This window comes from Coregonus clupeaformis, chromosome 27 (assembly GCF_020615455.1).
Source record: "Coregonus clupeaformis isolate EN_2021a chromosome 27, ASM2061545v1, whole genome shotgun sequence".
In the NCBI taxonomy this organism is placed as follows: Eukaryota; Metazoa; Chordata; class Actinopteri; order Salmoniformes; family Salmonidae; genus Coregonus; species Coregonus clupeaformis.
In genome coordinates, this window is record NC_059218.1 from 43,203,554 (window position 1) to 43,347,732 (window position 144,179).

At 44.9% G+C, this 144,179-nt stretch overlaps 3 protein-coding genes across 5 annotated transcripts in view; 2 read left to right on the forward strand and 1 right to left on the reverse strand.

Moving 5' to 3' along the window:
- Nucleotides 1–2,874: 2,874 nt before the first annotated feature.
- On the forward strand, nucleotides 2,875–54,819 carry LOC121541372 (thrombospondin type-1 domain-containing protein 1). The gene is made up of 11 exons (XM_045207953.1): nucleotides 2,875–3,031; nucleotides 18,354–18,487; nucleotides 24,347–24,541; nucleotides 25,019–25,251; nucleotides 25,405–25,616; nucleotides 26,499–26,609; nucleotides 30,578–30,900; nucleotides 32,531–32,692; nucleotides 33,043–33,421; nucleotides 51,495–52,062; nucleotides 54,017–54,819. Exons 2-11 carry the CDS (start codon nucleotides 18,427–18,429, stop codon nucleotides 54,806–54,808), a joined length of 3,036 nt encoding a protein of 1,011 aa, XP_045063888.1. The 5' UTR covers nucleotides 2,875–3,031; nucleotides 18,354–18,426; the 3' UTR covers nucleotides 54,809–54,819.
- A 10,197-nt stretch (nucleotides 54,820–65,016) lies between these two features.
- On the forward strand, nucleotides 65,017–106,657 carry tpte (transmembrane phosphatase with tensin homology). Of its 2 annotated transcripts, none has more exons than XM_045208225.1 (19): nucleotides 65,017–65,348; nucleotides 69,845–69,934; nucleotides 73,562–73,642; nucleotides 75,017–75,064; nucleotides 75,174–75,335; nucleotides 77,944–78,063; nucleotides 78,278–78,377; nucleotides 78,828–78,891; nucleotides 85,377–85,441; nucleotides 85,853–85,913; nucleotides 86,501–86,582; nucleotides 98,637–98,725; nucleotides 99,213–99,274; nucleotides 99,411–99,491; nucleotides 100,855–100,960; nucleotides 104,355–104,452; nucleotides 104,716–104,811; nucleotides 105,111–105,181; nucleotides 105,944–106,657. In XM_045208225.1, the coding sequence occupies exons 2-19, from the start codon at nucleotides 69,885–69,887 to the stop codon at nucleotides 106,044–106,046; spliced, it is 1,539 nt and encodes a 512-aa protein (XP_045064160.1). In that variant the 5' UTR covers nucleotides 65,017–65,348; nucleotides 69,845–69,884; the 3' UTR covers nucleotides 106,047–106,657. The 2 variants fall into 2 exon arrangements, with proteins under 2 accessions (XP_045064160.1, XP_045064159.1); XM_045208224.1 differs by lacking the exon at nucleotides 65,017–65,348 and adding an exon at nucleotides 68,604–69,542 and having other exon boundaries at nucleotides 73,565–73,642.
- Nucleotides 106,658–141,446: 34,789 nt separating this feature from the next.
- smpd1 (sphingomyelin phosphodiesterase 1) overlaps nucleotides 141,447–144,179 on the reverse strand; it is a 20,951-nt gene continuing 18,218 nt past the window's right edge. For both annotated transcript variants that reach the window (XM_041851505.2, XM_041851506.2), the window contains exons 8-9: nucleotides 142,375–142,520; nucleotides 141,447–141,930 (exon numbers count right to left, since the gene is read on the reverse strand). In XM_041851505.2, the coding sequence (XP_041707439.2) occupies nucleotides 141,476–141,930; nucleotides 142,375–142,520 (601 nt within the window). In that variant the 3' untranslated portion in view covers nucleotides 141,447–141,475. The remainder of the gene's footprint in view (nucleotides 141,931–142,374; nucleotides 142,521–144,179) is intronic.

Sequence of the window (144,179 nt, forward strand, 5' to 3'; positions counted from 1 at the left end):
GACAACCATAGCCATGTAATGTTAACCAGTTGTAACTAGTAACTGTAATGCTAACCAGTTAGACAGTAACCTACCCAACCCTGCACACAGTACAGTGGCTCTGTTGTTTAAAGGTGCCCTTATAGACTGACCCTCTTTGTTCTCCTTATAGATCTAGACCCCTTTGTCTCTTATAGAACAGACCCTAGGCTTTGTTCTCATATAGACTGACCCCCTTTGTTCTCCTTATAGACTGACCCCTTTGTTCTCCTTATAGACTGACCCCTTTGTTCTCCTTATAGACAGACCCCTTTGTTCTCCTTATAGACAGACCCCTTTGTTCTCCTTATAGACTGACCCCTTTGTTCTCCTTATAGACTGACCCCTTTGTTCTCCTTATAGACAGACCCCTTTGTTCTCCTTATAGACAGACCCCTTTGTTCTCCTTATAGACAGACCCCTTTGTTCTCCTTATAGACAGACCCCTTTGTTCTCCTTATAGACTGACCCCTTTGTTCTCCTTATAGACTGACCCCTTTGTTCTCCTTATAGACAGACCCCTTTGTTCTCCTTATAGACAGACCCCTTTGTTCTCCTTATAGACAGACACCTTTGTTCTCCTTATAGACTGACCCCTTTGTTCTCCTTATAGACTGACCCCTTTGTTCTCCTTATAGACTGACCCCTTTGTTCTCCTTATAGACAGACCCCTTTGTTCTCCTTATAGACAGACCCCTTTATTCTCCTTATAGACATACCCCTTTGTTCTCCTTATAGACTGACCCCTTTGTTCTCCTTATAGACTGACCCCTTTGTTCTCCTTATAGACAGACCCCTTTGTTCTCCTTATAGACAGACCCCTTTGTTCTCCTTATAGACAGACCCCTTTGTTCTCCTTATAGACTGACCCCTTTGTTCTCCTTATAGACTGACCCCTTTATTCTCCTTATAGACTGACCCCTTTGTTCTCCTTATAGACATACCCCTTTGTTCTCCTTATAGACAGACCCCTTTGTTCTCCTTATAGACAGACCCCTTTGTTCTCCTTATATCTGGTACTGGTACTCCCTGTATATAGCTCCACATTGATCTGGTACTCCCTGTATATAGCTCCACATTGATCTGGTACTCCCTGTATATAGCTCCACATTGATCTGGTACTTCCTGTATATAGCTCCACATTGATCTGGTACTTCCTGTATATAGCTCCACATTGATCTGGTACTTCCTGTATATAGCTCCACATTGATCTGGTACTTCCTGTATATAGCTCCCTGTGTATTCTGTAGCTCCATTCTTGTGTATTTTATTTTATCCTCGTGTTACTATTTATTCATGTTGTTACTCTGCATCGTTGGGAAAGGTTCCAAAGCATTTCTCTGTAAAGTCTACTCCAGTTGTAGTCGCTGCATGTGATACGGAAAATGTGATTTGATTTGTAACTATTCCCCAGGTCATTCCCCAGGTCATTCCCCAGGTCATTCACCAGGTCATTCACCAGGTCATTCCCCAGGTCATTCCCCAGGTCATTCCCCAGGTCATTCACCAGGTCATTCCCCAGGTCATTCCCCAGGTCATTGCTGTAGATAATGTGTTCTCAGTCAATTTACCTGGTAAAATACATAACACACACACACACACACACACGCAGTGTATAAAGTACACACACACACACACGTACGCACACAAATACACACACACACATACACACACAGTGTGTAAAACACATATGTACACACACAAATAACACACACACACACACACACACACACACACACACACACACACACAGTGTATGAAGCTGACATCCTCCTAGTCTGGTCCTCTGTGATCTTGTTGTGCCAGCGGGTGGAGTCTGTCATATAATCATATCATAACTGAGTGCTCCGGCCATTATTCAATAATGTCATTAAGGTACAGGAGGCAGTGTAGTTGCCCTGTAACCTCAGTCGATGGTTCACGCCCCGTTTCAGCTGTTCCCCCATCAAATCGCTACATTTAGGCCTATACGGCCACTGCCGGCTCCAGAATGATTTGTCTGGGTGGGCAGTCAGAAAATGTTTAGCTGTTTCAAAGCTTGTTTCAAAGCTTGCTTACTGCAATTTAACAGTTAAACCTGAGTCAGGCAGTGCCCTACCCTGCAACCCCCCCACTAGAGCCGGCCTCGGCCTGTCTGCTTCCCCGGGTGCCTGTCTGTTGCGTTGAACTCTTTGACGGCCTCATGGGTTCTTAGATGATACTGGGACTTATAGTTAACGTATAGGGCTATAAATCTCTGTTAGTCAGTGTTGTATAACCCTGATGGTATCTCTGGTACAGGTTATAGCCTGATGGCTCCTCAGTGATTCAACGCCTAAACGTTTATCTGAAGTGTTCAGGTAGGCTTCAGCATTACTCTGCAGCGCTCAAGACATCCTAAAGGGGGGAGTGCTTATTCTGTGTGCTGAGTATTTTCCTTGGAACTCAATATGAGCTATGGGCATTTCTTGGGTACTTAATACAACCTACAGTATATTTCCTGCTTTTATTACCCTCATAAAATATGCAAAAAAAAAAAAAGCCTTTGTCATTTAAGTCATGTAGTCTGTCTTTGTATTCATCTTTAAACTTTTACTTCTGTTCGTGGCTCAAACTTTGAGCACTGTGTTTGATCTACACATGAATTTAAACACAACGGATTGAGCGCACGTAGGACCGCGTGCAGCCTCATAGGTTCTTAATACCGCAATGAGCCGTGTATAATTGGCGGTACAGAGGACGAGCGGCACCGGAATGCGCGGTCACCCTGGCTCTGCTCCGTCCGCTCACTGCACGGACGCGCGCAAAGGGATTGCCTTTGCTTTCCCTCTCCCTCCCTCCCTCTCTCTCTCTCTGTGCTGCTCCTTCTCTCTCTGAAGTTGATCCGCAATCGAACGGCTGATCTGACGTTAATCAATCATCTGTGGACGTTGATGATCAGAAATTGACGGAATGACGTTTCCATGGATGAGTCGAGACGTTTGATGGAGTTTTCGTTGAGAATAATCAATGCCTTGCTGAGTCTACAGGAAATGTAAGTACGCAAATGTGGTCATAGTCAATCGAGAATGACAGGTAGCCTACAAAGTGTCTGCCAACCCCTTTGGAATAAACCTGACTTAATTTGAAAATGAATTAGCCTAACTGTGGTCATAATAGCCTGAGGGACAGAAAGCCTCACATTTCTAAATGTTTCTTCTATTAATTTGAGCAAACATTGAGAAAACATTAGGCTATATGTTATGTAGGCTAATGTCCTAATGAGCTTAAGGTGATAGTTCGGGATTTTGGCAATGACCCACTGGGCACACACTGGTTGAATCAACGTTGTTTCCACGTCATTGTTGAACCAATGGCGAACAGAAGTTGAATTGAGCAGTGGAGAGGCCCTTTATCTGCTTCCCCCAAGAGTCAGATGAACTCCTGGACACCGTTTTCATTTAGACTATCTGCATCCAGTATGAAGGAAGACAGTTTCGCGAGCCAATGCTAACTAGTGTTAGCACAATGACTGGAAGTGTATAGGAACCACTAGCATGCTAGCCAGGGCTGTCACCAGACTTTCATAATATTCGGGGCTCAGTCCTGAAGACCAGGGGTTTGTGGGGTCCAAGGAAAAAAATAGTTTCCTGCAATTCTACATGACTGGAGACATTACAATAATATTTTTTTATACCACAAAAATGATGAAAATGACAAGCTACTCTGTCATTTACATACTGAGATCAATTCAACCAACGTGTCTTAAAAGAGTGGAGGAAAAGAGTGGATGCACAGATCTCAGGCCTACAATATGAGGAGGAAATTATAGCCAACCAACTCTCCAGTGGCACTCACCTGTTCAAACTGATTTTTTTTCCCCCGCAATTGTATTTTGAAATATTGCGAAATACCTTGTAGCTGCTGCCTGCTGTTCATTGACAGCCACAACTCAACAATCATCTGTTTTATATTTGTCTGCTCAATGACGGGATTCCAGACTGTAGACTAGGCCTTGTGACAAAACACTTATCTACAGCAATGTTAAATACGCTATTGCTCCTCTGTGGCTAAATTATGCTGGTGTAGTATTTTCAATGATTTCATTTATTTTTCTATAGAGACAGGAATAATTATATATTTGTTTATCTGCACCTCTTCCCGCAGTGCTGTGTTTTCTTCCATGCACTGTGCTCTCCCCAAGGCCAAATAATCAACACTTCTTATTATTAATTCAATCGATTGTGGTCAGTAACCCCATATGAGGTTATAGTCTAGGTAGGCCTACTGTTAACAATACTATTTAAAATAATCTATCAGCAAGTAGCCTACAATTTACAAGAGAATAGATTCAGTAAGTCAATGAAGCTAATCGTGTGTACAAATGTGTATTCACCTCAATAGGCTAAGTGACTGAAATGCATCAGGGAAGCTCAGGAAAACATCAGGGAAGCTCAGGAAAACACCAGGGAAGCTCAGGAAAACATCAGGGAAGCTCAGGAAAACATCAGGGAAGCTCAGGAAAACATCAGGGAAGCTCAGGAAAACACCAGGGAAGCTCAGGAAAACACCAGGGAAGCTCAGGAAAACACCAGGGAAGCTCAGGAAAACACCAGGGAAGCTCAGGAAAACACCAGGGAAGCTCAGGAAAACATCAGGGAAGATCATCAGGTAGGCTATAGGCCTAATGCGTGTGTAAAGAATATCTGCATTGCTTTCAATTGTTAGACTGATGATCATGAGCACTCACCTCAACATAGCTAACATATTCCAGCCTAATTGTGACCAAATATCCAAACGCAGATTCAGTGAAAACAAAAATCTGACATTGATTGATTTATCAAGATGCGTTCCCATGCTTGACTCAAAGCAATGAAGCTGTCCCAATCAAAAACGGTGCTGGAATTATCAGTTGACCACACATGGAAATCACTTTACATTTATCACATTAGTCACATTAGTCTCCTGAGTGGCGCAGTGGTCTAAGGCACTGCATCGCAGTGCTAACTGTGCTACTAGAGATCCTGGTTCGAATCCAGGCTCTGTCGCAGCCGGCCGCGACCGGGAGACTCATGGGCGGCGCACAATTGGCCCAGCGTCGTCCAGGGTAGGGGAGGGAATGGCCGGCAGGGATGTAGCTCAGTTGATAGAGCATGGCGTTTGCAACGCCAGGGTTGTGGGTTCGTTTCCCATGGGGGGCCAGTATAAAAAAAAAAAAAAAAATGTATTCACTAACTGTAAGTCGCTCTGGATAAGAGCGTCTGCTAAATGACTAAAATGTAAATGTAATGTATCATAGCCAGTGGTGTAGTGATATTTATTTAGCACTGCACCACAAAACGTGAGACAGCACCATTCTGAGAAGTGGCGGAGCGTCGCCCTGCAGTGCACCGGCAGCACTGCACCCCTGATTATAACGGTTGGATGCCTTCAGGAGTCACCCCTGATTATAACGGTTGGATGCCTTCAGGAGTCACCCCTGATTATAACGGTTGGATGCCTTCAGGAGTCACCCCTGATTATAACGGTTGGATGCCTTCAGGAGTCACCCCTGATTATAACGGTTGGATGCCTTCAGGAGTCACCCCTGATTATAACGGTTGGATGCCTTCAGGAGTCACCCCTGATTATAACGGTTGGATGCCTTCAGGAGTCACCCCTGATTATAACGGTTGGATGCCTTCAGGAGTCACCCCTGATTATAACGGTTGGATGCCTTCAGGAGTTTCAGCTAACCACAGCTCTATGAGCTAAGTGGCGCATTCAGTTGACTACATTATTATTATTTTTTACACCATTGCAGCAGCGCAAAATATTCGGGGCTGACCCAACATCATTCGGGGCTAAAGCTCCGAAAGCCAGGTCCAGGTGACGTCCATGATGCTATCTGTTCCCAAAAACGTCCAGTCATTGCGTAACGCTAGTAAGAGATGCAGAGACATGGTATCCACGAGTTCATCTGACTGAGGAAGTAGATAAAGGGCCTCGTTGGGGAAGGAGATAAAGGGCCTCGTTGGGGAAGGAGATAAAGGGCCTCGTTGGGGAAGGAGATAAAGGGCCTCGTTGGGGAAGGAGATAAAGGGCCTCGTTGGGGAAGGAGATAAAGGGCCTCGTTGGGGAAGGAGATAAAGGGCCTCGTTGGGGAAGGAGATAAATGGCCTCGTTGGGGAAGGAGATAAAGGGCCTCGTTGGGGAAGGAGATAAAGGGCCTCGTTGGGGAAGGAGATAAAGGGCCTCGTTGGGGAAGGAGATAAAGGGCCTCGTTGGGGAAGGAGATAAAGGGCCTCGTTGGGGAAGGAGATAAAGGGCCTCGTTGGGGAAGGAGATAAAGGGCCTCATTGGGGAAGGAGATAAAGGGCCTCGTTGGGGAAGGAGATAAAGGGCCTCGTTGGGGAAGGAGATAAAGGGCCTCGTTGGGGAAGGAGATAAAGGGCCTCGTTGGGGAAGGAGATAAAGGGCCTCGTTGGGGAAGGAGATAAAGGGCCTCGTTGGGGAAGGAGATAAAGGGCCTCGTTGGGGAAGGAGATAAAGGGCCTCGTTGGGGAAGGAGATAAATGGCCTCGTTGGGGAAGGAGATAAAGGGCCTCGTTGGGGGAAGGAGATAAAGGGCCTCGTTGGGGAAGGAGATAAAGGGCCTCGTTGGGGAAGGAGATAAATGGGCCTCGTTGGGGAAGGAGATAAAGGGCCTCGTTGGGGAAGGAGATAAATGGCCTTGTTGGGGAAGGAGATAAAGGGCCTCGTTGGGGAAGGAGATAAATGGCCTCGTTGGGGAAGGAGATAAAGGGCCTCGTTGGGGAAGGAGATAAAGGGCCTCGTTGGGGGAAGGAGATAAAGGGCCTCGTTGGGGAAGGAGATAAAGGGCCTTGTTGGGGAAGGAGATAAAGGGCCTCGTTGGGGAAGGAGATAAAGGGCCTCGTTGGGGAAGGAGATAAAGGGCCTCGTTGGAGAAGGAGATAAATGGCCTCGTTGGGGAAGGAGATAAATGGCCTCGTTGGGGAAGGAGATAAATGGCCTCGTTGGGGAAGGAGATAAATGGCCTCGTTGGGGAAGGAGATAAATGGCCTCGTTGGGGAAGGAGTAAATGGCCTCGTTGGGGAAGGAGATAAAGGGCCTCGTTGGGGAAGGAGATAAAGGGCCTTGTTGGGGAAGGAGATAAAGGGCCTCGTTGGGGAAGGAGATAAAGGGCCTCGTTGGGGAAGGAGATAAAGGGCCTCGTTGGGGAAGGAGATAAATGGCCTCGTTGGGGAAGGAGATAAATGGCCTCGTTGGGGAAGGAGATAAATGGCCTCGTTGGGGAAGGAGATAAAGGGCCTCGTTGGGGAAGGAGATAAATGGCCTCGTTGGGGAAGGAGATAAATGGCCTCGTTGGGGAAGGAGATAAATGGCCTTGTTGGGGAAGGAGATAAATGGCCTCGTTGGGGAAGTCCTGAACTATACCTTTAAGTTACAAAAGGTTGTACATGCCTCACCATGTAGGTTGTGATCAGCCTATAGACTGATGGGATGTTATAGTGGACATGGACAGTGATGTGTGTGTGTGTGTGTGTGTGTGTGTGTGTGTGGGTGGCAGGGGGAAACTTGGAGTCAGTGGGTTTTGTTGGACACACAACAGCAGAGTTGGCCTGTGAGCAGAGTTGGCCTGTGAGCAGAGTTGGCCTGTGTGTGTGTGTGTAGCAGGGGAGGCTGGTGGGAGGAGGTGTAGGAGGACGGGCTCATTGCAATGACTGGAATGGAATAATGGAATGGTATCAAACACATCAAACCAATGGAAACCACATGTTTGACTCCGTTGCATTGATTCCATTACAGCCATTACAATGAGCCCGTCCTCCTATAGCTCCTCCCACCACCAGCCTCCTCTGTTGTGTAGAGTTGGCTGGCTCGCTCTGTTTCATACCAGACAACAGCCTTTACTCCTCATCTACTAGACAATGTGAGTGTTCCCAGGGCCTTGTAGATAAATATAATAGCAAAGTAAACAGCAATATGTGTTTCTGCTGCTGTTGTCATTGGGAATGTATGTAATATGATCAGTCCAACTAGGCTTACTAGTAGCAATGGTAATAACTTAGGCTACCTGAGAATAATGGTACCTGTCAACTCTGAATCTCTGATTCACCTCATAGACTTGTAGAAAAGTATTTGAGCAGGAGATAGAGATTGGGTGGGGTGGGGTGGGGGTGGGGGGTTGGAGGGGGGGGGGGGCAGAGAATGAGATAGCTATAGGTCCCCAGGCTTCAACACCAGTTGGGCAGGTTTTTATAACTGCTGAATATGATTTGGTCTTCTGTTTTGTACATTCAGCCTGAACATGATCGTGACTTTCCACTTTCCAACAAGTACTGGTCCTGTACAACCAGCAGAACCATTACTTAAAGATGCACTCTCAAACGTTTGTATAATTTCAGTCAGTAGTTCTGAAGTAGCGCTCGAAAGCCTTAACCGGTCCCTGAAAATAAATCGCATTCTACGTCACGATGTGCAGATCTGTGTAGTGTAACACAGGGCAGGCCTTCTTCTTTTGCTGTGCAACTCGTCAATGTGCATCTTGCTAGCTGTCACTCAAATGCCGAAAAAAATAAAAAAATAAAAGTCACTTTCAAACTATGGATTTTGTGGCTAATCAAGGTAAAACAGTAATTCTGCTCATAGATTATTCATGTATGAACTACACATGGACACATCCAGCCCAAAGTGGGAGGTTTAACAAAAATACTTTATGTAGTCGCCAAAGTTCCAGAGAATGTCTTTAATGAATTCCCTTGGGTTACTGTGAGACTGAGATACAGACACCGTGCTCAGCCCCCTCCTGTACCGTGCTCAGCCCCCTCCTGTACTCCCTGTTCACCCATGACTGCGTGGCCGCGCACGTCTCCAACTCAATCATTATATGCCATTTAGCAGACGCTTTTATCCAAAGCGACTTACAGTCATGTGCGCATACATTTTTACATATGGGTGGTCCCGGGGATCGAACCCACTACCCTGGCGTTTACAAGCGCCACGCTCTACCAATTGAGCTACAGAGGACCACATCAAGTCTTCTGATGACGCAACAGCGGTAGGCCTGATTACCGACGAGACCGCCTACAGGGAGGTGGTGAGAGCCCTGGCGGAGCGGTGCCAGGAAAATAACCTCTCCCTCAATGTCAACAAAACGAAGGAGCTGATCATGGACTACAGGAGACAGGAGAGAGAACCCCTATCCACATCAACGGGGCCGCAGTGGAGACGGTCAAAAGCTTCAAGTTCCTCGGCGTGCACATCACTGACAAGGTGAAATGGTCCCTTGTCTTGGCTCATAAGACCCTCACAGACTTCTACAGATGTACCATTGAGACCATCCTGTCTGGCTGTATCACCGCCTGGTATGGCAATTACACCGTCCGCAACAGCAGGGCTCTTCAGAGGGTGGTGTGGTAAGCTCAACGCATCATCGGGGTCACACTGCCAGCTCTCCAGGACATCTACAGCACCTGGTGTCACAGGAAGGCCAAGAAGATCATCAAGGACCGCAGTCACCCAAGCCACGTCCTGTTCATCCTGCTACTATCTAGAAGGCGGAGACAGTACAGGTGCATCAAAGCTTGGACACAACAATTACATATTTATTTAATTTATTTCATAAACAAAGTTATGCAACACCCAATTCCCCTGTGTGAAAAAGTAATTGCCCCCTTACACTCAATAACTGGTTGTGCCACCTTTAGCTGCAATGACTCCAACCAAATGCTTCCTGTAGTTGTTGATCAGTCTCTCACGTCGCTGTGGAGGAATTTTGGCCCACTCTTCCATGCAGAACTGCTTTAACTCAGTGACGTGTGGGTTTTCAAGCATGAACTGCTCGTTTCAAGTCCTGCCACAACATCTCAATTGGGATTAGGTCTGGACTTTGACTAGGCCTTTCCAAAACTTCAAATATTTTGCTTTTTAGGATTTTTTTGCTATGTAGACTTGATTGTGTGTTTTGGATCGTTGTCTTGCTGCATGACCCAGCTGCGCTTCAGCTTCAGCTCACAGACGGATGGTCTGACATTCTCCTGTAGAATTCTCTGATACAGAGCAGAATTCATGGTTCCTTCTATTAAGGCAAGTCGTCCAGGTCCTGAGGCAGCAAAACATCCCCAAACCATCACACCACCACCACCATGCTTGACCTTTGGTATGATGTTCTTACTGTGGAATGCAGAGTTTGGTTTTCGCTAGGCATAATGGGACCCATCTCGTCCAAAAAGTTGACTCAAGTTTGCCAAAAAGCACCTGGATGATCATCAAGACTCTTGGAAGAACGTTCTATGGACAGATGATTCAAAAGTATAACTTTTTGGACGACATGGTTTCCAGTAATGCCTGGCGAAAACCTAACTCTGCATCGAATACGACTTGACACCGCAGGCGTAGACGCGGGAGATGAGGTGGAGTCCTTCTGAAATTGAGGCGAAGAGAAAACCGAACGGCGCTCCCCTCCATTCTATTGGCAAATGTCCAGTCACTCGAGAATAAGATAGGAGACACTCGAACGAAGCTCATAGAGACTTGAAAAGCTGCAATATTATATGTCTTACTGAAACGTGGCTGGATGATGATGCTATGCACGTAGTACTTGGTGCAGCGACAGGATCGGACGGCTGCTTCTGGGAAGTCGAAAGGAGAGGGAGAGTGTTTTTTCAGAAGTAACAGCTGGTGTACTGCTTCAAGTGTGACAGAAATCTTGAGCTTTAGCTCTCCTGATGTAGAATACCTCATGTTAAGCTGCAGATCCTTCTATCTATCAAGAGAGTTCTCAATCTGTAATTATCACAGCTGTCTACATCCCTCCCCAAGCCAACAGCACTCTGGCACTCAACAAACTGTATGAAGCCATAAACAAACAAGAAACCGCTCACCCAGAGACTGCGTTTCTGGTGAGCGGTGACTTTTAATTTCACATCTACCGACACGTCTCCTGCGCCACTAGGGGCGCTAAAACTCTAGACCACTTTTATTCTACCCACAGAAACGCATACAAGGCCCTCCCCTTGGCAAATTTTACATTTTAGTCATTTAGCAGACGCTCTTATCCAGAGCGACTTACAGGAGCAATTAGGGTTAAGTGCCTTGCTCAAGGGCACATCGACAGATTTTTCACCTAGTCGGCTCAGGGATTAGAACCAGCGACCTTTCGGTTACTGCCACAGCGCTCTTAACCACTAAGCTACCTACCGCCCACAAATCTGACCATGACTCCATTCTCCTGCTTCCTATTTACAAACAAAAGCTCAAACAGGAAGTACCAGTGATGTGCCCAATACGGAAGTGGTCAGATGAAGCAGACGCGAGGCTACAAGACTGTTTTGCTGGTACAGACTGGGATATGTTCCGAGATTCATCCGATAGCATCGAGGAGTTAACCACAACAGTCACTGGCTTCATCAAAAAGTGCACAGATGATGTTGTCCCCACAGTGACTATAAGAACGTATCCAAACCATGGATTACTGGCAATATCCACGGTGGGCTAAAGGCTACCGCTTACAAGGAACGGGACACGGACACGTACAAGAAATCCCGCTACGACCTCCGGACGAGACATCAAACATGCAAAGGGAAAATATAGGACTCAGACTCTGACAGTCTTCGTACAGCGAGCGAAACAACTACTTCAAGGTCTCGGAGCGAGTGACGTTACCGATTGAAATGCTACTAGCATGCACTGCTACCTAGCTAGCCATTTCACACCGCTTACACATACAGCGCATTCGGAAAGTATTCAGACACCTTGACTTTTTCCACATTTTGTTACGTTACAGCCTTATTCTAAAATTGATTAAATTGTTATTTTTTTCCCTAATCAATCTACACACTACCCCATAATGACAAAGCAAAAATAGGTTTTTAGATTTAAAAAAAACAGAAATATTACATTTACATAAGTATTCAGACCCTTTACGCCACTCCTGCGTTGTCTTGGCTGTGTGCTTAAGGTCGTTGTCCTGTTGGAAGGTGAACCTTCGCCACAGTCTGTGGTCCTGAGCGCTCTGGAGCAGGTTTTCATCAAGGATCTCTCTGTACTTTGCTCCGTTCATCTTTCCCTTGATCCTGACTAGTCTCCCAGTCCCTGCCGCTGAAAGACATCCCCACAGCATGATGCTGCCACCACCATGCTTCACCGTAGGGATGGTGCCAGGTTTCCTCCAGACGTGACGCTTGGCATTCAGGCCAAAGAGTTCAATCTTGGTTTTATCAGACCAGAGAATCGTGTTTCTCATGGCCTGAGAGTCCTTTCGGTACCTTTTGGCAAACTCCAAGTGGGCTGTCATGTGTGTTTTACTGAGGAGTGGCTTCCGTCTCGCCACTCTACCATAAAGGCCTGATTTCCTTCTGGAAGGTTCTCCCATCTCCACAGAGGAACTGTGGAGCTCTGTCAGAGTGACCATTGGGTTGTTCTCCTTGACCAAGGCCCTTCTCCCCTTATTGCTCAGTTTGGCCAGGCGGCCAGCTCTAGGAAGAGTCTTGGTGGTTCCAAACTTCTTCCATTTAAGAATGATGGAGACCACTGTGTTCTTGGGGACCTTCAATGCTGCAGACATTCTTTGGTACCCTTCCCCAGATCTGTGCCTCGACACAATCCTGTTTCGGAGCTCTACAGACAATTCCTTGGACCTCATGGCTTGGTTTTTGCTCTGACATGCACTGTCAACTGTGGGACCTTATATAGACAGGTGTGTGCCTTTCCAAATCATGTCCAATCAATTGAATTTACCACAGTTGACTAACTTTAAGCGTCAGTTGTCAGAGCAGCTTACCGATCACTGCACCTGTACACAGCCCATCTGTAATTAGCCCACCAAACTACCTCATCCCCATATTGTTATTCATTTTGTTAATTTGCACCCCAGTATCTCTATTTGCACATCATCTTTTGCACATCTATCATTCCAGTGTTAATACGAAATTGTAACTATTTTGCACTATGGCCTATTTATTGCCTTACCTCCATAACTTACTACATTCGCACACACTGTATATATATATATATATATATATATATATATGTTCTGTTTATATTTTTGACTTTATGTTTTGTTTACCTGGTTAAATAAAGGTGAAATAAATAAATAAAAACAGTTGGACTCCAATCAAGTTGTAGAAACATCTGAAGGATGATCAATGGAAACAGGATGCACCGGAGCTCAATTTCGAGTCTCATAGCAAAGGGTCTGAATACTTATGTAAATATGGTATTTCTGTTTTTTTATTTGTAAAAAAAATAAAAAATAAACACTGTACCATGTGTGATAGCCTGTTTTTCAAGTTTGCTGACGACACAACGATAGTAGGCCTGATCACCGACGACGATGAGTCAGCCTATAGGGAGGAGGTCAGAGACTTGGTGTGTTGCCAGGACAACGACCTCTCCCTCAACGTCAGCAAGACAAAGGAGCTGATCGTAGACTACAGGAGAAAGAGGGGAGCTCACGCCCCCATCCACATCGACAGGGCTGTTGTGGAGCGGGTTGACAGCTTCAAGTTCCTTGGACTTAACTAAGGACTTAACATGATTCACACACACCCGCGCAGTTGTGAAGAGGGCACGGCAGCGGGTCTTCCCCCTCGCGAGGTTGAAAAGATTTGGCATGGGTCCTTCGGATCCTCAAAAAGTTATACAGCTGCACCATTGAGAGCATCTTGACTGGCTGCATCACCGCCTGGTATCACGAACACTTGAGAAAAGTCGATATCCGCCTTCTAGGTGGTAGCAGGGTGAACAGCATGTTTTGAATTTCCGAGGGAGGGAGAGGGAGAGAGAGAGAGGCTCCATTGTGCTTTGTGATTGAAACTTACAGGCAGTTATGTTTATTTCTTGGTGTGCACACACACGTGGAGAGAGTGTGACTGAGCTGAGGGTCATACTGAGAGTGACTGAGCTGAGGGTCATACTGAGAGTGACTGAGCTGAGGGTCATACTGAGAGTGACTGAGCTGAGGGTCATACTGAGAGTGACTGAGCTGAGGGTCATACTGAGAGTGACTGAGCTGAGGGTCATACTGAGAGTGACTGAGCTGAGGGTCATACTGAGAGTGACTGAGCTGAGGGTCATACTGAGAGTGACTGAGCTGAGGGTCATACTGAGAGTGACTGAGCTGAGGGTCATACTGAGTGACTGAGCTGAGGGTCATACTGAGAGTGACTGAGCTGAGGGTCATACTGAGAGTGACTGAGCTGAGGGTCATACTGAGAGTGACTGAGCTGAGGGTCATACTGAGAGTGACTGAGCTGAGGGTCATACTGAGTGACTGAGCTGAGGGTCATACTGAGAGTGACTGAGCTGAGGGTCATACTGAGAGTGACTGAGCTGAGGGTCATACTGAGAGTGACTGAGCTGAGGGTCATACTGAGTGACTGAGCTGAGGGTCATACTGAGAGTGACTGAGCTGAGGGTCATACTGAGAGTGACTGAGCTGAGGGTCATACTGAGAGTGACTGAGCTGAGGGTCATACTGAGAGTGACTGAGCTGAGGGTCCTACTGAGAGAGTGACTGAGCTGAGGGTCCTACTGAGAGTGACTGAGCTGAGGGTCCTACTGAGAGCGTGTGTTGTTTTTCCTCCTAGCTAGAGGGGGGATCAGAACAGTGTAAATCAAACCAATCAGACAACAGTCTTTGCTAGTTGACTTCTACATGTTCTTTCCTCGTGTTTTTGACATGCTAGCTCAGTGAGTGTGTTACTGTGCTGTCATGCCTTTTAACAAACTTTGCATTACACAGTGATGCTGTATGCTTAACACTTTGCATTACACAGTGATGCGTATGCTTAACACTTTGCATTACATAGTGATGCTGTATGCTTAACACTTTGCATTACACAGTGATGCTGTATGCTTAACACTTTACATTACACAGTGATGCTGTATGCTTAACACTTTGCATTACACAGTGATGCTGTATGCTTAACACTTTGCATTACACAGTGATGCTGTATGCTTAACACTTTGCATTACACAGTGATGCTGTATGCTTAACACTTTGCATTACACAGTGATGCTGTATCCTTAACACTTTGCATTACACAGTGATGCTGTATGCTTAACACTTTGCATTACACAGTGATGCTGTATGCTTAACAGTGATACTGTATGCTTAACACTTTGCATTACACAGTGATGCTGTATGCTTAACACTTTGCATTACACATTGATGCTGTATGCTTAACACTTTACATTACACAGTGATGCTGTATGCTTAACACTTTGCATTACACAGTGATGCTGTATGCTTAACACTTTGCATTACACAGTGATGCTGTATGCTTAACACTTTGCATTACACAGTGATGCTGTATGCTTAACACTTTGCATTACACAGTGATGATGTATGCTTAACAGTGATACTGTATGCTTAACACTTTGCATTACACAGTGATGCTGTATGCTTAACACTTTGCATTACACAGTGATGCTGTATGCTTAACACTTTACATTACACAGTGATGCTGTATGCTTAACACTTTGCATTACACAGTGATGCTGTATGCTTAACACTTTGCATTACACAGTGATGCTGTATGCTTAACACTTTGCATTACACAGTGATGCTGTATGCTTAACACTTTGCATTACACAGTGATGCTGTATGCTTAACACTTTGCATTACACAGTGATGCTGTATCCTTAACACTTTGCATTACACAGTAACAACAGAATAACCTATGTCCATTACTTACTGTATTCAGTACTTAGCCCACTGAGATAAAGCCGAAGGCATTAGCACTGGGAGCTAACAGGAGTTTTCATTTCAGACCCAGACACTCAAACGAACCCAAAGCAAATTCCTCTGTCTGTATTCTGTCTCTACATGTTGTCTATACTAGCAGCACCATATCACCAGGTAACATTCTGGGTATGTTGTCTATACTAGAAGCACCATATCACCAGGTAACATTCTGAGTATGTTGTCTATACTAGAAGCACCATATCACCAGGTAACATTCTGGGTATGTTGTCTATACTAGAAGCACCATATCACCAGGTAACATTCTGGGTATGTTGTCTATACTAGAAGCACCATACCACCAGGTAACATTCTGGGTATGTTGTCTATACTAGAAGCACCATATCACCAGGTAACATTCTGAGTATGTTGTCTATACTAGAAGCACCATATCACCAGGTAACATTCTGGGTATGTTGTCTATACTAGAAGCACCATATCACCAGGTAACATTCTGGGTATGTTGTCTATACTAGCAGCACCATATCACCAGGTAACATTCTGGGTATGTTGTCTATACTAGAAGCACCATATCACCAGGTAACATTCTGGGTATGTTGTCTATACTAGAAGCACCATATCACCAGGTAACATTCTGACTATGTTGTCTATCACTAGCAGCACCATATCACCAGGTAACATTCTGGGTATGTTGTCTATACTAGAAGCACCATACCACCAGGTAACATTCTGGGTATGTTGTCTATATACTAGCAGCACCATATCACCAGGTAACATTCTGGGTATGTTGTCTATACTAGCAGCACCATATCACCAGGTAACATTCTGACTATGTTGTCTATACTAGCAGCACCCTATCACCAGGTAACATTCTGACTATGTTGTCTATCACTAGCAGCACCATATCACCAGGTAACATTCTGACTATGTTGTCTATACTAGAAGCACCATATCACCAGGTAACATTCTGGGTATGTTGTCTATCACTAGCAGCACCATATCACCAGGTAACATTCTGACTATGTTGTCTATCACTAGCAGCACCATATCACCAGGTAACATTCTGGGTATGTTGTCTATACTAGAAGCACCATATCACCAGGTAACATTCTGGGTATGTTGTCTATACTAGAAGCACCATATCACCAGGTAACATTCTGAGTATGTTGTCTATACTAGAAGCACCATATCACCAGGTAACATTCTGACTATGTTGTCTATACTAGAAGCACCATACCACCAGGTAACATTCTGGGTATGTTGTCTATACTAGAAGCACCATATCACCAGGTAACATTCTGAGTATGTTGTCTATACTAGAAGCACCATATCACCAGGTAACATTCTGACTATGTTGTCTATCACTAGCAGCACCATATCACCAGGTAACATTCTGGGTATGTTGTCTATACTAGAAGCACCATACCACCAGGTAACATTCTGGGTATGTTGTCTATATACTAGCAGCACCATATCACCAGGTAACATTATGGGTATGTTGTCTATACTAGCAGCACCATATCACCAGGTAACATTCTGACTATGTTGTCTATCACTAGCAGCACCATATCACCAGGTAACATTCTGACTATGTTGTCTATACTAGAAGCACCATACCACCAGGTAACATTCTGGGTATGTTGTCTATACTAGAAGCACCATATCACCAGGTAACATTCTGGGTATGTTGTCTATACTAGAAGCACCATATCACCAGGTAACATTCTGGGTATGTTGTCTATACTAGAAGCACCATACCACCAGGTAACATTCTGGGTATGTTGTCTATACTAGAAGCACCATACCACCAGGTAACATTCTGGGTATGTTGTCTATACTAGAAGCACCATATCACCAGGTAACATTCTGGGTATGTTGTCTATCACTAGCAGCACCATATCACCAGGTAACATTCTGACTATGTTGTCTATCACTAGCAGCACCATATCACCAGGTAACATTCTGGGTATGTTGTCTATACTAGAAGCACCATATCACCAGGTAACATTCTGGGTATGTTGTCTATACTAGAAGCACCATATCACCAGGTAACATTCTGAGTATGTTGTCTATACTAGAAGCACCATATCACCAGGTAACATTCTGACTATGTTGTCTATACTAGAAGCACCATACCACCAGGTAACATTCTGGGTATGTTGTCTATACTAGAAGCACCATATCACCAGGTAACATTCTGAGTATGTTGTCTATACTAGAAGCACCATATCACCAGGTAACATTCTGGGTATGTTGTCTATACTAGAAGCACCATACCACCAGGTAACATTCTGGGTATGTTGTCTATACTAGAAGCACCATACCACCAGGTAACATTCTGGGTATGTTGTCTATACTAGAAGCACCATACCACCAGGTAACATTCTGGGTATGTTGTCTATATAGACCATATGTGTAAATATGATACAAAGCTCCTCTGCCACACCTGGGTTATGCCCCAAATGCTACCCTTTTCCCTATAGGTTTTGACCATTTCATTTGACTATTCGTGCACTACGTTTTGACCAGGGCTAGTGCTTAGTGTAGGGAATAGGGTGCTCTCTGGGACGTAGACATGGACTGGACCACTCTTCTGAACTAAACAGCTATTGGTTGGTTGTTTTTGTATTGGTGTCGTCCTGATTTTGGTCTGTGTGTGTTTCCTCAGAGCCTTTGGGATGTTGGAGGTGGAGTGTCATGTGGTGTGAGACTGCGGGGGTTTCCGGGGCTCACGCATCGGAATGCCACAGGGTTCCACGCCGACACCGCTGCTCTCCTTCCTATTGGCCACGCTGGGATACGGTGAGTGGGAGGGGCTTGAGGGTTTTAGTGCAGGCCTGGAACAAAACCTTGACACAGGGTTCCGCGCTGCAGCTCCCTTTCCAATTGGACATGCTGGAATGGAGGGGCATTTCAATCAATCAATCAATCAATCAATCAAATGTTATTTATAAAGCCCTTTTTACATCAGCAGATGTCACAAAGTGCTATACAGAAACCCAGCCTAAAACCCCAAACAGCAAGCAATGCAGATGTAGAAGCACTGTGGCTAGGAAAAACTCCCTAGAAAGGCAGAAACCTAGGAAGAAACCTAGAGAGGAACCAGGCTCTGAAGGGTGGCCAGTCCTCTTCTGGCTGTGCCTGGTGGAGATTATAACAGTACATGGCCATTAAGGCCAGAAACCAGATCGTTCTTAGATGAACAGAAGGGTCAATATATATTTATACATATTTATACATGCTCGAGAGGGGTACAGGGGTGGACGTAAGGTGTGTTAGTGCTGGGCTGGAGTGAAACCTTGCACACCATGCAGGCCCTCATTGAACCAGAGTCTTTTAATTGAGTCTTTTAATGTCAGTGGCCTGTAAGTAGATATGTACTTTCTTTGCTTTGCATATTAACTGTGAACACACACACACACACACACACACACACACACACACACACACACACACACACACACACACACACACACACACACACATACATACCGTGCTTTCAGAAAGTATTATTCCACATTCTGTTGTGTCACAGCCTGAATTCAAAATGGATTACATTTATATTTTTTCTCACTCATCTTCACACAATAGCCCATAATGACAAAGTGAAAACGTTTTTTTAGAAATGTTTGCCAATGTATTGAAAATGAAATACAGTAATATGTCATTGACATAAGTATTCACACCCCTGAGTGAATACTTTGTACAATCACCTTTGTCAGCGATTACAGCTGTGAGTCTTTCTGGGTAAGTCTCTAAGAGTTTTCCACACCTGGATTGTACAACATTTGCACATTATTCTTTTAAACATTATTCAAGCTCTGTCAAGTTGGTTGTTGATCATTGCTAGAAAGACGTTTTCAAGTCTTGCCATAGATTTTCAAGCAGATTTAAGTCAAAACTGTAACTAGGCCACTCAGGAACATTCACTGTCTTCTTGGTAAGCAACTCCAGTGTACAGTGGGGGAAAACAAGTATTTAGTCAGCCACCAATTGTGCAAGTTCTCCCACTTAAAAAGATGAGAGAGGCCTGTAATTTTCATCATAGGTACATGTCAACTGTGAGAGACGGAATCTAATACAAAAATCCAGAAAATCACATTGTAGGATTTTTAAGTAATGAATTTCCATTAGTAACACGCTACGCCGTCATGGATTAAAATCCTGCAGCGCACGCAAGGTCCCCCTGCTCAAGCCAGCGCATGTCCAGGCCCGTCTGAAGTTTGCCAATGACCATCTGGATGATCCAGAGGAGGAATGGGAGAAGGTCATGTGGTCTGATGAGACAAAAATAGAGCTTTTTGGTCTAAACTCCACTCGCCGTGTTTGGAGGAAGAAGAAGGATGAGTACAACCCCAAGAACACCATCCCAACCATGAAGCATGGAGGTGGAAACATCATTCTTTGGGGATGCTTTTCTGCAAAGGGGACAGGACGACTGCACCGTATTGAGGGGAGGATGGATGGGGCCATGTATCGCGAGATCTTGGCCAACAACCTCCTTCCCTCAGTAAGAGCATTGAAGATGGGTCGTGGCTGGGTCTTCCAGCATGACAACGACCCGAAACACACAGCCAGGGCAACTAAGGAGTGGCTCCGTAAGAAGCATCTCAAGGTCCTGGAGTGGCCTAGCCAGTCTCAGACCTGAACCCAATAGAACATCTTTGGAGGGAGCTGAAAGTCCGTATTGCCCAGCGACAGCCCCGAAACCTGAAGGATCTGGAGAAGGTCTGTATGGAGGAGTGGGCCAAAATCCCTGCTGCAGTGTGTGCAAACCTGGTCAAGACCTACAGGAAACGTATGATCTCTGTAATTGCAAACAAAGGTTTCTGTACCAAATATTAAATTCTGCTTTTCTGATGTATCAAATACTTATGTCATGCAATAAAATGCAAATTAATTACTTAAAAATCATTTTCTGGATTTTTGTTTTAGATTCCGTCTCTCACAGTTGAAGTGTACCTATGATAAAAATTACATACCTCTACATGCTTTGTAAGTAGGAAAACCTGCAAAATCGGCAGTGTATCAAATACTTGTTCTCCCCACTGTATATATATATATTTTATTTTTTATAATTGTTCTTCTACTTTGACATTACAGAGTATTTTGTGTAGATCGTTGAAAATGACAATTCAATCCATTTTAATCCCAATTTGTTACCCAACAAAACGTGGAAAAAGTCAAGGGGTGTGAATACTTTCTGACACACAACAAAGTTGATTTCTATAAATACTTTTTTTTTTATCTCAGTTCTCTTTGTTCTACTCTACCTCTATTGAGTTACGTCCCAAATGGCACCCTATTCCCTATGGGTCCTGGTCAAAAGTAGTGCACTAAATAGGGACATACCTTTAGTATGAAGGTCAACCAGACCCATTCAAACCTGCTGAGAGAGGGAAGGCCACTGGGAGAGGAAATAATGGGAGGGAGAGGGAAAGAGGGAGATGGTTGAATTGAGGGTCAGTCTCTGTTCCTCCACCCTCTTCCCGTCGTAGGGTGTTTCTGTGACAGGATGTGACCTATTCACAGTGGCATTCATCACATCACAATGCCACTGCAGCCCTGTACTACCCAGATACAGATACAGAGACCGAGACTGAGAGACACACACCGAGACAGACAGACAGACCGAGACAGACAGACAGACCGAGACAGACAGACAGACCGAGACAGACAGACAGACCGAGACAGACAGACTGACCCAGCCAGACAAACAGACCCAGACAGACAGACAGACAGACAGACTGAGACAGACAGACAGACAGACTGAGACAGACAGACAGACAGACTGAGACAGACAGACAGACAGACAGACTGAGACAGACAGACAGACAGAGACAGACAGACAGACAGACTGAGACAGACAGACTGAGGCAGACAGACAGACAGACTGAGACAGACAGACAGACAGACTGAGACAGACAGACAGACAGACTGAGACAGACAGACAGACAGACTGAGACAGACAGACAGACAGACTGAGACAGACAGACAGACAGACAGACAGACAGACAGACAGACAGACTGAGACAGACAGACAGACAGACAGACAGACAGAGACAGACTGTCAAATAGACAGACCGAGTGACAGACAGAGACTGACAGAGAGAGAAACAGAGACAGAGAGAGAGAGAGAGCGAGAGAGACACAGACCGAGACAGGCATAGAGAGACATGTTATGTTTTGTTTTACCCCATATGTAACTCTGTGTTGTTGTTTTTATCGCACTGCTTTGCTTTATCTTGGCCAGGTCGCAGTTGTAAATGAGAACTTGTTCTCAACTGGCTTCCTGGTTAAATAAAGGTGAAATAAAATACAAATAGACATACAGAGCGAGACACAGACAGACAGACAGACAGACAGTACAAATTCCCTGTCTTAGGTCAGTTAGGATCACCACTTTATTTTAAGAATGTGAAATGTCAGAATAATAGTAGAGAAAATGATTTATTTCAGCTTTTATTTCTTTCATCACATTCCCAGTGGGTCAGAAGTTTACATACACTCAATTAGTATTTGGTAGCATTGCCTTTAAATTGTTTAACTTGGGTCAAACGTTTTGGGTAGCCTTCCACAAGCTTCCCACAATAAGTTGGGTGAATTTTGGCCCATTCCTCCTGACAGAGCTGGTGTAACTGAGTCAGGTTTGTAGGCCTCCTTGCTCGCACATGCTTTTTCAGTTCTGCCCACAAATGTTCTATAGGATTGAGGTCAGGGCTTTGTGATGGCCACTCCAATACCTTGACTTTGTTGTCCTTAAGCCATTTTGCCACAACTTTGGAAGTATGCTTGGGGTCATTGTCCATTTGAAAGACCCATTTGCGACCAAGCTTTAACTTCCTGACTGATGTCTTAAAATGTTGCTTCAATATATCCACATAATTTTCCTTCCTCATGATGCAATCTATTTTGTGAAGTGCACCAGTCCCTCCTGCAGCAAAGCCCCCCCACAGCATGATGCTGCCACCCCCGTGCTTCACGGTTGGGATGGTGTTCTTCGGCTTGCAAGCCACCACCTTTTTCCTCCAAACATAACGATGTTCATTATGGCCAAACAGTTCTATTTTTGTTTCATCAGACCAGAGGACATTTCTCCAAAAAGTACGATCTTTATCCCCATTTGCAATTACAAACCGTAGTCTGGCTTTTTTATGGCGGTTTTGGAACAGTGGCTTCTTCCTTGCTGAGCGGCCTTTCAGTTTATGTCGATATAGGACTCGTTTTACTGTGGATATAGATACTTTTGTACCTGTTTCCTCCAGCATCTTCACAAGGTCCTTTGCTGTTGTTCTGGGATTGATTTGCACTTTTCGCACCAAAGTATGTTCATCTCTAGGAGACAGAACGCGTCTCCTTCCTGAGCGGTATGATGGCTGCATGGTCCCATGGTGTTTATACTTGCGTACTATTGTTTGTACAGATGAACGTGGTACCTTCAGGCGTTTGGAAATTGCTCCCAAGGATAAACCAGACTTGTGGAAGTCTACAATTTTTTTTCTGAGGTCTTGGCTGATTTATTTTGATTTTCCCATGATGTCAAGCAAAGAGGCACTGAGTTTGAAGGTCAGCCTTGAAATACATCCACAGGAACACCTCCAATTTACTCAAATGATGTCAATTAGCCTATCAGAAGCTTCTAAAGCCATGACATCATTTTCTGGAATTTTCCAAGCTGTTTAAATGCACAGTCAACTTAGTGTATGTAAACTTCTGACCCACTGGAATTGTGATACAGTGAATTATAAGTGAAATAATCTGTCTGTAAACAATTGTTGGAAAAATTACTTGTGTCATGCACAAAGTAGATGTCCTAACCGACTTGCCAAAACTATAGTTTGTTAACAATACATTTGTGGAGTGGTTGAAAAACGAGTTTTAATGACTCCAACCTAAGTGTATGTAAACTTCCGACTTCAACTGTACATGATTTTTCTTACTGTCTACCTAACTACCTACTATTTTAAATAAATCTACATTATTTTTCTTATTGTACATAACCTGTCTACTATTTAAATAAATCTACATGATTGTTCTTAGTGTACATAACCTGTCTACTATTTAAATTAATCTACATGATTTTTCTTATTGTACATAACCTGTCTACTATTTAAATAAATCTACATGATTGTTCTTAGTGTACATAACCTGTCTACTATTTAAATAAATCTACATGATTGTTCTTAGTGTACATAACCTGTCTACTATTTAAATACATTTACATTATTTTTCTTATTTTACATAACCTGTCTACTATTTAAATAAATCTACATGATTTTTCTTAGTGTACATAACCTGTCTACTATTTAAATTAATCTACATGATTTTTCTTAGTGTACATAACCTGTGTACTATTTAAATAAATCAGCATGATTTTTCTTAGTGTACTAAATCTATTAAAATAAATCTGCATGATTTTTCTTAGTGTACTAAATCTATTAAAAATAAATCTGCATGATTTTTCTTAGTGTACTAAATCTATTAAAATAAATCTACATGATTTTTCTTAGTGTACTAAATCTGTCTACTATTTAAATAAATCTACATGATTGTTCTTAGTGTACATAACCTGTCTACTATTTAAATAAATCTGCATGATTTTTCTTAGTGTACTAAATCTGTCTACTATTTAAATAAATCTGCCCCCTCGTCTGACTGTAGCAATGGCTGGCCTCCACCTGTGGCCCTCCGTCCATGTTGCCCTTAGCAACAGCAGTGTGTTCGTCAACTACAACGCCACGGACCGCAACGCTTCCTCCGACTTCCGGAACATGACCCTATCTCTGGTTGACACGGAAACCAACGCCACCCTGCTCACCAGATCCCTGCCAGCCAACCAATCAGAGGGGAGATTAGGTTAGTGCTCTTTTGTACTTTTTAAGGCAGGGTTTTACTTGGTCTAACGACGTGTCTGTAGACAACACTTGTCTCATTCTAATTGTCTACAGACACGTCGTTAGATGAAACCAGCCTTTTTACTTTTTTACTGAATGTCAGAGCTGTGTATTTAGCGAGGACATTGAGGATTCTGCATTATGATGCATTTACATGACACTACATTTCATGGCGACCATGTTGGCTCCCCACGGCCAATATTGACCAATAGCACTGAATTTTCTGAATTCTAAACAATGCTATGTACAAGATTCCAAATTCTCGTCATGAATGGATAAATAGAATGCTCAAAAGCGCTAACCTGGCATCCATTCTAAAAGTTGGCCCAACTCTCTATATACTGTATATGTGCTCTGTTGTAGGTAAGCATTACATTGAACTGTGTACACTACGCTGTATCCCATATTACAAATACACTTTGATCTGACATGATTTTAGAGTTCAACTGCTCCTGCTTCCTGTACGCTGGAACATTCCGCTTCCACCTGGAGCAGATTGACTACGCAACCGCCAATTCTAATGCTAATGGTAATGCTAGTGCTAGCATAACGGATGGAGATGGGGATGTTACTACTACTGCCACCTGGTGGTGGAGCTCTGAACTGCAGGTGGAGTGGCCGACCTTTCACATTGCTGTGGACCGGGCCAGCAACCAGTCAGGATCCTTCCAGGTGAGGAAAGGGTCTGTGTGTGTGTGTGTGTGTGTGTGTGTGTGTGTGGTTGTTCAACTAAATGATAGCCGTAACACCATAGCTGCTATTTATCACGTTAGGTATCATTGGAGTGAGCCACTGTCTAACCCTCGTCCCCATTGCCCCTCCCAGGTGGGGATCTCGACCAATGAGCTGTTCCAGTCCTGCTCCTCTGGCGTTGGCTCTGCCCTCTTCCTGGAGGTCAGCTACCTGGAGTTCAACCAGATTGGTCGAAACAGCATTGACAAGGTCCGCGCCCGCACCCGGCACCCAATCAAAGCGCTGCATTCTCAGAAGGTGGATCTGTCGTGTGCATTCCATTTCACAGAACGAGACTTCATCAGGTACACTGCTGTTTTACCATCTATTTTTATTTTTAAGGAGTGGGGCGTTTACACAGGCTGCCCAATTCTGATCTTTTTTCCACTAATTGGTCTTTTGACCAATCACACATTGATCAAACCAAAGCGTGCCCCATCGAAAGACACATGAAACATTCATGGAGATTTAGCTAGCATTCTGTTGACTCAAACGATGTCAATTAGCCTATCAGGAGCTTCTAAAGCCATGACGTCATTTTCTGGAATTTTCCAAGCTGTTTAAAGGCACAGTCAACTTAGTGTATGTAAACTTCTGACCCACTGGAATTGTGATACAGTGAATTATAGGTGAAATAATCTGTCTGTAAACAATTGTTGGAAAAATGACGTGTCATGCACAAAGTAGATGTCCTAACCGACTTGCCAAAACTATAGTACATACAGATCAGTTGATAGAGCGTTTGCAACGCCAGGGTTGTGGGTTCGATTCCCACGGGGGGCCAGTATGAAAAAAATATAAATAAAAAATATATGTATTCACTAACTGTAAGTCGCTCTGGATAAGAGCGTCTGCTAAATGACTAAAATGCCACTAGAGATCCTGGTTCGAATCCAGGCTCTGTCGTAGCCGGCCGCGACCGGGAGACCCATGGGGTGGCGCACAATTGGCCCAGCGTCGTCCAGGGTAGGGGAGGGAATGGCCGGCAGGGATGTAGCTCAGTTGATAGAGCATGGCGTTTGCAACGCCAGGGTTGTGGGTTTGATTCCCACGGGGGGCCAGTATAAAACAAAATATGTATTCACTAACTGTAAGTCGCTCTGGATAAGAGCGTCTGCTAAATGACTAAAATGTAAATGTAAATGTAATGTATGGTATAACTAAAGTTGTATTTTATTCTACCACAGGGTGGCGCTGCGCTCCCCTCACACAAACCAGGATGTCAAGTCATCTGGCCCTCTCTACCTCTCTAGGATCTTCTCCTATAAACTACTGGTGGACAACGTCAACTCCTACAGGTACAGTCTCTCACACACGCACACGCACACGCACACGCACACACACAGACACACGCACACACACAGGCACGCACACACACACGCACACACACACACACACACACACAGACACGCACACACACACACACACACACGCACACACACTCACACACACGCACACACACACACACACGCACACACACACACACACACACACGCACACACAGAGAGATGGGCAAAGATACTATCTTGTTTACAAAGACCAATGTATCAAAATAAAATATCAAATACTTTTGCAAAGTATTGCATTTTACCTAAATTCAGTGGGGCCATACTTGGGAACCAAAGCAAGCATTTAAAGTTAAACAGGTTCTCTGCATAAAATGCATATCAGCCAATTAAAATGTTTGATTTACCTGCATGTGACAGAAAGCAAAAATTGTAGCTGGACCCATAAGATAACATGGCACATGTTAGCCCTATGCTAACCTCACCAGGTGGCAGTGATTACATCCTGGTACAACTTCTGCAGCCAGTTAAAATTGTAGACGTACATTTACATTTTAGTCATTTAGCAGACGCTCTTATCCAGAGCCACTTACAGTTAGTGCATACAAATTTTTATATTTTTTATTATACTGGCCCCCCCGTGGGAATCGAATCCACAACCCTGGCGTTGCAAACGCCATGCTCTACCAACTGAGCTACATCCCTGCCGGCCATTCCCTCCCCTACCCTGGACGACGCTGGGCCAATTGTGCGCCGCCCCATGGGTCTCCCGGTCGCGGCCGGCTACGACAGAGCCTGGATACGAACCAGGATCTCTAGTGGCACAGCTAGCACTGCGATGCAGTGCCTTAGACCACTGCGCCACTCGGGAGGGACGTGTTCCAACACTTGTTCATGGAAGTGTCCTTAACATACCTCAGTCCAACAGCACGTTCTGATCATCAAAGCAACTAGCCTATTATGTGTATTTGAGTGACTGTGTAAAGTGTCCAGTCGAATTTAACATGAGTTCCCCCCCCCCACCCCCCCTTCCCTTTGAAAAGCAAAACAAACAAAAAAACGTGTATGCACTCACTAACTGTAAGTCGCTCTGGATAAGAGCGTCTGCTAAATGATGAAAACGTAAATGTAAATGTAGGCTATTGGGTTAGTGTGTTGAAAAGGGACATAGCCAACAGCTTCAAAATGAAAAAGGAATAAAACGTTAGCCTTGCACACAAACACACTGCTATTGCCTAATAATCATATTACATTAAAAGACTGCTATGATGTCACTGCGACAACTGTCGATAGACGTAGCTGGTAAATTCGCTCTGGCCATCTACTCCGATTTCAGAGCACTCTCGTCTGAGTGTGCCAGAGCGCAGAATAACTGACGAACGCTCAACACCCGTTGAATATGGCCGGTGTCAGTAAACGTAAGGGGAAAAAAGCGTAATTAAATTGTTGCCAGCAGCACAGTTGAAGTCGCCAACGCTCTGGATAACATGAAAACAGCCTAACCAGCTCTGCTATGGCGAGTAAAATGGTCAGAGTGAGGTGTTCTCTCATTTGTGTCTGGAAGTAGCTAGCTAGCTAGCCAACATTAGCCAGTTAGCTTGGGTGCTTGACTACTGTTGTTAGGTCAGAACGCTCGGATCAACCCTACTCCTCGGCCAGAGCGCCCAGTGTGCGCTCTGAACGCTCCGAGAGCGAAACGCTCTGAATTTCTGAATGGCCAATCTGACAACGCTCTGAGTTTACGAACGGCCAGAGCACACTTTAGTATAAGCCAGCCTTCAGTCTTGAAATCTTTGGTTGTTTAGTACATGGCCTCATGTGAATCCTTAAAGAGATGGGTGGGGCTAAAGCTTAAGAGGGTGTGAACGATGCTGAATGGGTGTAGACAAAGAAGAGCTCTCCAGTAGGTACCAAAACATTCAAGGGCCATTTTCTTAAAAGTGGGGTTTACAAGTTTATCAGCTTTTCAAAGCAGAATTACTTTCCCATTGTTCCTCAACTGTAGTGTATGATATACCATTTTCTAGCTCTGAGTCTCTACTTTTATCCAATGTAAAATGTGGTCCTCTGTAGCTCAGCTGGTAGAGCACGGCGCTTGTAACGCTAAGGTAGTGGGTTCGATCCCCGGGACCACCCATACACAAAAACAAAACAAAAATGTATGCACGCATGACTGTAAGTCGCTTTGGATAAAAGCGTCTGCTAAATGGCATATTATTATTATTATTATGTAAAAAAACACAATTTCAAATTTTGCTACATAAGACCGAATCGAGCCGGTCGGTCACATCTTGGCACACAACGTTTTGTTACAGACCAACGGAACCCTCTGGTGGCCAGGGTTGACCTATTTTAAGAAATGCCATTGGTTGGTGGATAGAAAATCTAAGATCTTTGATAAGCTGAAGCAGAAGTTGTGCCAGGATGTAATCACTGCCACCGGGTGAGGTTAGCATAGGGCTAACTTGTACCATGTTATCGGATGGGACCAGCTACAATTTATAATTTTAATTTTTGTATTTTTTAGGTGGTAGATCAGCTTTTAATATTGCAGATAGATTGTGGCTTCTATCAGTGTAATTGTCTGCATCATTTCCAATCCCCCTTTATATATTTTTGTAAATATATACAGTACCAGTTTAAAATGTGGACACACTTACTCATTCAAGGGTTTGCTCAAACACATTAAGAAGGAAAGAAATTCCACAAATTAACTTTGAAGAAGGCACACCTGTTAATTAAAATGCATTCCAGGTGACTACCTCATCAAGCTGGTTGAGAGAATGTCAAGAGTGTGCAAAGCTGTCATCAAGGCAAAGGGTGGCTACTTTGAAGAATCTCAAATATAAAATATATTTTGATTTGTTTAACACTTTTTTGGTTACTACATGATTCCATATGTGTTATTTCATAGTTTTGATGTCTTCACTATTATTCTACAATGTAGCAAATAGTAAAAATAAAGAAAAACCCTTGAATGAGTAGGTGTGTCCAAACTTTTGACTGGTACTGTATACATTTATTTTTAGTAAATTTAGCAGACGCTCTTATCACACCATAGTGCCATCAGACTTCTGATACCAATGCAGGGTGAAAGGGGCCACAAAATGGTGAACCGTAAAATAAAAAAATATATTGTATAGAGAAGTATTTTGTATTTGGCACACAAAAAAAAAATACTAATTATAAGTCTCAAGTATCTTGTTACAAATGACATTGGATTGTAGTTCAGGCCTGTGAAATACAAATGAAAAAATACTCAAGTAATTGAAATACGTATTTAAAATACATGTAAACAGATATCTCTGCGCACGCACGAACACACGGACATAGCAGCCGTATCTCAGATAAACTCCTACAGGTGCCCTCTCTTTCAAAACAAATCTTTATTGACATAGAAGGTCACAAATGTGTGTGTGGGAGAGACAGAAGTACAGATATGAATGAAGGCACAGATGGGTTTTGAACACACGCTGCAAGGGGCCACAGACTCCAGCGCCTACAGGGGCCCTCTTGACCCCTCCACCCTAATGTATGTTTTGTCCCCCACGATGACATCCAGGATGGAATATTGATCAGTCTCCGTCCGTTCGTTAGTAAGTGCGTCCCCACGCGATATCTCCGACACCAATGACTCGATTTTTGTTGTTGTTGACAAAACTTGTGTGAATGATGCGGATTGCCATAGAGATCACGCATTTACACATTTACACTGATTCGCCCAAGGGGGGCACTGCATCATTCGTGGGGGACGACATGTTTACTGTTGCCCTTGTTTTTACTGACTTTGCTGATCGCTGCTTTCTTGAGGAACGTTTTAGTTACTATGACTGTGATTATGTGGTTGTCCAATGCACTGTAAGTCGCTCTGGATAACAGCGTCGGCTTAAATGACTCAGAGGTAACTGTAGTGTGTGTTACAGAAGGGTAATCACAGCAGAGGCCTTGTAAGGATTCTTCTTCTCCTTCTCCTCCTCCAGGTCAGGCTGTGAGGGAGTGGTATCTGTGCGCCTGGTGACCCCTCCCTGTGCTCTGATCTACGGCAAGGTCCTCTTATTCCGGGACGGAGGTGTGGGGTCGGAGGGAAAGGGGGACGCAGGGGTGGAGGGGGGTGGAGGGGCAGAGGGCTCGACTCCCTCCGCTCCACTGGCGTTTAATTGGCTGACACAGGGGGAGAACGAGACAGAATTCAACTGTTCAGTGTTTGACCCAGGAAGGAATAAATACTGCTTCAGATTTGTGCTCAACTTCAGCCGCTCTTTGAGTCCAGCACAGACCTGCCTGGTGGTACACAGGAATGCAGGTAGGAACACAACTTTACCCTGACCCTACACCCCTAACCCAACCATGACCCCCAACCCTAACCCTGACCCTACACCCCTAACCCAACCATGACCCCCAACCCCAACCTGACCCTACACCCCTAACCCAACCATGACCCCCAACCCCAACCCTGACCCTACACCCCTAACCCAACCATGACCCCCAACCTAACCCAACCCTGACCCTACACCCCTAACTACCAACCATGACCCCAACCCTAACCTGACCCTACACCCTATCAACCAGACCCCAACCCTAACCTGACCCTAACCCAAGCCTAACCTGACCCTACACCCTAACCCAACCATGACCCCCAACCCTAACCCTGACCCTACACCCCTAACCCAACCATGACCCCCAACCCTAACCCTGACCCTACACCCCTAACCCAACCATGACCCCCAACCCTAACCCTGACCCTACACCCCTAACCCAACCATGACCCCCAACCCTAACCCTGACCCTACACCCCTAACCCAACCATGACCCCCAACCCTAACCTGACCCTACACCCTAACTCCAACCATGACCCTCTAACCCTAACCCTGACCCTACACCCTAACCCAACCATGACCCCCAACCCTAACCCTGACCCTACACCCCTAACCCAACCATGACCCCCAACCCTAACCCTGACCCTACACCCCTAACCCAACCATGACCCCCAACCCTAACCCTGACCCTACACCCCTAACCCAACCATGACCCCCAACCCTAACCCTGACCCTACACCCCTAACCCAACCATGACCCCCAACCCTAACCCTGACCGCAAACCCTAACTGCTATATTCTAGCCCTAACCTTAACCCTAACCCTAACTTAACCCTAGCTCGGCCAGCATCAGATCAGCTTGACCAGTATCAGACCCGCTTGACCAGTATCAGACCCGCTTGACCAGCATCAGCCCAGCTTGACCAGTATCAGACCCGCTTGACCAGCATCAGCCCAGCTTGACCAGCATCAGACCAGCTTGACCAGCATCTGACCAGCATCAGACCAGCACTGACCAGCATCAGACCAGCTTGACCAGCATCAGACCAGCAGCAAACCAACTTGACCAGCATCAAACCAGCACTGACCAGCATCAGACCAGCACTGACCAGCATCAGACCAGCACTTACCGGCATCAGACCAGCGCTGAGCAGCTTGACAAGCATCAGACAAGCTTGACCAGCATCAGACCAGCTTGACCAGCATCAGACCAGCTTGACCAGCATCAGACCAGCTTGACCAGCATCAGACCAGCTTGACCAGCATCAGACCAGCATCAGACCAACTTGTCCAGCATCAGAACAGCACTGACCAGCATCAGACCAGCTTGACCAGCATCAGACCAGCACTGACCAGCATCAGACCAGCACTGACCAGCATCAGACCAGCTTGACCAGCATCAGACCAGCATTTTTTTCAGCAGCTATAGAGAGCTACTGTATGTGACATCTCTTTCTCTCTCTCTCTCTCACTCAATCCCCAAAAACTCTCTCCGCCTTCTCCTCTCCCCCTCTCTCTCCCTTTCTCTCCCCCCCTCTCTCCCCCCCCTCTCTCTCCTCTCTCGACCTCTCTTTCTCCCCCCTCTCTCTCTCTCTCTCTCTCCCATCTCTCTCTGTAGAGTCCTGGGGTGCGTGGCAGGCGTGGAGTGTGTGCAGTGTGAGCTGTGGAGAGGGGGTGAGGGAGAGAGTGCGAAAGTGTCTGCTGCCCTCCGGTGGTGGAAGTATGCAGTGCACCGGCATGGTCAAGGAACAGTCTCTCTGCTCACTGGAAGACTGTACAGGTACTTCTTCTGTCAACTCTCTCTCCTTTCCACTCTGTTGGTATTATTATCTTCAGTCATGAAGTATCTCCCTCCAACTCTCTCTCCTTTCCCTTTTCATCACTCCAGTTTTTACTTCCCAAAAATACGTATTTTCAACATCTTTTCATTGTCTTGTGCTCATAGGGTTATTCTCAATTATGTCATATTGATTTCCTCAATCATCTAACTTAACCTTGTTTCTCTTCTCCCCACCCCCTCATCTATTTATCTTTCTGCTCTCCCGTCCCCTTTCTCACTTCCTCTCTTTCCATCTCTCTCGGTCTCCCAGTCCTCCCCCGCTCCCCCCCCGTCCCTCCCCCCTCCTCCAGCCTCCTCCTCTCTCGGTGGTGGTAACCTGGTAGCCGTAGCCGGTATATCCCTGTGTCTGGCAGTCATCCTAGCTACCCTCCTGGTCACCCTGTGGCGTAAACTCTGCCGGACACCCCACTGTAGCTCCGTCCGCCGCGGATCTATGCACTCACCTGGGGGACGTAAACTCTCTGACGAGGCCTCCATCTGTGGGCACAGTCTCCAGAGACCCAGCCTCTCCGACAACCAGGGGGGCACAGGGCCGGGGCTAACCCAGAACGAAAGGCCTAACCTGGGGTGCAAGCCTCTGCCTCAGCCCCCTCCTCTGGTTATTCCCCTGGTTCAGGACCCAGATAGACTGTCTCCATCGGGACAGAAGGTGCTACCGCCCATCTTTGGGTAGGTAGAATGTGTTTGTTTATTTCACATCTATGTTTTAATTGAATGTATTACTATTATTAATATACAGTACCAGTCAAAAGTTTGGACACACCTACTCATTCAAGGGTTTTTCTTTATTTTTACTATTTTCTACATAGAATAATAGTGAAGACATCAAAACTATGAAATAACACATATGGAGTCATGTAGTAACCAAAAAAGTGTTAAACATTTGAGATTCTTCAAAGTAGCCACCTTTTGCCTTGAAGACCGCTTCGCACACTCTTGGCATTCTCTCAACCAGCTTCACCTGGAATGCTTTTCCAACAGTCTTGAAGGAGTTCCCACATATGCTGAGCACTTGTTGGCTGCTTTTACTTCACTCTGCGGTCCAACTCATCCCAAACCATCTCAATTGGGTTGAGGTAGGGTGATTGTGGAGGCCAGGTCATCTGATGCATCACTCTCCTTGGTCAAATAGCCCTTACACAGCCTGGAGGTGTGTTTTGGGTTATTGTCCTGTTGAAAAACAAATGATAGTCGCACTAAGCGCAAACCAGATGGGATGGAGTATCGCTGCAGAATACTGTGGTAGCCATGCTGGTTAAGTGTGCCTTGAATTCTAAATAAATCTCAGACAGTGTCACCAGCAAAGCACCATCACACCTCCTCCTCCATGCTTCACGGTGGGAACCACACATGTGGAGATCATCCGTTCACCTACTCTGCGTCTCACAAAGACATGGCGGTTGGAACCAAAAATCTCAAATTTGAACTCATCAGACCAAAGGACAGATTTCCACCGGTCTAATGTCCATTGCTCGTGTTTCTTGGCCCAAGCAAGTCTCTTCTTCTTATTGGTGTTCTTTAGTAGTGGTTTCTTTGCAGCAATTCGACCATGAAGGCCTGATTCACGCAGTCTTCTCTGAACAGTTGATGTTGAGATGTGTCTGTTACTTGAACTCTGTGAAGCATTTTATTTGGGCTGCAATCTGAGGTGCCGTTAACTCTAATGAACGTATCCTCTGCAGCAGAGATAACTCTGGGTCTTCCTTTCCTGTGACGGTCCTCATGAAAGCCAGTTTCATCATAGCGCTTGATGGTTTTTGCGACTGCACTTGAAGAAACTTTCAAAGTTCTTGACATTTTCCGTATTGACTGACCTTCATGTCTTAAAGTAATGATGGACTGTTGATTCTCTTTGCTTATTTGAGCTGTTCTTGCCATAATATGGACTTGGTCTTTTACCAAATAGGGCTATCTTCTGTATACCACCCCTACCTTGTCACAGCACAACTGATTGACTCAAACACATTAAGAAGGACAGAAATTCCACAAATTAACTTTTAACAAGGCACACCTGTTAATTGAAATTCATTCCAGGTGACTACCTCATGAAGCTGGTTGAGAGAATTCCAAGAGTGTGCAAAGCTATCATCAAGGCAAAGGATGGCTACTTTGAAGAATCTCAATTATAAAATTGTTATGTGAATTATTTAACAAACTATTTCAGTGTCTCTGTGTGTCTCCCAAAATCAAGAAACGGACAGAGTCCCGGCCTGCATAGTCAGAGATTTATTCATTGAGAATTCTGCCATCACAATTTCAGAGTCCATCTTTTATACTCACACGTCATACAAAAATCCCACCCCTCTGTAGGCGGGCTGTAGTTTTCCACTTTAAAACTGCTCTCCTGACCATCAGTTCACACACATACATACACACACACACACACACACACACATGCATACACACACATACATACACACTTCCAAGCCTAACAGTTTCTCTCCTCCCTAAATTCCTCAGTTATCTTGGTTTCTCAGTTGCCTGTAGACAGTTATCCTTGTCCTTTGTTGTCTGGTCTAACTCTTACCCACATTGCTAAATAGTAGCTCAATGTCATAGTCTTTACTGGTCCTACACTCACACATTCTAACACATTTCACACAGTTTCAGGGTGTAATAATTAGTCATTAATAATTAATCTATCAATCCACCCTTTGACTAAATATTACACACATACAACGTATATGTTGTTATAGAAATGAATAATATAATAATATAATAATATAATATGCCATTTAGCAGACGCTTTTATCCAAAGCGACTTACAGTCATCACACACATTGAAGCATATAAGTTGATTTGCATATAAAAACATAAAAAATTGTCTCATTCAAGACAGGTTCATCAGGGTTACCCCATGATTAAAAGCGTAACGTTACTCTTTAGCAATGGTACCTAACCTGTTTACCCACTATCTGGAAACAACAGTCTAAGCCTATAGTGAAGAACATTTGCTTCATCACATCCTGCAACATCGGTTAACTAGTACATCATACTTACACAAAAGATCATTACAATAACTTTAAAACTAGAGATTTATAGTTCTAGGAAAACATCCAGTCTCAAACTATCTGAATCGTCGTCGTCCTCCACCAAGCCTGGTGGGTCATATTCTTCATTCCTTAGGTCGGAGTCCGGGATTGGGCCGTATCTCACCATCTGTTGGGAAACTGCATACTCCAACGCCTTGCTCACCAACCCTCGGACACAGGGAATAAGACAATATCCACAAAGAACAAACATACCCATAGACGCGATTGCCGCGCCTAAAATAGTTACAACAATAGTTTTCCATTTACCAAACATTTGATCAAACCAACCAGTCATTGATGTATTCACCCCCCAGTTCTCAGCCCATTCTTTACATAATGAGACCTGCCAGTGCTCTAGTTACTGTACCATCTGGGGCTGTATTGTTGGGGATAAACATACAACAATGACCTCCCACCATCTTGCAAATCCGCCCTTCTCTGCTAAAAGCATTTCGAGAACCAAACTATTCTGCAGGTCATGAGTGAGGTGGCGGATAGTTGGCCTGAGATTCTCTTCACTGCATCCCTTGTCTAATTAACGAACCTTTGTAGATGTAATTAATCCAGTCAACATTTTTATCAATTGTAACCCACCAGAAAAACGTTGTTGTAAACCCTTCTCCAATTTGATCTGTGATTCGCATTACTTTGGTGTCTATAACATTGATAATCTCCGGGGTTCATGGTGAATTGGGGTACCTTAGTATTATCCTTTTTAAGAGTGGTTATTTTAATATCAGAACAATTAGGTGAGGTTTGGTTTGATCCCAAATCTATCACACAAGAGAACATTGGCTGAGGCATAGGTGCAGTTACAAGGGTTGGCCTACCTGTTGAACAGGCATAACAATTAATTTGACCCAGCGCCCTAGCTGTGTAGTTCATCCACCTTACCCAGAAGTTCTCATTTGAAATTCCTTCTACTTCTCCTTGGTTCATTTCCTGCAAGAGGAAATATTCTACCCTTGGTGGTTTAGTGCTATTTAGGATTCCTTCTGAGGGCCTTCCAAGGGGTATTAGACTAGTGTTTTGGTACCTCTGTTGATAACATTAGATCTACCTGCTGTTCTGTCTCGGGGGTGGAAGATTCATTTCTCTCCTGAAAAATGAACCTCAAACATATATCTGCCCCGAAATCATCAACACAGGCCCAATAGTTCCTTGCTATGTCATCTTGCATAATTGACTTTACCGTTATCACCAGTTCCGTTTTACATTTATGACGGGTTTGTTTAATTCCCCATCGGTGTACTGCGTCCATCCCATTCTCATAGTATGTTCCCCGGGTATGTTTAAACAGCCTTGCCCAAGGACATGAGCGTTCCCCAAATGTATTTACCATACCATCTAGGACCTAACTTTGTTGTACAAGCCCCCTTCTTACCAAAGCCCCCAAAACCTCCTATCTCTTCATGGGAGAAGTCAAATGGTATCTTGAATTCCCCCATCTTGTCCTAAACTGACTTTAACTATTAAAATAATCATTCCCCCAATAGTCTTTCTTGGTTTCAGTATTTCTACGAGATCGAATCAGGTGCCTTGGTATTATTTTGTTCATAATTTCCCTGTTTAGGTTGACCTGGATTAATCCATAATATGGTTAACATGATGATGCAGCTCAGAGTCCCCCAAAATCCCCAAAACCGCCATCCCAATCCTGTCCCTGACCCACCTGCCTGGTACTTCCCCATACCCACACCTCTATAAACACCCCACAGTGATGAAAGGTCGGGGTAGGGTTTCTTCGTTAACAGAGTTTACCCCCGAACCCTAGTGCTTCAGTTCTTTTCTTTAACTCTGTGTGTGTTCAACGGTGTTGGTATGTGGGCCTACCTTTTTGCAGTGGGTAACGTGGACCCAAGTGGCTCTCTCAGCTATTCTTATAGCGAAGGCAGTTACCAATAGGACTTGGTATGGTCCCTCCCAGCGTGACTGCTTTCAATCCTTTTTCCTCAACGATTGGATCCACACCCAATCTCCAAGTTATATACTATGAATCACCTTCTCCTTTAATTCTCCTGTAGGACACAAATTCTTAGACATACGGTTAATGAACAATTTTCTCATGTGTTCTGCTAGTGTATTCTCTAGTTCTATGTCTGCCTGTTCTGGTCCTGCCAACTGTGGCATTCTGTAAGGTCTTCCAAACACTTTCTCAAAGGGGGATAACCCATCTTTATCTGGGGTTACTCTAAATTTCTTCCCTTCACTCCGTGATAACTCTATAAAATCAATTTCCAATTGCTGGAAGGGGTACTTAGCCAGATGATACTCACCCTGAGGTGCCCTTTGTCTGCCCTGGTGATTATTTTGAGCACAGATAACATATGTTTTATAATTAGTAATCCCATATGCAACAAAGTCTTGTCTAATCTGCTCTACCATCCATCCCTCCCGTTGACACATGGCTCTGCCCGTGTGTCAATATTGCAGCATATCTAAACAGTAATTTCGGGAGAATTGGTAAGCTGTCTTTGACCCATATTCATTCCTTATTTACTGCGCCTTGCTTCACCCATCTGTGAACTTCCTTAATTGGGGCCCTACTGTAGCTCTCTATAAGTAGATCTCTATCTATCGAAACTTCCTCTTTTGACAGCTGACTGGGACCAGAGAAGTGTTTTAACCCTGCTGACAACATTTGATAATACCTCAACTTACTTCTATCCCGTAAAAGTAATCCAAGATTAGTACAATTTACTAGCAACCGGTATCCCTCATTCAGGGAAAGCTCTCTCTCTCTTCTGTTATTTTATGGTTCAAATCATATTATTACCAAATTATAAATTTCTTCACACTTTTCACAGTACTATAAATTACCCTCAACTTGGTAAAATAAACTATCTTAAAGTCCTCCTCTCATGCCTTTAGAATTTACCAGTGTGGATGATCAATTAACACCAGAAAGTCAAAACAGAGTTCAGAGGCAATTGAAATCATTCAACGAACTGTTCCATCCCATAGTATACTAAACATTACCATCATTCTAAATATTTCATAAATGTTACTTATCCCAAGTGTTCATTAAGTCCTCATGACATTTATTCTCATAAGAAATCATGTATACCCTAAACTCAGTCAAAACAGAAAAACTCCATAAAATTCACTGTGTGTGCTCCTTTAAGATGTATCACCTTTGACCTGTTGGAAACCCCCTAAAATCAAAATAACAAGGCTTTATAAACATCATACTGTCACGATCGTCATAATGATTGGACCAAGGCGCAGCGTGATATGCGTACACCTTTTTAATAGTGTACTGGCAACACGATACAAAATACAAAACAACCAAACGAAACGTGAAGTCCTCGGTTAACAACACAAACCAACACGGAACAAGATCCCACAAAACACAAGTGCACAACAGGCTGCCTAAGTATGGTTCCCAATCAGAGACAACAAGCAACAGCTGATTCTCGTTGCCTATGATTGAGAACCACCCCGGCCAACCTAGAAAACACATGAACTAGAAACTGAACATAGAACACAAAACATAGACCCTACACACCCTGGCTCAACATATAAGAGTCCCCAGAGCCAGGGCGTGACACATACTAGGTGTGTTGTTTGTTATTTGAAAACCCCAATTAAAAAACAACAACCAAAAATAGCCAGGCCCCACTTAATTTGGTAGCTCACTTTTACCACCTAAATACTGCCTAACTCCACTAAACTGCTCCCCCTATCCCTGGGCAACATTCCAATTAGATAAGCAAATCTCTTTCTCCTGGAAGAGAAATTATTCATTTTGTTAACCTTCAATTACCATCAGTAATCTAAAGATGGTAAGTACACACAAAACATGATACAGATATCCCCAGTCCTAACTCATCAATAATCGTTTTTATCAATCTAATTCCTCATAACTAATCCATAAAACCACTCAAAATTCCTCGAGTATACAATGATTATGTTTAATTGATTACCCTTCAGATCATATCCTCTTTAAATCTCACAATGATTATTGAACCCCTAAATCTGCTCCATGTGATCTCATCTCAAATGATCCATTATCAATTATTTGATCAACACCATAGGAAAATCTGTCTCCCCTTCTATTGTTCCTGTCGCCCCTGTAAATGTCATATTTCATTAATTAGCCAATACAATCACATACTCCGTGTAAGTAAGACATTATATTTTATCTCAGGCCTATCCTTAACATAATGCTATAGGAGACTTCCATCAATCCTGGAAGACACTATATAATACCACGTTTCATTAAGTTCACTACACCTTCTAATATATAAACCTATAACCCCTTTCTATTAATTTAATCATCGCAACCTGTTGCATTGATGTTTTTAAAATATAAACCTATTGTTTCATAAATCCACTGTTTGCATTGAACACATCTCTCAGTCTCTCTAGGTATTGACTAATAGTCTCACTGTCTCCCTGCTTACACTCGTGGACTTTGGAGAAGTCGGCATGTCTGTGATAATATTCTCTCAGATTATCACAGAGTTGTGCCAATTTATCTCCATAAGCCCCTCCTGCTGCCCACTCTAGAACCGGTGCATTCCCATCTCCGGGAACCCAGTTTCCTCTCACTGCCGCCCAGTCCTTTAGCACTATCTGTCTGACTGCCCTCTCTAGTTCCCCTGTATTCAGCTTAAAGCTGGCGCAGCCCTTCCATATCTCTTCTGAACTGGTGTACCCCCGTCTTAGGGTGGGGTATCCCTTCCACTGCTCTCACTACATCTCTCTGCTTCGTTTACTAAATCCTGGCATTAGTAAATTCTATCCACACACCACCAAAAAACAAATAACATATTTGCATACACATAACTAGAAAGCATGTATTTAATGCCATTCTTGCTTAAACAATGCAATTCAACATTTCTCATCACCCAATTTCTATTACTTTTTTTTCACACAGGAAACCCTGTACAATCTCTATCCTCTATTGCTGACTTTCCATCTAACATTACTTTTCAACATTTCTCAAATCTAATTACCTCTGTTATCAACTAAAATTATAGCCACCTCTTATGAAACCCCCAATCTGTCATTGTTTAGAATACAGCAGATATAGGTAACTGTCCTTTCTAAGTAGGCTACAAATAACATCAAACACATGCCGCAGTTGACCAGCATATATTGAATTTATCTCCATAGTATTAATATCCAATGTAGTGATTGACGTTCCTTAATGGAAACCCTAAATAGGCTTTGTACAATATTATATTAATTATGTCTCACCCATGACGTATGTCTACGTTTGGGTGAGCAAGTTAATATATAATTATTATTCCAATTATTATTTTATGAAGTCTCTAGCCTCTCATTCAACACAAATCCCCATCATCAAATATACTCCCAGCAGAACTGAAAAAAAAACAAAAAAACAGACTGTGATTTCCAGGACACTGCTCCTTTGTTCTGGCCTCACTATCTCCCCGAGAGTTGGCACTCCCTTAAGGTCTCTCCCAATCTGCTCTTGGTAAATTGCAAACCTTTTAACCTCCAATATGTGTTGCTGTGCTTTTCTCCACCCTATCAAAGTATTTATAATGGTCCTGCTTATCTCTGGTCTCATTCCACTGAGGAACACTATATTTTTAATTGCTGATGGTAGGGTGTATCATTCCCCTGTCTCTGGTCTGGTTCGGGTATGCCACTGTTTGCGTTAAACACATCTTTAACCCTCTCTAAGTACTGGCTGACCGTCTCACTATCCTCTTGTTTTTCACTCATGTACTTTAGAGAAGTCTGCATGACGATGGTAATGTTCTCTGAGGCTATTACACAATTCAGTTATTTTCCCAACATACTCTCCGTGATCGGCCCATGGCAAAAGTGCCCTCTGGGCATCCCCTGAAACCCACTGCCCTCTAACGGCAGCCCAATCCTTACTATTCCTGTTTTGGGGTGGGTCAATCTTTCTACCGCTCTGGCCACATCCTCTGTGTTCATGGCCTGTCTGCTAAATGGCATATTATTATTATTATTACTGTATACATCTAAGGTTGCTGGGGCCCCTTTCATTCCCCGCCAATAGATTAGGTAAGGCTATCAGTGGGTACTGGCCCCCTCCTACTCTCTCATCTCCTGACTCCTACTGACTCCCTCCTGAGCTTAGCTCTGAATCCTCCTGTTCCTCTCTTTTCTGTTTCTTTAGATCATTACCACAATTTAATCATGGATTCCAGTTTAATTACATAAAGTCGCCCAGTTTATTAATTTTTTCCAATTAGGTAAATAATACACAGTTCGTTTGTCTCTAATTTCCATGTATTTCTCGTCCCCAGTAAATTCTGGGACCTCTTGTAAGGATTTGCCTCCCATGGTTGGTACTGTTAAAAATCCCTTAGCCACCTCTTCTATATAACAAGTAATTCAAAACAGTTTCACACCCCACCTGGAATCACCCCTTCCTGTATAGGTATAACAGGTTGACTAGTCCCCCAGAATTATCTCCTACTCTACGGAGGAATTTATCCCCACAATGTCATCTTGATAATTCCTGACAGTTCTCTATACAACCACCTGGAATTATTCATAGATGTGACTTTTGAGCAAATATTAGGTCTCACACGTATACAACCTTACATGATTATTGGTTAACACTATCGGTAACCCGGAGTTTGTAAGGCTCCAGTTTCATGAAACAGATAGAGTTACGGCAAAATCTACAGTTGTTTGTGACTTTTGACTTTACTAATATTCTATTTCTCACACATGCTATTTTAATTCCTTCTGGTGTACTTTTTGTATTTGTTTAACCCAGATTATTTGTTGACTGTTCTATAATCTCTTACAGGTTACATCCCATAGGTGTACTTTTAATAGTTCCTTCTATTTCAACACCTGGTAGTTTCTTTTGGTAATTGGCCTATTACCGTGAATCGTTACGGACCCACCAACCTTAAATTGGCTACAACCTTAAATCGGCTACCGGCTACAACCTTAAATTGGCTACTTTAAAATGGCTACGCATTGATCAATTTGCTACTTTAAATTATGACGTTACCCTCAGTCAATATTTTAGCAAGTTCTCAAATCAATTTCACCAAGTAATGAATAAAGACTACTGACCTTATCCTTGCAGCCGAGATTCAATGTAGGTTTGGATTCCGTCACCGTCTCTGTCATTAATCAGGTGTCCTCTGGCCTGTCTTAACCCTTAATGTCAAAGGGCAGGACTTTCCCAGTCTGCATAGTCAGAGATTTATTCATTGAGAATTCTGCCATCACAATTTCAGAGTCCATCTTTTATACTCACACGTCATACAAAAATCCCACCCCTCTGTAGGCGGGCTGTAGTTTTCCACTTTAAAACTGCTCTCCTGACCATCAGTTCACACACATACATACACACACACACACACACACACATGCATACACACACATACATACACACTTCCAAGCCTAACAGTTTCTCTCCTCCCTAAATTCCTCGGTTATCTTGGTTTCTCAGTTGTCTGTAGCCAGTTCTCCTTGTCCTTTGTTGTCTGGTCTAACTCTTACTCACATTGCTGAATAGTGGCTCAATGTCATAGTCTTTACTGGTCCTACAGTCACACATTCTAACACATTTCACACAGTTTCAGGGTGTAATAATTAGTCATTAATAATTAATCTATCAAAAATACATTTTGATTTGTTTTACACTTTTTTGGTTACTATATGATTCCATATGTGTTATTTCATAGTTTTGATGTCTTCACTATTATTCTACAATGTAGAAAATAGTAAAAATAAAGAAAAACCCTGGAATGAGTAGGTGTGTCCAAACTTTTGACTGGTACTGTACGATCACAACATACTGTGTGCTCCACAAATACACTTTGTCAGTCAATTCCCTATTTTGACCAATCAGATTGCTTGGCTGGAACTAACCATCTCATAACTGACAATTTATGTATTGTCTGCGAAATCTTTAATGAAAAACATGGATTTATAAATATGAATATTTTTGAAGGCTTTAGGACTGTTCTGAGTCAGAAGTACGGGGAATAACTGTGGTGTTAGCTGAAGTATCTGGAATAACTGTAGTTTTAGCTGAAGTAAGGGGAATAACTAGTGTTAGCTGAAGTATCTGGAATAACTGTAGTTTTAGCTGAAGTACGGGGAATAACTAGTGTTAGCTGAAGTATGTGGAATAACTGTAGTGTTCTAGCTGAAGTATAGGGAATAACTGTAGTGTTAATATAAATACGGGGAATAACTGTAGTTTTGGCTGAAGTACAGAGAATAACTGTAGTGTTCTAGTTGAAGTATGGGGAATAACTGTAGTGTTAGTTGAAGGACGGGAAATAACTGTATTGTTAGCTGAAGTACGTGAAATAGTGTACTGTTCTAGCTGAAGTATGGGGAATAACTGTAGGTTTCTTGCTGAAGTATGGGGAATAGATGTAGTGTTAGCTGAAGTACGGGGAATAACTGTAGTGTTAGCTGAAATATGGGGAATAACTGTAGTGTTAGCTGAAAGAAAGGGAATAACTAAAGTGTTCTAGTTGAAGTATGGGGAATAACTGTAGTGTTAGATGAAGAACTTGAAATAGATGTAGTGTTATAGCTTATGTATGGGGAATAAATGTAGTGTTAGCCGAAGTACTGGGAATAACTGTAGTGTTCTAGTTGAAGTATGGGGAATAACTGTAGTGTTAGTTGAAGGACGGGAAATAACAGTATTGTTAGCTGAAGTACGTGAAATAGTGTACTGTTCTAGCTGAAGTATGGGGAATAACTGTAGGTTTCTTGCTGAAGTATGGGGAATAGATGTAGTGTTAGCTGAAGTACGGGGAATGAATGTAGTGTTAGCTGAAGTACGGGGAATAACTGTAGTGTTATAGCTTATGTATGGGGAATAAATGTAGTGTTAGCTGAAGTACTGGGAATAACTGTGTTGTTAGCTGAAGTACGGCAAATAACTATAGTGTTCTAGCTGAAGTATGGGGAATAAATGTAGTGTTCTAGCTGAAGTACAGGGAATAACTGTAGTGTTAGTTGAAGGACGGGAAATAACTGTATTGTTAGCTGAAGTACGTGAAATAGTGTACTGTTCTAGCTGAAGTATGGGGAATAACTGTAGGTTTCTTGCTGAAGTATGGGGAATAGATGTAGTGTTAGCTGAAGTACGGGGAATAAATGTAGTGTTAGCTGAAGTACTGGGAATAACTGTGTTGTTAGCTGAAGTACGGCAAATAACTATAGTGTTCTAGCTGAAGTACGAAGAATAACTGTGTTGTTATAGCTTAAGTATGGGGAATACATGTAGTGTTAGCTGAAGTACGTGTCACGATCGTTTACGGACGAGAAGGACCAAGGCGCAGCGTGATATGCATTCATATTTACTTACGGCTAAACACACAACAAAACAACAAACGAAACGTGACGTCCAAGGTAGCATCCAAACAACATACCTTACACGGAACAAGATCCCACAACCCACTAGTGCCAACAGGCTACCTAAGTATGGTCCCCAATCAGAGACAACGAGCGACAGCTGCCTCTGATTGGGAACCACCCCGGCCAACATAGATCTACACATTCTAGATCTAAAACATAGAAAACAAACTAGCAAACCCAACACAGAAGATACACACCCTGACTCAACAAATACAAGTCCTCAGAGTCAGGGCGTGGCAGTACGGGGAATAACCGTAGTGTTCTAGCTGAAGTATGGGGAATACATTTATTGTTAGCTGAAGTATGGGGAATAACGGTGGTGTTAGCTGAAAGAAAGGGAATAACTGTAGTGTTAGATGAAGGACGGGGAATAACTGTAGTGTTAGCTGAAGTACTGGGAATAATTTTAGTATTAGCTGAAAAATGGTGAATAACTGTAGGTTTCTAGCTGAAGTATAGGGAATAACTGTAGGTTTCTAGCTGAAGTATGGGGAATACATGTAGGTTTCTAGCTGAAGTATGGGGAATAAATGTAGTGTTAGCTGAAGTACGGGGAATAACTGTAGTGTTATAGCTTAAGTATGGGGAATAAATGTAGTGTTAGCTGAAGTACTGTGAATAACTGTTGTGTTAGTTGAAGGACATTGAATAACTGTAATGTTAGCTGAAGTACGGGGAATAACTAGTGTTCTAGCTGAAGTATAGGGAATAACTGTAGTGTTAATATAAATATGGGGAATAACTGTAGTGTTGGCTAAAGTACTGGGAAACTGTAGTGTTCTAGCTGAAGTACGAAGAATAACTGTAGTGTTTTAGCTGAAGTACGAAGAATAACTGTAGTGTTCTAGCTGAAGTACAGGGAATAACTGTAGTGTTAGCTGAAGTACGGGGAATAACTGTAGTGTTTTAGCTGAAGTACGGGGAATAACTGTAGTGTTTTAGCTGAAGTACGGGGAATAACTGTAGTGTTTTAGCTGAAGTACAGGGAATAACTGTAGTGTTTTAGCTGAAGTACAGGGAATAACTGTAGTGTTAGCTGAAGTACGGGGAATAACTGTAGTGTTTTAGCTGAAGTACGGGGAATAACTGTAGTGTTAGCTGAAGTACGGGGAATAACTGTAGTGTTAGCTGAAGTACGGGGAATAACTGTAGTGTTCTAGCTGAAGTACAGGGAATAACTGTAGTGTTTTAGCTGAAGTACGGGGAATAACTGTAGTGTTTTAGCTGAAGTACGGGGAATAACTGTAGTGTTTTAGCTGAAGTACAGGGAATAACTGTAGTGTTCTAGCTGAAGTACGGGGAATAACTGTAGTGTTAGCTGAAGTACGGGGAATAACTGTAGTGTTTTAGCTGAAGTACGGGGAATAACTGTAGTGTTAGCTGAAGTACGGGGAATAACTGTAGTGTTAGCTGAAGTACGGGGAATAACTGTAGTGTTTTAGCTGAAGTACGGGGAATAACTGTAGTGTTAGCTGAAGTACGGGGAATAACTGTAGTGTTTTAGCTGAAGTACGGGGAATAACTGTAGTGTTAGCTGAAGTACGGGGAATAACTGTAGTGTTCTAGCTGAAGTACAGGGAATAACTGTAGTGTTAGCTGAAGTACGGGGAATAACTGTAGTGTTAATATAAATACGGGGAATAACTGTAGTGTTAGCTGAAGTACGGGGAATAACTGTAGTGTTTTAGCTGAAGTACGGTGAATAACTGTAGTGTTTTAGCTGAAGTACGGGGAATAACTGTAGTGTTAGCTGAAGTACGGGGAATAACTGTAGTGTTTTAGCTGAAGTACGGGGAATAACTGTAGTGTTAGCTGAAGTACGGGGAATAACTGTAGTGTTTTAGCTGAAGTACGGGGAATAACTGTAGTGTTAGCTGAAGTACAGTGAATAACTGTAGTGTTCTAGCTGAAGTACAGGGAATAACTGTAGTGTTAGCTGAAGTACGGGGAATAACTGTAGTGTTTTAGCTGAAGTACGGGGAATAACTGTAGTGTTTTAGCTGAAGTACGGGGAATAACTGTAGTGTTAGCTGAAGTACGGGGAATAACTGTAGTGTTCTAGCTGAAGTACAGGGAATAACTGTAGTGTTAGCTGAAGTACGGGGAATAACTGTAGTGTTTTAGCTGAAGTACGGGGAATAACTGTAGTGTTAGCTGAAGTACGGGGAATAACTGTAGTGTTCTAGCTGAAGTACAGGGAATAACTGTAGTGTTAGCTGAAGTACGGGGAATAACTGTAGTGTTAATATAAATACGGGGAATAACTGTAGTGTTAGCTGAAGTACGGGGAATAACTGTAGTGTTTTAGCTGAAGTACGGTGAATAACTGTAGTGTTCTAGCTGAAGTACGGGGAATAACTGTAGTGTTCTAGCTGAAGTACGGGGAATAACTGTAGTGTTTTAGCTGAAGTACGGGGAATAACTGTAGTGTTCTAGCTGAAGTACGGGGAATAACTGTAGTGTTCTAGCTGAAGTACAGGGAATAACTGTGGTGTTCTAGCTGAAGTACAGTGAATAACTGTGGTGTTAATATAAATATGGGGAATAACTGTAGTGTTCTAGCTGAAGTACAGGGAATAACTGTAGTGTTAGCTGAAGTACGGGGAATAACTGTAGTGTTTTAGCTGAAGTACGGGGAATAACTGTAGTGTTAGCTGAAGTACGGGGAATAACTGTAGTGTTCTAGCTGAAGTACAGTGAATAACTGTGGTGTTCTAGCTGAAGTACGGGGAATAACTGTAGTGTTTTAGCTGAAGTACGGGGAATAACTGTAGTGTTTTAGCTGAAGTACGGGGAATAACTGTAGTGTTAGCTGAAGTACAGTGAATAACTGTGGTGTTAATATAAATATGGGGAATAACTGTAGTGTTCTAGCTGAAGTACAGGGAATAACTGTGGTGTTCTAGCTGAAGTACAGTGAATAACTGTGGTGTTAATATAAATATGGGGAATAACTGTAGTGTTCTAGCTGAAGTACAGGGAATAACTGTAGTGTTAGCTGAAGTACGGGGAATAACTGTAGTGTTCTAGCTGAAGTACGGGGAATAACTGTAGTGTTTTAGCTGAAGTACGGGGAATAACTGTAGTGTTAGCTGAAGTACGGGGAATAACTGTAGTGTTAGCTGAAGTACGGGGAATAACTGTAGTGTTAGCTGAAGTACGGGGAATAACTAGTGTTAGCTGAAGTACGGGGAATAACTGTAGTGTTCTAGCTGAAGTACAGGGAATAACTGTAGTGTTAGCTGAAGTACGGGGAATAACTGTAGTGTTCTAGCTGAAGTACAGGGAATAACTGTAGTGTTAGCTGAAGTACGGGGAATAACTGTAGTGTTCTAGCTGAAGTACAGGGAATAACTGTAGTGTTCTAGCTGAAGTATAGGGAATAACTGTAGTGTTAATATAAATATGGGGAATAACTGTAGTGTTCTAGTTGAAGTACTGGAAATACTGTAGTGTTCTAGCTGAAGTACAGGGAATAACTGTAGTGTTAGCTGAAGTACGGGGAATAACTGTAGTGTTCTAGCTGAAGTACAGGGAATAACTGTAGTGTTAGCTGAAGTACGGGGAATAACTGTAGTGTTCTAGCTGAAGTACAGGGAATAACTGTAGTGTTCTAGCTGAAGTACGGGGAATAACTGTAGTGTTCTAGCTGAAGTACAGGGAATAACTGTAGTGTTCTAGCTGAAGTACAGGGAATAACTGTAGTGTTAGCTGAAGTACGGGGAATAACTGTAGTGTTTTAGCTGAAGTATAGGGAATAACTGTAGTGTTCTAGCTGAAGTACAGGGAATAACTGTAGTGTTAGCTGAAGTACGGGGAATAACTGTAGTGTTCTAGCTGAAGTACAGGGAATAACTGTAGTGTTAGCTGAAGTACGGGGAATAACTGTAGTGTTCTAGCTGAAGTACAGGGAATAACTGTAGTGTTAATATAAATATGGGGAATAACTGTAGTGTTCTAGTTGAAGTACTGGAAATACTGTAGTGTTAGCTGAAGTACGGGGAATAACTGTAGTGTTCTAGCTGAAGTACAGGGAATAACTGTAGTGTTAGCTGAAGTACGGGGAATAACTGTAGTGTTCTAGCTGAAGTATAGGGAATAACTGTAGTGTTAATATAAATATGGGGAATAACTGTAGTGTTCTAGTTGAAGTACTGGAAATACTGTAGTGTTAGCTGAAGTGCTGGGAATAATTTTAGTGTTAGTTGAAACCCGGGGAATAACTGTAGTGTTAGATGAAGGACGGGGAATAACTGTAGTGTTAGATGAAGGACGGGGAATAACTGTAGTGTTAGCTGATGTACTGGGAATAACTGTGGTGTTAGTTGAAGGACAGGGAATAACTGTAGTGTTCTAGCTTAAGTATGGGGAATAAATGTAGTGTTAGCTGAAGTACGGGGAACAAATGTAGTGTTAGTTGAAGTATGTGGAATAACTGTAGTGTTCTAGCTGAAGTATAGGGAATAACTGTAGTGTTAATATAAATATGGGGAATAACTGTAGTGTTCTAGTTGAAGTACAGGGAATAACTGTAGTGTTAGCTGAAAGAAAGGGAATAACTGTAGTGTTAGATGAAGGACTTGGAATAACTGTAGTGTTAGTTGAAGGATGGGGAATAACTGTTGTGTTAGCTGAAATACGGGGAATAACTGTAGTGTTCTAGCTCAAGTACTGGGAATAACTGTAGTGTTAGCTGAAGTATGTTGAAAACTGTAGTGTTAAATGAAACCCAGGGAATACCTGTAGTGTTAGCTGAAATATGGGGAATAACTCTGGTGTTAGCGGAAATGTGGGGAATAACTGTAGCATTAGATGAAGGACGGGGAATAACTGTAGTGTTAGCTGAAATATGGGGAATAACTGTAGTGTTAGCTGAAGTACTGGTAATAACGGTAGTGTTTGCTGAAGTATGGGGAATAACTGTAGTGTTAGCTGAAGTACTGGTAATGACGGTAGTGTTTGCTGAAGTATGGGGAATAACTGTGGTGTTCTAGCTTAAGTATGGGGGAATAAATGTAGTGTTAGCTGAAATACGGTGAATAACTGTAGTGTTAGCTGAAATACGGTGAATAACTGTAGTGTTAGCTGAAGTATGGGGAATAACTGTAGTGTTTTAGCTGAAGTACAGGGAATACCTGTAGTGTTCTAGCTGAAGTACGAAGAATAACTGTAGTGTTAGCTGAAGTATGGGGAATAACTGTAGTGTTTTAGCTGAAGTACAGGGAATACCTGTAGTGTTCTAGCTGAAGTACGAGGAATAACTGTAGTGTTCTAGCTGAAGTACATGGAATGACTGTAGTGTAGCTGAAGTACAGGGAATAACTGTAGTGTTCAAGTTGAAGAACGGGAAATAACTGTAGTGTTACATTCTGACCACACCACTCGTGTTGCAAAATAAATGTCCAGATGTTTTCAATAATTTCATCCAAATATGCTTAGCCAGGCGCTAAAATATAACTTTGTTCTGCTTTTTAAGCTTGACGTGCTGCAATTCCCGCCTCTCCCATCTCCTCATTGGTTTTTAGGAGCATATACCCACGTGGGTGATTAAAAGATGAACTGAGGTACACACTCCAGTCCAGTTGGTGGTGGTAATGCACCTTAAAGTTGTTTGCCAACCGCCATATAAAGTCCAAAGAAGAAGAAGACTGAAGAAGATTGAAGAAAGAGAGATTACTAGAAACTAACTAGGTTTCCCCTTTTAATCTGTGGATTAATTATCGGAGTAGAGAACACACGATTTTGTGTGACTGAAAATTCTACAAAGATCCAGAAAAAAAGGACCTTGTGCATTTCAGGTAAATGAACAACCCAATGTTTATATCCCAGGACACATTAACTACCAACAGCAAGCTAGCTGTCTAAATGGCCATGAATGTTTCATGTGTTTCGACCTGTCCCCAAATTAATATAGTTGGTTCAGAGCTAGTTTTGATATTTCAACCTGCGTGTCCTTATCGTGTCTGGTGTGGGGGGACGGAATCAACATGGGGGACAGAATCAACATGTGCGCAATGGCGCACGCAGACTAGACAGCATGCTAATGAACCTCTTCATTCTCTCGCTTGGATTCATCAACACTTTTTAAACTGATGAGCAATTTTAAATAAACACCTTCTGACTATATGACCAGGTACCGTCTGGTCCAGAAGCAGCTGAAGGGTTAACTGTATGACTGCATTCTCCAGGTACCGTCTGGTCCAGAAGCAGCTGAAGGGTTAACTGTATGACTGCATTCTCCAGGTACCGTCTGGTCCAGCAGCAGATGAACGGTTAACTGTATGACTGCATTCTCCAGGTACCGTCTGGTCCAGCAGCAGCTGAAGGGTTAACTGTATGACTGCATTCTCCAGGTACCGTCTGGCCCAGCAGCAGTTAAAAGAGATGAAGAAGAGAGGGTTAAAGGAAGCCACCCAGCTCTATCATGTCTCACAGAGCCCCGTCCACGACACTCTTCTGGAGGACTCTCCCACCTCCGCCTCCACCCCTACCCAGCCAGGGTTCACCCTCCCTGGGCTCAGCCCCAACCCCGGCCCCCTGGACCCCCAGGGAGAGGATTCTAATCTGAGCCGGTTTTGTATCACCGCCCCGTTCCCCGAGCCCAGGGTCCCACAGCGCAGCTCGGCTACTCTGCCAGACAGACTGAGCCCCAGGGTGGAGCTCGTCCTGGGGCCTCCCGTGGCCGGGTACCTGAGAGAAGGTGGGGGTGGAGGGAGCTCCAGACGAATAGACCGCACGGCAGACTGGGTGGAGATGGTGGAGAGGACTGGGTTAGGAGGGATGGGAGGAGGAAGAGGCGTTCCCTCCAACTCGTACCAGAGAAACCCAAACTTCCGACGGACATCCAGCTTTCACGACACCAAGCCCCCACCTCCCCCAGCAGCCGCATGTCGCCCCCACAGGGAGAGGAGTCAGACCCAGGTACTAACCAATAATAACCAGGAAGGTAATAACCAGTCATAACCAGGAGGGTAATAACCAATAATAACCTGGAAGGTAATAACCAATAATAACATGGAAGGTAATAACCAATAATAACCTGGAAGGTAATAACCTATAATAACCTGGAAGATAATAACCAGTAATAACCAGGAAGGTAATAACCAATAATAACCTGGACCACAATGGAAATAAGTCGGTAGGCTTTGTGTTTTTAATCCTTGATAATATTTAATGTACAGTGAGGGAAAAAAGTATTTAATCCCCTACTGATTTTGTACGTTTGCCCACTGACAAAGAAATGATCAGTCTATCATTTTAATGGTAGGTTTATTTGAACAGTGAGCGACAGAATAACAACAACAAAATTCAGAAAAAAGTGTGTTATACTGTAAATTGATTTGCATTTTAATGAGGGAAATAAATATTTGACCCCTCTGCAAAACATGACTTAGTACTTGGTGGCAAAACCCTTGTTGGCAATCAGAGGTCAGACGTTTCTTGTAGTTGGCCACCAGGTTTGCACACATCTCAGGAGGGATTTTGTTCCACTCCTCTTTGCAGATCTTCTCCAAGTCATTAAGGTTTTGAGGCTGACGTTTAGCAACTCGAACCTTCAGCTCCCTCCACAGATTTTCTATGGGATTAAGGTCTGGAGACTGGCTAGGCCACTCCAGGACCTTAATGTTCTTATTCTTGAGCCACTCCTTTGTTGCCTTGGCCGTGTGTTTTGGGTCATTGTCATGCTGGAATACCCATCCACAACCAATTTTCAATGCCCTGGCTGAGGGAAGGAGATTCTCACCCAAGATTTGACGGTACATGGCCCCGTCCATCGTCCCTTTGATGCGGTGAAGTTGTCCTGTCCCCTTAGCAGAAAAACACCCCCAAAGCATAATGTTTCCACCTCCATGTTTGATGGTGGGGATGGTGTTCTTGGGGTCATAGGCAGCATTCCTCCTCCTCGAAACACGGCGAGTTGAGTTGATGCCAAAGAGCTCCATTTTGGTCTCATCTGACCACAACACTTTCACCCAGTTCTCCTCTGAATCATTCAGATGTTCATTGGCAAACTTCAGACGAGCCTGTATATGTGCTTTCTTGAGCAGGGGGACCTTGCGGGTGCTGCAGGATTTCAGTCCGTCACGGCGTAGTGTGTTACCAATTATTTTCTTGGTGACTATGGTCCCAGCTACCTTGAGATCATTGGCAAGATCCTCCCGTGTAGTTCTGGGCTGATTCCTCACCGTTCTCATGATCATTGCAACTCCACGAGGTGAGATCTTGCATGGAGCCCCAGGCCGAAGGAGATTGACAGTTATTTTGTGTTTCTTCCATTTGCGAATAATCGCACCAACTGTTGTCACCTTCTCACCAAGCTGCTTGGCGCTGGTCTTGTAGCCCATTCCAGCCTTGTGTAGGTCTACAATCTTGTCCCTGACATCCTTGGAGAGCTCTTTGGTCTTGGCCATGGTGGAGTTTGGAATGTGATTGATTGATTGCTTCTGTGGACAGGTGTCTTTTATACAGGTAACAAGCTGAGATTAGGAGCATTCCCTTTAAGAGTGTGCTCCTAATCTCAGCTCGTTACCTGTATAAAAGAGACCTGGGAGCCAGAAATCTTTCTGATTGAGAGGGGGTCAAATACTTATTTCCCTCATTAAAATGCAAATCAATTTATAAAAATTTTTTACATGCGTTTTTCTGGATTATTTTGTTGTTAGTCTGTCTCTCAAATTATAGACTGATAATTTCTTTGTCAGTGGGCAAACGTACAAAATCAGCAGGGGATCAAATACTTTTTTCCCTCACTGTATGTATTGTTGTACTCCAATGACAGTGTAAATATGCACAATTAATGAATTTATTAAATTTAATTATCAAAATGAAATTTATTCATTTATTAATTCAGCCATTCATCTATTCATTCATTCAGGTGGGTCCCCGCACCAGGACCCTCCCCGAGGGCAGCTGTAGGGCCCGGGGAACCTTGGCGAACCAGATCCAGAACACGACCTACCCCCACTATCCCATCCCAGAGCAGAGCACCCCCGACTGGGCCAGGCCCAAACCGCAACCCCCTGGGCCTGGGGACGACAGGAGAAGACCCTGGGTGGAGACTGGAAGTCCTCCGTGTTTCAGTAACAAACCCAAACACGCTGAAAACAACAACACCTACTTGACCTCTGACCCCAAACACACAAAGACCAACACTACAACGGCAGCCATGTTAGGATCTGAGCTGCTTAGCAACCCTGAACTCACCCTGGAGAGGGAGAGGCGGAGGAGTGGTGATAGAGGAGGAGGTGAAGATGGAGGAGAGAGAGGTGGGACTTCAGGTATAGGGGGACCAGGATTAGGACCAGGGGTGGGGTCTCGTGGCTGCCCTGCCTACCTCACCCCGGACCGTGCGGAGCGGGCAGAACAGAACTGGAGCCGTCGAGGCCCTTCCCCGATTCAGAGAAATATCCTGGCCAGGAAGCTGAGAGAGGCTCAGTCCTGCAACACCGCCTCCGGCCAGCGGGGGCGCCATAACCAACAGCAGCAGAGGCAGCGCAGCTCCACATTTAGCGTGTCTGCCAGTGAGCAAAGGAAGGGGAGGTGTAGGTCTCTGCCTCTGTCTGGAGACTCCCCCTATGGGCTGACTGAGGCAGAGCAACGCATGCTGGATCTAGATATGACCTCACTATACCTGGGAGAGGATGAGTTCTCACCTGTACACACCTAGTGGGGAGGAGAGAGGAGAGGAGAGGAGAGGAGAGGAGAGGAGAGGAGAGGAGAGGAGAGGAGAGGAGAGGAGAGGAGGAGAAGGAGAGGAGAGGGAGGAGAGGAGAGGAGAGAGGAGAGGAGAGGGAAAGGAGGACCTTTCTTGTTGCCTGGAAGGTGCCCAGAGGAGGAAGAGAGGAGGAGGAACAGGGTGGAGGAGGAGGAGGAGAAAGCTGTAAAGACATAACTGAGACTTTTCTTTTACTAGTTATTTTTTGTTTAGTTACTCTTTCACTGAAAACCATTTGGGTAACACTTTACTTGACACCCAGCATCATAACACGTTATGACACGGTTATAACCATGTCACAATATGTCATAACAGCTGATATAACCTATCATAATATGGTCATAACACTGTCATCAAATCAAATTGTATTTGTCACATACGCCGAATAGAACAGGTGTAGGTATACCTTACAGTGAAATGCTTACCTACAAGCCCCTAACCAGAAAAATAAGAGTTAAGAAAATATTTACTAAATAAATAAAAATAAAAGTAACAATAAAATAACAATAACGAGGCTATATACAGGTACCGTCTGGTCCAGAAGCAGCTGAAGGGTTAACTGTATGACTGCATTCTCCAGGTACCGTCTGGCCCGGTACCGAGTCAATGTGCTGGACCTAGTCTTGGCGCTCCGGTACCGCTTGCCATGCGGTAGCAGAGAGAACAGTCTATGACTAGGGTGGCTGGAGTCTTTGTCAATTTTGAGGGCCTTCCTCTGACACCGCCTGGTATAGAGGTCCTGGATGGCAGGAAGCTTGGCCCCAGTGATGTACTGGGCCGTACACACTACCATCTGTAGCGCCTTGCGGTCGGACACCGAGCAGTTGCCATACCAGGCGGTGATGCAACCAGTCAGGATGCTCTCGATGGTGCAGCTGTAGAACTTTTTGAGGATCTGAGTACCCCACAGTGACCGTACGTACATACCCCAACCAGAAGCCATGGATTACAGGCAACATCCGCACTGAGCTAAAGGGTAGAGCTGCCGCTTTCAAGGAGCAGGACTCTAACCCGGACGCTTATAAGAAATCCTGCTATGGCCTCTGACGAACCATCAAACAGGCAAAACGTCAATACAGGACTAAGATTGAATCTTACTACACCGGCTCTGACACTCGTCGGATGTGGCAGGGCTTGCAAACTATTACAGACTACAAAGGGAAGCCCAGCCGTGAGCTGCCCAGTGACACAAGCCTACCAGATGAGCTAAATTACTTCTAAGCGATTCGAGGCAAGCAACACTGAAGCACACGAGAGCACCAGCTGTTCCGGACGACTGTGTGATCATGCTCTCCATAGCCGATTAAACAAGTCAACATACACAAGGCCGCAGGGCAAGACGGATTACCAGGACGTGTACTCAGAGCATGCGCTGACCAACTGGCAAGTGTCTTCAACCTGTCCCTGACCGAGTCTGTAATACCTACATGTTTCAAGCAGACCACTATAGTCCCTGTGCCCAAGAACACTAAGATAACCTGCCTAAATAACTACCGACCTGTAGCAATCCCATCTGTAGCCATGAAGTGCTTTGAAAGGCTGGTCATGGCTCACATCAACACCATCATCCCAGAAACCCTAGACCCACTCCAATTCGCAAACCGCCCCAACAGATCTGCTTCTGGATGAGCATTTTCTTGTTTGTTTATGGCCTTATACAGCTCGTTGAGTGCGGTCTTAGTGCCAGCATCGGATTGTGGTGGTAAATAGACAGCTACGAAAAATATAGATGAAAACTCTCTTGGTAAATAGTGTGGTCTGCAGCTTATCATGAGATACTCGACCTCAGGCGAGCAAAACCTGGAGACTTCTTTAATATTAGATTTTGTTATTGTTATTGACAAATAGACACAGACCGCCACCCCTTGTCTTACCAGAGGCAGCTGTTCTATCTTGCCGATGCACGGAAAAACCAGCCAACTGTATATTATCCATGTCGTCGTTCAGCCACGACTCGGTGAAACATAAGATATTACATTTACATGTTAGTCATTTAGCAGACGCTCTTATCCAGAGCGACTTACAGTTAGTGAGTGCATACATTTTTTTTTTTTTTTTTCATACTGGCCCCCCGTGGGAATCGAACCCACAACCCTGGCGTTGCAAACGCCATGCTCTACCAACTGAGCTACATCCCCTGCCGGCCATTCCCTCCCCTACCCTGGACGACGCTGGGCCAATTGTGCGCCGCCCCATGGGTCTCCCGGTCACGGCCAGCTACAACAGAGCCTGGATTCGAACCAGGATCTCTAGTGGCACAGCTAGCACTGCGATGCAGTGCCTTAGACCACTGCGCCACTCGGGAGACCATACAGTTTTTAATGTCCCGTTGGTATGATAGTCTCGAATGGAGCTCATCCAGTTTATTCTCCAATGATTCCACGTTGGCCAATAGGACGAATGGTAGAGGCGGGTTACCCAATCGCCGACGAATTCTCGCAAGGCACCCCGACCTGCGTGTCCCCTGTATCGGCATCTCTTCTTCATGTGAATGACTGGGATTTGGGGCTGGTCCGGTATCAGCAGTAAATCCTTCACGTCCGACTCATTAACCATATATTTACACCTGTTGTGACATATATTGTGTTATTTTATGGCTGGTTATGACACCTACATAAGAGTGTCAAAACTCACATTTATTCACATATATTGTTTCCCTGCCAAGAAGTTTAGTTTGAAAGTTTGTTTCTTAAATCATTTGTTGTTGTTGCAATGAATTCTTTAGTCATATTTATTTTCCTTCATCATATTTTAAATAACTTGCAGAAAATACACTTTGACGACACTGTCATGAAGCATTACGACCATCCTGTGTCACTTTACTTGGACTAAGAAAATACACTTTCTACAACGGGTTGGTCAAAACAAGCATTTTTTTATTGGTTTGCGACGCGTTCTAAGCCAGACTAAAAAACCTGTTTAACACGGGTAAACCAATGATGCAAAAATTGGCATCTCGTTTTCTGTTCCATCTGGGAAATCCCTGCCCATCCATTGTCCCATCAGCCCAGCCGGCCAATTCATTCACTTGATCTCCACTGTAAAAGGCATCTAGACATTATTTCCCCTTGCTTCTAGCCTAACATTTGGTTTGCAACAACGGTGGGTTTGTACAAACGTTGCTGTCTGTCTCTCGACAATTGCAACATTAGTTTCAATATTGAAATTCGATCTCCACTGTCCTATTGAGAATTATCGTGTCAGGACGAGACATTGGTGCATGTCTGACATCAATGTGTGCACAATTATACAATGATCATTTAATATGGTCAATTTCAGAAAATGTTATATAACTTAAACATACTGTTGAGACATAGTCTCTGGTGTTATGGAATGTTTTGCCTTGTGTGGTAGGGGTTTATGGGTTTTGACACTCTTATGTAGGTGTCATAACCAGCCGTAAAATAACGCAATATATGTCACAACAGGGCTAAATATATGGGTCATGACACCCTTATGACCATATTATGACAGGTTATGACCATGTTATGACAGGTTATGACCATATTATGACAGGTTATGACCATATTATGACAGGTTATGACCATGTTATGACAGGTTATGACATATTATGACAGGTTATGACCATATTATGACAGGTTATGACCATATTATGACAGGTTATGACCATGTTATGACAGGTTATGACCATATTATGACAGGTTATGACCATATTATGACAGGTTATGACCATATTATGACAGGTTATGACCATGTTATGACAGGTTATGACATATTATGACAGGTTATGACCATATTATGACAGGTTATGACCATATTATGACAGGTTATGACCATGTTATGACAGGTTATGACCATATTATGACAGGTTATGACCATATTATGACAGGTTATGACCATATTATGACAGGTTATGACATATTATGACAGGTTATGACCATATTATGACAGGTTATGACCATATTATGACAGGTTATGACCATGTTATGACAGGTTATGACCATATTATGACAGGTTATGACCATATTATGACAGGTTATGACCATACTATGACACGTTATGACCATGTTATGACAGGTTATGACATATTATGACAGGTTATGACCATATTATGACAGGTTATGACCATATTGTGACAGGTTATGACCATGTTATGACAGGTTATGACATATTATGACAGGTTATGACCATATTATGACAGGTTATGACCATATTATGACAGGTTATGACCATATTATGACAGGTTATGACCATATTATGACAGGTTATGACCATATTATGACAGGTTATGACAACCTATGTCAGCTTTTATGACATATACATATGCTGGGTGTCAAGTAAAGTGTTACCACCATTTGGATATCAGAGCAATGATGTCACAGTCACACCAGATTGTCTTTGTCTCTGTCTGTCTGTCTGTCTGTCTGTCTGCCTGTCCTGTCTGCCTGCCTGCCTGCCTGTCTGTCTGTCTGTCTGTCTGTCTGTCTGTCTGTCTGCCTGTCTGCCTGCCTATCTGTCTGTCTGTCTGTCTGTCTGTCTGTCTGCCTTTCTGTCTGTCTGCCTGTCTGCCTGCCTATCTGTCTGTCTGTCTGCCTGCCTGTCTGTCTGTCTGTCTGCATGTCTGCCTGCCTGCCTGCCTGTCTGTCTGTCTGTCTGTCTGTCTGTCTGTCTGTCTGTCTGTCTGTCTGTCTGTCTGTCTGCCTGTCTGCCTGTCTGTCTTTAAAATTAAGGCAGTTATACATTTTACATTACAATAACAGATTTCACAACATATTAAGTGTGTGTCCTCAGGCCTCTACTCTACTACCACATATCTACAACACAAGATACATATGTGTATTGTGTGTATGTTATCGTGTGTTTGTATGCGTGTGTCTATGTTTGTGTTGCTTCACAATCCCCGCTGTTCCATGAGGTGTATTTTTATCTTTTTTTTTTATCTGTGGAATAGAGTTCCATGTAGTCATGGCTCTATGTAGTACTGTGCGCCTCCCATAGTCTGTTCTGGACTTGGGGACTGTGAAGAGACCTCTGGTGGCATGTCTTGTGGGGTATGCATGGGTGTCCGAGCTGTGTGCTAGTAGTTTAAACAGACAGCTCGGTTCATTCAACACGTCAACACCTCTCACAAATACAAGTAGTGATGAAGTCAATCTCTCCTCCATTTTGAGCCAGGAGAGATTGACGTGCATATTATTAATGTTAGCTCTCTGTGTACATCCAACGGCCAAATAATGTGACCGTGCCTGCCAAAGGAACTGTCTGTCTGTCTGTCTGTCTGTGACACCGCGAGCTTCTCTGATACATTTTTGGTTTCAAGGACAAGAACTGTTACCACATGACGATGGACACGTTACAGTGTTACCAAATACTGTTACATGTTATGCCAAAGGTCAAAGCTGTTCTCTTTTCAGCCCCTTACTGTCTGTTTCAACCGGACTGTTTCAAGGGATGCCAACATATACTATAACTACTGTGGAGTGTGCCCTGTCTACTGAGGAGATATTATGTCAGTATTAGATGTATTACATTTGGTTGATGTGTTTGTATTTCTCATTAGTGTTATGAGTGATTGATGTGTGTGTATTTCTCATTAGTGTTATGAGTGATTGATGTGTTTGTATTTCTCATTAGTGTTATGAGTGATTGATGTGTTTGTATTTCTCATTAGTGTTATGAGTGATTGATGTGTTTGTATTTCTCATTAGTGTTATGAGTGATTGATGTGTTTGTATTTCTCATTAGTGTTATGAGTGATTGATGTGTTTGTATTGCTCATTAGTGTTATGAGTGATTGATGTGTTTGTATTGCTCATTAGTGTTATGAGTGATTGATGTGTTTGTATTTCTCATTAGTGTTATGAGTGATTGATGTGTTTGTATTTCTCATTAGTGTTATGAGTGATTTGATGTGTTTGTATTGCTCATTCGTGTTATGAGTGATTGATGTGTTTGTATTTCTCATTAGTGTTATGAGTGATTGATGTGTTTGTATTGCTCATTAGTGTTATGAGTGATTGTGTTTGTATTGCTCATTAGTGTTATTAGTGATTTGATGTGTTTGTATTTCTCATTAGTGTTATGAGTGATTGATGTGTTTGTATTGCTCATTAGTGTTATGAGTGATTGATGTGTTTGTATTGCTCATTAGTGTTATTAGTGATTTGATGTGTGTATGCGTACTGTTCAGGGACTATATGAATGTGTATTCTAAACTGTAACCCAAAGATAACTTTTACTTCACACCTTTTACAAGATGGCCGCTTGTATTTTCATATTTTATAAGTGTTTTTTTTCTATGTACTGCTTCATTGATTTTGTATACAACACAGACTGTACTCCTATGTAGGATACTGTTTCTTCTACTGTTTCTACTACAGTATTATTGTTTTTGTGATTTATTACAATTCAGGATGATCAACTGTAAACATCAGGGAGCCGTGTTAGTTTAGAATGCTGGTTTATTATTGTATAAATGCATTTTAGTTCATAAACTAAACTGAACTACCATTCCTCTGCTGTGAGCTTAATGTGTCAACTATTACCATGAAACTGGAAAGACATTAAAGTGATATTAACTTTCAATATATTTACAACGATATATAGCTCTGTAGCTCAGCGCCAGGGTACGTGGTCCTCTGTAGCTCAACGCCAGGGTACGTGGTCCTCTGTAGCTCAACGCCAGGGTACGTGGTCCTCTGTAGCTCAACGCCAGGGTATGTGGTCCTCTGTAGCTCAACGCCAGGGTACGTGGTCCTCTGTAGCTCAACGCCAGGGTACGTGGTCCTCTGTAGCTCAACGCCGGGGTACGTGGTCCTCTGTAGCTCAGCGCCAGGGTACGTGGTCCTCTGTAGCTCAACGCCAGGGTATGTGGTCCTCTGTAGCTCAACGCCAGGGTATGTGGTCCTCTGTAGCTCAACGCCAGGGTATGTGGTCCTCTGTAGCTCAGCTGGTAGAGCACGGCGCTTGTAACGCCAGGGGTAGTGGGTTCGATCCCCGGGACCACCCATACGTAAAAATGTATGCACACATGACTGTAAGTCGCTTTGGATAAAAGTGTCTGCTAAATGGCATATTATTATTATTATTATTATTATAACTGGGAAAACAACAAACAACTAGATTGTAACTTTACAAGTAAAGTTGTGGGGCTTGCTTTATCTCTTTAAAAGTATTTTTGTGGTAGTGGAAGAAGTGTTATGATTTTAGATTTGAATGGCAGAAAAGTAGTGGAATATTTTCATACTCTTAAGTTTTTGTCTGTTCCTCATACAGGTGTAATTATTGATCCGGAAAAGTTATTTTTGTTCTGATTTCAGATTTTAATAGCAGAGAAGGAGAGGAAGATTTCATACCCTCTAACCTGTTGGGAAAGTGGACAAAGCTGATTTGTGTCAAAAGCCACAATAGCCTGAAAAGTTGACACTCAGCCTGATAGTTGACACTCAACCTGACACTCAGCCTGACAGTTGACACTCAACCTGACACTCAGCCTGACAGTTGACACTCAACCTGACACTCAGCCTGACAGTTGACACTCAACCTGACACTCAGCCTGACAGTTGACACTCAACCTGACACTCAGCCTGACAGTTGACACTCAACCTGACACTCAGCCTGATAGTTGACACTCAACCTGTCACTCAGCCTGACAGTTGACACTCAACCTGTCACTCAGCCTGACAGTTGACATTCAAACTGACACTCAGACGGAGTTGATTTCATACCCTCTAACTTTTTGTCTAACCTGTTGGGAAAGTGGACATAGCTGATTTGTGTCAAGTCACAATAGCCTGAAAATTGACACTCAACCTGTCACTCAGACTGACAGTTACCGCTGACAATTGACATTGAACCTGACACTCAGACTGACAGTTACCGCTGACAGTTGACACTCAGACTGACAGTTACCGCTGACAGTTGACACTCAGACTGACAGTTACCACTGACAGTTGACATTGAACCTGACACTCAGACTGACAGTTACCGCTGACAGTTGACACTCAGACTGACAGTTACCGCTGACAGTTGACATTGAACCTGACACTCAGACTGACAGTTACCGCTGACAGTTGACACTCAGACTGACAGTTACCGCTGACAGTTGACACTCAGACTGACAGTTACCGCTGACAGTTGACACTCAGACTGACAGTTACCACTGACAGTTGACATTGAACCTGACACTCAGACTGACAGTTACCGCTGACAGTTGACACTCAGACTGACAGTTACCGCTGACAGTTGACACTCAGACTGACAGTTACCGCTGACAGTTGACACTCAGATCGACAGTTACCACTGACAGTTGACATTGAACCTGACACTCAGACTGACAGTTACCGCTGACAGTTGACACTCAGACTGACAGTTACCGCTGACAGTTGACACTCAGACTGACAGTTACCGCTGACAGTTGACACTCAGACTGACAGTTACCGCTGACAGTTAACACCCATTTTGTAACAGTTGACAATAGCCACAGAAAGACTGGAGCCCCTCTCAATATTAGGCTGCATTACATTGAATGGAATACCTGAAAATACAAAAATATTCTTAATATTTTTTTATATAACATAAAGCTTATAAAACATAATCAAAAAGATGGATATTGCAGCCTGCCTTCATTTCACAAGTGTTTCGTCCGTTGTGAGTCAAAGAAGGTCTGTGGTCTAGGTGCAGTGTGTTCCGATACGATACCATGGCCGTTTTATCAGTGTGATTTATCGCCCCAGATCCAATCCACCTGGCTCGGCATGGTCCATGTTAGAGAAGGATGGAGTGTCCCCTGAAATCCAATCTTAAGATCCGTTTTTGCTTTTTTCCCCCTGGTGGTCAAGGTAGGGAGTTGGTATGCATAAGCTGATCCTGGATCTGCGCCTCTACCTCCTCCTGTGTCTACGGTCCATCCTCAGTGGAGAAGATGTATTGTCCCAAATTGCACCCTATTCCCCATGCAGTGCACTATATTTGACCAAGGCCCATAGTGCTTTGGCCAAAATCAGTGCACTATACAGGGAATAGGGTGCCATAGGGCGGCAGGTAGCTTAGTGGTTAAGAGCGTTGTGCCAGTAACTGAAAGGTCGCTGGTTCTAATCCCCGAGCCGACTAGGTGAAAAATCTGTCGATGTGCCCTTAAGCAAGGAACTTAACCCTAATTGCTCCTGTAAGTCGCTCTGGATAAGAGCGTCTGCTAAATGACTAAAATGTAAATTTTGGGACCCTTTGGTGTTTTACGCATCATTCTTTGCGTACCATTCTCTTCTTGCTGGTCCTGGAAAAATAAATGTATCTGCAACATTTTACATCATCGGATTCCTACATTTGAAATAGGCATGTGTTCTTTTCAGACACAACTGTCATCATCAGGTACGTTTTCTAATTAACTTAGTCTAATTTGTTCCCCATGAAGAGTTGGCACAGTGCCATTCATTCCCTTTATTGATTCCAGATGTACGGTTATTCTCAGAAGCCTTACCATCTGCAACTGAGGAAACTGTTTTATGTGAAAGATTGGCGGACATATTAACGTTGTTATTGGCGTATTCGCTGTATTAAAGTGAATATAAATTTGTACACAACGTGGAATAACAAAGGCCATTTATTTGGACTGACCAACAGACAGTGCAGAGAGGGCCATAGCCACGGGAATTAATTTGGGGGTGGGGTGGGGTGGGGGGAAATGTTTTGTCGAAGGAGGGGGGTGCGTGCTGTACAAATCTTGTTTTGCCTGTACTGGCGTGGTGTGCTTAGAGGACTATTAAAGGCCCAGTGCACTACCTTTGTGAGGAAAAAAATGAATAAATCCGATTTTTCAGCAGCCCTAGTTCCCGTGGCGATGGCAAGGGGGACTACAGCAGAAGCGAGGAGAAAGGCGGAGACTGAACTCTGTTCGCTCAACAAGCTCTCAGAGTCACACTGTACAATTAGATGTTTATCCATGTTTCTCCAAACCTCAAATTTCGAAGTTGCTTCAAACAAGGTTTGGGATAGGGTTTTGAAACAAAAACATAAAAAAAACGAGTGTCCAGCACTGGGATTGAACACGTGACCTTCTGATCCAGAGTAATGGGATTACACCACTGCTTGAAGATAAGAGCTCTCTGTGGCCCCTAGTGTCCGCTTTTGAAGGCATTTCTCGACGTCCAATTTCGAAGTTACTCTGAGCGATCTGCCTGTCAGGAAGTTGAAAACCGCTACGTTTGCAGAGTGGAGGAGGAATAGGAGGATGGAAGTGAAAAATACCTCCGTCAACCTTTGAACTGTCTTCTCTAACAGTCACAAGACTCTCTTGAACCGTCTTCTCTAACAGTCACAAGACTAGGCTCGTATCATTCCCCGATCGGAGTAGGCTATCACACATACCGATGCAGACGACCCGGTTCACTATGACACCGCGATAAGGGAATTCGTTTGGATAAAACGGTTGGGGAACAAAAAGTGGGAAAGAAAACAAACGAACGGAAAACAAGGGAAGGGTAGAGAGTAGCGCCACGGCACTCTTCTATACCGCTGCAAGAAGAGTAGTTTGGTTCGTATCATTGTAGCCACAACTTTCCAAATCCTTTGCTGTAAACCTTTCATACATTCTTCCAAAATACAGCAACAAGTCAAGAAGCTCAACAAGTGTAGACGTTTGTTTTGGAATGTTTGTTTCAGTCGTTTAGAATTGACGGGCTTCTTCAGTTCTGCAGAGATCCTGTTGATGGTGTGCGGTGCTGTCTGCGTCAACTACAGTAGATGGTTTCCCAAAAGCGTCTTAAAACGGCTGTGTTCATCGACAGGACCTTCGTAGAAGCGTCCTGAAATCTCCGAGCTGTTTCCCAAAAGCGTCATCGCTAAAGTTGCACTTGAGGACGCTCGTTATTTACCGACTGCTTCAGACCACTCGTAGAACAGTGCGTCGTTAGATACGTTTTTGTCCTATACCAATTTATACACCGAACATCTCCGCTAAACATTAGAATCAAGATGTTTATCTGTCTCTCTCTGTGACCGCTGATAAATTCACAACTAAGTTGACTACAAATAGTTACCATGCCTTTTTACAATTGTTACAAACAAGCGAATGATACAAATATGCGTCAAATGAAAACCGAGATGACTGCATTAAAAGATAAATAGCCTACTATAGTATAGGATGCATAGGCCTATGTAATTCACTAATATAAAAAATCAATTTGATGTTCATTCAATTGAGTTCTATTTAGCTAATTATAGGCTACTGTCTAATTATATTTAATGATGTGTAACAACATGCTCGCAATGACGTGATTTAGTGGATTATTATAGGTAAGCATTAGAATAAGCCACCTCCAAGATTTGCATCCATAGGCGATAATATCTTTCTAGAAGCTGATCTTTCGTCGGTATTGTGGAATAATGCTAATGTTAAGGTAAGATTTGAATGGAGAAATCTGATCTGAGAGCAGCGCTACCTATTTTTTTTCTTCTCTCGATCCTATCAGTATCGACACGTGGCTCAACGACGCACTTCAGGCGACCGTTCTCTCTGCGTGGTGTTTTGGGAAACGCACGTTACATCTTGGGCGGTGTTTTGGGAAACGCATGTTACATCTTGGGCGGTGTTTTGGGAAACGCGTGTTACATCTTGGGCGGTGTTTTGGGAAACGCATGTTACATCTTGGGCGGTGTTTTGGGAAACGCATGTTACATCTTGGGCGGTGTTTTGGGAAACGCACGTTACATCTTGGGCGGTGTTTTGGGAAACGCATGTTACATCTTGGGCGGTGTTTTGGGAAACGCGTGTTACATCTTGGGCGGTGTTTTGGGAAACGCATGTTACATCTTGGGCGGTGTTTTGGGAAACGCATGTTACATCTTGGGCGGTGTTTTGGGAAACGCACGTTACATCTTGGGCGGTGTTTTGGGAAACGCATGTTACATCTTGGCGGTGTTTTGGGAAACGCACGTTACATCTTGGGCGGTGTTTTGGGAAACGCATGTTACATCTTGGGCGGTGTTTTGGGAAACGCGTGTTACATCTTGGGCGGTGTTTTGGGAAACGCATGTTACATCTTGGGCGGTGTTTTGGGAAACGCACGTTACATCTTGGGCGGTGTTTTGGGAAACGCGTGTTACATCTTGGGCGGTGTTTTGGGAAACGCGTGTTACATCTTGGGCGGTGTTTTGGGAAACGCGTGTTACATCTTGGGCGGTGTTTTGGGAAACGCGTGTTACATCTTGGGTGGTGTTTTGGGAAACGCGTGTTACATCTTGGGCGGTGTTTTGGGAAACGCGTGTTACATCTTGGGCGGTGTTTTGGGAAACGCATGTTACATCTTGGGCGGTGTTTTGGGAAACGCATGTTACATCTTGGGTGGTGTTTTGGGAAACGCACGTTACATCTTGGGCGGTGTTTTGGGAAACGCACGTTACATCTTGGGCGGTGTTTTGGGAAACGCGTGTTACATCTTGGGCGGTGTTTTGGGAAACGCGTGTTACATCTTGGGCGGTGTTTTGGGAAACGCGTGTTACATCTTGTGCGGTGTTTTGGGAAACGCATGTTACATCTTGGGCGGTTGTAGGAAAGATGCATCGTTAAAAACACCCGCAAACCTAAAATTCCATCGCTGTAGGGGAAGCGGCGCCTGTGCTCTTGGCAACACCGTCTCTTTCCTTATCCATACATTGTAACCAGCAGACACACACACACTGTGTCCATTATAACTTCAAGACAGAGTGTGTGGGCCAAATGGCACCCCTATTCCCTACATAGTGCACTACGTTTGACCAGAGCCTTTTGGAGCCTTTTCAAAAGCAGTGCCCTATGTAGGGAATAGAGTGCCATCTAGGAGCCAATAAGTGTTTGACAGAAACAGGTCACCAACCACCATCTGGGAAACAGGTCACCAACCACCATCTGGGAAACAGGTCACCAACCACCATCTGGGAAACAGGTCACCAACCACCATCTGGGAAACAGGTCACCAACCACCATCTGGGAAACAGGTCACCAACCACCATCTGGGAAACAGGTCACCAACCACCATCTGGGAAACAGGTCACCAACCACCATCTGGGAAACAGGTCACCAACCACCATCTGGGAAACAGGTCACCAACCACCATCTGGGAAACAGGTCACCAACCACCATCTGGGAAACAGGTCACCAACCACCATCTGGGAAACAGGTCACCAACCACCATCTGGGAAACAGGTCACCAACCACCATCTGGGAAACAGGTCACCAACCACCATCTGGGAAACAGGTCACCAACCACCATCTGGGAAACAGGTCACCAACCACCATCTGGGAAACAGGTCACCAACCACCATCTGGGAAACAGGTCACCAACCACCATCTGGGAAACAGGTCACCAACCACCATCTGGGAAACAGGTCACCAACCACCATCTGGGAAACAGGTCACCAACCACCACCTGGGAAACAGGTCACCAACCACCATCTGGGAAACAGGTCACCAACCACCATCTGGGAAACAGGTCACCAACCACCACCTGGGAAACAGGTCACCAACCACCATCTGGGAAACAGGTCACCAACCACCATCTGGGAAACAGGTCACCAACCACCATCTGGGAAACAGGTCACCAACCACCATCTGGGAAACAGGTCACCAACCACCATCTGGGAAACAGGTCACCAACCACCATCTGGGAAACAGGTCACCAACCACCACCTGGGAAACAGGTCACCAACCACCACCTGGGAAACAGGTCACCAACCACCACCTGGGAAACAGGTCACCAACCACCACCTGGGAAACAGGTCACCAACCACCACCTGGGAAACAGGTCACCAACCACCACCTGGGAAACAGGTCACCAACCACCACCTGGGAAACAGGTCACCAACCACCATCTGGGAAACAGGTCACCAACCACCACCTGGGAAACAGGTCACCAACCACCACCTGGGAAACAGGTCACCAACCACCATCTGGGAAACAGGTCACCAACCACCACCTGGGAAACAGGTCACCAACCACCATCTGGGAAACAGGTCACCAACCACCATCTGGGAAACAGGTCACCAACCACCATCTGGGAAACAGGTCACCAACCACCATCTGGGAAACAGGTCACCAACCACCATCTGGGAAACAGGTCACCAACCACCATCTGGGAAACAGGTCACCAACCACCATCTGGGAAACAGGTCACCAACCACCATCTGGGAAACAGGTCACCAACCACCATCTGGGAAACAGGTCACCAACCACCATCTGGGAAACAGGTCACCAACCACCATCTGGGAAACAGGTCACCAACCACCATCTGGGAAACAGGTCACCAACCACCATCTGGGAAACAGGTCACCAACCACCATCTGGGAAACAGGTCACCAACCACCATCTGGGAAACAGGTCACCAACCACCATCTGGGAAACAGGTCACCAACCACCATCTGGGAAACAGGTCACCAACCACCATCTGGGAAACAGGTCACCAACCACCATCTGGGAAACAGGTCACCAACCACCATCTGGGAAACAGGTCACCAACCACCATCTGGGAAACAGGTCACCAACCACCATCTGGGAAACAGGTCACCAACCACCATCTGGGAAACAGGTCACCAACCACCATCTGGGAAACAGGTCACCAACCACCATCTGGGAAACAGGTCACCAACCACCATCTGGGAAACAGGTCACCAACCACCATCTGGGAAACAGGTCACCAACCACCATCTGGGAAACAGGTCACCAACCACCATCTGGGAACAGTCCAATCTCAAGGTCTCTTGTGTTTCAGGGGCAGACTGGTCTTCTGTCATTTCGGGCAAATGACTGATGGGCTGGTCCATTTTTAGCCCAGTGGGCCTGTCTAACTAGTTGTTGTTTTTTGTTGCTACAAATTATAATTATTTAGGAGGAGGCCTCAAGAAAAAAAAGTGGGCCGATGTGGGGCCCTTGAGCAAAACAATTGGCTGGTGTGGGGGGCCTTGAGTTAAAAAATGTGCCGGTGTGCTAGTTATGCCAGGGCCGATTTCTGATCCCAGCCGCCCCCTGCCTGTGTTGATCTATTTTCTCTATAACAGGAACAGGAAAGAAAATAAGATCACCTGGAGAAACATCATCATGTCATCTGTTCATTTCAGTCCAGGGTCGGATTCCAAAGAAGTTAATGGGTGAGTTAATACACACCTTTTACTGTCTTCTTCTATGAGTCATATACAGCAGATATACAGCAGTAGCTACTGTTAGGAGACATGATTTCACAACCACATGCTGAGCAGTGAAGTGGTGTGTCCCAAATGTTCCTATTGGCCCTGGTCAAAAAGGAGTGCACTATATAGGGAATAGGGTGCCATTCTCTGGTCAAAAGGAGTGCACTATATAGGGAATAGGGTGCCATTCTCTGGTCTAAAGTAGTGCACTATATAGGGAATAGGGTGCCATTCTCTGGTCAAAAGGAGTGCACTAGATAGGGAATAGGGTGCCATTCTCTGGTCTAAAGTAGTGCACTATATAGGGAATAGGGTGCCATTCTCTGGTCTAAAGTAGTGCACTATATAGGGAATAGGGTGCCATTCTCTGGTCTAAAGTAGTGAACTATATAGGGAATAGGGTGCCATTCTCTGGTCTAAAGTAGTGCACTATATAGGGGGTAGGGTGCCATTCTCTGGTCTAAAGTAGTGCACTATATAGGGAATAGGGTGCCATTCTCTGGTCTAAAGTAGTGCACTATATAGGGAATAGGGTGCCATTCTCTGGTCTAAAGTAGTGCACTATATAGGGAATAGGGTTCCATTCTCTGGTCTAAAGGAGTGCACTATATAGGGAATAGGGTTCCATTTGGGACACAGCCTAGGAGTGGTCAGTTAAGACTGCTGTAGCGTTGTGGCTGTGGTAAGTAAGTAAGTCACTCTGACATCCTCTCTGCTGACATCAGCAGCTTCTTTCCTGGTATAAAACAACTGGTCATCCGCTGGTCATCCGCTATTTCTCCATAACCTCGTCCCCTACCGCATGTAGACAGAGAGGACTAGATGAATTTACACCATAACCTCTATTTGTCTAAACATGTACAGTACCAGTCAAAAGTTTGGACGCACCTACTCATTCCAGGGTTTTTCTTAATTTTTTACTATTTTTTACATTGTAGAATAATAGTGAAGACATCTAAACTATGAAATAACACATATGGAATCATGTAGTAACCCCAAAAAGTGTTAAACAAATCAAAATATATTTTATATTTGAGATTCTTCAAAGTAGCCACCCTTTGCCTTGATGACAGCTTTGCACACTCTTGGCATTCTCTCAACCAGCTTCATGAGGTAGTCACCTGGAATGCATTTCAAGAACAGCTCAAATAAGCAAAGAGAAACGACAGTCTATCATTACACATGAAGGTCAGTCAATCCAAAGAACTTTGAACGTTTCTTCAAGTGCAGTCGCAAAAACCATCAAGCGCTATGATGAAACTGGCTCTCATGAGGACTGCCACAGGAATGGAAGACCCAGAGTTACTTCTGCTGCAGAGGATAAGTTCATTAGAGTTAACTGCACCTCAGATTGCAGCCCAAATAAATGCGTCACAGAGTTCAATTAACAGACACATTTCAACATCAACTGTTCAGAGGAGACTGCGTGAATCAGGCTTTCGTAGTCGAATTTCTGCAAAGAAACCACTACTAAAGGACACCAATAAGAAGAAGAGACCTGCTTGGGCCAAGAAACACGAGCAATGGACATTAGAACCGGTGGAAATCTGTTCTTTGGTCTGATTAATCAAATAAAATGTTATTTGTCACATGCGCCGAATAGCAACAGGTGTAGACCTTACAGTGAAATGCTTAGTTACAAGCTCTTAACCAACAATGCAGTTTGAAGAAAATAAAAAAAGTGTTAAGTAAAAAATAAAAATAGCAAATAATTAAAGAGCAGCAGTAAAATAAAATAACAGTAGGGAGGCTATATACAGGGGGGTACCGGTGCAGAGTCAATGTGCGGGGGCACCGGTTAGTTGAGGTAATTGAGGTAATATGTACATGTGGGTAGAGTTAAAGTGACTATGCATAGATGATAATAAACAGAGTAGCAGCAGCGTAAAATAGTCCGGGGAGCCATGATTAGCTGTTCAGGAATCCTACGGCTTGGGGGTAGAAGCTGTTAAGAATCCTTTTGGACCTAGACTTGGTGCTCCAGTACCGTTTGCCATGCGGTAGCAGAGAGAACAGTCTATGACTAGGGTGGCTGGAGTCTTTGACAATTTTTAGGGCATTCCTCTGACACCGCCTGGTATAGAGGTCCTGGATGGCAGGAAGCTTGGCCCCAGTGATGTAATGGGCCGTACGCACTACCCTCTGTAGTGCCTTGCGGTCGGAGGCCGAGCAGTTGCCATACCAGGCGGTGATGCAACCAATCAGGATGCTCTCGATGGTGCAGCTGTAGAACTGTTTGAGGATCTGAGGACACATGCCAAATCTTTTCAGTCTCCTGAGGGGGAATCGGTTTTGTCGTGCCCTCTTCACGACTGTCTTGGTATGTTTGGACCATGATAGTTTGTTGGTGATGTGGACACCAAGGAACTTGAAGCTGTCAACCTGTTCCACTACAGCCCCGTCGATGAGAATGGGGGCGTGCTCATCCAGAAGCAGATCTGTTGGGGCGGTTTGCGAATTGAAGTGGGTCTAGCGTTTCTGGGATGATGGTGTTGATGTGAGCCATGACCAGCCTTTCAAAGCACTTCATGGCTACAGACGTGAGTGCTACGGGTCGGTAGTCATTTAGGCAGGTTACCTTAGTGTTCTTGGGCACAGGGACTATGGTGGTCTGCTTGAAACATGTTGGTATTACAGACTCAGTCAGGGACATGTTGAAAATGTCAGTGAAGACACTTGCCAGTTGGTCAGCGCATGCTCGGAGTACACGTCCTGGTAATCCGTCTGGCCCTGCGGCCTTGTGAATGTTGACCTGCTTAAAATTCTTACTCACATCGGCTACAGAGAACGTGATCACATAGTCATCCGGAACAGCTGATGCTCTGTCCAAATTTGAGATTTTTGGTTCCAACCGCCGTGTCTTTTGTGAGACGCAGAGTAGGTGAACAGATGATCTCCGCATGTGTGGTTCCCACCGTGAAGCATGGATTTATTTAGAAATCAAAGCACACTTAACCAGCATGGCTACCACAGCATTCTGCAGCGATACGCCATCCCATCTGGTTTGGGCTTAGTGCGACTATCATTTGTTTTTCAACAGGACAATGACCCAACACACCTCCAGGCTGTGTAAGGGCTATTTGACCAAGGAGAGTGATGGAGTGATGCATCAGATGACCTGGCCTCCACAATCACCCGACCTCAACCCATTTGAGATGGTTTGGGATGAGTCGGACCGCAGAGTGAAAGAAAAGAACCAACAAGTGCTCAGCATGTGTGGGAACTCCTTCAAGACTGTCGGAAAAGCATTCCAGGTGAAGCTGGTTGAGAGAACGCCAAGAGTGTGCAAAGCTGTCATCAAGGCAAAGGGTGGCTGCTTTGAAGAATCTCAAATATAAAATATATTTTGATTTGTTTAACACTTTTTTGGGTTACTACATGATCCCATATGTGTTATTTCAAAGTGTTGATGTCTTCACTATTATTCTACAATGTAGAAAATAGTAACAAATAAAGAAAAACCCTTGAATGAGTAGGTGTGTCCAAACTTTTGACTGGTAGTGTTTATGTACATGGAAACATACCTTCCTTTTAATTGATGTTAATCTCTCTTTCCCCATCTTTCATTCACCCCCCCCTCTTTCTCAGTAGTGTAGAGAAGCTGGAGCAGGCTAAGGTGGAGATAGACGATGGGAAGGATGAGAGTGCTGAACCTGGCACCATGTACCAGTAAGTGTGCTGAACCTGATGTACCAGATAATTCCACCTAAAAAAAAAGCACAAGAAGAAAGAGGAAATCATTTCTGTAGTTAGAAACGGATACAATTAGCATTCCAGAAACATTATTTTGTTGAAATATAATTTAATCTCTGAGAAATTAAACTAATTGATTGCACCCAAATTGGCCATTTTATAATTTATAGGATTCATATAATCTTCAGTAAATATAACATCCAATTTGGATTATAGTTCTTCCTAATGAGGAGTTAGGCATGAGGAATCCAATACAATGGTCAAAAGCCACCCACCACACCAATCCCACCCCAAGAACCAGTATACAGTATCAGTTCTCTATGTTTGAGTAGTATAAATATGCGGTTTGGAGTATTGCTTCTTCATCCTTTGTAATGTATTTCCTGTGAATCTGATGTTTTAAACGTAATTTTTTTTCCTGGTAATTGAAATTTGCCAATTTAAAGACGCTTGCATAATTTAACATGAATTAGTGTGGCAGTGCAACGTTTTGACCACTAGATGCCGCTGTTCCTGATACTTTTATACATTTTGCTGGTCTCTTGTGTTTATTAAATAGATCACAACATTTTCTTTGCAACTTTGGGTAGAAAACCTTTTGTTCATGATGAAAACACAAGAGATCAGCAAAATGGATAAAATGGTGTGGTGGCAGTAGTAGGAACAGCGGCATCTAGTGGTCGAAACGTGGTACTGCCACACTAATTTATGGTATAGAATGCATGTGACTTTATGGTGAATGCAAGAGAAAATGGCACATTTCTCTAAACAGGAAAAACCCATCACCAGATTCACAGGAAATACATTAGAGGATGAAGAAGCAATACTCCAAACCGCATATTTATACTGCTCAAACATAGAGAACTGATACTGTATACTGGTTGTTGTGGTGGGATTGGTGGTGGTCTTTATTGTATTGGATTCCTATGCCTAACTCCTCATTAGGAAGAACTATAATCCTATGAGGGGGGGTCTGTGGGTGGCATTTTATTGGATTCCTCATGTCTTACTCATTGTTAGGAAGAATTATGGTCCAAATCAGATGTTCTTTATTGAAGGTTATATTAATCCTATGAATTAAAATGGCCAATTTGGGTGCTATCAGTTAGCTTAATTTCTCAGCGATCAAATTCAATTTCAACAAAATAATGTTGCAGGAATGCTAATCTCATCATTACTAACTACAGAAACCATTTTAGAACAATCTGAGATGGTGTCATGGCTTGCTGAAATGACCCACCAGTAAGTACTAAGGTTACAAGTGCAGCATCACACACCTCATATGTATAGAAATGTTGTTTCTGAGGAAATTGTCATAATTAATTTTTTTCTTTCGTCCTCGTTCTACAGAGATATTCGGATGAAGATCACACCTTTTGTCATGTCCTTCGGATTCCGGTAGGCCCAATTACTCTGATGATGATGATGATGGGGATGATGATTCTCTGTCTCTCTCTTTCTCTCTCTCTCTGTCTCTCTCTGACTCTGTCTCTGACTCTGATTCCAGTATGTTTGGTGTGGTGCTGATCATAGTGGATATAGTGTTGGTGATAGTGGACCTGTCTCTGATGACACGGAGCAGAGATGTGGGCGACGCTCTAGAGACGATCTCTCTCATCATCTCTCTGTTCTTCCTCACCGACGTGCTGCTACGGGTCTATGTAGAGGGGTGAGAGAGTGAACAGTATATGTGTGTTTTTGTTTGTGTGAGTGAGTGGGTGAAATGAAAGAGTGAAAGTGAGACTAGGAAAGAGAAAGAGCAGGAAGGAGGGAGAGCCGTGCTGTTTATGATGAGCTGTTAAACAGGAAGTCATGTGCAGGAAATGGTTCCAGGAAGTGCCCTCTGGGAAACACTGATGAATCATCATAGAAATGACTTCAACTCTTTGAATCAGCTGTGTGGTGCCAAAAACTAAAACATGCACAGGACTGAGTTTGGGATAGTCAGCCGGGATAGTCAGCCGGGATAGTGTGTGTGTCTGTCTGTGTCTGTCTGTGTCTCGTCTCACTCAGTGGTTCCCAAACCTTTTTACTCAGGCCACCCCTTCCAGCATTGGGGAACATCCCGTGCTCCCCCTGCCATATCTATTTCTATGGGCACAAGCACTGTTCATGACACAATCTGTTCACACACCTCTTGTTGGTAGAGAGAACATTTTGCAGGTTTAAAGCTTATTTCCTGCTATTCTACACATTTTGTCATGGGGTGCAGAATACATTTTGCAGTTTTAAAGCACATTTTCTTGCAATTCTGTACATTTTGCCATGCCTAATGTGTATTCATGTGATATTTGAGTGACCCCCCCCCCCCCCCTACCGACTCCTCGCAGTTTGGGAAGCACTGGTCGAACTATCTGTGTGTCTGTCCGTCTGTGTGACTGTCCGTCTGTGTGACTGTCCGTCTGTGTGACTGTCCGTCTGTGTGACTGTCCGTCTGTGTGACTGTCCGTCTGTGTGACTGTCCGTCTGTGTGACTGTCCGTCTGTGTGACTGTCCGTCTGTGTGACTGTCCGTCTGTGTGACTGTCCGTCTGTGTGTCTGTCCCGTCGTGTGTCTGTCCGTCTGTGTGACTGTCCGTCTGTGTGACTGTCCGTCTGTGTGACTGTCCGTCTGTGTGTCTGTCCGTCTGTGTGTCTGTCCGTCTGTGTGACTGTCCGTCTGTGTGACTGTCCGTCTGTGTGACTGTCCGTCTGTGTGACTGTCCGTCTGTGTGACTGTCCGTCTGTGTGACTGTCCGTCTGTGTGACTGTCCGTCTGTGTGACTGTCCGTCTGTGTGACTGTCCGTCTGTGTGACTGTCCGTCTGTGTGACTGTCCGTCTGTGTGACTGTCTGTGTGTGTGTGTCTCTGTCTGTCTGGTCTGTGTGACTGTCCGTCTGTGTGTCTGTCTGTGTCTGTCTGTGTGTGTGTGTCTCTGTCTGTCTGGTCTGTGTGACTGTCTCTGTGTGACTGTCTGTCTGTCTGTGTCTGTCTGTCTCTGTGTGACTGTCTCTGTGTGACTGTCTGTCTGTCTGTGTCTGTCTGTCTGTGTCTGTCTGTCTCTGTGTGACTGTCCGTCTGTGTGACTGTCCGTCTGTGTGTCTGTCTGTGTCTGTCTGTGTGTGTGTGTCTCTGTCTGTCTGGTCTGTGTGACTGTCTCTGTGTGACTGTCTGTCTGTCTGTGTCTGTCTGTCTCTGTGTGACTGTCTCTGTGTGACTGTCTGTCTGTCTGTGTCTGTCTGTCTCTGTGTGACTGTCTCTGTGTGACTGTCTGTCTGTCTGTGTCTGTCTGTCTCTGTGTGACTGTCCGTCTGTGTGACTGTCCGTCTGTGTGTCTGTCTGTGTCTGTCTGTGTGTGTGTGTCTCTGTCTGTCTGGTCTGTGTGACTGTCTCTGTGTGACTGTCTGTCTGTCTGTGTCTGTCTGTCTCTGTGTGACTGTCTCTGTGTGACTGTCTGTCTGTCTGTGTCTGTCTGTCTCTGTGTGACTGTCTCTGTGTGACTGTCTGTCTGTCTGTGTCTGTCTGTCTCTGTGTGACTCTGTGTGACTGTCTGTCTGTCTGTGTCTGTCTGTCTCTGTGTGACTCTGTGTGACTGTCTGTCTGGTCTGTGTGACTGTCCGTCTGTGTGACTGTCCGTCTGTGTGACTGTCCGTCTGTGTGACTGTCCGTCTGTGTGTCTGTCTGTGTCTGTCTGTGTGTGTGTGTCTCTGTCTGTCTGGTCTGTGTGACTGTCCGTCTGTGTGTCTGTCTGTGTCTGTCTGTGTGTGTGTGTCTCTGTCTGTCTGGTCTGTGTGACTGTCTCTGTGTGACTGTCTGTCTGTCTGTGTCTGTCTGTCTCTGTGTGACTGTCTCTGTGTGACTGTCTGTGTCTGTCTGTCTCTGTGTGACTGTCCGTCTGTGTGACTGTCCGTCTGTGTGTCTGTCTGTGTCTGTCTGTGTGTGTGTGTCTCTGTCTGTCTGGTCTGTGTGACTGTCCGTCTGTGTGTCTGTCTGTGTCTGTCTGTGTGTGTGTGTCTCTGTCTGTCTGGTCTGTGTGACTGTCTCTGTGTGACTGTCTGTCTGTCTGTGTCTGTCTGTCTCTGTGTGACTGTCTGTCTGTCTGTGTCTGTCTGTCTCTGTGTGACTCTGTGTGACTGTCTGTCTGGTCTGTGTGACTGTCCGTCTGTGTGACTGTCCGTCTGTGTGACTGTCTGGTGTGTCCGTCTGTGTGACTGTCTGGTGTGTGTGTGTGTCTCTGTCTGGTCTGTGTGTCCGTCTGTTTGACTGTCCGTCTGTGTGACTGTCTGGTGTGTGTTTCAGGTTCAAGGTGTACTTCAGTTCCAGACTGAATATCATAGATGCCTGTATAGTTGTCATCACCCTGGTTGTTACTATGATCTACACCTTCTCTGACCTGACAGGGGCCAGCCTTATACCCAGGTACGTACAGGTGTGGGTGTAACTACAGAGGCCAGCCTCACCCCAGGTACACACACACACAACACCTGACTGTATCTCTGCTTGACCCTCTCCTTTCACCCTCTTCAGTCCCGTCCCACCATCCTGTTTCCTCTGCCATGATTGTTTCTGGCCCATTTCATGTTTAGATATATATTGATATACTGTATATTTCCCTTTTTCTTGCTCTTTTCAGGGTGGTGACGTTCCTGCGTTCTCTGAGGATTATAATCCTGGTCAGGATCTTCAGATTAGCCTCTCAGAAGAAAGAACTGGAGAAGGTCACCAGGAGGATGGTGAGGTCATCTCCATGGCAACAGTGTTTGAGGTTATTTGTGGGGTTAAGTGCCTTGCTCAACGGCCTGGGCACTCCTTCCACTTTCATCCCTGGGATTTGAATCCACTTTCCATTGAAGCTTGCTTAAATGCTTAAAAATATGTACAAGCGGAGTACTGATCAGAGAAATGATATGTACAAACGGAGTACTGATCAGAGAAATGATATGTACAAACGGAGTACTGATCAGAGAAATGATATGTACAAACGGAGTACTGATCAGAGAAATGATATGTACAAACGGAGTACTGATCAGAGAAATGTGCTCTGTTTTGCATACTTTGATTTGGACTCATGCTCCGACCCTCCCGTGCTCGGAGCACGGTAGTATGTATATTGAAAAACATCCATAGTGTCAATGATCCTCATATAACCCCTACCCTCTGACCTCTAACCTCTCTCCTGTCAGGTGTCTGAGAACAAGCGTCGCTACCAGAAAGACGGCTTTGACCTGGACCTGACCTACGTCACAGGTTATATCTCACTCACACCTGGACTAGACCTACGTCACAGGTTATATCTCACTCACACCTGGACTAGACCTACGTCACAGGTTATATCACACACACACCTGGACTAGACCTACGTCACAGGTTATATCACACACCTGGACTAGACCTACGTCACAGGCTATATCACACACACCTGGACTAGACCTACGCCACAGGTTATATCACACACCTGGACTAGACCTACGTCACAGGTTATATCACACACCTGGACTAGACCTACGCCACAGGTTATATCACACACCTGGACTAGACCTACGTCACAGGTTATATCACACACACCTGGACTAGACCTACGTCACAGGTTATATCACACACCTGGACTAGACCTACGCCACAGGTTATATCACACACCTGGACTAGACCTACGTCACAGGTTATATCACACACCTGGACTAGACCTACGTCACAGGTTATATCACACACACCTGGACTAGACCTACGTCACAGGTTATATCACACACACCTGGACTAGACCTACGTCACAGGTTATATCTCACACACCTGGACTAGACCTACGTCACAGGTTATATCACACACACCTGGACTATACCTACGTCACAGGTTATATCACACACACCTGGACTAGACCTACGTCACAGGTTATATCACACACCTGGACTAGACCTACGCCACAGGTTATATCACACACACCTGGACTAGACCTACGTCACAGGTTATATCACACACACACACCTGGACTAGACCTACGTCACAGGTTATATCACACACCTGGACTAGACCTACGTCACAGGTTATATCACACACCTGGACTAGACCTACGCCACAGGTTATATCACACACACACCTGGACTAGACCTACGTCACAGGTTATATCACACACCTGGACTAGGCCTACGCCACAGGTTATATCACACACACCTGGACTAGACCTACGTCACAGGTTATATCTCACACCTGGACTAGACCTACGTCACAGGTTATATCACACACACACCTGGACTAGACCTACGTCACAGGTTATATCACACACACACCTGGACTAGACCTACGTCACAGGTTATATCACACACACACCTGGACTAGACCTACGTCACAGGTTATATCACACACCTGGACTAGACCTACGTCACAGGTTATATCACACACACACCTGGACTAGACCTACGTCACAGGTTATATCACACACACCTGGACTAGACCTACGCCACAGGTTATATCACACACCTGGACCAGACCTACGCCACAGGTTATATCACACACACACCTGGACTAGACCTACGTCACAGGTTATATACACACACCTGGACTAGACCTACGTCACAGGTTATATCACACACCTGGACTAGACCTACGCCACAGGTTATATCACACACACACCTGGACTAGACCTACGTCACAGGTTATATCTTACACACACCTGGACTAGACCTACGTCACAGGTTATATCACACACACCTGGACTAGACCTACGTCACAGGTTATATCACACACCTGGACTAGACCTACGCCACAGGTTATATCACACACCTGGACTAGACCTACGTCACAGGTTATATCACACACACACCTGGACTAGACCTACGTCACAGGTTATATCACACACACCTGGACTAGACCTACGCCACAGGTTATATCACACACACCTGGACTAGACCTACGCCACAGGTTATATCACACACACACCTGGACTAGACCTACGTCACAGGTTATATCACACACCTGGACTAGACCTACGTCACAGGTTATATCACACACCTGGACTAGACCTACGCCACAGGTTATATCACACACACACCTGGACTAGACCTACGTCACAGGTTATATCTTACACACACCTGGACTAGACCTACGTCACAGGTTATATCACACACACCTGGACTAGACCTACGTCACAGGTTATATCACACACCTGGACTAGACCTACGCCACAGGTTATATCACACACACCTGGACTAGACCTACGCCACAGGTTATATCTCACACCTGGACTAGACCTACGTCACAGGTTATATCACACACCTGGACTAGACCTACGTCACAGGTTATATCACACACACCTGGACTAGACCTACGTCACAGGTTATATCACACACACACCTGGACTAGACCTACGTCACAGGTTATATCACACACACACCTGGACTAGACCTACGTCACAGGTTATATCACACACCTGGACTAGACCTACGTCACAGGTTATATCACACACCTGGACTAGACCTACGTCACAGGTTATATCACACACACACCTGGACTAGACCTACGTCACAGGTTATATCACACACCTGGACTAGACCTACGTCACAGGTTATATCACACACACCTGGACTAGACCTACGTCACAGGTTATATCACACACACACCTGGACTAGACCTACGTCACAGGTTATATCACACACATACCTGGACTAGACCTACGTCACAGGTTATATCACACACATACCTGGACTAGACCTACGTCACAGGTTATATCACACACATACCTGGACTAGACCTACGTCACAGGTTATATCACACACCTGGACTAGACCTACGTCACAGGTTATATCACACACCTGGACTAGACCTACGTCACAGGTTATATCACACACACACCTGGACTAGACCTACGTCACAGGTTATATCACACACCTGGACTAGACCTACGTCACAGGTTATATCTCACACACACCTGGACTAGACCTACGTCACAGGTTATATCACACACACACCTGGACTAGACCTACGTCACAGGTTATATCACACACCTGGACTAGACCTACGTCACAGGTTATATCACACACCTGGACTAGACCTACGCCACAGGTTATATCACACACCTGGACTAGACCTACGTCACAGGTTATATCACACACACCTGGACTAGACCTACGTCACAGGTTATATCACACACACACCTGGACTAGACCTACGTCACAGGTTATATCACACACACACCTGGACTAGACCTACGTCACAGGTTATATCACACACACACTTGGACTAGACCTACGTCACAGGTTATATCACACACACCTGGACTAGACCTACGTCACAGGTTATATCACACACACCTGGACTAGACCTACGTCACAGGTTATATCACACACACCTGGACTAGACCTACGTCACAGGTTATATCACACACCTGGACTAGACCTACGTCACAGGTTATATCACACACCTGGACTAGACCTACGTCACAGGTTATATCACACACACCTGGACTAGACCTACGTCACAGGTTATATCACACACACCTGGACTAGACCTACGTCACAGGTTATATCACACACATACCTGGACTAGACCTACGTCACAGGTTATATCACACACCTGGACTAGACCTACGTCACAGGTTATATCACACACCTGGACTAGACCTACGTCACAGGTTATATCACACACACACCTGGACTAGACCTACGTCACAGGTTATATCACACACCTGGACTAGACCTACGTCACAGGTTATATCACACACACCTGGACTAGACCTACGTCACAGGTTATATCACACACACACCTGGACTAGACCTACGTCACAGGTTATATCACACACATACCTGGACTAGACCTACGTCACAGGTTATATCACACACATACCTGGACTAGACCTACGTCACAGGTTATATCACACACCTGGACTAGACCTACGTCACAGGTTATATCACACACCTGGACTAGACCTACGTCACAGGTTATATCCACACACCTGGACTAGACCTACGTCACAGGTTATATCACACACCTGGACTAGACCTACGTCACAGGTTATATCTCACACACACCTGGACTAGACCTACGTCACAGGTTATATCACACACACCTGGACTAGACCTACGTCACAGGTTATATCACACACCTGGACTAGACCTACGTCACAGGTTATATCACACACCTGGACTAGACCTACGCCACAGGTTATATCACACACCTGGACTAGACCTACGTCACAGGTTATATCACACACCTGGACTAGACCTACGTCACAGGTTATATCACACACACACCTGGACTAGACCTACGTCACAGGTTATATCACACACACACCTGGACTAGACCTACGTCACAGGTTATATCACACACACACTTGGACTAGACCTACGTCACAGGTTATATCACACACACCTGGACTAGACCTACGTCACAGGTTATATCACACACACCTGGACTAGACCTACGTCACAGGTTATATCACACACCTGGACTAGACCTACGTCACAGGTTATATCACACACCTGGACTAGACCTACGTCACAGGTTATATCACACACCTGGACTAGACCTACGTCACAGGTTATATCACACACACCTGGACTAGACCTACGTCACAGGTTATATCACACACACACCTGGACTAGACCTACGTCACAGGTTATATCACACACATACCTGGACTAGACCTACGTCACAGGTTATATCACACACATACCTGGACTAGACCTACGTCACAGGTTATATCACACACCTGGACTAGACCTACGTCACAGGTTATATCACACACCTGGACTAGACCTACGTCACAGGTTATATCACACACACACCTGGACTAGACCTACGCCACAGGTTATATCACACACACACCTGGACTAGACCTACGCCACAGGTTATATCACACACACCTGGACTAGACCTACGTCACAGGTTATATCACACACCTGGACTAGACCTACGTCACAGGTTATATCACACACCTGGACTAGACCTACGTCACAGGTTATATCACACACCTGGACTAGACCTACGTCACAGGTTATATCACACACACACCTGGACTAGACCTACGCCACAGGTTATATCACACACACCTGGACTAGACCTACGTCACAGGTTATATCACACACCTGGACTAGACCTACGTCACAGGTTATATCACACACCTGGACTAGACCTACGTCACAGGTTATATCACACACCTGGACTAGACCTACGTCACAGGTTATATCACACACACCTGGACTAGACCTACGTCACAGGTTATATCACACACCTGGACTAGACCTACGTCACAGGTTATATCACACACCTGGACTAGACCTACGTCACAGGTTATATCTCACACCTGGACTAGACCTACGTCACAGGTTATATCACACACACCTGGACTAGACCTACGTCACAGGTTATATCACACACACCTGGACTAGACCTACGCCACAGGTTATATCACACACACCTGGACTAGACCTACGTCACAGGTTATATCACACACCTGGACTAGACCTACGCCACAGGTTATATCACACACACACCTGGACTAGACCTACGTCACAGGTTATATCACACACACACCTGGACTAGACCTACGTCACAGGTTATATCACACACACCTGGACTAGACCTACACCACAGGTTATATCACACACACACCTGGACTAGACCTACGTCACAGGTTATATCACACACCTGGACTAGACCTACGTCACAGGTTATATCACACACCTGGACTAGACCTACGTCACAGGTTATATCTCACACCTGGACTAGACCTACGTCACAGGTTATATCTCACACACACCTGTGACTAGACCTACGTCACAGGTTATATCACACACACCTGGACTAGACCTACGTCACAGGTTATATCACACACCTGGACTAGACCTACGTCACAGGTTATATCTCACACCTGGACTAGACCTACGCCACAGGTTATATCTCACACCTGGACTAGACCTACGTCACAGGTTATATCACACACACACCTGGACTAGACCTACGTCACAGGTTATATCACACACCTGGACTAGACCTACGTCACAGGTTATATCTCACACCTGGACTAGACCTACGTCACAGGTTATATCTCACACCTGGACTAGACCTACGTCACAGGTTATATCACACACACACTTGGACTAGACCTACGTCACAGGTTATATCACACACACCTGGACTAGACCTACGTCACAGGTTATATCACACACACCTGGACTAGACCTACGTCACAGGTTATATCACACACCTGGACTAGACCTACGCCACAGGTTATATCACACACACACCTGGACTAGACCTATGTCACAGGTTATATCACACACACACCTGGACTAGACCTACACCACAGGTTATATCACACACACCTGGACTAGACCTACACCACAGGTTATATCACACACACACCTGGACTAGACCTACGTCACAGGTTATATCACACACCTGGACTAGACCTACGTCACAGGTTATATCACACACCTGGACTAGACCTACACCACAGGTTATATCACACACACACCTGGACTAGACCTACGTCACAGGTTATATCACACACCTGGACTAGACCTACGCCACAGGTGAGCTGTTTAAGTGAAAGACTGTTAGGAATGTATCATGAATGTTTATGGTATACTGCATATGAGTGGCAGTTACTAGCTCTCTCTCTCTCTCTCTCTCTCTCTCTCTCTCTCTCTCTCTCTCTCTCTCTCTCTCTCTCTCTCTCTCTCTCTCTGTCTCTCTCTCTCTCTTTCTCTCTCTCTCTCTCTCTCCCTCTCTCCCTCCTCCAGATCGTGTCATTGCCATGTCGTTCCCGTCCTCTGGGAAACAAGCCCTCTACAGAAACCCCATCGGGGTAAGAGAACACACACAGATTATACTATAGGGGATGTTCCGATATTGTCAATACGGTAATTGACTCCTAAAGGTCAGTAATATCTCTTCTCTCCCTGCTCATCTCAGGAGGTAGCTAGGTTCCTAGACACACACACACACACACACACACACACACACACACACACACACACACACACACACACACACAAGGTGACCAGAGAGGGTAAAGGGTCAGATATCAGTTAGCTGTTTTAGTGTGTAGAGAATAATCACTTCTCTCTGCTCTTCTCAGGAGGTGGCTAGGTTCCTAGACACACACACACACACACACACACACACGCACACAAGGTGACCAGAGAGGATAAAGGGTCAGATATCAGTTAGCTGTTTTAGTGTGTAGAGAATAATCACTTCTCTCTGCTCTTCTCAGGAGGTGGCTAGGTTCCTAGATACCAAACATGAAGACCACTACAGAGTATACAACCTCTGCAGTAAGTACACACTGCTATCAGTCCACTACAGAGTATACAACCTCTGCAGTAAGTACACACTGCTTCCAGTCCACTACAGAGTATGCAACCTCTGCAGTAAGTACACACTGCTTCCAGTCCACTCCAGAGTATACAACCTCTGCAGTAAGTACACACTGCTTCCAGTCCACTACAGAGTATACAACCTCTGCAGTAAGTACACACTGCTTCCAGTCCACTACAGAGTATACAACCTCGGCAGTAAGTACACACTGCTTCCAGTCCACTACAGAGTATACAACCTCTGCAGTAAGTACACACTGCTTCCAGTCCACTACAGAGTATACAACCTCGGCAGTAAGTACACACTGCTTCCAGTCCACTACAGAGTATACAACCTCTGCAGTAAGTACACACTGCTTTCAGTCCACTACGAAGTATATAATCCATGTCGTCCGTGTGAAACGTTCTGTTTATAATGATAAGATGTCCATGTTTATCATAATCGTTCTGATCCCAGTTCTGTGGAACGTCTGGTGATCCCTGAGGAGAGGGTTGGGAAACCCCTTCTCCTGACATGTTATCGCTGTTTTGTTGTCTCTCTTCAGGTGAGAAAGGTTATGACCCCAAGTTCTTCCACTACAGAGTAGAGCGAGTGTTTATCGACGACCACAACGTGCCTTCTCTAGAGTGAGTAGAGTACACCCTGGTCACACCCAGGTTCTGTCATATGGGTGGGTGTGGGTAGGGCTGTGGTGGTCGTGAAATTTGTGTTGGCCGTTAATTGTCACACAAATCCCTGTTGTACTGCGGTAATTTACCGTTAATTAGCATAAACATGTTAAGCACTCTGCCAAGTGCTGCCAGTACGCACACCGTTGAGGGGTTGTAAAAATGGTGATAATTTTAAACCGGTCCCATTTTTTTTTTTTTGGGCTAATTTAGTTGTGATACAAATCTTAGATAAGAATGTCTTAGAAAATCAAAATATAGGAGGGCCATGGGCTGCATGAAAAAGTTGCAAGAAAGGCATGTGCTCTGTTCATTGCGCTTCCTGGGGAGAGAGAGAGAGAGAGAACATTTTGACAAGTGGCACGTGTAGCGTTGTTGTTGTCGTCCAATCGGCGCTAGGCTACAGTCATAGCGCTGTAGAGCCTCCCGGTGGAAAGTTATTAGGAGATATCAAGCTAATCAATGGAAGATGGAATTAAAATGACAGAAATAAAAGTTAAATGAGGACAGGCTATAACACCAAGAGCCAACAGCAACAGGTAGAAGGGGAGAAAGCTGCTATCTACTTAATAATCTGTTTGTAGGAAGGGGAGAAAGCTGCTATCTACTTAATAATCTCAGTTGTTTGTAGGAAGGGGAGAAAGCTGCTAGCTACTTAATAATCTGTTTGTAGGAAGGGGAGAAAGCTGCTATCTACTTAATAATCTCAGTTGTTTGTAGGAAGGGGAGAAAGCTGCTAGCTACTTAATAATCTCAGTTGTTTGTAGGAAGGGGAGAAAGCTGCTATCTATTTAATAATCTCAGTTGTTTGTAGGAAGGGGAGAAAGCTGCTATCTACTTAATAATCTCAGTTGTTTGTAGGAAGGGGAGAAAGCTGCTAGCTACTTAATAATCTCAGTTGTTTGTAGGAAGGGGAGAAAGCTGCTATCTACTTAATAATCTCAGTTGTTTGTAGGAAGGGGAGAAAGCTGCTATCTACTTAATAATCTGTTTGTAGGAAGGGGAGAAAGCTGCTATCTACTTAATAATCTCAGTTGTTTGTAGGAAGGGGAGAAAGCTGCTAGCTACTTAATAATCTCAGTTGTTTGTAGGAAGGGGAGAAAGCTGCTATCTACTTAATAATCTGTTTGTAGGAAGGGGAGAAAGCTGCTATCTACTTAATAATCTCAGTTGTTTGTAGGAAGGGGGAAAGCTGCTAGCTACTTAATAATCTCAGTTGTTTGTAGGAAGGGGAGAAAGCTGCTAGCTACTTAATAATCTCAGTTGTTTGTAGGAAGGGGAGAAAGCTGCTAGCTACTTAATAATCTCAGTTGTTTGTAGGAAGGGGAGAAAGCTGCTATCTACTTAATAATCTGTTTGTAGGAAGGGGAGAAAGCTGCTATCTACTTAATAATCTGTTGTTTGTAGGAAGGGGAGAAAGCTGCTATCTACTTAATAATCTGTTGTTTGTAGGAAGGGGAGAAAGCTGCTATCTACTTAATAATCTGTTTGTAGGAAGGGGAGAAAGCTGCTAGCTACTTAATAATCTGTTGTTTGTAGGAAGGGGAGAAAGCTGCTATCTACTTAATAATCTCAGTTGTTTGTAGGAAGGGGAGAAAGCTGCTATCTACTTAATAATCTCAGTTGTTTGTAGGAAGGGGAGAAAGCTGCTATCTACTTAATAATCTGTTGTTTGTAGGAAGGGGAGAAAGCTGCTAGCTACTTAATAATCTGTTGTTTGTAGGAAGGGGAGAAAGCTGCTATCTACTTAATAATCTGTTTGTAGGAAGGGGAGAAAGCTGCTATCTACTTAATAATCTCAGTTGTTTGTAGGAAGGGGAGAAAGCTGCTATCTACTTAATAATCTGTTGTTTGTAGGAAGGGGAGAAAGCTGCTATCTACTTAATAATCTCAGTTGTTTGTAGGAAGGGGAGAAAGCTGCTATCTACTTAATAATCTCAGTTGTTTGTAGGAAGGGGAGAAAGCTGCTATCTACTTAATAATCTGTTGTTTGTAGGAAGGGGAGAAAGCTGCTATCTACTTAATAATCTGTTTGTAGGAAGGGGAGAAAGCTGCTATCTACTTAATAATCGCAGTTGTTTGTAGGAAGGGGAGAAAGCTGCTATCTACTTAATAATCTGTTGTTTGTAGGAAGGGGAGAAAGCTGCTAGCTACTTAATAATCTGTTTGTAGGAAGGGGAGAAAGCTGCTATCTACTTAATAATCTGTTGTTTGTAGGAAGGGGAGAAAGCTGCTAGCTACTTAATAATCTCAGTTGTTTGTAGGAAGGGGAGAAAGCTGCTATCTACTTAATAATCTCAGTTGTTTGTAGGAAGGGGAGAAAGCTGCTATCTACTTAATAATCTCAGTTGTTTGTAGGAAGGGGAGAAAGCTGCTATCTACTTAATAATCTGTTTGTAGGAAGGGGAGAAAGCTGCTATCTACTTAATAATCTGTTGTTTGTAGGAAGGGGAGAAAGCTGCTAGCTACTTAATAATCTCAGTTGTTTGTAGGAAGGGGAGAAAGCTGCTATCTACTTAATAATCTCAGTTGTTTGTAGGAAGGGGAGAAAGCTGCTATCTACTTAATAATCTCAGTTGTTTGTAGGAAGGGGAGAAAGCTGCTATCTACTTAATAATCTGTTTGTAGGAGGGGGAGAAAGCTGCTATCTACTTAATAATCTGTTGTTTGTAGGAAGGGGAGAAAGCTGCTATCTACTTAATAATCTGTTGTTTGTAGGAAGGGGAGAAAGCTGCTAGCTACTTAATAATCTGTTTGTAGGAAGGGGAGAAAGCTGCTATCTACTTAATAATCTGTTGTTTGTAGGAAGGGGAGAAAGCTGCTATCTACTTAATAATCTGTTTGTAGGAAGGGGAGAAAGCTGCTAGCTACTTAATAATCTGTTGTTTGTAGGAAGGGGAGAAAGCTGCTATCTACTTAATAATCTGTTTGTAGGAAGGGGAGAAAGCTGCTATCTACTTAATAATCTCAGTTGTTTGTAGGAAGGGGAGAAAGAGCACAGTTAAAGTTATGTAGTGTCTCAATTAGTCTAGCTAACGTTAGGCTTGTCTGGTGGGGTAAGTGTTTGTGTCAGAGCTGTATGTAAGTTGACTATGCAAACAATTTGGAGTTTTCTACACATAGTTTTTCTTATAAAAGAAGAAGTGATGCAGTCAGTCTCTCCTCAACTCTTAGCCAAGAGATACTGGCATGCATAGTATTTATATCAGTGCTCTGATTACAGTGAAGAGCAAGACGTGCCGCTCTGTTCTGGGCCAGCTGCAGCTTTTTTCTGCAGCACCTGAAGATAAGATAAAACTAGAGCCTGCAGGACTTGCATATCTTTATTCACATTCAGAGATTGAGTGTTTAATAGCCACATGTACAGGGTTGCAGGTGTGATTGCAGGGTACAGTGAAAATCTTAGGCTCCGAGCTCCAACATGCAGGACTAGTGAAATAAAATAAGGAAAATGGTAAATAAAAACAATAAATATAAATAGCACTATATACATAATAACAACTTGTAGCAGTGATGAATAAATACATGTCCATTGGGGTGGTGGCAGAGTAAAGACTGTTGAGGGGGAATGTCCATAGGGAGAGTAGCAGGGGGTGGGGGGGAATGTCCATAGGGGAGAGTAGCAGGGGGGGGGGGGAAATGTCCATAGAGGGAGTAGCAGGGGGGTGGGGGAAATGTCCATAGAGGGAGTAGCGGGGGGTGGGGGGAATGTCCATAGGGAGAGTAGCAGGGGGGTGGGGGGAATGTCCATAGGGGAGAGTAGCAGGGGGTGGGGGGAATGTCCATAGGGAGAGTAGCAGGGGGGGTGGGGGAATGTCCATAGGGAGAGTAGCAGGGGGTGGGGGGAATGTCCATAGGGAGAGTAGCAGGGGGGTGGGGGGGAATGTCCATAGGGAGAGTAGCAGGGGGTGGGGGGAAATGTCCATAGGGAGAGTAGCGGGGGGGAATGTCCATAGGGAGAGTAGCAGGGGGTGGGGGGAATGTCCATAGGGAGAGTAGCAGGGGGGTGGGGGGAATGTCCATAGGGAGAGTAGCAGGGGGTGGGGGAATGTCCATAGGGAGAGTAGCGGGGGGGAATGTCCATAGAGAGAGTAGCAGGGTGGGGGGGGAATGTCCATAGGGAGAGTAGCAGGGGGTGGGGGGAATGTCCATAGGGAGAGTAGCAGGGGGTGGGGGGAATGTCCATAGGAGAGTAGCAGGGGTGGGTGGGGGAATGTCCATAGGGAGAGTAGCAGGGGGGGTGGGGGAATGTCCATAGGGAGAGTAGCAGGGGGGTGGGGGAATGTCCATAGGGGAGAGTAGCAGGGGGAAATGTCCATAGGGAGAGTAGCAGGGGGGTGGGGGGAATGTCCATAGGGAGAGTAGCGGGGGTGGGGGAATGTCCATAGGGAGAGTAGCAGGGGGGTGGGGGGAATGTCCATAGGGGAGAGTAGCAGGGGGGGAATGTCCATGGGGAGAGTAGCGGGGGGAATGTCCATAGGGAGAGTAGCGGGGGGGTGGGGGAATGTCCATAGGGAGAGTAGCAGGGGGGTGGGGGGAATGTCCATAGGGAGAGTAGCAGGGGTTGGGGGGGAAATGTCCATAGGGAGAGTAGCGGGGGGTGGGGGAAATGTCCATAGAGGGAGTAGCAGGGGGTGGGGGAAATGTCCATAGAGGGAGTAGCAGGGGGGGGGAAATGTCCATAGAGGGAGTAGCAGGGGGGGGGGGAAATGTCCATAGGGAGAGTAGCGGGGGGTGGGGGGAATGTCCATAGGGAGAGTAGCGGGGGGGAAATGTCCATAGGGAGAGTAGCAGGGGGTGGGGGAATGTCCATAGGGAGAGTAGCAGGGGGGGGGGGGGGAATGTCCATAGGGAGAGTAGCAGGGGGGGAATGTCCATAGGGAGAGTAGCAGGGGGTGGGGGGAAATGTCCATAGGGGAGAGTAGCAGGGGGTGGGGGGAATGTCCATAGGGATTGAAGCGGGGAGAACAGATTGAAGCGGGGAGAACAGATTGAAGCGGGGAGAACAGATTGAAGCGGGGAGAACAGATTGAAGCGGGGAGAACGGGGAGACCAGATTGAAGCGGGGAGACCAGATTGAAGCGGGGAGACCAGATTGAAGCGGGGAGAACAGATTGAAGCGGGGAGAACAGATTGAAGCGGGGAGAACAGATTGAAGCGGGGAGAACAGATTGAAGCGGGGAGAACAGATTGAAGCGGGGAGACCAGATTGAAGCGGGAGAACAGATTGAAGCGGGAGACCAGATTGAGCGGGGAGACCAGATTGAAGCGGGGAGAACAGATTGAAGCGGGGAGACCAGATTGAAGCGGGGAGAACAGATTGAAGCGGGGAGAACAGATTGAAGCGGGGAGAACAGATTGAAGCGGGGAGAACAGATTGAAGCGGGGAGAACAGATTGAAGCGGGGAGAACAGATTGAAGCGGGGAGAACAGATTGAAGCGGGGAGAACAGATTGAAGCGGGGAGAACAGATTGAAGCGGGGAGAACAGATTGAAGCGGGGAGAACAGATTGAAGCGGGGAGAACAGATTGAAGCGGGGAGACCAGGGCGGAAGTGAGTGCTACTGGTCGGTAATCATTCAGTTCAGTTACTTTCCCTTTCTTGGGCACAGGGATGATGGTGGACATCTTGAAGCCGGTGGGGATAACTGCCTGAGCTAGAGAGAGATGAAAAATGTCAGAGAACACAACAGCCAGCTGGTCTGCACATGCTCTGAGGGCGCGGCTAGGGATGCCGTCTGGGCCGGCAGCCTTGCGAGGGTTAACACGCTTGAATGACTTGCATGCGTCCTCAGTGGAGACTGTGAGTGTGTAGCCCAAGTTGTCATCGGGGGCTTTTCTCGGCAGCTCAGAGTCGTTGTGCTCAAAGTAAAAAAAGAGAAAAAGGTGTTTAGCTCCTCCGGTAGGGTGGAGTTGGTGTCCGAGACATGACTGGCTTTCTTTTTGTAATCGGTGATGGTTAGAAGCCCCTGCCACATACGCCTCGTGTTCCGACCCGCTGAACTGATCCTCCTCTTTGTCCCTATACTTGTATATCACCATCTTGATGGATATGCGTAGGTCGTATTTGTACTGTTTAACCAAACTATTGTCCCCGGTCACCTTGCCCTGTTTGTAAGCAGCATGTCTCTCCTTCAGTTTCCCGACAAGGCTGCCATCAATCCACGGTTTTTGATTCGGGTGCGTTTTGAAAGATACTATTGGTATTACGGCATCTATGCATTTTTTTATGAATCAGGTGACAGTCGGCGTATTCATTGACGTTATCGCCAGAGGCGACCCGGAACATATTACAGTCCATGTGATCAAAACAGTCTTGGAGTGTGAATTCTGATTGGTCGGACCAACGCTGTACAGACCTGACCACCGGAACTTATCTCTTGAGTCTTTGTTTGTAGGCGGGGAGAAGCAAGATGGAGTCAGAATGCTGTGGTAGCCATGCTGGTTAAGTGTGCCTCGAATTCTAAATAAATCACAGACAGTGTCACCAGCAAAGCACCATCACACCTCCTCCTCCATGCTTTACGGTGGGAACCACACATGCGGAGATCATCCGTTCACCTACTATGCGTCTCACAAAGACACGGCGGTTGGAACCAAAAATCTCAAATTTGGACTTGACAGATTTCCACCGGTCTAATGTCCATTGCTCATGTTTCTTGGCCCAAGCAGGTCTCTTCTTCTTATTGGTGTCCTTTAGTAGTGGTTTCTTTGCAGCAATTTGACCATGATGGCCTTATTCACGCAGTCTCCTCTGAACAATTGATGTTGAGATGTGTCTGTTACTTGAACTCTGTGAAGCATTTATTTGGGCTGCAATTTTTGAGGCTGGTAACTCTAATGAACTTATCCTCTGCAGCAGAGGTAACTCTGGGTCTTCCTTTCCTGTGGCGGTCCTCATGAGAGCCAGTTTCATCATAGTGCTTGATGGTTTTTGTGACTGCACTTGAAGAAACTTTTTGAAAGTAATTGAAATGTTCTGGATTGACTGACCTTCATGTCTTGAAGTAATGATGGACTGTCGTTTCTCTTTGCTTATTTGAGCTGTTCTTGCCATAATATGGACTTGGTCTTATACCAAATAGGGCTATCTTCTGTATACCCCCCCCCTACCTTGTCACAACACAACTGATTGGCTCAAACGCATTAAGAAACGCACAAATTAACTTTTAAGAAGGCACACCTGTTAATTTAAATGCGTTCCAGGTGACTACCTCATGAAGCTGGTTGAGAAAATGCCAAGCGTGTGCAAAGCTGTCATCAAGGCAAAGGGTGGCTACTTTGAAGAATCTCAAATATAAAATATATTTAGATTTGTTTAACACTTTTTTGGTTACTACATGATTCCATATGTGTTATTTCATAGTTTTGATGTATTCACTATTATTCTACAATGTAGAAAATAGTAAAAATAAAGAAAAACCCTGGAATGAGTAGGTGTGTCCTAACTTTTGACTGGTACTGTGTGTGTATGTATGTATGTATGTATGTATGTATATGTGTGTATGTATGTATGTATATGTGTGTATATGTGTGTATATATATATATATTTTTAGAGATCCAATATATAATATGGTTTTAATTTTAATCCAGTGGTCAGAAAAAAACATCTAGATCCTCTGAGCCTGTGCAGGGATCCAAATTGTGGATTTAAAAGAAAACATGACACGTCAGCATACAATGACACTAGTTTATTACTGGCCACCAATTCTAAAACTGTCTGCAACTCTTTTTTAGGTTGCATTACCATGGCCTGGATTTGAATCATCAGCATGCATAGACACACAGGCTTTGTTTTAATGCCAGTGGCAGGTCATTGGTAGAGGGCCAAGAGAGCTGCCCTGCGATACACCACAAATTTACATGTTTTAATATTAGAGAAACTTCCATTAAAGAAAACCCTCTGTGTTCTATTAGATGGATAGCTCTGAATCCACGATGTAGCAGAGGTTGAAAAGCCATTACACATCATTTTTTTTCAACAACAGGTTTATGGTATCAAAGGCTGCGCTGAAATCTAACAGTACAGCTCCCACAATCGTCTTATCATCAAGTTCATTCAACCAATCATCAGTCAGTTGTCAGTGCAGTGCATGTTAAGTGCCCTCCTCTATAAGCAAGCGGAAAGTCTCTTGTTCACTAGTTTACAGAGAAATAGCGTTGTATCTAGTCAAACTAAATTTTTCCCCAAAGTTTGCGAAGAGTTGGCAGCAAGATGATTGTTCGGCGTTTTAGAACCAGTAAAGGGTGCTTTACCATTCTTGGGTAGAATGACTTTGGCTTCCCTCCAGGTCTGAGGACAAATCCTTTTCTCCAGACTCAGATTAAAAATAAGACAAATAGGAGAGGCAATATCATCTGCTACCATCCTCAGTAGCTTTCCATCTAAATTGTCAATACCAGATGGTTTCTCGTTATTGATAGACAAAAAAACATATCCACCTCACCCACACTAACTTTACAGAATTCACAATTACAATGCTTTTCTTTCTTTTTATACATTAATATGATGGCTCACAGTTTGCCTACTTTTACAATTTAAATACTGTAATTGGCAACATCCAAAAGGTTTTGTGATAAATGAGCCTTCTGATTCAATGAATGATGGAGTTGAATTAGTCTTTCAGCCCATAATTTCATTTAAAGTATTAGCTTTTTTCAATCTTAGTTTATATAATTTATCTTGGTTTCATTATACAATTTCTTCTTCTTTTTGTTGAGTTTAGTCACATAATTTCTCTATTTGCAGTAAGTCAACCAGTCAGATGTGCAGCCAGACTTATTAGCCACTCCTTTTGCCCCGTCTCTTTCAGCCATACCGTTTTTTTCAATTCCTCATCAATCCATGGAGCCTTAACAGTTCTAACAGCCAGTTTCTTAACAGGTGCATGTTTATCAATAACTGGAAGAAACAATTTCATAAATGCTTCAAGTGCAGCGTCCTCATTACACACATCAGACCAACAAATATTTTTTGTATCTTCAACATAGGAATCAGTACAAAAGGTTTTACATGATCTCTTATACACTATTTCAGGCCCAGCCTTTGGAACTTTGGCTTTCCTGGATATAGCCACTATATTATGGTCACTACATCCAATTGGTGTGGATACAGGAACTTATGAGTGTCAGTTGGTGTATTTGTGTGAAGTGGGGCTGAAGTTAGTGACCCGAAGCTAGGGTCTCACTCCTCCCAGTCTTTTTGGGAGGGAGGGTGGACAATGACCCTTTTTATAGCGGGTGTGAGCAATGTCCCACGCTCTCTGGCAGCTTTCATGACTGGGATAAGTTATTTCCGCCTCTTGCGCACAGCTTCCGAGTAGTCCTCGTTAAGGATGATGTTGGTTCCTCTTGAGTTCTTGACTCACTCCAGAACAGCAATCATGTCCTTAAACTTTAGGGACTTGGCCACGATCAGCCTGGGTCTGTCACCTGGGCATATTCCACCTCAATCTTCCTATGATCCATCTGCAGCTTTTCAGTGATCATTTATTTTACTTTCTCCTCAGACTCGGCCCAGTTCTCATGTGGAGACTTTAGTATGTTTTTTCCCTCCTGGATTGTCCCTTTTATATTATCTGTTTTTTTTCCCAGTCATCTGCTATTATGATTCACAGACAGTGCTGATGTCATCTCGCATGGACTTACAGTTTGTTGTCATATTGCTTCAAGTCTCTCAGGACATCCACATCTCCCAGTGAGAACTGCAAACTGTTCTTAAGGTCCAGGACCCCTCTGGTCAAATTGTCCATTATTTTGTTAGTAGAGTCCATCAGTATTTGGACAGAGCTCTTGAAGCTATTTCTCTGTTGTTACTGTAGAACCCTTTTTCGGCAGATGGAAAACTGCAACAAACAGCAGGGATTTAGACAGCCACAAGCCCAGGACAATCGGCAGTCCCAGCCACAAGGGCTGTGTTATAGCTTTCAAGAAACATTGCTAGATTGATAGCTAGTTAGCAGCTAGGCTAGCTGCTACGCCATGCAGACTAATGGTTGGCAGGATCCCAGGACAGACGGTAGTGGTCCCAGCAACTGATGCTAACTGGCTAACTCCAAATTCAAAAAGGTAGCTTGCAACCAAACTTTTCAATAGAACAATCAAAACAACAAACCGAGCTCTCCCTCGTTCGAATTCTAATGGCAATATGGACAGTGTTGTTGTCAATGAGGTGTACTCGGTGGTCTACTCGTCCATGACTAATACCGCTTGTTTACAAAAAGTCCCAAAACCGACCATGTAGGATTCACAAGGCACTTTCTTGCATTGATGTCAGAGTGATTAGAGGGACAATAGAGTGCTGAGCGATTAGCGACTTGACGGTTGTTAGCAAGTTGGGAATTTAGGCCCATCATTGACATTAGGAAGACTCAACGATCACGTGGAATTTGACTGCGGTCATGACTCATGATTGGCGGTTTGGCGGTAATACGGTCACCCCGACAGCCGGAGGTGTGTGAGTGTATTTCTTTGGGCTGTGTCATATGGGTGGGCATGGGAGTGTTATTCTTTGGGATGTTTTCTTAGAATGCATCCCAATAATATATCCTTTCTCCTGAAGGGTGCACTTCAGGGGTGCGTGCTTAGTCCCCTCCTGTACTCCCTGTTCAACCACGACTGTGTGGCCAAACACGACTCCAACACCATCATTAAGTTTGCTGACGACACAACAGTGGTAGGCCTGATCACCGACAACGATGAGACAGCCTATAGGGAGGAGGTCAGAGACCTGGCAGTGTGGTGCCAGGAAACAAACCTCTCCCTCAATGTCAGCATGACAAAGGAGATGATCGTGGACTACAGGAAAAGGAGGGCCGAACAGGCCCCCATTAACATCGACGGGGCTGTAGTGGAGCGGGTCGAGAGTTTCAAGTTCCTTGGTGTCCACATCACCAACAAACTATCATGGTCCAAACACACCAAGACAGTCGTGAAGAGGGCCGACAACACCTTTTCCCCCTCAGGAGACTGAAAAGATTTGGCATTGGTCCCCAGATCCTCAAAAAGTGCTACAGCTCCACCATCGAGAGCATCCTGATTGGTTGCATCACTGCCTGGTATGGCAACAGCTCGGCCTACAGAGGGAAGTGCGTACGGCCCAGTACATCACTGGGGCCAAGCTTCCTGCCATCCAGGACCTCTATACCAGGCGGTGTCAGAGGAAGGCCCTAAAAATTGTCAAAGACTCCAGCCACCCTAGTCATAGACTGTTCTCTCTGCTACCGCACGGCAAGCGGTACCGGAGCACCAAGTCTAGGTCCAAAAGGCTTCTTAACAGCTTCTACCCCCAAGCCATAAGACTCCTGAACAGCTAATCATGGCTACCCGGACTATTTACATTAACCCCCCCCTTTATTTTTACACTGCTGCTACTCACTGTTTATTATCTATGCATAGTCACTTTACCCCTACCTACATGTACAAATTACCTCAACTAACCTGTACCCCCACACATTGACCCGTACCCCCTGTATATAGCCTCGTTATTGTTATGTCATTTTATTGTTACTTTTTATTTATTTTTTTACTTTAGTTTATTTAGTAAATATTTTCTTAACCCTATTTCTTGAACTGCATTGTTGGTTAAGGGCTTGTAAGTAACCCCTGTTGTATTCGGCGCATGTGACAAATAAAATCTGATTAGATTTGTTCACCTCCCTTTATGGCTTTAAAAGAAAACCACTTGTGTAAAGGAATATGGTAGAAAGTCAATAGTTTTAAATGTGTGGGGAGGAGTGCATGGGTTCACTTCAGGAAGAAGGACTTCAGGGGGGAAGGACTTCAGGGGGGAAGAACTTCAGGGGGAAGGACTTCAGGGGGGAAGGACTTCAGGAGGAAACTCTTCAGGGGGGAAGGACTTCAGGAGGAAGGACTTCAGGGGGGAAGGACTTCAAGGGGGAAGGACCAGGGGGAAGGACTTCAGACAGGGTTCAGGTTATTCTACTTGTTCTTCACTTTTCTATCAAATAGTTTGATTGACATCTGTGTGTGTGTGTGTGTGTTCATCTCAGGGACATGCTGAAGTACACTGCCGGTGTGAGAGCGTGGATGGCAGCAGACCCCAACAACATCATCGCCATACACTGTAAAGGAGGAAAAGGTAACTTCTACGCCATCTACTGGTAATATACTGTAGTTGCAGCCAGCTGTGATGACACTGTAAAGGTAACTGGGGCTGTTTTTCATGATTCGTGCTAGGCCCCTGGAGGCTGATATAGCCAAGGGGGGAAGTGGGGGGAGCAACTCCATATTCATTCCCATGATTTTGGAATGTCCACATACTTATGGCAATGTAGTGTATTTGCTACTGCTCGGAAAAATAATCTCGGTAGACCAACAGTTTATGGCCCAAACAATCGACCAGTCAGCCATATTGTTTACGTTTATTTTCTTTACGAACATTGGAGTGAAACAAGCTTCTATTTTGGATTCTGATCAGGTACGACAGTTAAAGCTCAAGAGGCATTTATAAGTAACATTCTTCAAGAATCAATGTTTACATTTCAATAATTTTTAAGAAGTCCAAAAATGGATGAAGCAACTGCAGATTGCCCCCTTTTTTTTAACAGTGGTGTGTGTTCCTACAGGTCGTACGGGGACTCTGGTGTGTACCTGGCTCGTTGACAGTGACCAGTTTGAGAGTGCTCAGGTAGGGCAACTCCTACACATGTTTTTGAAATTGTTAAGGTATTTCAGCACGGCACAGTATTTAAACTGGTTTAACACAAAAATAAACACCCCTCCCAGAGCTCCAGGGACTAATGCGGTTATATAATGACCCACAGGACAGTTTGGATTACTTTGGGGAGAGGAGGACAGACAAGAGCCGCAGCTCCAAGTTCCAGGGAGTGGAGACCCCGTCTCAGGTACACGTAGATATGACTTAACTCATGCTGAGTCTCAGGTACACGTAGATATGACTTATCTCATGCTGAGTCTCAGGTACACGTAGATATGACTTAACTCATGCTGAGTCTCAGGTACACGTAGATATGACTTAACTCATGCTGAGTCTCAGGTACACGTAGATATGACTTAACTCATGCTGAGTCTCAGGTACACGTAGATATGACTTAACTCATGCTGAGTCTCAGGTACACGTAGATATGACTTAACTCATGCTGAGTCTCAGGTACACGTAGATATGACTTAACTCATGCTGAGTCTCAGGTACACGTAGATATGACTTAACTCATGCTGAGTCTCAGGTACACGTAGATATGACTTAACTCATGCTGAGTCTCAGGTACACGTAGATATGACTTAACTCATGCTGAGTCTCAGGTACACGTAGATATGACTTAACTCATGCTGAGTCTCAGGTACACGTAGATATGACTTAACTCATGCTGAGTCTCAGGTACACGTAGATATGACTTAACTCATGCTTAGTCTCAGGTACACGTAGATATGACTTAACTCATGCTGAGTCTCAGGTACACGTAGATATGACTTAACTCATGCTGAGTCTCTGGTACACGTAGATATGACTTAACTCATGCTTAGTTGCAGGTACACGTAGATATGACTTAACTCATGCTGAGTCTCAGGTACACGTAGATATGACTTAACTCATGCTTAGTCTCTGGTACACGTAGATATGACTTAACTCATGCTGAGTCTCAGGTACACGTAGATATGACTTAACTCATGCTGAGTCTCAGGTACACGTAGATATGACTTAACTCATGCTGAGTCTCAGGTACATTGTCTTCGTTTAAACAGGCAGCCCAATTCTGATCTTCGTGGAAAAAAAAAATACTAGTTAGTGAAAACATAGATGAGAATTGGGCTGGCTGTGTAAACGCAAACGTAGAGAAATAAAGGTGGTGCAGAGTGTTACTCAACAAGGCCACAGGTAACATTTGGGTCCAAAAGCTGTGCCATGCAATGTTTGAAAAGGCCATTTCTTGGCACCGGGCTAGTTTGGCACGTTACCTACTAACCCGGCCTGAAGAGCATTACCCTCGGGCTAGCCCGGCCTGAAGAGCATTACCCTCGGACTAGCCCGGCCTGAAGAGCATTACCCTCGGGCTAGCCCGGCCTGAAGAGCATTACCCTCGGACTAGCCCGGCCTGAAGAGCATTACCCTCGGGCTAGCAGGCTAGCTCCATTTCCATCTGTGTGTGTGTCTCTGTGTGTGTGTGTGTGTGTGTGTGTGTTTGTTTTCTCTGTATATTTTGTGTGTGGGTTGCTATGAGGTGATGATGGTGTGTGTGTGTGTTACAGAGCAGGTATGTGGGTTACTATGAAGTGATGAAGACTAAGTTCAACAGACAACTTCCTCCAGAACAGAGCCTGAAGATCAAGAGCATCCGCATCCACTCCATAGCAGGTTTGATTGAATATCTATCCACTATAATATCTACTCCATAGCAGGTTTGATTGAATATCTATCCACTATAATATCTACTCCATAGCAGGTTTGATTGAATATCTATCCACTATAACATCCACTCCATAGCAGGTTTGATTGAATATCTATCCACTATAATATCTACTCCATGGCAGGTTTGATTGAATATCTATCCACTATAATAACATCTACTCCATAGCAGGTTTGATTGAATATCTCTCCACTATAATATCTACTACATAGCAGGTTTGATTATTTGATAAAAACTGTAAAGGCGGCTCCACCCAGAGACATTACATACTGCACATAAAACATTATTAAGGATAAAACACAATGAAGCCTAAAGGCTTATTTCCATTGTTGTAATACCCCATAATGTCATTTGTTTAAATGTAATGTTTATTTTTAACAAATGAATTAAAAATGAAAAGCTGAAATGTCTCGAGTCAATAAGTATTCAACCCATTTGTTATGGCAAGCCTAAATAAGTACAGGAGACAAATTTGCTTAACAAGTCACATAATAAGTCACATGGACTCATAGTGGTTAACATGATTTTTGAATGACTACCCCCATCTCTGTACCACACACACACAATTGTCTGTAAGGTCCCTCAGTCGTTCAGTTAATTTCAAGCACAGACTCCACCACAAAGACCTGGGAGGTTTTCTAATGCCTCGCAAAGACACCTATTACAGTTTGTTCAGAAAATCTTCAGACCCCTTGACTTTTTCCACATTTTGTTACGTTACAGCCTTATTCTAAAATGGATTGAATAATTGTTTTTCCTAAAAAGCAATCTACACACAATACCCCATAATGACAAAGCAAAAACAGGTTTTTAGAAAATGTTGCTAAAAAACTAAAAACGGATACCTTATTTACATAAGTATTCAGACTCTTTGCTTTGAGGCTCGAAATTGAGCTCCGGTGCATCCTGTTTCCATTGATCATCCTTGAGATGTTTCTACAACTTGATTGGAGTCCACCTGTGGTAAATTCCATTGATTGGACATGATTTGGAAAGGCACACACCTGTCTATATAAGGTCCCACAGTTGACAGTGCATGTCAGAGCAAAACCAAGCCATGAGGTCGAAGGAATTGTCCGTAGAGCTCCGAGACAGGATCGTGTCGAGGCACAGATCTGGGGAAGGGTACCAAAAAATGTCTGCAGCATTGAAGGTCTCCAAGAACACAGTGGCCTCCATCATTCTAGAGCTGGCCGCCTGGCCAAACTGAGCAATCAGGGGAGAAGGGCCTTGGTCAGGGAGGTGACCAAGAACCCGATGGTCACTGACAGAGCTCCAGAGTTCATCTGTAGAGATGGGAGAACCTTCCAGAAGGACAACCATCTCTGCAGCACTCCACCAATCAGGCCTTTATGGTAGAGTGTCCAGATGGAAGCCACTCATCAGTAAAAGGCACATGACAGCCTGTTTGGAGTTTGCCAAAAGGCACCTAAAGGACTCTCAGACCATGAGAAACAAGATTCTCTGGTCTGATGAAACCAAGATTGAACTCTTTGGCCTGAATGCCAAGCATCACGTTTTGAGGAAACCTGGCACCATCCCTACGGTGAAGCAAGGTGGTGGCAGCATCATGCTGTGGTGATGTTTTTCAGCGGCAGGGACTGGGAGACTAATCAGGATCGAAGGAAAGATGAAAGGAGCAAAGTACAGAGAGATCCTTGATGAAAACCTGCTCCAGAGCGCTCAGGACCTCAGACTGGGGTGAAGGTTCACCTTCCAACAGGACAACGACCCGAAGCACACAGCCAAGACAACGCAGGAGTTGCTTCAGGACAAGTCTCTGAATGTCCTTGAGTGGCCCAGCCAGAGCCTGGACTTGAACCCGATCGAACATCTCTGGAGGGACCTGAAAATAGTTGTTCAGAGACGCTCCCCATCCAACCTGACAGAGCTTGAGAGGATCTACAGAGAAGCAATCGCTGCCAAAGTTGCTTCAACAAAGTACTGAGTAAAAGGTCTGAATACTTATGTAAATGTGATATTTCAGGGTTTTTTTTCTTTTATACATTTGCTAAAATGTCTAAACTGTTTTTGATTTGTCATTATGGGGTATTGTGTGTAGATTGATTAGGAATAAGGCTGTAATTGATTTAGAATAAGGCTGTAACATAACAAAATGTGGAAAAAGTCAAAGGGTCTGAATACTTTCCGAATGCGCTGTACATTTTAGTCATTTAGCAGATGCTCCATATTTATTTTATTTTATCCAGAGTCACTTACAGTAGTGAGTGCATACATTTTCATACTGGTCCCCCGTGGGAATCGAACCCACAACCCCGGCTTGGCAAGCGCCATGCTCTACCAACTGAGCCCCACGGGACCATTGGTATATGGGTGGAAAAAAAAATAAAAAAGCAGACAGTGAATATCCCTTTGAGCATGGTGAAGTTATAAATTACACTTTGGATGGTGTATCAATACACCCAGTCACTACAAAGATACAGGCGTCCTTCCTGATCAACAACCAACTTGACAGAGCTTGAATCATTTTTTAAAGAATAATGGGCGAATATTGTACAATCCAGGTATGCAACACTCTTAGAGACTTACCCCAAAACACTCACAGCTGTAATCACTGCCAAAGGTGATTTCTAACATACTTATCTAATCAAGACACATTAGTTTTATTTTTCATAAAATGTGTTAAAATCATGGAATTTCTCTTCCACTTTGACATTAGAGGGTTGTTGTCAAAAAGGGACAATTCAATAAATTATAATCCCACTTTGTAACATAAATGTGTAAAAAGTCGAGGGGTGTGAAATACTTTCTGAAGGCATTGTAGTTGCTAGCTAGGTTAACATGTGCCATAGCTGGCCTGCTCGGTCGAGACGTGAACCCGCTAGCCTGGCTAACTAGCTAATCAAACCGGCTCTAAAATTACAATAGCATATTGCCACCACAGTTTCATTAAACAGAACTTTATTGATACCGCTATGTCTATTCGTACCTTGATCGTCAGTATTTGCTACTCTCTGGCCATATTATCTCTAATATTATTTGGAGTCTCATTTTAAATCATGCATGTCAGTGTCCAGGTAATGTTGTTCTGGGTGGCTGTCGACTGATGTTGCAGCATCTTAACCTGATTTGATAAACAACTTATTGAAATGCAAACAGCAGGTGACGAGACCACACTTTAGGCTGCCGTTGACGCCCATGTTGTTTTAGGCCATTTCAAATAGTTATAATTTCACTTACTTAAAAAAAAAAAGCACTGTAATAATGTTCGGTGGCAGGACTTGTGTTACTATCACAACATGCTGCAACACAAGACAAGCTATTAACCCTATGATGATGACAGATGGTTGAATGAGAATCCTTTTTTTCTCTGTGTTCTAGGTGTGGGGAAAGGGAACGGTAGTGACTTGAAGGTGAAAATCATTGTAAGGAAGGAGCTGGTGTTCCAGTGTGTCTGTGCCAAACAACAGAACTGCGCGGTGAGGCACACACAACCGAATGATTGATTGGATTGATTGGTTAATTGATATATTGATCTGTCCCAGGTGTTTCCTGATGTTTTGAAATTATATATTGATGTATTGATCTGTCCCAGGTGTTTCCTGATGTTTGAAATTATATATTGATGTATTGATCTGTCCCAGGTATTTCCTGATGTTTGAAATTATATATTGATGTATTGATCTGTCCCAGGTGTTTCCTGATGTTTGAAATTATATATTGATGTATTGACCTGTCCCAGGTGTTTCCTGATGTTGGTAACAACGCGGTGGTGATCAGCCTGCAGGAGGGGCCTGTTGTCAGCGGCGACGTTAAGGTCATGTTTGAGTCCTCTGCTGTGAGTACCTGTGGTTGGGGGAAGAATTTAGACGTGACACAAGAGTACCTGTATTCAGGGAAAGACTTTAGAGGTAACACAACTAACTGGAGCTTGTGTTTGGGGGAAGATTGTAAACGTAACACAACTAATGGAAGCTTCTAGTAAGGGGAACATTTTTAAAAGCCATTTGAAGCTGGTGTTTAGGGACATATTTCAAATGTAACACGAATACAATTCATACTCGCATAGCCCTTTGGTGTGCATTTTATCTTCAGTATATTGTCTTCTAATAATACTTCCTGTATCTTCCTCTCCAGGGTCTCCCTAAAGGATATGAAGACTGTCCTTTCTATTTCTGGTTCAACACCTCCTTCATAGAGGACAACAGGTATGGCTGTCCACTCCATCTGTGGGAATGAGCCCTAATACGCCAATGACTCATGAGGTCTTTGCTAATATTGTGCTACTTACCCTACCTTCAGTCTTTAATAATAATATAATATAATAATAATATATAATATAATAATAATAATATGCCATTTAGCAGACGCTTTTATCCAAAGCGACTTACAGTCATGCGTGCATACATTTTTAACCCCCCTAATGTTGTTCTACTTACCCTACCTTCAGTCTTTAACCCCTAATGCTGTTCTACTTACCCTACCTTCAGTCTTTAACCCCTAATGTTGTTCTACTTACCCTACCTTCAGTCTTTAACCCCTAATGCTGTTCTACTTACCCTACCTTCAGTCTTTAACCACTAATGCTGTTCTACTTACCCTACCTTCAGTCTTTAACCCCTAATGCTGTTCTACTTACCCTACCTTCAGTCTTTAACCCCTAATGCTGTTCTACTTACCCTACCTTCAGTCTTTAACCACTAATGCTGTTCTACTTACCCTACCTTCAGTCTTTAACCCCTAATGCTGTTCTACTTACCCTACCTTCAGTCTTTAACCACTAATGCTGTTCTACTTACCCTACCTTCAGTCTTTAACCCCTAATGTTGTTCTACTTACCCTACCTTCAGTCTTTAACCCCTAATGCTGTTCTACTTACCCTACCTTCAGTCTTTAACCCCTAATGCTGTTCTACTTACCCTACCTTCAGTCTTGAAAACCCAGTGGTTTATGTTTTGTTCTCTCCCCAGACTGGTCCTGTCTAGAGAAGAACTGGACAACCCCCACAAGGCCAAGACCTGGGATCTCTACAAGGAGGACTTTGGAGTCACCCTGTCTTTCTCTGAACCATGACCTCTAACCTTTAACCCCTGTCCCACTCTGAGCCCTTACCCCCGGTAACAACCCTGTGTGTGTGTGCCAAATATCACCTTATTACCTGTATAGTGCCCTTGGGGCCTGTATAAAAGTAAAGCACTGTATAGGGAATAGGGTACCATTTGGGATGCAAGCCTTCTCTGACCCCTGACCTTTAACCTCTGACCCATGATATCCCTGTCAGACTAAAGGGTCTGCACTTCCTGAACTAGCCAAAAGACACTCCACTACCAGAAATGACTGGCTTTGTCCCAATCATCTATCCTTCCTCCCGGGGTGTGCACTTGTTCATTTCCTTTCCATCATTTGATAAGCAAATTACTGGTATAAGAAATATGGTAGAAACTCTAGCCTGTGCCTCCACCAATCCAACGCAGGAAGCAGCGAACATGTGTACACTTCAGGAGAAAGGAGATATTATTGGGACCGCGACCCCCTGGTGTCTGTCTGTTTGCACTGAGCCGTTAGACCACTCTCTGTGGTCAATCTGTGGATCCACTCTGTCATTTTAGCATGATTTTCTATTACATTTCAAACATTTCTGTAAAAAAAAAAAAAGGGATCATTTGGATGTGAGGGATGTTCAACACTAAAGCCTTAAAGATGATTGTTGTGGAGACCTTGAAGAATATGGGTTGGTTTCCCGGACATGGATTAAGCCTAGTCCAGGACTAGGCTAATCTGAAACCAGGCCTATAAATTAAACCTTGAATATTATATTCTAATATTCTCCTGTCAATCCAAAGGTGTATACTACAAAGCAAGATCAATAAATTAGCAAACTAAGCCTAAATGATCTGAAATAACTTTTTATTTGTTTAATAAGGATAAACTTGAAATGGGCATGGTCCAATTGACTCAACAACCAGAAACAAATGTCTGAGTTTAGCTTTCTTAATGAATCAGAAAATCAATAGTTATTTCTGGTTGTTTATCAGTTAGCTGGCTAACTCGTTGAACCAGCTGTGTAGTAGCAGCTCTCTGGACAGTGAAATGGGCGGTAGCTGAGGCAGATTGGGTTTTCTAATTCACTACAATATCACAGTGTGTTCCAATTAAAAATACACCTACACAGATTTCCATATGTCATGTTTTTTTCTTCTTCATATTTTACTCCAATAACACATTATACTTGTACATACTGTAGATGACAATGTTCCTGCTTTCACAGAGACCACATTCACGGTAAATGCTGCATATGTCGGCTCAATCGGAAATTACCTTTAAAATGTCAATCTCGCTATAACCATTGACTTCCGCGGTCCAGATTGAATCTAAGCCTAACTTAATACAGTCTAGTCTTTATAAGTGTAATGACAGTGAAACCCATTTAACCAAAGAACCATACGTGTGTTTTTCATTTTCAGATGATTACTGATTTATTTTTAGCATATTATAAGTTTACTGTAATGTCCAGAGTCTCAACAGGCATGGAAGTGACTTGTACATGTTGTCATTTATGTAATATAAAGACTGGGTGATTCATAACGACTATACAACAAGAAATATACTGTATCACAACTTTCCAAAAAAACTCAGATTCTTCGGTTGAAAGGGTTCTGTTATAAATGCATTCCCGTGACGACTTCTCAGACCGGAAGGAAGTAGTGTGTCTCGTGACGAGGAATGATGTCGCTGCCGTGTTTACCCAGGGTTACTATGGAGACACGTTCAGTAGCCAAACGTTAGCGGACGTTGCAGATAGAAATTCCATGAACAGAGCTGATGTGATTCCTTATTCTACATGTCAGAGAGGCATGTTTGCTAGCAGATTTCTTTCTGAACATTTCAGGGAGGTTCAGTGAGCCTCACACTTCACAAATGGCACACTATTCCCTTCATAGTGCCTCAGGGCCCTGGGTTATGTTGTCATTTAGCTAAATGGGGTTATGTAATTCAACTACTGAACAAAAATATATTTTTTTGAACCATAAAATTAGCCTAAATGATATAAAAGATCAGAGTTTTTTTTTCATCAAACAGGCAAAGAGTCAATACAGGACTAAGATTGAATCATACTACACTGTCTCTGACACTCGTCGGATGTGGCAGGGCTTGAAAACTATTACAGACTACAAAGGGAAGCACAGCCGCGAGCTGCCCAGTGACACAAGCCTACCAGACGAGCTAAACCACTTCTATGCTCGCTTTGAGGCAAGCAACACTGAAGCATGCATGAGAGCACCAGCTGTTCCGGATGACTATGTGATCACGCTCTCCGTAGCCGATGTGAGTAAGACTTTTAAGCAGGTCAACATTCACAAGGCCGCAGGGCCAGACGGATTACCAGGACGTGTACTCCGAGCATGTGCTGACCAACTGGCAAGTGTCTTCACTGACATTTTCAACATGTCCCTGACTGAGTCTGTAATACCAACATGTTTCAAGCAGACCACCATAGTCCCTGTGCCCAAGGACTCTAAGATAACCTGCCTAAATGACTACCGACCCGTAGTACTGACGTCTGTAGCCATGAAGTGCTTTGAAAGGCTGGTCATGGCTCACATCAACAGCATTATCCCAGAAACCCTAGACCCACTCCAATTTGCATACCGCCCCAACAGATCCACAGATGATGCAATCTCTATTGCACTCCACACTGCCCTTTCCCACCTGGACAAGAGGAACACCTACGTGAGAATGCTATTCATTGACTACAGCTCAGCATTCAACACCATAGTGCCCTCTAAGCTCATCACTAAGCTAAGGATCCTGGGACTAAACACCTCCCTCTGCAACTGGATCCTGGACTTCCTGACGGGCCGCCCCCAGGTGGTAAGAGTAGGTAACAACACATCTGCCACACTGATCCTCAACACGGGGGCCCCTCAGGGGTGCGTGCTCAGTCCCCTCCTGTACTCTCTGTTCACCCATGACTGCATGGCCAAGCACGACTCCAACACCATCATTAAGTTTGCCGACGACACAACAGTGGTAGGCCTGATCACCGACAATGATGAGACAGCCTATAGGGAGGAGGTCAGAGACCTGGCCGTGTGGTGCCAGGACAACAACCTCTCCCTCAACGTGACCAAGACAAAGGAGATGATTGTGGACTACAGGAAAAAAAAGAGGACTGAGCACGCCCCCATTCTCATCGACGGGGCTGTAGTGGAACAGGTTGAGAGCTTCAAGTTCCTTGGTGTCCACATCACCAACGAACTATCATGGTCCAAACACACCAAGACAGTCGTGAAGAGGGCACGACAAAGCCTATTCCCCCTCAGGAGACTGAAAAGATTTGGCATGGGTCCTCAGATCCTCAAAAAATTCTACAGCTGCACCATCGAGAGCATCCTGACTGGTTGCATCACCGCCTGGTATGGCAACTGCTTGGCCTCCGACCGCAAGGCACTACAGAGGGTAGTGCGTCGGCCCAGTAGAGAGAGAGAGAGAGAGAGAGAGAGAGAGAGAGAGAGAGAGAGAGAGAGAGAGAGAGAGAGAGAGAGAGAGAGAGAGAGAGAGAGAGAGAGAGAGAGAGAGAGAGAGAGAGAGAGAGAGAGAGAGAGAGAGAGAGAGAGAGAGAGAGAGAGAGAGAGAGAGAGAGAGAGAGAGAGAGAGAGAGAGAGAGAGAGAGAGAGAGAGAGAGAGAGAGAGAGAGAGAGAGAGAGAGAGAGAGAGAGAGAGAGAGAGAGAGAGAGAGAGAGAGAGAGAGAGAGAGAGAGAGAGAGAGAGAGAGAGAGAGAGAGAGAGAGAGAGGTGTCAACTTTTGTTTGATTGATGACCCGGTCATTAGTCCCGCCCCCATGAGCCATTCTGTCATTCTGCCAAGGCTTTTGTTTTGGCAGAATGACTCATCTTGTGGTGAGTAGGTCTACAAGTAGGAGGGATTTCAGTGGTTCAATTACATTTATTCGGAGCACGGAAGGGAACCTGCAAAGCCATTACGCACCTTCATAAGGTAAGTCTGACTATCAACTACTGAGAAATGCATAAGAAAGGTGTGTGTGTGTTTGGTAACTAAATAATGATGCTAATTATGCTGTGAGGACAAGGAATCCGCTGACACTGTCCTCGATTATAATAGTTTATTATATTGAAGATTTCAGCGCCAATTTACAGACTTCTGCAGACATCTGGAGAACAACTGACCCAATCTCTAATATGTTGTTACTCTCCCTCCTTTGTCCCAAGTATTTATAATCTGTGACATGATATGGGTGGTTTCCCCTACAGTCCCAGGACGCCACATAACAGACTTCCTCTGCTCTCCAGATGCTTCCTCAAGCTGAGTCAACTTCCTCTAACACACCATTTGCAAACATCAGCAAAGTTATAAATTGTTTAGACACTACATGTGCTTTTGTAAGTCTGAATCGGGCCCTACGTGAATATTAAAATGAACATAATATACTAATTTATCTGCCTTGATTATGAGATCCGATAGGAATTCATGAAACTCAGGGATTAACGATGTACAGTGCCTTCGGAAAGTATTCAGACCCCTTGACTTTTTTCACATTTTGTTACGTTACAGCCTTATTCTAAAATGGATTAAATTTAAAAAATATCCTCAGCAATCTATGCATAATGCCCCATAATGACAAAGCAAAAACAGATTTTTAGAAATTGTAGCAAATTTTATAAAAAATCAAAAACAGATACCTTATTTACATAAGTATTCAGACCCTTTGCTATGAGACTCGAAATTGAGCTCAGGTGCATCCTGTTTCCATTGATCATCCTTGAGATGTTTCTACAACTTGATTGGAGTCCGCCTATGGTATTGATTGGACATGATTTGGAAAGGCACACACCTGTCTATATAAGGTCCCACATGTCAGAGCAAAAACCAAGCCATGAGGTCGAAGGAATTGTCCATAGAGCTCCGAGACAGGATTGTGTTGAGGCATAGATCTGGGGAAGGGTACCAGAAATTGCAGCATTGAAGGTCCCCAAGGACACAGTGGCCTCCATAATTCTTAAATGGAAGAAGTTTGGAACCACCAAGACTCTTCCTAGAGCTGGCCGCCCTGCCAAACTGAGCAGTCGGGGGAGAAGGGCCTTGGTCAGGGAGGTGACCAAGAACCCGATGGTCACTCTGACAGAGCTCCAGAGTTCCTCTGTGGAGATGGGAGAACCTTCCAGAAGGACAACCATCTCTGCAGCACTCCACCAATCAGGCCTTTATGGTAGAGTGGCCAGACGGAAGCCACTCCTCAGTAAAAGGCACATGACAGCCCGCTTGGAGTTTGCCAAAAGGCACCAAAAGACTCTCAGACCATGAGAAACAAGATTCTCTGGTCTGAAGAAACCAAGATTGAACTCTTTGACCTGAATGCCAAGCGTCACGTCTGGAGGTAACCTGGCACCATCCCTACGGTGAAGCACGGTGGTGGCAGCATCATGCTGTGGGGATGTTTTTCAGCGGCAGGGACTGTGAGACTAGTCAGGATCGAAAGAAAGATGAACGGAGCAAAGTACAGAGAGATCCTTGATGAAAACCTGCTCCAGAGTGCTCAGGACCTCAGACTGGGGCAAAGGTTCACCTTCAACAGGACAACGACCCTAAGCACACAGCCAAGACAACGCAGCAGTGGCTTCGGGACAAGTCTCTGAATGTGCTTGAGTGGCCCAGCCAGAGTCCAGACTTGAACCCGATAGAACATCTCTGGAGAGACCTGAAAATAGCTGTGCAGCGACACTCCCCATCCAACCTGACAGAGCTTGAGAGGATCTGCAGAGAAGAATGGGAGAAACTCCCAAAATACAGGTGTGCCAAGCTTGTAGCGTCATACCCAAGAAGACTTGAGGCTGTAATCGCTGCCAAAGGTGCTTCAACAAAGTACTGAGTAAAAGGTCTGAATACTTATGTAAATGTGATATTTCTGGGGGTTTTTGAAATATAAATTAGCAAAACAATCCATAACCTGTTTTTGCTTTGTCATTATGGGGTATTGTGTGTAGATTGATGAGGGGAAAAAACTATTTAGTCCATTTTAGAATAAGGCTGTAACGTAACAAAATATGGAAAAAGTCAAGGGGTCTGAATACTTTCCGAATGCACTGTACAGGGGCCAGGAGGTAAACAGTAGCTAAAAGTAGAATTGAGTAGGCTGCATAGGTTTAATGACTAGAACCTCAAAAGATAAAGTCATTTTTAGTAAATTTAAATTTGGTGGCTTGAATGTTAGCAACACCTCTAGCGTAGCCAGGAGGAGAGGAGAGCCAGGAGGAGAGGAGAGCCAGGAGGAGAGGAGAGCCAGGAGGAGAGGAGAGCCAAGAGGAGAGGAGAGCCAAGAGGAGAGGAGAGCCAAGAGGAGAGGAGAGCCAGGAGGAGAGGAGAGCCAAGAGGAGAGGAGAGCCAGGAGGAGAGGAGAGCCAAGAGGAGAGGAGAGCCAGGAGGAGAGGAGAGCCAAGAGGAGAGGAGAGCCAGGAGGAGAGGAGAGCCAGGAGGAGAGGAGAGCCAGGAGGAGAGGAGAGCCAGGAGGAGAGGAGAGCCAGGAGGAGAGGAGAGCCAAGAGGAGAGGAGAGCCAAGAGGAGAGGAGAGCCAGGAGGAGAGGAGAGCCAGGAGGCCTCATTTTAAAGCAGTACATTCATCAGAGACACATAACAACTCACATAATTCTGCCCCAAAACAATGAACATTCCTCTCACCAAGTGGAATATGGGCTATTTAGGTGATGCCATCAAGGGGCGTAAAATATTTAGGCAAGGGCCGTAAAATATTTAGCTTGTCCATGCCCAACGATCCTCTCCAGGATGCTGTTGGGAGAATGCAATGCGGCTCCGTCAAAGTCAGGTAACATAAATCATGTAGTAGCATAGAGTACAGGCCTACGATAGAAAGAATAGTAGCCTGGTTTTACTCCAGCCTACAGTCTACAGAATAGTAGCCTGGTTTTACTCTAGCCTACAGTCTACAGAATAGTAGCCTGGTTTTACTCTAGCCTACAGTCTACAGAATAGTAGCCTGGTTTTACTCTAGCCTACAGTCTACAGAATAGTAGCCTGGTTTTACTCCAGCCTACAGTCTACAGAATAGTAGCCTGGTTTTACTCTAGCCTACAGTCTACAGAATAGTAGCCTGGAGACCAAATATACTGAACAAAAATATAATAAACGCATAATACAACAATTTCAAAGATTTTAATGAGTTAATTTAAGGAAATCAGTTAATTGAAATAAGTAAATTAGGCCCTAATCTATGGATTTCACATGAATGGGAATACAGATATGCATCTGTTGGTCACAGATTCCTTTAAAAAAAAGTAGGGATGTGGATCAGAAAACCAGTCAGTATCTGGTGTGACCATTTGCCTCATGCAGCGCGACACATCTCCTACGGATAGAGTTGATCAGGCTGTTGATTGTGGCCTGTGGAATGTTGTCCCACTCCTCTTCAATGGCTGTGCGAAGTTGCTGGATATTGGAGGGAACTGGAACACGCTGTCGTACACGTCGATCCAGAGCATCCTAAACATGCTTAATGGGTGACATGTCTGGTGAGTATGCAGGCCATGGAAGAACTGGGAGTTGTATTGTCCCCAGCACAAGGTACACCTGTGTAATGATCATGCTGTTGAATCAGATTCTTGATATGCCACGCCTGTCAGGTGGATGGATTATCTTGGCAAAGGGGAAATGCTCACTAACAGGGATGTAAACAAATTTGCGCACAACATTTTAGAGAAATACGCTTTCTGTGCGTATGGAACATTTCGGGGATCTTTTATTTCAGCTCATGAAACTAAGGCAACACTTTACATGTTGCGTTTATATTTTTTGTTCAGTATAGATGGCTTTCTTTAGTTGATTGGTAATGTTCTAAACCCCTTCTCTCCATATATTCTAGTGAGTCTGCCGACAGAAAGGTACACCAAATTTAAAAGGATGGCTTTAGATAAATGTACTGAAAACCCTGCCAGAAAATCTGTTGGCCAGCAAGTGGGAGGGTTATCGGCGATTTAATTAAATGTATTCAGCACGCAAGGGAAGGCCATTACGCACCTGCATATGGTAAGTCTGAACACCAACTACTGAGAAACGGGTAGAAATGGCGTGCGTAGGAAAGGCGTACATTTTAAAGTCAAAATCGGCCCCAATAAGAACTGTGGTTTTGACTAATCACAGAAACCTGGTTAGAGCTAGTCATTTTAGAGAGTTTCTCTCTAGTTCAATCTACACTACTCCCTACACGGTCTTTCTAGTATAGTTGTGTCTAGGTACACTACTCCCAAGATAAACAGTTTCTCTCTAGATAAATGCACAGAGGTTATAGGGTGGTTACCTGGGTCAACGTTACAGAACGTTCAGATATAAACATATCACGCAGAAAATACATTCTTCTATGTCTATGGAGAATACACAATCATTGTGTCTTGAAACTGTATTTATCTGCAGCGTTCTGAACGTTTCACCACTTCTGAACAAATCCATATATTACAATGAAATACACAATCTCTAATTTTGACCAATCCCCCCCCCCAAACTCCCTCTATTGGTCAGGTGGAGAAATGACATCCCATATCACTGTCACCTCCTATTGGTCCAAAGGTAGAAGCATCACATTCTACTCTTCTCCTATTGGTCAGACCAGAGTTGTATTTATATATTTTTTTAGTTACAAATCTGTGTACCATTCAGTAGGTAACAACATTTGGAAATGAGTTCTTGGCTGTATTAATTCCGCCAAACAAAATGTTTTAGTTGCAAAATGTTTTGTCCAACAGAACGAAACGGAGAGGAACCTACCAGAATGTTGTCCAATAGAAACTCTTGTTTTAGTTGCAAAACTAAAATGTTTTGTTTGGCAGAATGAATACAGCCCAGCTATCATCTCCCTGTTTCACTCTGTTTCAAAAACGTTTTCTCCTGTTCTGTTAGTACAGAGCACAAGCAGCAAACCCGGTTCCAAATTCGAGACAAATTGTTTCAAATACTTTCAGTGTTTCGTTGACTCTGCCCGGAGTGCCAAATGGACGGGGACGGGGACGGGGACGGGGGACGGGGGACGGGGGACGGGGACGGGGGGGGGGGTGGTCCGTTTTGGGCTTTTCTATCAGTTAGTTAAGCCAGGCAAGCTCAAACAGGCACAGATAAAGTATTTCAATCTATTTATCGAGAATCTTTGAGTATTTGAAACCCAGGTCTGATAAACATCACAACTACCCTACTTAGGGTTGCAAAATTACTGTAACTTTCCCAACATTCCTAGGTTTTCCAGAAATCCTGGTTGGAGGATTCAGAATTTCTTGCTTATTCTCTTATGATTCTGGGAAACTTTTAACAAGGATTTCCGGAAAACCTGGGATGTTAGCAGAATTTTGGAACCGTAGACCCCCAGGCTCCAGACAGCGAGAGGTAAAGACGGGAAGACATGCTTGGTAAAGGAGCTAAAGTATACAAAAGTCCAATAAATACGTTTACAAATATCACTTAGAAAATAACAAACAACAACAACAATTCCTGTGGTCGGTATTTTTTCAGTCCCAGTGTTCCCAAATGGCCCTATTCGTGGTACTTATATATGTCCTATTTCATGTGTGAATCGGAAATGTTTTTTTTTTTTTTGCATATCCCAACTCTCCCTGAGACACCCTCCGAGAGTGGGGTCATGGCTAGGGGGATCAACCATTATTGACAGAGACCCTGGACCAGTTAGGGTTAAGTGCCTTGCTCAAGGGCAGTATGACAGATTTTTTTCACCACGTCGGCTTGTGGATTCTAACCGCTAGGCTACCTGCCTGACCATTATTATTTTGTAGATCAATCAGTCCAAAATGCATTTGATACACTTGAACACAGTCAATATCTTACCCTGAATCAAAGGTTAGGGGATACATTTAACCTACCCTACCCAGAGGTAATATCCATGTAGAGAGAGCGGAAGACTGGAGTGGATTTGGGTTCGGTCTGGATTGGAAGCGCTTCTGTTAGTGTTATTGTTGCTGGTAAAACTGAAACAGTTTATAAAACATCCTTAAACGTTGGATTAAAATCATCTGTAAAATCCTGGTATCTGAAGACTGTTGGACATCATGTGCTGGTAAAGGTTGTACTGGAGTACAATGTGCTTCCCTTGAGAGAATACGGTTATTTTAACCCTGGTTCCATTTGGTTGGTAGTTATCTCTGGTACAGACACATTTGTGGTAGCAGAGATGGACTGGCCATGGACCGGTGTGTGTTAGAAATGCCCGGGCGGTTTCTGGTCCCAGTCCGTTCCTGCATGGTGGGGGTGGTTTGGACCCCGAATAACTGAGCAGACACTACCACTGTTCCCATCTGGTGGTACTCTCAGTCCGTCTGTCTGTCCGTCCGTCCATCTGTCTGTTTCTATTTGTATTTACAGTCTTCATTGTAACAACATCTATTGTCAGCCTGTCTGTCTATTTCTATTTACAATACATTGAAGTGGAGTCTGTTGCTGTGGAGCACGGTCCAATCTACCTTTCAGCACTGCCCGTGGTTGGTGTTTGAATACACTACAGTCGTTCAATGCAGTCCGTGGTTGAATGCACTACATTCTAACATTCTACATCCTGCTACAGGCCAAGAACTAGCTAGCCAATCAGCTACACATCCAGGTGAGGACAGAGAGAGAGAGAGAGAGAGAGAGAGATCCTTAAAGAGAGAGAGGTCTCCAGTGTTCTTCAGTTTGCTGGTGGTGAATGGAGACTACAGGGTAGAGCAGAGAGGCTAGGTCAGCTAGTCTGAGTCTAGGAGTTAGCCATCGAGAGGCTAGGTCAGCTAGTATGAGTCTGTGGGTACAGAGATGCTAGAGGATTTAGCCATCAAGAGGCTAGGTCAGCTAGTCTTCGTCTATGGGTACAGAGATGCTAGTGGAGTTAGCCATCGAGAGGCTAGGTCAGCTAGTCGGAGTCTATGGGTACAGAGATGCTAGAGGATTTAGCCATCAAGAGGCTAAGTCAGCTAGCCTGGGTCAATGGCTACAGAGATGCTAGTGGAGTTAGCCATCGAGAGGCTAAGTCAGCTAGCCTGGGTCAATGGCTACAGAGATGCTAGTTGAGTTAGCCATCGAGTGGCTAAGTCAGCTAGCCTGGGTCAATGGCTACAGAGATGCTAGTGGAGTTAGCCATCGAGTGGCTAGCAGAAAGGCATTGGTAGAGTATATTAGTGATGCTAGTGGAGTTCTGTCTCTTACAGCCATAGTAACTGGAGAGAACACCCATCTTATCTAGCACTAAAATCTTGTGCAAAATTATATCAGAAAAGTACATCTCGGTTAACCCAGAACTAAAGTCTTGCGTAAGTGGTCAGATGTTCGATTAAGTTCTGGGTCCATGTGTGTTAAGAGAAGAGATAGAACAAGAATCGGAACTGGAACAAAGAGCTCCACCCTCTTTATGAAAGTTACGGACAAAATGTCCCCTCCCCTTCTGAAATTCAAAAGATGCTAAAACCTGCAAAATGGTGATTTGTCCAAAGCACCAGAACTAATGCTGCTCATTACCTCACACATCCCGTTGTATCATGACAGATCTACCCTACCATTTATGTTTATGTAGTCTGTCCACAAGAGATTAACAGAAAAGACATGGAAAGAGGAAGAAACACAGAAAGAGAAAAGAGAGGAGAGAGAAAGGTGAGCTCATCTCATGAGGGGGTTGAGCCGAGCAGGCGAGTGACGGTGATTGGGTGACACTCGGTGAGTAGGCGTCGCTGGTCCTGGAGACTGATTCTGATTGGAGAATCCTCTGTGAGTGGGCGTGGCCGGTCCTGGAGACTGATTCTGATTGGAGAATCCTCTGTGAGTGGGCGTGGCCGGCCCTGGAGACTGATTCTGATTCTCTCTGTGACTAGGGGAGTAGCCGTGTGTAGGTGTGGAGGGCAGGTATCCTCCACAGTAGTGAGAGGGGGCGTCGAACCCCGTCCCTCCTCCCAACCCGGGAGAGGAGGAGAAGAGGCAGGAAGAGGGAGTGGGGGAGGTGGAGAAGGAGCGGTGGATGGGAGAGGAGCAGGGGGAGCAGAGAGGGGAGGTCTGTAGACGCCAGAGGAGCTCCTCGTTGTTACGGCTAAGTCGTTTCTTCTCACTGCTCTCCTTCTCTACGTTCTCCTGCAGGTTAGCGTTCTCCTCTGAGAGTTGCCTGGATGGGGAAGTGAGACAGGGTTACCTGGGGCAGTTTCAGGAAACTAGGCGTATGTCACACATCACTACCTCACAGGAGAGGCATTTGAACGTAAACTTGTATTTTTTTTATCAAAATGCGTTCTGGAACGTGAACTTTCATGTGCCTTAATAACAAACTTGTATGCCACCTGTTAATACAAATAAAATTGTTAAATTACGAGCCTAGTTGGTTTAGCCACAGAAAAAGACAGGAACCTTCCCGCTAGCCATGATCGGCTGAGATAATGGATGGGCTGGACATGCTGAGAGATGAGTTCAGATTGGTCTGCCATGTAGCATGCTTCTGTCTAGAACTTGAGCTGCTCAGTATGTGTAGGTAATCCTTTCTGACGCGGCTTTTTTGAAAGATATCACAAAGAACTGCAACAAAGAAGTTGACAGAGTTTTGAAATCAGTGGAATGCCCGGTGGAAGCAGAGTATGATAGCTAAGGATATGGAGAAAATTCTGTCTCCGGATTACATCTTCAAACTAAGGGCAACCATAGCATCCGTGACAGAGAGGGAGAAGCGTCCATCCATTTATACGGGTAAGAGAGTCTAGCTAGCTACATTTTCAGATATTATATGTTTCTAATTTTGTCAGAAAGTCGTTTTCATTGCAAGTTAAATCGTACTGTTAACTAGCTAACTAACGTTAGCTGGCTGGCTCGCTAGCTAACATTACATGTATGATCTGTGTAGTAATATTATTAGTATCTCAGAAAGTGAACCTAGCTAGTTGGTTACATTTTGTTACCTGCAGATTCATGCATGGTAGTAATGTTATGAGTTGGGATTATGGTTAATTGTTAAGCAAGCTAGCTAGCTATCTACATGTCTAAACAAAATAGTATCCTGTGCATGTGACAAATAAACTTTGATTTTATTTGATATAGTGTGTGTTTACCAGAGACGGTAATGCGAAGAACAGCCCGCATGACCTGCACCGAAGTGAAATTAGGATATAACGTAGTAGCAATATCAAAAACAGAACGTGTCCAGATAAAAATATTGTATAAATATTTTATCATTATTAGATGATGCTTACCCGACACACTTGTCTAAATTGATGGGTCATGTGAAGGAAATACTATAACCACCCCCTAGCCACATCTAGCGAAGTGGATGGGTCACTATTGTCTAGACATGTACACATGTTCATGAAATACAATCGATGGCCGTAATGACCCGCAGACACACCTGCTTATTTGATGGGTAATAATCCGGCCGAACAATGAACCGGCATAACCCCAACTCATACTACTACCAATACAAAACATTGTCATAGCTGTAGTATGAATCTGCAGGTAGCAACAAACTAGGTTCAATGTTAACTAGCTAACATTAGGCTATAACTAGCAATGCAAAGGGGTTTCTGAATCGAATAATATTACTACACAGATCATACACGTAACATTAGCTAGCGAGCCAGCAAGCTAACATTTTGTTAGCTAACTAACAGTATGCTTTAACTTGCAATAAAAATGACTTTCTGACTAAATTAGAAACATACATCTGGAAAATTTAGCTAGACTCTTACCCGTATACATGCTTAAAGGCCCTTTTGGTGGATTGCTGCAGAGATGGTTGTCCTTCTGGAAGGTTCTCCCATCTCCACAGAGGAACTCTGGAGCTCTGTCAGAGTGACCATCGGGTTCTTGGTCACCTCCCTGACCAAAGGCCTTCTCCCCCAATTGCTCCATTTGGCCGGGTGGCCAGCTCTAGGAAGAGTCTTGGTGGTTCCAAACTTCTTCCATTCACGGCTTCACTGGAACCATTTAACTCCGCTTTGTGTCAAGTCACTCTGGTTCACACTGACCGTGGCGTGTGCAGAAAGTAGCCCATCACTTTTTCCTACTGATCTGTCAAAAGCGCCTGCTAAATTCAGGGCATCAATGTTGTTGAGAAAAGTAGCAACACTTTTTGTAGTTCTCGATGGCTAACGTTATATCTTTTAAAAATGGCGCGGTAGAAAGGACTGTCAACACATACTGAACAGCTCACGTTATAGACAGAACCGTGCTACGATTCCAAGATGGCATAGCAGTGCGGTCGTGTACTCATGTAAATAGCCAGTTTTTTTTTTTTTTTTCGTATATATTATATTAATCTCACTTTTCATCCTTCAACTAAATATACTTTCCTGCAACCCGCCTCACCAAATGTGGAACGGATTCTATTATTTCTTATACCTTTTTATCTAGAACCTCCGGCTGAAACTTGCCAGCTAGCCAGCTAACTAGCTACTTAATATTAGCCACCGTTAGCGGTTTTCACCATTGTCCGTGGCCAGTCTGCACATTCTGCACAGCGCGCTATCGACCCAGAACATATCGGATTTTCTGACGGAATCACTGAATCACTGGACCTTAACACCGGATCATCGCAACTAGCTAGCTGCAACCGAATGGATGTTGTTGTTGGCTAATCACCACTGTCCCGAAGCAAGCACCAGGTAGCCTTGAGCTAGCCTCGAGCCAGGCCCATCTCCCGGCTATCTACCTCTCTGTCAACCGGACGGGACCTCCTAGTGTCGACACGGAGCCCCGCTGATCCATCACGACTGGTCTGCCGACGTAATCGTCAGATGCGGTTTCAACAAGCTTCCCGTTGTGACGACCACGAAGATCCATCTGCTAGCCCCGGCCCGCTAGCACACGCAATCAACAGCCGTGCCTCCTGCTCGCCTGTGCCGTAGCAGCCATTGAACTGCTCCTGGACTCACCTATTGCTGTTCACTGGACCTTATGATCACTCAGCTACACAGCTGATGCCTGCTGGACTGTTCCTTTACACGGTACTCCATCCTGTTTATCTGTTTAGCCTCAGCCCAAACTTTCGTTGCCATTACCAGTTGTTGTCTTAGCTCTCTCGAATAACACCTGTGATTGCTTTATGCCCCTCTCCCATGTCAATATGCCTTGCCTATTGCTGTTTCGGTTAGTTCTTATTATACAATTTTACTGTAGAGCCCCCAGTCCCGCTCAACCTGCCTCAGATAGCTCCTTTGTCCCACCCCCCCCATACACGTGGAGACCGGCTCAATCGGTGCCTCCAGTGATGCTATCTCTTTCATCGTTACCCAATGCTTAGGTTTACCTCCACTGTACTCATATCCTTCCATATCCTTGTCTGTACATAATGCCCTGAATCTATTCTACAACGCCCGGAAATCTGCCCCTTTTATTCTCTGTACCCAACGCACTAGAAGACCAGTTCTTAAAGCCTTTAGCCATATCCTTATTCTACTCCTCCTCTGTTCCTCTGGTGATGTAGAGGCCCTGTAGCCCCTAGTATCACTCCAACTCCCCAGGCGCTATCATTTGTTGACTTCTGTAACCGTAAAAGCTTTGGTTTCTTGCATGTTAACATCAGAAGCCTCCTCCCTAAGTTTGAGTTATTCACTGCGTTAGCACACTCCACCAACCCTGATGTTCTAGCAGTGTCTGAATCCTGGCTTAGGAAGGGCACCAACAACTCTGAAATGTCCATCCCCAACTACAAAATCTTCCGTCTAGATAGAACTGCCAAAGGGGGCGGAGTTGCAATCTACTTTAGAGATAGCCTGCAGAGCTCTATCATACTATCCAGGTCTGTGCCCAAACAGTTTGAGCTTCTACTTCTAAAAAAACACCTTTCCAGAAATAAGTCTATCACTGTTGCCGCTTGCTACAGACCCCCCTCAGCCCCCAGCTGTGCCCTGGACACCATATGTGAATTGATTGCCCCCCATCTATCCTCAGAGTTCGTATTGCTTGGTGATCTAAATTGGGATATGCTTAACATCCCGGCCGTCCTACAATCTAAACTAGATGCCCTCAATCTCACACAAATTATCAAGGAACCTACCAGGTACAACCCTAAATCCGTAAACATGGGCACCCTCATAGATATCATCCTGACTAATTTACCCTCTAAATACACCTCCGCTGTCTTCAACCAGGATCTCAGCGACCACTGCCTCATTGCCTGCGTCCGTAATGGGTCCGTGGTCAAACGACCACCCCTCATCACTGTCAAACGCTCCCTAAAACACTTACATTTACGTCATTTAGCAGACGCTCTTATCCAGAGCGACTTACAGTTAGTGAATACATATTTTTTATTTATTTTTATACTGGCCCCCCGTGGGAATCAAACCCACAACCCTGGCGTTGCAAACGCCATGCTCTATCAACTGAGCTACATCCCTGCCGGCCATTCCCTCCCCTACCCTGGACGACGCTGGGCCAATTGTGCACCGCCCATGAGTCTCCCGGTCTCGGCCGGCTACGACAGAGCCTGGATTCGAACCAGGATCTCTAGTGGCACAGTTAGCACTGCGATGCAGTGCCTTAGACCACTGCGCCACTCAGGAGCTCCTTTCAGCGACTGTCAAACGCTCCCGAAAACACTTTAGCGAGCAGGCCTTTCTAATTGACCTGGCCTGGATGGATATTGACCTCATTCCATCAGTAGAGGATGCCTGGTTGTTCTTTAAAAGTGCTTTCCTCGCCATCTTAAATAAACATGCCCCATTCAAAAAATTCAGAACTAAGAACAGATATAGCCCATGGTTCACCCCGCTATATGCAACTTTTCAGGGAAGTCAGGAACCAATATACACAATCAGTTAGGAAAGCAAAGTCTAGCTTTTTCAAACAGAAATGTGCATCCTGTAGCACTAACTCCAAAAAGATTTGGGACACTGTAAAGTCCATGGAGAATAAGAGCACCTCCTCCCAGCTGCCCACTGCACTGAGGCTAGGAAACACTATCACCACAGATAAATCTACGATAATCGAGAACTTCAATAAGACTTTTGCTACGGCTGGCCATGCTTTCCACCTGGCTACCCCTACCCCGGCCACCAGCTCTGCACCCTCCGCTGCAACTTGCCCATGCCCCCCCCCTGCTTCTCCTTCATCCAAATTCAGATAAGCTGATGTTCTGAAAGAGCTGCAAAATCTGGACCCCTACAAATCAGCTGGGCTAGACAATCTGGACCCTTTCTTTCTAAAATTAGCCACTGAAATTGTAGCAACCCCTATTACTAGCCTGTTCAACCTCTCTTTCGTATCATCTGAGATCCCCAGAGATTGAAAAGCTGCCGCGGTCATCCCCCTCTTCAAAGGGGGTGACACTAGATCCAAACTTTTACAGACCTATATCCATCCTGCCCTGCCCTTCGAAAGTATTTGAAAGCCAAGTTAACAAACAGATCACCGACCATTTCGAATCCCACCGTACCTTCTCCGCTATGCAATCTGGTTTCCGAGCTGGTCATGGGTGCACCTCAGCCACGCTCAAGGTCCTAAACGATATTATAACCGCGATCGATAAAAGACAGTACTGTGCAGCCGTCTTTATCGACCTGGCCAAGGCTTTCTACTCTGTCAATCACTGCATTCTTATTGGCAGTCTAAATAGCCTTGGTTTCTTAAATGACTGCCTCGCCTGGTTCACCAACTACTTCTCAGATGTGTCAAATCGGAGGGCCTGTTGTCTGGACCTCTGGCAATCTCTATGGGGGTGCCACAGGGTTCAATTCTTGGGCCGACTCTATTCTCTGTGTATATCAATGATGTCGCTCTTGCTGCTGGTGACTCTCAGATCCACCTCTACGCGGACGACACCATTTTGTATACATCTGGCCCTTCATTGGACACTGTGTTAACAAACCTCCAAACGAGCTTCAATGCCATACAACACTACTTCCTTATCCTCCAACTGCTCTTGAGAGAAATAAGCTTTTTGTGCATTTGGAACATTTCTGGGATCTTTTACAGTGGGGAAAAAAAGTATTTAGTCAGCCACCAATTGTGCAAGTTCTCCCACTTAAAATATGAGAGAGGCCTGTAATTTTCATCATAGGTACACGTCAACTATGACAGACAAAATGAGGAAAAAAATCCAGAAAATCACATTGTAGGATTTTTAATGAATTTATTTGCAAATTATGGTGGAAAATAAGTATTTGGTCATCTACAAACAAGCAAGATTTCTGGCTCTCACAGACCTGTAACTTCTTCTTTAAGAGGGTCCTCTGTCCTCCACTCGTTACCTTTATTAATGGCACCTGTTTGAACTTGTTATCAGTATAAAAGACACCTGTCCACAACCTCAAACAGTCACACTCCAAACTCCACTATGGCCAAGACCAAAGAGCTGTCAAAAGACACCAGAAACAAAATTGTAGACCTACACCAGGCTGGGAAGACTGAATCTGCAATAGGTAAGCAGCTTGGTTTGAAGAAATCAACTGTGGGAGCAATTATTAGGATATGGAAGACATACAAGACCACTGATAATCTCCCTCGATCTGGGGCTCCACGCAAGATCTCACCCCATGGGGTCAAAATGATCACAAGAACGGTGAGCAAAAATCCCAGAACCACACGGGGAGACCTAGTGAATGACCTGCAGAGAGCTGGGACCAAAGTAACAAAGCCTACCATCAGTAACACACACCGCCAGGGACTCAAATCCTGCAGTGCAAGACGTGTCCCCCTGCTTAAGCCAGTACATGTCCAGGCCCGTCTGAAGTTTGCTAGAGTGCATTTGGATGATCCAGAAGAGGACTGGGAGAATGTCATATGGTCAGATGAAACCAAAATAGAACTTTTTGGTAAAAACTCAACTCGTCGTGTTTGGAGGACAAAGAATGCTGAGTTGCATCCAAAGAACACCATACCTACTGTGAAGCATGGGGGTGGAAACATCATGCTTTGGGCCTGTTTTTCTGCAAAGGGACCAGGACGACTGATCCGCGTAAAGGAAAGAATGAATGGGGCCATGTATCGTGAGATTTTGAGTGAAAACCTCCTTCCATCAGCAAGGGCATTGAAGATGAAACGTGGCTGGGTCTTTCAGCATGACAATGATCCCAAACACACCGCCCAGGCAACGAAGTAGTGGCTTCGTAAGAAGCATTTCAAGGTCCTGGAGTGGCCTAGCCAGTCTCCAGATCTCAACCCCATAGAAAATCTTTGGAGGGAGTTGAAAGTCTGTGTTGCCCAGCGACAGCCCCAAAACATCACTGCTCTAGAGGAGATCTGCATGGCGGAATGGGCCAAAATACCAGCAACAGTGTGTGAAAACCTTGTGAAGACTTACAGAAAACGTTTGACCTGTGTCATTGCCAACAAAGGGTATATAACAAAGTATTGAGAAACTTTTGTTATTGACCAAATACTTATTTTCCACCATAATTTGCAAATAAATTCATTAAAAATCCTACAATGTGATTTTCAGGAATTTTCTTTCTCATTTTGTCTGTCATAGTTGACGTGTACCTATGATGAAAATTACAGGCCTCTCTCATCTTTTTAAGTGGGAGAACTCGCACAATTGGTGGGTGACTAAATACTTTTTTCCCCCACTGTATTTCAGCTCATGAAACATGGGAGCAGCACTTTACATGTTGCGTTTATATTTTTGTTCAGTATGTATGAAAATGTAATGAGATACTTTTTACATCATGCGCCATGTGATGAAATAGACTAAATGGCGACCTATCAAATTCAAATTAGCTCCATGAAAATATGATTTAACATGTTAACAAACACTATATCCTAAAAACAGCACATGTCAAAATAAAATGGACCGTATGGAATTAAATGAGGCTACTCCCAACTGCTTTCAGGGAGTTTCACTCCGTGGGCTAAATTAACTAAAATAATCAGTGATTTCAAGGTTGTATTGGTCCATTTCTGAAGAGTTGATCCTTGCAAAGACAAAAATACTTCTGCATTTCCCGCTGTGTAAACACATTGATTAAAAAAGGCTCAAGATAACTCCTGATAAACTAGCTGATATTTAGAGCATAAATAACCCAAATGTTCTTTTTTCAGGAATCAGGACTAATAAATCCAATGCAACTGCTTGTTTTACAAACGGTAGGCTACCACATGGATCACAAAGTTGGACCGACACTGTGCGCTTGGCTATTAAAGATTTGTGGAGACAGTAGGAGGACAGCAGAACAGCCAGGACAGGGCCAGACAGCAGAACAGCCAGGACCGGGCCTGACAGCAGAACAGCCAGGACCGGGCCTGACAGCAGAACAGCCAGGACCGGGCCTGACAGCCATGGTTAGTTTTCCCCAACCTAGATCGAGGCACAGACAATGATGAAAACTAAGCTGACTAGAGTGGGTGAGTCCCTGAAAGAGGGCCAGTTATCTACAAATTCTACCTTTTGGGAGGGGCTCAAAACAGTTTTCAACAAGTGATTGAGTTGTGTGAGTCTGCTGTAGATCTCATCACTCCTCCCCCTAACTGGGAGGGGCCAGAGACAATTACTGCTGTAGAGCTCATCACTCCTCCCCCTAACTGGGAGGGGCCAGAGACAATTACTGCTGTAGAGCTCATCACTCCCCCTAACTGGGAGGGGCCAGAGACAATTACTGCTGTAGAGCTCATCAGTCCTCCTAACTGGGAGGGGCCAGAGACAATTACTGCTATCAGTCCTCCTAACTGGGAGGGGGCCAGAGACAATTACTCGATGTAGATCTCATCAGTCCTCCTAACTGGGAGGGGCCAGAGACAATTACTCTGCCGACACTTTACTCGATTTCTAGCTAGATTACACGCTGAAGTTATGTTGCGCTTGGTGGCCTCTGACTGCTTCATCCTAACATCGTTGGTGCCGACGTGGATAACAACATCCCTATACTCTCTACGCTCACCAGTTGTAGCCTCAGCCAGCACCATCTTCAGATTAGCCTTTATGTCGGTAGCCCTGCCCCCTGGTAAACAGTGTATGATTGCTGGATGATTCTTCTTCAGTCTGATATTGTGGGTAATGGAGTCGCCAATGACTAGGGTTTTCAATTTGTCAGGGCTAATGGTGAGAGGCCTCGGTGGCTCAGACCCATTAACGGGTGGAAGAGAGACCTGAGAAGGCTCAGACCCCGTAACGGGTGGAGGAGAGACCAGAGAAGGCTCAGACCCCGTAACGGGTGGAGGAGAGACCTGAGAAGGCTCAGACCCCGTAACGGGTGGAGGAGAGACCTGAGAAGGCTCAGACCCCGTAACGGGTGGAAGAGAGACCTGAGAAGGCTCAGACCCCGTAACGGGTGGAAGAGAGACCTGAGAAGGCTCAGACCCCGTAACGGGTGGAGGAGAGACCTGAGAAGGCTCAGACCCCGTAACGGGTGGAGGAGAGACCTGAGAAGGCTCAGACCCCGTAACGGGTGGAGGAGAGACCTGAGAAGGCTCAGACCCCGTAACGGGTGGAGGAGAGACCTGAGAAGGCTCAGACCCCGTAACGGGTGGAGGAGAGACCTGAGAAGGCTCAGACCCCGTAACGGGTGGAGGAGAGACCTGAGAAGGCTCAGACCCCGTAATGGGTGGAGGAGAGACCTGAGAAGGCTCAGACCCCGTAACGGGTGGAGGAGAGACCTGAGAAGGCTCAGACCCCGTAACGGGTGGAGGAGAGACCTGAGAAGTCTCAGACCCCGTAACGGGTGGAGGAGAGACCTGAGAAGGCTCAGACCCCGTAACGGGTGGAGGAGAGACCTGAGAAGGCTCAGACCTCGTAACGGGTGGAGGAGAGACCTGAGAAGGCTCAGACCCATTAACGGGTGGAGGAGAGACCTGAGAAGGCTCAGACCCCGTAACGGGTGGAGGAGAGATCTGAGAAGGCTCAGACCCCGTAACGGGTGGAGGAGAGACCTGAGAAGGCTCAGACCCCGTAACGGGTGGAGGAGAGACCTGAGAAGGCTCAGACCCCGTAACGGGTGGAGGAGAGACCTGAGAAGGCTCAGACCCCGTAACGAGTGGAGGAGAGACCTGAGAAGGCTCTGACTCCGACTTTCCAGTCAGAGACATAGGCGAAATTGCCGTGTGGCTGGGCCTGAGTAAAAGTGACTGGGACGTTTCCCGGTAAAAATACCCAGACATCAGTGGTGTAGTCTTGGTTCATGGAGAAGTGGCTATGCTCTAATTTTGTCCCAAAAATTCCCAACCGACCTGCCTGGCGAATGAAAGGTGCCCTGTGTGAAGAATTATATGAGAAACAGATGTGGGCTACTCTTGAGTGACCTAAAATCATGGCAATGTGAAATATAATCCCACCACGATATCCAGAATGAAAGAATAGGCCTAGCCCTTATGGCTGATATGTTAGACTAAGGGACCAGATATAAGCTCGGAAGGTAAGAAATGGAACAGATTTCTGTGGTGGTGCGTTACATGAGAACGGGATACTCGGGGAGTTCCTACACTTCACAGCAGCTGAAGGTTTGGATGCTAGTCGCTGCTGATTCATCTCTGTATTGTGCCTTTTGCTAGAGGAGCTTGATGGGTTACGAAACAAAGGCCTGGGTTACGAAACAAAGGCCTGGGTTACGAAACAAAGGCCTGGGTTACGAAACAAAGGCCTGGGTTACGAAACAAAGGCCTAGGCTACATTCAATTCCATACACCACGGTTTCCACATATTTATACCCTAAAATGACTATTCTTGTATAATTCTTCTAGGCTGTAGTCTTTACAATATGATTTCTGTAGGCCGAGGCTATATCGCTTTAGTGCCCTAAAGCCCTTCTATCGAGAAGCAATATAAAGAGGCTTAACTGTAGCACTCATGAGACATGGGAATAAATGCACAATTCTCGTTGTGATGGCGAATATCAGGAGTCGGAGAACCGGGCAGAGTGCGGAGCAGTCCGGTGCTGAAATCTTTCGTCCGACTTTTGCGGGCTCAGCCAGCGCCGGCCTGCCCGTGGTGCTGAATAATATAGGCCTATGGTTTCACACTCGCACTTTTCAAACCCATATTGCCATATATTTCACGTGATATGTGTAGGCTACTATTGTACTACATAATTGGTACGCCGTATACCTCCACTACACTACTTTGACACCCATCAGTGGGGATTAAGAAGTGAATATACCAATGCCCATTGAAAAAAAAGTGGATATAACCTCCACTACACCACTGCCCGACATATTTAAGTGAAAATTAGTGCAATCACATTAGCATCATTTAACACAACACAGGGTTAATGTGACCAAAAAAATAAATGTCCCTTGACAAACAAGCCCGTTATTATTGCCAAGTAGGCAGCACAAGTATTGATATAGAAATTAAAATATATACAGGTTAAAAGTAATGACTAAATGTTCCACCCTTAAATATAGTTGTGAAATGTTCATGTTTTAGGTATGATTAGTACTTTCTTAGTAGTGACTAATTATTACACTCCGAAACTGTGTGAGATGTATTAGAATCTACTACCTGGTAAGGTGTGAGTGTAGGACCAGTAAAGACTATGACATTGAGCTACTATTTAGCAATGTGGGTAAGAGTTAGACCAGACAACAAAGGACAAGGAGAGCTGGCTACAGACAACTGAGAAACCAAGATAACTGAGGAATTTAGGGAGGAGAGAGACTGTTAGGATTGGAAGTGTGTGTGTATGCATGTGTGTGTGTGTATGTGTGTGTGTGGGTGTGTATGTGTGTGTGTGTGTGAACTGATGGTCAGGAGAGCAGTTTTAAAGTGGAAAACTACAGCCTGCCTACAGAGGGGTGGGATTTTCGTATGACGTGTGCATATAAAAATATTGGACGACCATTTTGTGACAGAATTCTCAATGAATAAATATCTCTGACTATTGCAGACTGGGAGCTCTGTCCGTTTCTTGATCCAAAAGCCTTACAACCTTTTGGGAGACGCACAGAGTCAATGTCCAGGGGTACAAGGTAATAACATGGCTATATACAGGGAGTACCAGTACCTAGTCAATGTCCAGGGGTACAAGGTAATAACATGGCTATATACAGGGAGTACCAGTACCTAGTTAATGTCCAGGGGTACAAGGTAATAACATGGCTATATACAGGGAGTACCAGTACCTAGTTAATGTCCAGGGGTACAAGGTAATAGCATGGCTATATGCAGGGAGTACCATCAATCAATCAAATGTATTTATAAAGCCCTTTTTACATCAGCAGATGTCACAAAGTGCTATACAGAAAACCCAGCCTAAAACCCCAAGCAATGCAGATGTAGAAGCATGGTACCTAGTCAATGTGCAGCGGTAAGAGGTAATAACATGGCTATATACACAGGGTACCAGTACTGAGTCGATGTGCAGGGGTACGAGGTAATTGAGGTAGATATGCATGACACCTGGGAACTCTGAAAAAAACGAGCTCCGATGGGAAAAATCGCTTTGAACGGTAATCCAACTCGGAATTTCGGGCATCTTTCTAGAGCTACGACTTTCCGACCTGGAGATCACTGATGTCATGATTTGACCTTTTTTTAAAGCACCATAAGCTTCTCCCACATGCTGACGTCACATACTAAGGAAATTACGTCGATATTAGCGGTTTACATTTTTGTAACAACAAAACATTATTCATAAAAAGCAATCTATTAATATCATCGAGAGCATCCTGACTGGTTGCATCACTCGTGGATGGGTGAGGTCGTCGGGTAAGCTTGGCTTTATACATAGTTTGGGCTTTGTCGAGTAAGGCTAAAACTATGTATTTAGATTGTAGTTAGGTATTGTAGGAAATTATCGTGGGTTGTTGTATGTAATTATTGTAGGTTAGTATTGTATTCGGCTGAGCACGAAGCTAGCTGTATTCGGCTGAAGCTAGAAGCTAGCTGGCTAACCCACCACCTAGACTAGCTGGCGGATAGCTACAGGCAACTATTAGCAACGGTATAGTTGTTTCACGCCTGAGAGTGCCTGTAATTACGCCAGCTGGCTGCCTACAATAATTACATACAATAATTGCCTACCATTCAGCTGTTTTCTACCATTCAGCTGTTTTCTAACCTCATTGTCTGAACCGTTAACGCTAACTGGTAAACAATAGCTGGAACGACCGAGCGAACAGACGCGAACTGGCTGAGTCAATTCAGTGGCTAGCTTTGCACTTGGCTAGCTAACAGTAGCTGCTAGGGGTAAGTCATAACCTACATATGTATTTAGATTGTAGTTAGGTATTGTTGGTAGTTATCGTGGGTTGTTGTATGTAATTATTGTAGGTTAGTATTGTATTTGGCGGCGCCGGGCGTAGCACGAAGCTAGCTGGCTAACCCTCCACCTGGACTAGCTGGCGAGTAGCAATTAGCAACGGTATTGTTATTTCACGCCTGGGAGTGCCTGTGGTTACGCCAGCTGGCTGCCTACAATGATTACTTACAATAATTGCCTACCATTCAGCTGTTTTCTAACCTCATGTCTGAACCGTTAACGTTAGGTAGCAAGTGGCTACTGTGCTTGAAATTTAGCTAGCTTGTTGCTACCTGGACAGCTACTAGTAAACAATAGCTGGAACGACCTAGCGAACAGACGCGAACTGGCTGAGTCAATTCAGTGGCTAGCTTTGCACTTGGCTAGCTAACAGTAGCTGCTAGGGGTAAGTCATAACCTACATTTGTGTTTAGTTTTTTACATATTGATAGCCCGAGTCGTTCAGGGAATTCGGGACATGGGTGACTAGTTAACGTTAGTTTGGCTCTCTCTGTGTGTTCGTGCCGTTCGTGCTGCGCCTAGTTAGCTAGCTGAGTTAGTCTATTCATAGAAAACATTGAACCGCTGTAGTTTACAACAATTATAGTTTCTGAGGTGGAAGTTGGGAGAGTTATATTTGGGAGTTGTGGTGAGGGAGGCCCGCTCTCTCCTTTCCCAGATGTTTAGTTCATTTCATTCCGATCTCCTCTGCATTATTGTAGCCATTTGCTGCAGCCTGTCAACTATGCCTCTGCCTATCCCTGTTCTCTCCTCTCCGAACAGGCTACACAAACGCCTCACACCGCGTGGCTGCTGCCTCTCTAACCTGGTGGTCCCTGCACGCACCACTCACCTGGAGTTCCAGGTCTCAGGCAGCCTCTGGAACTGCCGTTCTGCTGCCAACAAGGCAGACTTCATCCCAGCCTATGCTACCCTCCAATCCCTCGACTTCTTGGCGCTGATGGAAACATGGATTACCACTGAAAACACTGCTACTCCTACTGCTCTCTCCTCGTCTGACCATGTGTTCTCGCATACCCCGAGAGCATCTGGTCAGCGGGGTGGTGGCACAGGAATCCTCATATCTCCCAAGTGGACATTCTCAATTTTTCCCCTAACCCATCTGTCTATCTCCTCATTTGAATTCCATGCTGTCACAGTTACTAGCCCATTTAAGCTTAATATCCTTGTCATCTATCGCCCTCCAGGTTCCCTTGGAGAGTTCATCAATGAGCTTGACGCCTTGATAAGCTCCTTTCCTGAGGATGGCTCACCCCTCACAGTTTTGGGGGATTTCAACCTCCCTACGTCTACATTTGACTCATTTCTCTCTGCCTCCTTCTTTCCACTCCTCTCCTCTTTTGACCTCACCCTCTCACCGTCCCCCTACTCACAAGGCAGGCAATACGCTTGACCTCATCTTTACTAGATGCTGCTCTTCTACTAATCTCACTGCAACTCCCCTCCATGTCTCCGACCACTACTTTGTATCCTTTTCTCTCTCGCTCTCCTCCAACACTACTGACTCTGCCCCTACACAGATGGTAATGCGCTGCCGCAACCTTCGCTCTCTCTCTCCCACTACTCTCTCCTCTTCCATCCTATCATCTCTTCCCTCTGCTCAATCCTTCTCCCTCCAATCTCCTGAATCTGCCTCCTCAACCATCCTCTCCTCCCTTTCTGCATCCTTTGACTCTCTGTGTCCCCTATCCTCCCGGCCGGCTCGGTCCTCCCCTCCAGCTCCGTGGCTTGATGACTCATTGCGAGCTCACAGAACAGAGCTCCGGGCAGCGGAGCGGAAATGGAAGAAAACTAAACTCCCTGCCGACCTGGCATCTTTTCACTCCCTCCTCTCTACATTTTCTTCATCTGTTTCTGCTGCTAAGGCCACTTTCTACCACTCTAAATTCCAAGCATCTGCCTCTAACCCTAGGAAGCTCTTTGCCACATTCTCCTCCCTGCTGAATCCCCCCCTTCCTCCCTCTCTGTGGATGACTTCGTCAACCACTTTGAAAAGAAGGTTGACGACATCCGATCCTCGTTTGTTAAGTCTAATGACACTGCTGGTCCTGCTCACACTGCCCTGCCCTATGCTTTGACTTCTTTCTCCCTCTCTCTCCAGATAAAATCTTGCGACTTGTGACTGCAGGCCGCCCAACAACCTGCCCGCTTGACCCCATCCCCTCCTCTCTTCTCCAGACCATCTCCGGTGACCTTCTCCCCTACCTCACCTCGCTGATCAACTCATCCTTGACCGCTGGCCATGTCCCTTCCGTCTTCAAGAGAGCGAGAGTTGCACCCCTTCTCAAAAAACCAACACTCGATCCCACTGATGTCAACAACTACAGACCAGTATCCCTTCTTTCTTTTGTTTCCAAAACTATTGAGCGTGCCGTCTTTAGCCAACTCTCTTGCTATCTCTCTCAGAATGACCTTCTTGATCCAAACCAGTCAGGTTTCAGGACTGGTCATTCAACTGAGACTGCTCTTCCTTGTGTCACGGAGGCTCTCCGCACTGCTAAAGCTAACTCTCTCTCCTCTGCTCTTGTCCTTCTAGACCTTCGGTGCGGCTCACTCCTGGATTGCGTCCTACCTGACCGGTCGCTCCTACCAAGTGGCGTGGCGAGAAGCTGTCTCCGCACCACGTGCTCTCACCACTGGTGTCCCCCAGGGCTCAGTTCTAGGCCCTCTCCTATTCTCCCTATACACCAAGTCACTTGGCTCTGTCATATCCTCACATGGCCTCTCCTATCATTGCTACGCTGACGATACACAACTAATCTTCTCCTTTCCCCCTTCTGATAACCAGGTGGCGAATCGCATCTCTGCATGTCTGGCAGACATATCAGTATGGATGACGGATCACCACCTCAAGCTGAACCTTGGCAAGACGGAGCTGCTCTTCCTCCCGGGGAAGGACTGCCCGTTCCATGATCTCGCCATCACGGTTGACAACTCCGTTGTGTCCTCCTCCCAGAGTGCGAAGAGCCTTGGCGTGACCCTGGACAACACCCTGTCGTTCTCCGCTAACATCAAGGCGGTGACCCGATCCTGCAGGTTCATGCTCTACAACATTCGGAGAGTACGACCCTGCCTTACACAGGAAGCGGCACAGGTCCTAATCCAGGCACTTGTCATCTCCCGTCTGGATTACTGCAACTCGCTGTTGGCTGGGCTCCCTGCCTGTGCCATTAAACCCCTACAACTCATCCAGAATGCTGCAGCCCGTCTGGTGTTCAACCTTCCCAAGTTCTCTCACGTCACCCCGCTCCTCCGCACACTCCACTGGCTTCCAGTTGAAGCTCGCATCTGATACAAGACCATGGTGCTTGCCTATGGAGCTGTGAGGGGAACGGCACCTCCGTACCTTCAGGCTCTGATCGGTCCCTACACCCAAACGAGGGCATTGCGTTCGTCCACCTCTGGCCTGCTGGCTCCCCTTCCTCTGCGGAAGCATAGTTCCCGCTCAGCCCAGTCAAAACTGTTCGCTGCTCTGGCACCCCAATGGTGGAACAAGCTCCCTCACGACGCCAGGACAGCGGAGTCACTCACCACCTTCCGGAGACATTTGAAACCCCACCTCTTTAAGGAATACCTGGGATAGGATAAAGTAATCCTTCTACCCCCCCAAAAAAAAATGTGTGAAGTGGTTATCCCACTGGCTATAGGGTGAATGCACCAATTTGTAAGTCGCTCTGGATAAGAGCGTCTGCTAAATGACGTAAATGTAAATGTAGGTCGGGACAAAGTGACTCGGCAACAGGACAGACAATAAACAGCAGCGTACGTGATGAGTCAAAAGAGTTAGTGCAAAAAGGTTCAATAGTTAACCAATAGTGACCCGGACTAACGCTTTGAATCCATTGAATCAGCTAACATAAACCTGGTCTACCAAGGCAGGAAGGAAAACATTAAATCATTATACATAATACCATGGTGGGTATGAATACACTGTCCATACCACTTTTCCATTGATCACTGTAGAGGGGAAGACTCAGCAGTGTTGGTTGTGTGGTGACATGCTCACCATGACCATGCTGGACAATGGTGAGCTAACTGGGCTGTGGAAGTCCAAGCTTTAGCCATGCTAGCATCCTCGTGGGCTGAGATGCTAACCTCCTCGTGGGCTGACATGCTAGCATCCTCGTGGGCTGACATGCTAACCTCCTCGTGGGCTGACATACTAACCTCCTCGTGGGCTGACATGCTAACCTCCTCGTGGGCTGACATGCTAACCTCCTCGTGGGCTGACATGCTAACCTCCTCATGGGCTGACATGCTAACCTCCTCGTGGGCTGACATGCTAACCTCCTCGTGGGCTGACATGCTAGCATCCTCGTGGGCTGACATGCTAACCTCCTCGTGGGCTGACATGCTAACCTCCTCATGAGCTGATGATGACTGACAGATTAGGCTGATGATTGAGAAGGTGTTGTCGGTTGTGTGTTCATCCTTTATATGTGGCTTTTTGAAAATGCTCTTGAGTGAACTTTGCTTTGCCATCATTTGTGACTGGCTAACACTAGATCGCTATAGCAAAGAGGGTCAAAAACAATTGATGGTATACTTTCCAAATGGGATCTTTTTGTCTGTAAAATTAATAATGTGCCAGCTGTTGGCTAGAGCGCATGTGCCAAGACCAGAGTGGGCACATTTGCTATTTAACGCAACTTGTGACAAAACTATCGGTAGATTGGAAAATGCGATGGAAACACATTGCACTTTACATTTTTGTCAAGGCATATAAACTCACAGGTTATAGAGCAAACAACGCAATTATCACAACACATAGGTTTGTAATATTTAAAAAAAAATCTGGATTGGCTTCCCTGGTGATTTTACCCACACACCGCTACTGACCTGATATTTAAAACAAACAGTATTGGAATCACCACGGTCACAATCACCACGGTCACAATCACCACGGTCACAATCACCACGGTCACAATTACCACGGTCACAATCACCACGGTCACAATTACTACTGCTACTTGAATGAAGTAAAATGGCATTACTGTCAACTCATCAGCTCAGATTGTCTAACGTCAACTCCGTCAGAGTGCTGTAAGATCTGATGGATTGGTTGTTTTTAATTGGAGATTTTTAAATGAATCATTTTCCATATTTTACAAATGTTTGCAGTGAGCAAAAATGTCTGTTCTGAGTATCTGTCAACTCCGTCACTGATGGAGTCACTTTTTTTGGTCAATATTTTTGAAAAAGTAAATGTAATCACTGTTCTGCAACATATGCTTAAACAATTGAAGTATTTGCAGTGTTAGACCTAAGTGATAATGTGTGCTTTATAAATAACTTCCCAAACGAAGAAAAACATGCCAAAATCCTAATGAAATGTAATAGTGCTATAAAACAAAAATGTTGATCTCTATTACATATTTGAATAATTTTATGTAAGAATTAAAACAAGCAATGCCTTTAAAACAATTGTTTGACAATAAAGTACTTTATATATGTCATGTCTTTTTCAGAGAGGGGTTACAGGTACAGATTAAAAATAAAATAACCCCGACCCACTCGAAAGAGTCAGGATTCCACAAGCCTCTCGTTCACCAAAGGGGGCTTATTGGCCCTGTCATTTGTGACCGAGACTTGTAAAAGTGGGCTTTAAACTAAATGTACATTTATTGCCTACAAATACTATTATTTCTTGATCCATTTGAAACGCGGTCTAGATGTGGCAGCAACCGGACTAGATTGTGAAGGACTCTTGGCGGAATGCGGTGAGGGTGATAAACACGAGCCTGGCTGACTTCGAGCTGGTGTCAGACTAGATAAGCAGGTCGTTCGATCAAACACATTTGATCTCGAGTTCAATCCGCAGAGGCTGTGTATCTTTTGGTTCTACAAAGTGGTGTCCATAACATTCAATTCATTGCAGTCATTATTGCACCATGCCATCAATTGTCAGTTCTAAACATGAATTTGTCTTCGCATGTGACAGTTAATAATAATAATATGCCATTTAGCAGACGCTTTTATCCAAAGCGACTTACAGTCATGCGTGCATAAATTTTTGTGTATGGGTGGTCCCGGGGATCGAACCCACTATCTTGGCGTTACAAGCGCCGTGCTCTACCAGCTGAGCTACAGAGGACCACCAGTTGAGGGTCGGCACACGTCTCTGGAGCCACGGAGTGTAGTAACCCTGCTGCAGGGCTCACTGCACTAGCAGGTCAAACTGATGACTCAAATTAACCAGTCCAGTCACTCAGAAAAACAACTAGAGTCAGTAAAAAAAAGTAGTTATTGCGAACTGCACATCACTACTCGAATAGCAGTAATTGAGAAGCCTGTGCTTCAGAGGCTACTTGTTGTGGATGTACCGACGTGTGGAACTGATAGATTTAAAAACATTAACGTGTAGTGTGTGCGTCTATGTAAAGTCTTGTCTGTGATGTATTTTCCGTTATATGTCGTACCCAAGTAAGACGAGTTGTCGCCATTTGGCGTCTGCTAATGGGGATCCTAATGAATTCAAATCAATTTAGACAAACCACAGGAGGCTAGAACCAGCAGCAACTATTTGATGAAGGCTGAAACGTTTAATAGTTGTATCAATACATTAAAATGGTGAGCTAGCGTTGCCCTTTTTCAATGCTAATTTTTTTTTTTTAAGTTACACCTCGATTGACATCGGTTGAGCACCCTCCAATTGTTTCCACTCACTGGGTCAGAAAGGTAAAAGAGCAACACATTAATCAATCTCAAAATGCATCTTTATTCACAATATTTCTTTATACAATATGTTCATCTTTTTAATAATTACAAGTATGTTACACACAGGACAATCCACACCAGACAAATTAAAAGTGCAGAACGAGAGCGGGAAGTATTGCTGTACATTCTCAAAATCACCAGTTATTAATTTCACAACATGTGCATCAAACAACTCACTGACGGCAAATACAGAGCTGAAATGGTTCAATACAAATCTGGACGGCCAAGGCGCTTCAACAGTTTCTAAACAGCTTTCACAAAACCATAAAATGAAGGCGGGGATTCAATCCAATCATAATTTGTCAGTTAGGCACCTTTTAAAAGGCAATGTTCCCGCCTTCACAGAGACAGCATTCACCATTACACGCTGCATTTCTCAGCTCAATCAGAAAATCACCTTTAAAGGGCGCATAGCCAACAATGGGATTGAATCCTGGCCTTGATCTAGTAATCTGTTTATCACTGTAAACTGGTTGCTGCTAGCTAAGCAACTAGGTTTCTGTGGAAGTGGCAGGCAACAACTACAGTCAATCAATCTCATTCTGGGGAAAACTTCACACCAAAATACTGACTGGTGATTTAAATCCCCATCCACTGCTCTCCCCCTCACTCTCCTTCCAGACCTCTCTCCCCCTCACTCTCCTTCCAGACATCTCTCCCCCTCACTCTCCTTCCAGACCTCTCTCCCCCTCACTCTCCCTCCAGACATCTCTCCCCCTCTCTCTCCTTCCAGACCTCTCTCCCCCCTCACTCTCCTTCCAGACATCTCTCCCCCTCACTCTCCTTCCAGACATCTCTCCCCCTCACTCTCCTTCCAGACCTCTCTCCCCCTCACTCTCCTTCCAGACATCTCTCCCCCCTCACTCTCCTTCCAGACATCTCTCACTCTCCTTCCAGACCTCTCTCCCCCTCACTCTCCTTCCAGACCTCTCTCCCCCTCACTCTCCTTCCAGACCTCTCTCCCCCTCACTCTCCCTCTCCAGACATCTCTCCCCCTCACTCTCCCTCCAGACATCTCTCCCCCTCACTCTCCTTCCAGACATCTCTCCCCCCTCTCTCTCCTTCCAGACATCTCTCCCCCTCACTCTCCTTCCAGACCTCTCTCCCCCCTCACTCTCCTTCCAGACATCTCTCCCCTCACTTCCAGACCTCTCTCCCCCTCTCTCTCCTTCCAGACATCTCTCCCCCTACTCTCCTTCCAGACCTCTCTCCCCCTCACTCTCCTTCCAGACATCTCTCCCCCTCACTCTCCTTCCAGACATCTCTCCCCCTCACTCTCCTTCCAGACATCTCTCCCCCCTCACTCTCCTTCCAGACATCTCTCCCCCTCACTCTCCTTCCAGACATCTCTCCCCCTCACTCTCCTTCCAGACATCTCTCCTTCCAGACCTCTCTCCCCCTCACTCTCCTTCCAGACATCTCTCCCCCTCACTCTCCTTCCAGACATCTCTCCCCCTCACTCTCCTTCCAGACATCTCTCCCCCTCACTCTCCTTCCAGACCTCTCTCCCCCTCACTCTCCTTCCAGACCTCTCTCCCCCTCACTCTCCTTCCAGACCTCTCTCCCCCTCACTCTCCTTCCAGACCTCTCTCCCCCCTCACTCTCCTTCCAGACATCTCCCCCTCACTCTCCTTCCAGACCTCTCTCCCCCCTCACTCTCCTTCCAGACATCTCTCCCCCTCTCTCTCCTTCCAGACATCTCTCCCCCTCACTCTCCTTCCAGACCTCTCTCCCCCTCACTCTCCCTTCCAGACATCTCTCCCCCTCACTCTCCTTCCAGACATCTCTCCCCCTCACTCTCCTTCCAGACATCTCTCCCCCTCACTCTCCTTCCAGACATCTCTCCCCCCTCACTCTCCTTCCAGACATCTCTCCCCCTCTCTCTCCTTCCAGACCTCTCTCCCCCTCACTCTCCTTCCAGACCTCTCTCCCCTCACTCTCCTTCCAGACATCTCTCCCCCTCACTCTCCTTCCAGACATCTCTCCCCCTCACTCTCCTTCCAGACATCTCTCCCCCTCACTCTCCTTCCAGACATCTCTCCCCCTCACTCTCCTTCCAGACATCTCTCCCCCTCACTCTCCTTCCAGACATCTCTCCCCCTCTCTCTCCTTCCAGACCTCTCTCCCCCTCTCTCTCCTTCCAGACATCTCTCCCCCCTCACTCTCCTTCCAGACATCTCTCCCCCTCACTCTCCTTCCAGACATCTCTCCCCCTCACTCTCCTTCCAGACCTCTCTCCCCCTCACTCTCCTTCCAGACATCTCTCCCCCCTCACTCTCCTTCCAGACCTCTCTCCCCCTCACTCTCCTTCCAGACATCTCTCCTTCCAGACCTCTCTCCCCCCTCTCTCTCCTTCCAGACATCTCTCCCCCTCTCTCTCCTTCCAGACATCTCTCCCCCCTCACTCTCCTTCCAGACATCTCTCCCCCTCTCTCTCCTTCCAGACCTCTCTCCCCCCTCACTCTCCTTCCAGACATCTCTCTCCGACCTCACTCTCCTTCCAGACATCTCTCCCTCACTCTCCTTCCAGACATCTCTCCCCCTCACTCTCCTTCCAGACATCTCTCCCCCTCACTCTCCTTCCAGACATCTCTCCCCCCTCACTCTCCTTCCAGACATCTCTCCCCCCTCACTCTCCTTCCAGACCTCTCTCCCCCTCACTCTCCTTCCAGACATCTCTCCCCCTCTCTCTCCTTCCAGACATCTCTCCCCCTCACTCTCCTTCCAGACATCTCTCCTTCCAGACCTCTCTCCTTCCAGACATCTCTCCCCCTCACTCTCTCTTCCAGACATCTACTCTCCTTCCAGACATCTCTCCTTCCAGACATCTCTCCCCCTCTCTCTCCTTCCAGACCTCTCTCCCCCTCACTCTCCTTCCAGACATCTCTCCTTCCAGACATCTCTCCTTCCAGACCTCTCTCCCCCTCTATTCACCAAATTCTGCTTAGCCAGTCATTCTAAATGCCCTGGACTCATAAAGCATTGACACCTTCAACTCTAGGTACAGAACAATAGCCAAGGCATCTCGCCAACGTGTTGAAAGCTATTAGGCGAACACTATCAACATCAATGCAATGTTTGGAAGACTTCACTATGAACACTTCAGACCACCTCAGGACTCCGTCAACTCCTCATTGAAAAGAGACTCAACATGACAATGTTCTGCGTTGTCTTTGAAAAGAGACTCAACATGACAATGTTCTGCGTTGTCTTTGAAAAGAGACTCAACATGACAATGTTCTGCGTTGTCTTTGAAAAGAGACTCAAAATGACAATGTTCTGCGTTGTCTTTGTAAAAAACAGGTTTTCTCCATTATTGCATCTTCGCTAGCAGCAAATGTCCTCTGACTGACAATGCAGACACTGGATTGGACAGACAGGTTGAGGCCCGGGTATGACCAGAACCAAAAGATCCAGGCCATCAACCAGTGTTCCATGACGTTCTATTTAGCCAGAATCACATTCAATGTCTTGAACAGTTGGCGACAACATGGCCGACATTCAAACTAAGTTAACCAAACTCTACACCTACACATTGCCTATCCCAGGGCCAGCACCCTGCCCTAACCCCCGTCCCCCGCCCTAACCCCCCGCCCCCTGCCCTAACCCCCCGTCCCCCGCCCTAACCCAGTTCAACACAGTGTCTTCCTAACAGCTCTAACCATATCTCTCCTGAACTGCATCAGATCACACTGCTCCAGCTCATCATATCTGCCTGAACGTAGGAAACAGAGGATGGTGGTTTTACAGGCTTCTTTACAGGGCTCTGACACGTGGCCTTTATGTCTGAGGTACCAGAACCGCTGGAACACGCGGTCGTCCTGGAGGAAGGTCCGGATCAGCCCGTCCCAGTCCGACGGGAACAGGGAGGAGACGCCGTAGGCTTCCGACGCGCGGTAGAGGAGGGTCCATTTGGGGTTGGGGTCAGGGTTGGGGTAGAGGGGGAGTTGTGAGGTGGTGGGGAGCAGGGAGGAGACTCCTTCAGGCTGTCGGTTAGCCTCTGTAAGGTTTAGGATGTACGTCTCATGGTCCAGAACGAACCGAGAACTGCCCTTGTAGTTACCGTCAACCAGGTAGACCCGGTAACCTGGCAACCAGAAACAACATTTAGAGAAGTTGTACGGAAAATGTTTGAAATGTTTCTAGTACATGACTATACAACAGTTTCATGAGGTCTTGTCCTCTGACAGAGTAGAAGAGACCATACATTCTGATTTAGGGGGGTTAGGTTAGGGCGGGGGGCGGGGGGTCTGGCAATCGGTGGGTATAGAGTCTGTCTGACATGGGTTTTGAGGTTGTACGCGCATGTCTATGTGCACGAGTGATAACTGTAAAAGTATCTGACCTGGGTTGAGGTTTGTGTGCCTGGGTTGAGGTTTGTGTGCCTGGGTTGAGGTTTGTGTGCCTGGTTTGAGGTTTGTGTGCCTGGTTTGAGGTTTGTGTGCCTGGTTTGAGGTTTGTGTGCCTGGGTTGAGGTTTGTGTGCCTGGGTTGAGGTTTGTGTGCCTGGGTTGAGGTTTGTGTGCGTGTACCTGGGTTGAGGTTGACATAGGTGGTGACGGAGGGAGCGACGAAGGCCACGCCCACAGCCCTCGTCATCGTCTCCTCGTCATAAAACATCTGGAACTCATCCATGTGGGTGTGGCCAAAGAACTGACCAGTGATTGTACCCTCATACCTGGACACGGACGGATACACATATTAAATCTCCCACAGTAGAAAAATGTTGATCCGATCCTGAACTTACATCAGTCAGAGAGAACTAGTTCGTAAACCTCTCCTCAGGGAAGACCACTATTTTGTTGTAGCTCACCTGATTAATCAACTCAAGGGCTTGATGATTAATTGACAAGTTGAACCAGGTGCGTTAGCTCTGGAATAGATCGAACACATGGAAGGGGGTCCCTGAGGAGAGGTGTGAGAACCAGTGAGAGAGAACTGAATGTCGTCTGGAGTCCACATGACGATATAAAAAAATTAACTGACTGATTGGTTCCAGTCTGGGGTTATATACACTGAACAAAAATATAAAACGCAACATGTAAAGTGTTGGTCCCATGTTTCATGAGCCGAAATAAAAATATCAAATTTTCCATCCGCACAAAAATATTATTTCTCTCAAATGGTGTGCACAAATTTGTTTACATCCCTGTTAGTGAGCATTTTTCCTTTGCCAAGATAATCCATCCACCTGACAGGTGTGGCATATCAAGAAGCTGATTAAACAGCGTGAACATTACACAGGTGCACCTTGTGCTGGGGACAATAAAAGGCCACTCTAAAATGTGCAGTTTTGTCACAACACAATGCCACAGACTTCTAAAGTTGAGGGAGCGTGCAACTGCTGACTGCAGGAATGTCCACCAGACCTGTTGCCAGAGAATGTAATGTTCATTTCTCTACCATAAGCCGCCTCCAACGTAGTTTGAGAATTTGGCAGTACGTCCAACCGGCCTCACAACCGCAGACCACGTGTAACCACGCCAGCCCAGGACCTCCACATCCAGCTTCTTCACCTGCGGGATCGTCTGAGACCAGCCACCCGGACAGCTGATGAAACTGAGGAGTATTTCTGTCTGTAATAAAGCCCTTTTGTGGGGAAACACTCATTCTGATTGGCTGGGCCTGGCTCCCCATTGGGTGGGCCTATGCCCTCCCAGGCCCACCCATAGCTGCGCCCCTGCCCAGACATGTGAAATCCATAGATTAGGGCCTAATGAATGTATTTAAATTGACTGATTTCATTATATGAACTGAGAGTAAAACCGTTGAAATTGTTGCATGTTGCGTTTATATTTGTGTTCAGTATATATTGAAGTGACAGTAGATTGTTCCAGTCTGGGATCATGTAGTGGCTACCAAGGAAAAGAGGACTGTTATATGACCACGTAGACACTAGCCCTTCCTACCGGTTGATGATGTTGTAGTAGTTATCAGTTACATGACCCGATAGTCTCCGGTTGATGATGTTGTAGTAGTTATCAGTTACATGACCACGTAGACACTAGCCCTTCCTACCGGTTGATGATGTGGTAGTAGTTATCAGTTACATGACCACGTAGACACTAGCCCTTCCTACCGGTTGATGATGTTGTAGTAGTTATCAGTTACATGACCACGTAGACACTAGCCCTTCCTACCGGTTGATGATGTTGTAGTAGTTATCAGTTACATGACCACGTAGACACTAGCCCTTCCTACCGGTTGATGATGTGGTAGTAGTTATCAGTTACATGACCACGTAGACACTAGCCCTTCCTACCGGTTGATGATGTGGTAGTAGTTATCAGTTACATGACCACGTAGACACTAGCCCTTCCTACCGGTTGATGATGTG

What these genes read in the sequence shown, in the direction of transcription:
- LOC121541372 (XM_045207953.1), top strand. Translation starts at nt 18,427, where the DNA reads ATGCCACAGGGTTCCACGCCGACACCGCTGCTCTCCTTCCTATTGGCC. An exon ending in CCAATCAGAGGGGAGATTAG is followed by an intron (nt 24,542 to 25,018) that starts GTTAGTGCTCTT and finishes ACATGATTTTAG; the next exon opens with AGTTCAACTGCTCCTGCTTC. An exon ending in ACAGAACGAGACTTCATCAG is followed by an intron (nt 25,617 to 26,498) that starts GTACACTGCTGT and finishes ATTCTACCACAG; the next exon opens with GGTGGCGCTGCGCTCCCCTC.
- tpte (XM_045208225.1), top strand. Translation starts at nt 69,885, where the DNA reads ATGTCATCTGTTCATTTCAGTCCAGGGTCGGATTCCAAAGAAGTTAAT. An exon ending in GATTCCAAAGAAGTTAATGG is followed by an intron (nt 69,935 to 73,561) that starts GTGAGTTAATAC and finishes CCTCTTTCTCAG; the next exon opens with TAGTGTAGAGAAGCTGGAGC. An exon ending in TCTACAGAAACCCCATCGGG is followed by an intron (nt 85,442 to 85,852) that starts GTAAGAGAACAC and finishes TGCTCTTCTCAG; the next exon opens with GAGGTGGCTAGGTTCCTAGA.